The 144179-nt window shown below is 42.6% G+C and overlaps 9 protein-coding genes across 11 annotated transcripts; 5 read left to right on the forward strand and 4 right to left on the reverse strand.

The window, feature by feature from the left end:
• The first annotated feature begins 4851 nt into the window (after window positions 1-4851).
• On the forward strand, window positions 4852-14393 carry LOC124636496 (KAT8 regulatory NSL complex subunit 3). The gene is made up of 5 exons (XM_047172603.1): window positions 4852-5371; window positions 7792-7878; window positions 9320-10080; window positions 12943-13521; window positions 13990-14393. The coding sequence occupies exons 1-5, from the start codon at window positions 5315-5317 to the stop codon at window positions 14318-14320; spliced, it is 1815 nt and encodes a 604-aa protein (XP_047028559.1). The 5' UTR covers window positions 4852-5314; the 3' UTR covers window positions 14321-14393.
• A 2625-nt stretch (window positions 14394-17018) lies between these two features.
• On the forward strand, window positions 17019-32806 carry LOC124636622 (potassium voltage-gated channel protein eag). Its single transcript, XM_047172787.1, has 13 exons — window positions 17019-17653; window positions 17730-17850; window positions 18029-18141; window positions 18206-18337; window positions 18411-18520; window positions 18836-19231; window positions 19297-19720; window positions 24029-24228; window positions 24294-24546; window positions 24628-25247; window positions 25325-25594; window positions 30935-31144; window positions 32678-32806. Exons 1-13 carry the CDS (start codon window positions 17575-17577, stop codon window positions 32804-32806), a joined length of 3057 nt encoding a protein of 1018 aa, XP_047028743.1. The 5' UTR covers window positions 17019-17574.
• Window positions 32807-33644: 838 nt separating this feature from the next.
• On the reverse strand, window positions 33645-41556 carry LOC124636236 (RAC serine/threonine-protein kinase). The gene is made up of 6 exons (XM_047172217.1): window positions 40901-41556; window positions 39073-39208; window positions 37618-37815; window positions 36232-36486; window positions 35632-36156; window positions 33645-34151 (listed from the first exon to the last, which is right to left on the reverse strand). Exons 1-6 carry the CDS (start codon window positions 41191-41193, stop codon window positions 34086-34088), a joined length of 1473 nt encoding a protein of 490 aa, XP_047028173.1. The 5' UTR covers window positions 41194-41556; the 3' UTR covers window positions 33645-34085.
• Window positions 41557-65716: 24160 nt separating this feature from the next.
• On the forward strand, window positions 65717-82255 carry LOC124636388 (protein stoned-B-like). Its single transcript, XM_047172466.1, has 15 exons — window positions 65717-65802; window positions 66599-68899; window positions 68972-70512; window positions 70933-71101; window positions 71278-71559; window positions 73053-73268; window positions 73701-73845; window positions 77426-77554; window positions 77621-77726; window positions 77791-77959; window positions 78308-78422; window positions 78498-78661; window positions 80546-80700; window positions 81038-81245; window positions 81315-82255. Exons 2-15 carry the CDS (start codon window positions 66630-66632, stop codon window positions 81454-81456), a joined length of 5811 nt encoding a protein of 1936 aa, XP_047028422.1. The 5' UTR covers window positions 65717-65802; window positions 66599-66629; the 3' UTR covers window positions 81457-82255.
• A 15352-nt stretch (window positions 82256-97607) lies between these two features.
• Window positions 97608-103874, forward strand: LOC124636549 (nascent polypeptide-associated complex subunit alpha, muscle-specific form). Its single transcript, XM_047172681.1, has 4 exons — window positions 97608-97703; window positions 97878-100812; window positions 100926-101181; window positions 101252-103874. Exons 1-4 carry the CDS (start codon window positions 97608-97610, stop codon window positions 101379-101381), a joined length of 3417 nt encoding a protein of 1138 aa, XP_047028637.1. The 3' UTR covers window positions 101382-103874.
• Window positions 103875-104944: 1070 nt separating this feature from the next.
• LOC124636401 (elongation factor 1-gamma) lies at window positions 104945-112687 on the reverse strand. Its single transcript, XM_047172483.1, has 9 exons — window positions 112558-112687; window positions 112294-112443; window positions 112132-112198; window positions 111518-111660; window positions 106551-106691; window positions 106233-106379; window positions 105959-106107; window positions 105588-105757; window positions 104945-105362 (listed from the first exon to the last, which is right to left on the reverse strand). The coding sequence occupies exons 1-9, from the start codon at window positions 112567-112569 to the stop codon at window positions 105082-105084; spliced, it is 1260 nt and encodes a 419-aa protein (XP_047028439.1). The 5' UTR covers window positions 112570-112687; the 3' UTR covers window positions 104945-105081.
• On the reverse strand, window positions 107557-111288 carry LOC124636400. Its single transcript, XM_047172482.1, has 3 exons — window positions 110372-111288; window positions 109955-110173; window positions 107557-109544 (listed from the first exon to the last, which is right to left on the reverse strand). Exons 1-3 carry the CDS (start codon window positions 110525-110527, stop codon window positions 107574-107576), a joined length of 2346 nt encoding a protein of 781 aa, XP_047028438.1. The 5' UTR covers window positions 110528-111288; the 3' UTR covers window positions 107557-107573.
• A 593-nt stretch (window positions 112688-113280) lies between the features above and the next one.
• LOC124636402 (calcineurin subunit B type 2) lies at window positions 113281-121696 on the forward strand. 3 transcript variants are annotated; one of them, XM_047172485.1, is made up of 6 exons: window positions 113281-113440; window positions 113711-113750; window positions 114119-114154; window positions 116490-116653; window positions 118103-118237; window positions 119266-121696. In XM_047172485.1, the coding sequence occupies exons 1-6, from the start codon at window positions 113438-113440 to the stop codon at window positions 119434-119436; spliced, it is 549 nt and encodes a 182-aa protein (XP_047028441.1). In that variant the 5' UTR covers window positions 113281-113437; the 3' UTR covers window positions 119437-121696. The 3 variants fall into 3 exon arrangements, with proteins under 3 accessions (XP_047028441.1, XP_047028440.1, XP_047028442.1); XM_047172484.1 differs by lacking the exon at window positions 114119-114154 and having other exon boundaries at window positions 116421-116653; XM_047172486.1 differs by lacking the exon at window positions 114119-114154.
• A 169-nt stretch (window positions 121697-121865) lies between these two features.
• Window positions 121866-122758, reverse strand: LOC124636403 (39S ribosomal protein L14, mitochondrial). Its single transcript, XM_047172487.1, has 2 exons — window positions 122484-122758; window positions 121866-122197 (listed from the first exon to the last, which is right to left on the reverse strand). The coding sequence occupies exons 1-2, from the start codon at window positions 122665-122667 to the stop codon at window positions 121929-121931; spliced, it is 453 nt and encodes a 150-aa protein (XP_047028443.1). The 5' UTR covers window positions 122668-122758; the 3' UTR covers window positions 121866-121928.
• Between the last annotated feature and the right edge of the window lie 21421 nt (window positions 122759-144179).

Raw genomic sequence — 144179 nt, forward strand, 5'->3', positions numbered from 1 at the left:
ACCTTCACTGTTGCAAAGGTCTTGTCAATACAAATAATTTAAGCCCAAACACGAGGTAGTTTACATATTCAGTTGTCGAGTTCCCTCGACCCTCTCTGGTTTCCATCATCAGATCAGCTCCAAATCTTCACAGTTGAATAGTGCTTTTAGGCGTACACCTGAGTGTCAAGTTTTTACCCTATGTATGCCTACAACTTTCGAAGGTTGCCCTCGATTTCTCAGGGTTTCCATCATCAGATCCTGACCTGATGACTATGGGACCAACTGGCAGCTATTCCGAGTCGAACAAAAAAAGAATCACGTAAATCGGTCTATAAACCTCGGAGTAATCGATGTACATACATAGAAAAAAAAAAAAAAAAAAAAAAAAAACATACCGGCCGAATTGATAACCTCCTCCTTTTTGGGAAGTCGGTTAAAAAAGATCGTCAACTTATTACATATACATATATAAACAAATATTTAACATTTATTTTATACAATTATACACAAATATTTATAATTTAATTAATTTATACACAAATATTTATAATTTAATTTATACAACTATATACAAAAATTTATAATTTAATATATACAAATAATAATACTGTACCATATACAACTAACACAAAAATGACAATGTATTATATACAAAACTGAGATCTTATTAGGTATAAATATTGAGATTATATGATATAGAAAACACATGAAACACTTTATAAAATATAAATATATACAACCATTTAAATATATACGAATATTTATTATATACAAATATATATTTAATACGATCTAAGATTCCACGTATCATCAAAAAATAACTCAAGTTATAACAAAGGAAACAAGACTAAACAGGTCTCTGACCGCGTCAGGGGAACAAGGGACGGCAGGAGTGGGTTTTAGCCTATAAGAGTCCGGCACTACCCCTCGGGGTGCCCATGAGGATTTCCCACTCTTGCCACAAAAAAAAAAAAAAAAAAAAAACCTAACCTAACCTAACACCTGATAACTTTTTCAAAAGGAGACCGATTTTGATGCGGTTTTTTTGCGTATAATAGCTACAACAGGCTTGTAAGCACGCAATAACCCTCAAACGCGACATCGAAGCGGTGTGACTCGATTTTTTGACACCCCCACCCTTCTCGACCTGTAAAAAACATAAAATTAATTAATTCTCAAAATTCTGACTAGATTTTTTCATTGTAAAAATTTTAATAACGAATAAACATAATTGTATTTTCACCAAAATCCAAAGTGTATACAAAATTTCAGATTAATCGGTTGACAGGAAGAGGGTGAAAGGACAATGCTCAAAAAAAACCCAAGCCCGGCGCAAAAGAAATATAATAATAAGTAATGAAATGATGATGATGATGATGATGTCCTCCTAGCCGATTATCGGCTACGGCGGCTGTTCTCATGTAAGGAGATTAGCCAACTACGCAGGACATATTATAGTGCACGAGCATTTGCGCAGACACAGGTGCACTCACTATTCCTTAACTCTCATAGCCCGATGCGATGGGACGGTAATCCGACACGACCGGAGAGAGATCAGGCGCAGGACCGACATTTACGTGCTCTCCGATGCACGGGTGTATTAATCACCAGCTCCCAGGTTCCGGGCTGCTTTGTGAAAGTCTTCTAAAACCCACAAAGCGATTTCGGCCCGACTCGGGAATCGAACCCGAGACCTCATGCTTAGCAGCCGCACTTGCGACAGCTAGACCAACGAGGCAGTAATGAAATACTGCATAGGAGGCATCATCGAAATCAATGGCTATATGTCTAAAATTGCTATTTGTTTTTTTACAGGGGTAACATGAGCAGCTGGGACTTATAGTTTAATTAAAGTGCTATGTGAAACAACAAACAAGTATCTAATATGGCAAGTAATAAGCCTCTCCAAAAAGATAAATCAATACCGAAGTACAGCTCGGGACTTTGGGATGCGACACAAGATTTGTCCCAACCGGGTTAACTTCACTTTAGCAGTGTTCTATAACATCTACAATCTACATCATTAATACAAGGGAAAATGGCAGGAATGGCATATCAGGCTATTACTGCTCCTGTATTCATGGGTGGAGAACATTGGGCTGTTGCGGCCACGTCATGAGCGTTTTCTATAACTTAGGGTGAGCTAGACATGAGTTTGGGAAGAGGAATAGTTCGCGCATCCCGCAACATTTTTGGATCATGTCGTGTTAGAAATAGAGAATCGATGACTTTTAAGCGTACCTAATTATTAAAATGAAACTTACATTCATATCGTGTTTTAGTTCTATCATCCTATTATCTTGTAAAAGTAGGTAGAATAGTAGAGAAGTCGCCATAAACATGCCATTATGTACACTCTTAAACCACAACTGTATCTGTTTACTGTTCCTTTTACTAATACATTATGTTACCTCCAAAATCTCGAGTATCAATGTGGCGCAGATGTTAAAATTCGAATAGCAATTTCACACATATAGCCACTGATTTCGATGATGCCCCCTATGTAATATTTAATTACTTATTTTTACCTATATCCCACCCAAAACAAAAATGTGAAAGACTGCCAAGTTCGATAATATGGGAATGCTTCGCCTATAAAAGAAGTGAGATCTGAATAAGTACCAAGTTCCATACACATACCTCAGTTAAAAATAGTTACTTTTTAATGATGTTACTTGGCAAGTTTTCATACACCTTGTTATAAACCTACTAAACGCAATGAATCAAGTATTTAATTTTCTATTAAAACTTGCCAAGTAATCATCATTAAAAAGTAACTATTTTTAACTGAGGTATGTGTATGGAACTTGGTACTTATTCAGATCTCACTTCTTTTATAGGCGAAGCATTCCCATATTATCGAACTTGGCAGTCTTTCACATTTTTGTTTTGGGTGGGATTTCATTTATTTTTGTAAGGTTGTTTATTTTATTTTTTTCTTATGATGAAGTTAGTTAAAGAAATGTCTCATTTATACTATCTTTTAGATTTTTTAATATGCACTATGTTTCTTACAAAGAAATGAACTAGATTAACTATGACTAGATTTACCAACTGACTGACATGACATGTTATCATATATTATGTTCGTGGATCAAAGTTACACATTCGTTATTTTCGAAAGTGATTCACACTTGGCCGTTTTCAGATTTTTACTTTACTTTGACTAAATACAAACCTTTGTACCATTCGAAGATATATTATATAAATATAGATAAATTTAGTTCGTTTTAGTTCCTTAGGGGTATAAATTTACACTGGGTATAAAACACCTTCATTATTTTGAAACCGACTCACACTTGGCTATTTTCAGATTTTTTCCTTTACCTTGACATAAAGACCTACCTCCATGCCAAATTTCAAGTCAATACGACCATTGGAAGTGGTCTAGGTTTTTGATGAGTGAGTCAGTGAATAAGTGAATCAGTGAATAAGTGAATCAGTGAATAAGTGTATAGTAAAAATAGCGATTTTCTGACGTCAATATCTCAAGACCTACAATAGGTATATTAATGAAATTTTGTATTTTAGATAACTGAGGGGGTCTCAACAGATACTAGAAATTTGATATGCGTAAATAAAATAGATTTTGAGTTACAGGGGGGTCGAATTTGGCCCGAAATGGTTCGTGTAATATAACCCACGGCCGGTGTGTCGCCTTTTTTGCTCGAACTTGGCGGACACACTGCCGTGTGTCTAGATTTTGAGTTACATTTCTTTTGCGCCGGGCCTGGGTTTTATTCTCATACTTCATGAGCATTGTCCTTTGAATTATTAAATTTGACCCAAGAATAAATAAAAAAAAAACAAACGGGGTGAGCTAAATATAAAAAAACCGTTAAAAAACCGTTTAAAAAGAGCATTTCGGTTTATGAATCTAAATTCCTGATCAGGAAATCGAATCCAGAAACCGAATGTCTGCGGCCGGGCTTAGGGATATATTTTTTAGAGTTGGTAACACTTTATTGCAACCAATTAGACATGGGCAAAATGTGTAATTGAAAAGAAAAGATAGATATGCATCTTTCAATCACTGGGATATGAATCACTCTTTCATATCTTTATATCAGTAGTTCAGTATAACTCAGTAGCTCGTTTAAACTCGCAACTCGTGTGCGGCTCACTCATTCAAATAGATCATTCAGATATAGTGATAGGTTGGTTGTTGTTTGCATCTTTCTGATATATTGAGCGGTTGCGATTGAACAACTTTTTTCTAATTAAAAAAAATACTATTCTTATGACTGTAGGTACAACCTACTTCTTTTATGTTAATTAGTTCAATGAATAGTCAATCGCAATCTAGTATTGAGTATAAGCATTAGTTTAGTAAGTATTAGAAAATAAAAATAGAAATAGCCTTCTGATTTCCTTTCATACTTTACACAGGCTTAGGACTGTCTACCTACGAAATTATTTACGTGAAAATTAAATTTTAGTTCAAAATGTGTATTTCGAGTCAAAACATGTTTGTTCGGTAGGCGGTAAGTTTTCAATACATTTGACAAGATTATAATACCGAAATATTCACTAAGGACAAACAATTATAAGCCTTATGCGTGAGCAATAGAGTTAACAACTTATTATTGGGTGTCAACTTATTGTGGTCAAAGTAACGACATTCGTAATCGTATGGGTGCGAGCGAGACGGCTCGCTTGACGTTCAACCAATGGCGCGCGACGAAGCTATCCGACGCCACAGATTAGTTAGTACCCGACGCGATGACCGACGAGTGAGTGAGGTGTAAAGAAAGATATACTGAACTACTGACACATTCGGATATGTAAAGATATGAAGAGTGATTGATTCAAATGGAATGATTCATATCATTTGTATCTATCACTCCTGAGTTACCCATCTCTACCCCTGATTGCAACTGTCAAAGTGAATCTGACGAGATTGTCAATATTGTTATTCTATCAATTCTTTCTTTTATTTCGGTACCGCACAATTTATTTTCTATTCGACAGAGTAATTTCTTTGTATTTTTGTGCTCTGATGTGAATAAGACTTAATTATATATGTCTAGAATATCTTATGTTTTACAGTTTAGGTTTTCTTTACAGTAGTAAAACTCAAAATCTATGAAGAACTGTGAAAGCGGGGGAAGCTTGCTCAGAACTACTGAAACGCCGCTTGCGAAAGCAATTAAAATCTCGTATTACCCCGAACTCTCCTAGAAAAAGTTTATTACTTAAAAGAATCAATCGTAAATAAATGCAAGGGCAAAGAGACAAGTGCGAAGTGTAGGCTTGCTGGTGATAAGTGAAGTTTGAGGCACGTGCAGAGTGCAGGTCGTGTGTCGGGAGCGCTGCCTCGCGGCTCGGCTCGATGGTGATGGCCACGGGCAGCGTGTGTCAGCCGGCCGCCGGCGACCTGTCGCATGAGGTACGTCGCTCAAACCTAGCTTGTTTTGTTTTAAAGCATCATTTGTTTGCTCTAAACTACTGAAATGATTTATCATCGATGGGAAGCTATGTAATCCTATACCTAGTTTAACATGCTTTTTATCTGGTAAAAGAAGTAAGTTGTACAGGATGAGGGTGAAACGAGGGAACAGTAACAGACAGTATTAAATACATTTTAAAACGTTGAACCTCTGGTGCTGGTTGGGCTCTATGTAACTAACTGTGTAATGGAATCTAAGGTTACAAATTTGTCATTTTTCCAAGTTCTGATCTCAATGTAATAATATGGTACTGTGAAACTGATCTGATGATGAAGCCGGAACATATGAACTGCAGCTTCATGATGGAATGTTTTATCATAGCTGTGTTTGGACTTGTTTGAAAAGTCTTTGACTTTGACACGGTTAGGTTTCAAGGTCTGATAATGAAGACGCCTGGACCAATTTCCAAAATTCTTTTTTTGTTTGATAGGGTATACCTCCCAGGTGTCCCATAATCATCAGGTCGGGATCTGATGATGGATACCCTGAGAAATCAAGGGCAACTTTCGAAAATTGTAGGCATGCATAGGTTAAAAACTTGACAGTAAGATGTACGTCTGTTACTGTATGTCTGATAACACTATGCAACAGTGAAGTTGGAGCTGACCTGATGATGGAGACCAGAGAAGATCGAGTGAACTCAACAACTGAATATTATGTAAACTACCTTGTGTTTGGGCTAATATGATTATTTGTCATTGTTGTGAAACAAAATGCTTATAAACAATTTATAGACTTATTTTTGTGGTTTTCTGGAGTTGAGTGTATTTTATTTATAACGGTGGTGGATCCATAATAATAAATAAATAATAATGTCGGGACACCTTTTCACACACGGTTGGTTAGCCCCATGGTAAGTTATTAATTAACTTGTGTTATGGGTGCTAACACAACTGATAAATTACATATAGCTACACATATACATATTTATAAATACATATTATAACACCCAGACCACGGCCAACAAGCATGCTCTTCACACAAATGTCGACCGAACCGGGAATCGAACCCGGGACCTCAGATTCGGCAGTCCGGCTTGGTGACCATTGCGCCATAGAGGTCACTAAGTGCATGTGCACGACAGTTGTGTACACTAACAACATGATGATGTCCCACTATTTGGTGTTTTGTATGTGCTCCCCATATGAAACTCCATTAGACGCCTCTATTTTTAACCCCCGACGCAAAAACGACGGGGTGTTATAAGTTTGACGTGTCTGTGTGTGTGTGTGTGTGTGTGTGTGTGTGTGTGTGTGTGTGTATGTGGCATCGTAGCTCCCAAACGGATGATCCGATTGTAATGCGGTTTTTTTTGTTTGAAAGGAATGTCATTCGGAAGTGTTCTTAGCTATGTTTGGTGGAAATCGGTTCAGGTCTTCAAGGTCATCAGCTTGTTTGTTAGGTGTGATAGGAATGTTACACGCTCAGTTTACTTGCAAGCATATGTGGGATCTGAAATTTGAAATACTAATGTCTTCTGGAACCACTAAGCTGGTCTGCTGTTAGGACACGATGATAGGAGACGTAACCCTGAACTGCTTTTTAGTAAACCCATCGAGTTTGGGCTCGTTGAATTTGTCTTGACTGGTTCTCTTCATGTTTCTAATTGACGAGAACCTGATGCTGGAAATGGGATGTGGCGGATGAAACCCTGGAATGGTATATAACCCTGGATCACCAAAGGTTAATCTTTATTGTTTCTCAATCTGTGCAATTCTCCCAGTGGCAGTTTGTCATAAGGATTGTTAAACAGCTTCCTTTGGCCGAGATGACAAATAGCTACCCCATCTTAAAATAAAATAAATTAAATGAAGGAAAAATTAAGTAGCTCCTTCAAAAAGCATGAAATAAAATTAAATTATAAATTTAAAAAAACCCCCGACCCAAAAAAAGTACGCAATTATTATGACAAAAGGTTAAAAACGCTAAACCCTATAAAAAGCAAAAATAACTTTTAACACTTCGTAAGTACCAACTAAAGCATGTCAGACTAAACTAAATTTTGACGTGTCGGGGGACCGCTTTTTACCTTCAAAAATACTTACATAAATCAAATGATAGGTACCTACCTAATTACAAGATTCGTATATAAAAAAACACGAATCTTAATTAAATAATTAGAGCGGTCCCCCGACACGACAAAATTTAGTTTAGTCTGACATGCTTTAGTTGGTACTTACGAAGTGTTAAAAGTTATTTTTTGCTTTTTATAGGGTTTAGCGTTTTTAACCTTTTGTCATAATAATTGCGTACTTTTTTTGGGTCGGGGGTTTTTTTAAATTTATAATTTAATTTTTATTCTATTCATAGGATCCTGCTAAGGCCAATTTGAGATAAAAACATTTGACTTTGAATGCAGGCGGGTGAAGCGAGCGACGACGCGAGTGAAGCGGCTGCCCTGCACGAGCGCCTCGTCGCGTATGTGCACGCGCTCGCCGGCGGCCCCGTGAGTACCCCACACCCCATCCCCCCCAACCCCCCCAGCCCCGCCAGCACTGACCCGGCGCACATACGTAGATTTGACCAATTTAGGCGGCCAAAAATATTTTACAATGTATTTCGTTTTTTCTATCTTTATTTTATCATTATTTTATTATTTATTTTATTTAAGCATTGTATTTTGATAATAAGCTTGTTTTATTGAAAAAAACCGTAATTTTTTTTTTTTTAATATAGAGTATCATATATTTTCATTTTAAAAGTAGTTATGATATTTTTTATTATATCTATTTCAAAATAATATGTAATGTAGTAAAAAATAATTAATATTTTTTTTTATTCCTCACTTTCTGCCTCTGATATATCAGACTCTGTGTTTGATTCAGCTGGTAGTAGCATATTTTATTGTTTCAGGGCAAAATAATCTTGCTTTGATGTTTTTTTTTGTTGGTCACATTTCTTCAGTTTCGTATTTCTTTAGTTTTCCTTCGTTTAGTCCTCTCACTACAATCTTTAAGTGATTTAGATGGCCGCCCCGGTCGATTTCCAACACTTGTCGGGCGTTCAAATGTTCTGCTTAACCAATTCTCATTAGTTTTAAGGATTTTTTTTACAGTTTCAGTTTCTTACTTTCGTAGCTATTTTAAAATATGCAAATCTTTGTTTAAAACTGCTTATATTATCAGGTGTGTCACCCTAATAGGTCAAAAGTTAGTTTCCTAGGTAATTTAGTTTTTCTTCCAAATTAGTCAGATCTTGCTATTGTATTTTATTGTAAATATAACGTAGGGTCACTATTTTTACGCCAGAGGTACCCAAAACAAAAAAAATGCACTTTGTGACATTTTAAAGAAAAAAGTATTTTATTTTTGTATGAGCTTCAAATCTTAAAAAGCCTGTAAGTCGGACATCCGCAGCTATCCGCAGCCAAAAAATATGTCGTAAGCTAGTTTAATATGTCAAATATCTAAAACTAAAAAAAATGTTACGCGGTCGAACGCGATAATATAACAAAATTGTGTTTAAACAAGAAAATTACTAAAAAAATATTTTGCTTACACACCCTCTTTTAAAATTGAAATAATACTATAAAAAATTAAGTGATCACACTTAAAATATATTAAAATATAATAACTGTTACCTACACAACTCGAATCCATCATAATAGTTGCTTAATATCAATTAGATAGCACAAAAATATTTTTTCTTTAATACCGTCTACCGAGATCTCTAAAAACGTATAACGTAAAATTTGCACAAAGGTCAAGTTCTAACTCCTGGTGCAAGCGCATATCGCATGTTTGGTAGGTAGATGTGGTAAATTCTTATTGCTGGGGTATTCCTCTTTCCATTTTACCCACAATTTGATGATAACCTTTATTTAAAAAAAAAAGACTTTTGGCCAGCTAAATTGCTCAAATCTACATTAGTGCGGCGCGTGTGTGCAGGAGCCGCGCTCCGGCGTGTGGGTGGAGCACTCGTACGCGCGCGCGCGGGGCGCCGCCGCCGCCGCGCACGTGCGCGTGCTGCTGGCGCCGCGCCTGCCGCCCGACGGCGCCCTCGACGTCACGGCCCTCGAGCCCGCGCCGCCGCCGCCGCCGCACGCCGAGCCGCCGGCCCCGGACGACTCCGACGGCGACGAGGACTGGGAGGCGCGCGTGGCCGCGCTCGCGCCCAGCGCCGTGCACGCGCGCCTCGCCGCCGCCGCGCTGGACGCGCTGCGCCGCATGCGCCTCGAGCGCCTCGCCGGCTGCCTGGAGGCGGCGCGCGCGGCGGCCCGGCGCCTGCGCCTGGCGCTGGCCGCGGCCGCCGCGTGGCCCGGCGCGCCCGGCCCGCGCGCCGGCGCCTGGCTGCACGCCACGCTGCTGAGCGCGGCGCCGCGCGGCGCCCGGCGGCTGTACGAGGAGGCGGCGGCGGAGCTGCGTCGCATGGCGCCGCGCGTGGCGGAGCGCGCGCTGGGCGCGGGTGAGGCGGGTGGCGCGGCGCGGGCGGCGGTGGGGCGGCCGGTGGGCGGCGGCGCGGGGCCGTGGCTGGTGTGGGTGGGGTGCGGGCGGGCGTGCGCGGACGAGCGCTGGACACGGCGGCTGGGCGCGCTGGTGCACGTGCGGGTGCTGGAGGCGAGCGCGGCGGCGGCGGCGCCGGACGCGTGGTGCGCGGCGGCGGCGGGGGGGGTTCGCGCCGCGCTCGCCGACGTGCTGCAGGAGGCCGGGTCAGTGATAACCGCTCTGCTCTACTGAGCGCTATAAAATATAAATAATAATAATAGCCTTATTTCCAGTTTAGAGTTAGAGTTTTCAGATTTTACGACTACGGTTTTGCAAAGGACAATGCCAGGGTGTGGGCTCAAAGTTTGCCCAGCAGTGGGAGTAGTTCCAGCTGGTTCCATAGTGCACTCTGAACACGAAATCCAAATATTTTTGAAATCGGTCCCAGAGGTCCCGAGAAAAACCGGTTCTAATGTTAAACTTGAACAGTCACTTTATAAAGCCCAAGCCATTTGCCCAGTAGTGGGAATGGTTAGAATAGGTTCCTTACTTCACTCTTAACGCGGAATCCAAATGTTTTTGAAATCGGTCCCAGAGGTCCCGAGAAAAACCGGTTCAAATGTTCTCCATAGATAGTCTCTTAACAAAGCCTAAGCCTTTTGCCCAGTAGTGAAAGTGGTCGAAATAGGTTCTTTACTGCACTGTTAACACGAAATCCAAATATTTTGGAAATCGGTCCCAGAGGTCCCGAGAAAAACCGGTTCTAATGTTAAACTTGATCAGTCAATTTATAAAGCCCAAGCCGTTTGCCCAGTAGTGGGAATGGTTAGAATAGGTTCTTTACTTCACTGTTAATACGAAATCAAAATATTTTAGAAATCGGTCCCAGAGGTCCCGAGAAAAACCGGTTCTAATGTTAAACTTGAACAGTCAATTTATAAAGCCCAAGCCATTTGCCCAGTAGTGGGAATGGTTAGAATAGGTTCTTTACTTCACTGTTAATACGAAATCAAAATATTTTAGAAATCGGTCCCAGAGGTCCCGAGAAAAACCGGTTCTAATGTTAAACTTGAACAGTCACTTTATAAAGCCCAAGCCATTTGCCCAGTAGTGGGAATGGTTAGAATAGGTTCTTTACTTCACTGTTAATACGAAATCCAAATATTTTAGAAATCGATCCCAGAGGTCCCGAGAAAAACCGGTTCTAATGTTAAACTTGAACAGTCACTTTATAAAGCCCAAGCCATTTGCCCAGTAGTGGGAATGGTTAGAATAGGTTCTTTACTTCACTGTTAATACGAAATCCAAATATTTTAGAAATCGATCCCAGAGGTCCCGAGAAAAAACCGGTTCTAATGTTAGCCAGCCATTGTTAGCAAGCCGTTTTAAGCAGCAACAAACCTAACAACCTCTTTTCTTGAAATAACATTCAGGTAGTTAGTGGTTTCACTGTTAACAGGATAAAAAAACAGAAATAGACGTTTAAAGGTAATTGTTGTTTCTCTTGCTTTTCATTCTCTATCTACCACAATCAGTCCTAAATTCGTGTAGCGTCATGCAATTAATATTCGTAATGGCAATGGAAAAATCTTATCAAGACGAATAACATAAGCTCGAACACGAGGTAGTAAATAGATACCGTTGAGGAGTTCCCTCGTCTCACTGTCGTCTCCATCGTCAGGTCCTCCACAGTTTTGTGGTGTCGGAAATATATACCCGAATGACAAGTTTTTATTCAATGTGTGCTTACAATTTCCGACAGTTCCCTATTGTTTTAAGGTTTCTATCACCAGACCCTGGACCCAATAACAAAGGAACCATTTGGAAAGTAAATCCTTTCAAACAATAAAATGATTGTTTAAATCGGTTGGTAAACGACGGAGTTATGCACGTACAAACGTAAAAAGAATACAAACGAACTGAAAAACTCCTCCATTTTTTGAAGTCGGTAAAAAAAAAACTCGTTCAACACCTCGTATTTGTCGATTAATATTATAATGCATTTCAATTAAGGTAATAAAAGTGGAATAGTTAAGAGTTTGTAAGCATATTTTTCGTAATATTGAATAAGAGTCAAACCAGTTTTTCTCAGGACTCCTGGGATAGATTTCGAAATATTTCGGTCTGGGACCTATTAGAAGCCTATGGAACATAATACACTATGCAGCTACTGTGGGCAACTCTTGAGCCCAACTTCCATACAAAGAATAGCATTGTCCTTTATATGATAATATCCCTTAACTCGGTGTGCCTCTCGGCATAGGCGTCCTCCGACTCCTTCCATTGCGCCCTGTCTTGTGGAACAGATATCATCTCTTCATCTGGTTCTTGAATGTCACTACCTCCTTTTACCATCTCTTGGATACCACAGAGTGACTTGTTTGCTCCATTTGTGTACGGGTTGTGTGACCACGATACAAGAGATGTCAAAGTCGAGATGAAATGATGTCAGCTGATCAGAGGTGGATGTTGTCAAGAGAAAAAACCTTTATTTAAGCGAGTGTCTTTAATTCACTGATCATACAAAGATTAAATAAAATAAAGTAATATGAAATGTAGGTCGCGCATGAACTATGCTATGCGATGTCATCAAAATTAAAGTACTTAGCTATACTAATATTATTAAGCTGAAGGGTTTGTTTGTTTGTTTGAACGCGCTAATCTCAGGAACTACTGGTCCGATTTGAAAAATTCTTTCAGTGTTAGATAGCCCATTTATCGAGGAAGGCTATTTATAGGCTAGGCTTTTTATCCCGGTACGGGAAGTAGTACCCACGGGATGCGGGTGAAACCGCTGGCAGAAGCTAGTGTAAAATAAATGTACGCTCGTCCGTGCACCTCAGCATATGACCCATTCAACTCCATTTAAGATGGTCTATCCGTGTCAGTATGTCTACCAGTTTAGTTCTCAACTTTATTTTGTCACTTAGCCTGGTCTGGAGACTACTTCTTTTCATTGCCCTTTGACAATGAGATTAATGGACGGAACATGCTATTATAATAAATATCAGCCCTCTAAATATACCTCGCATGCTTTATTACTGAATCGGAAGCAGCAAACGAATAAAATATCGGTGGTCGCACAGAGACCGTGCGGTGGTGCTGGGCGGATTCGGCGCCGGCGCGGCGCTGTGCACGGCGCTGGCGGGCTGCGGCGGCGCGCGGCTGCGGGGGCTGCTGCTGCTGGCGCCGCCGCTGCTGACGGCGGAGGGCGCGCGCGAGCAGCCCGACGACCCGCTGCGCGAGCTGGCGCCGCCCGTGCTGCTGGTGGTGGGCTCCCGCGCCGCCACGTGCTGGCGCGGCGCGGCGCGCGCGGCGGCCCGCTCGGCGCGGCGGCGCGTGCTGGAGCTGCGCGGCGCGGACGCGGCGCTGCGCCTGCCGCGCGCGCTGCGGCGGCGGCGGCGCGTGCCGCAGAGCGCGCTGGACGCGGCGGTGGCGGACGAGTGCGCGCGCTGGCTGCTGGACGCGGCGCGCGGCGCGGAGGCGGAGGCGGAGGCGGAGGCGCGGGAGGCGCGGGAGGAGTCGCCGCCCCGCGCGCGGCGCCGGCGCCCCGAGCGCGCCGAGCTGCCCGACGACCACGAGGAGTTCGCGCACCTGCCGCCCGCCGCGCTGGCGCCGCCCGCCGCCCTTACGCCGCCCGCTGCTCCTGCGCCGGCCCCGCCTGGGTAAGGCAGCGTATATATATACATTTTCTTTATATCTCGTATCTATTGATGGTACAATCGTATTCGTGTGTTAAAAATCCGGTTAAATTAACAAATTGTTTCCAAGCAGATGTACACTATGTACTCAAGTGAGTACCTGAGCGTGTACTCAGTTGGTCACTCGTGCACAGATATACTGCCTGAGCTGCTTAACCTTATGATTGATCGTGTTCTTCACATTATTTGTGTGTCGCTCAATGCTTCTCTGCGTGAGCGGTGGCCTGTGCCCGACGGTGGGACGTCAAAAGGCTGACGATGATACAGCTGCGGGGTGTCGCGCTGCTGTTAGTGTCGCGAATACACGCGCCGTTAAGGGGGATACTTTGTCGTTTTTCTAATGAATTTCTTATAATTTGCAGACAAAATGGATCCTGGTTATAGTAAATATGTTGGTGTGAATGCTATTAATGCAAACGTGTCGTGTCGCAGGAGCGAGGAGGGTCGCGTGGTGTCGCGCGGGCCGGCGGGCACGCCGCTGGCGCTGCTGCCGCCGCGCCGCGCCGCGCTGGCCGCCGCCGACATCCTGCGCCTGCCCATCGTGTTCGCGGACGACGCGGCGCCCGAGCCCGCGCCCGGCGTCACCGTGACGGCGGGCCGCGCGCACCCCTACTCGCGCGTCATCGTGGCCTCGCGCGCCCCCGCGCCGCGCCCCGCGCGCCCCACCCTGCGCCCCACCCCGCGCCCCGCGCCGCGCCCCGCCCGCCCCGTGCTGCTGCGCCGCGGCCTGCGCCTCGTGCCGCGCGCCGACCCGCCGCTCTAGTGCGCTGTCGCCGCTCCACTTCCTCAAATATTTTGATTATTGTTAATAAATTTAGTAATTAAGTCTCCCACTATGTTATGTCTTACTTATTACTCTCTAATCTACTCCCTTGTACTACCTATGGTACTTCCCCTAAACTCCCCTATGCAAATTTTTGTGTTACTCTTCCTATATTCCCCCTCAAATACCTGAATTTAATAAATTTGAAGTTTCAGCCATGTCTGATGAATGTGCCCACAACCCTTTTCAGGGCTGGTTCGAATCCGCCTCTCTTTTACTCGTATCACAGGTGTCGTAAGAATTTTGGGCAGAATTTAACTTCTTGTTTGACCCTTAAGTGGGGAATTAATTGTGAAGGACGGAAAACTACGGAATTCTTCACCGAACGTGGCCCGACACGGTTTCGGCCCATTTTTTGTCATTAGACCGGGAGAGATTCATAAATAAAGTTTTAGTAATAGTGCCCTGTATAATTATGATAGTATCTATATTAATCATTCCCGTGCGAGCTAGGCTAGGTCGCTAGTAAATATGAAACTTGTTCAGTATCATGCGGAAGCCACATTCAAATATTCGGGCCGTGCGCGCCCCAGTAGTGGTCGGAGACAGGGGCGGCTCAGCCGGCGGGCGCAGGCGCGAGCGGGCCCCGGCGGGCGCAGGCGCGAGCCCCGCAGTCCGCGCCCGCCGCCGCCGGCTCCGCGCGCCTCCACTCCGCCGCCGCGCCGTCTGCCGCGTGCAGTCGCCGGCTGCGCCCCGCGCGGCCGCCCTAAGTGGATTAGTGCGCGACCGCCGGCCGACCCGCCCGTGCTGCGGCCCTGCTGCATGTCCCACCGAACGCCTAAACAATTATATCGATCTCCACCGCTACCCTACGAATTTGTGTACGTTCCCACTGATGGCCGTACCTCCTCTTCCCCATATACATTTTGTATTTAATCCTGATTACTTAATAGTTAGGTGCCTAAATCAAATAATATTTTTAGTCAGGTATCTCAATAATAACAAAGTCAATCTCAATTCGGCAAAAGCAGCCGAGATTAGTACCCGATTAATGATATCTAGTTAATACATAAATATTTGGATGCACGGAATCGAATAGTGAGAGACTTGAGTGTGTGGTTCGTGGTGCGCAAAGAATAGTACTAAAGGTGGAGCGACAGCTGTGACGTGCCCAGCGCAGGCTGCACACTCCTGTTTACTATTCATCTTCTACGAATTTTTGCAGCGAAGCTCCGACTTGTGCACCAAACAGAAAGCTCAGGTAACATCTCAAGCCTTCATTTCAGTACGTACCTACCTATTCAGTAAATGACATCTGTACCTACACATGCCATTTACATAAATCGGATTCAATTATAAGATGTGCCAGATTATGAAGTGTCTTACTTGAGGAGAAACGTGCTCGAGTCGTTCATACCTAGGCGTGATCCAGAACTGTTGCAGCTGTAGCGAGGTCCGTCGAGGCCCGACATATTACTCGCTGTATGCTGTATGCTTGTCGCGAGACGGTGCAGACAACCCACACACAATGGTCAGTGGCGTCTCACCTGCTAAACTTTTAATTGTATTATGTAGCTAGTGCACGCGGTGCCCTCGATAAATATATACCTGGGTGAAGGCTCTTTTTATATCAAACTGCTATTCAGGTAAACGCAAATTTGGAAATTCTTTATTAGATAGAAAGATAACTGCTCCCTATTAAGCCTAATCTCGTGATTGTGAAATAAATAAGCATTAGGTATAACTTAGTAATCGTCTTAATATTTATATGAGGTGGCCTTTAATGGATGACACAGTACCTAGACATGTAAATTGGCTTAGGCTAATATTATATGTACTTAGGTATAAAATGTTTTTATGATTTTTTGTTGGAAAGTTAACCCTACTCTTTCGTTAATTATTTACTCATAAGTAGGTAGGTAAAGTCGACGTCAAAATTTATAAGAGTAATTACAAACCTACGATTGACTAGGGCATTTAGATTTAATTAGGCTCCTTTAAAGTAGACAGGGCCGGATTTACTGATTTAGGGCCCGTAGCCACGGCCCACGGGGGGCCATTAAAAATTATTTGCAATCATACGGCGACGGAGAACAAAACTTGGACATTTGCAGCACCAACTTTGCGAACCTTTTTTTAAATACACCGTTGGTTCGAAAATAAAAATTGAAATTATGTTGCTCAAGACATTTTATAGGTACCTAAGTAGTTACTTACGCTTGGCGCTTCTAACTTCTGGTCTATAGACATTTCCGCTATATCGTCATCATCAACATCAGCCTATCGCAGTCCACTGCTGGACATAGGCCTCTCCAAGTGCACGCCACAGAGATCGATTTTCGGCTTCTCGCATCCAGCTCCTGCGCTATATCGTAATAGATAATTTTTATTGGGTACGCTAGCTAAAAAATGAGAAGATGAATAATGGCAGTGATCACTTAATTTCCCATAATGAGTGAAATCAAGAAGAAGAAGTCGTGGTGGCCTAGTGGGTAAAGAACCAACCTCTCGAGTATGAGGGTGTGGGTTCGATTCCAGGTCAGGCAAGTACCAATGCAACTTTTCTAAGTTTGTATTACTTTCTAAGTAATCTTAGACACCAATGGCTGATAAAAAGGTGAAGGAAAACATCTTGAGGAAACCTGCACTATAAAGTCTGAAATCACCTACCCGCATTGAGCAAGCGTGGTGATTAATGCTCAATCCTTCTCCGCGTGAGAGGAGGCCTGTGCCCAGCAGTGGGACGATAAAAAGGCTGTAACAGTAGAGAGAAATCAAAGGAAAAGAGTGTCGGCGAATGTAGGTACAGTTTAGATAGGAATCACTAACCAAATAAGTACAAACAAATAGAAAGAAGAACACTTAACTAGGTAAGGTACCTATAGGTTTTCTAGAATCTATGGAATCAGACGTTTCTTTGCGGAAATCCATGACATTAAATTATAGTGTTACTTCCGCGAGACAAATACCGAGGCATGGATGCAGAATGAAATCCGACTCACATGTGGCATGCATATGCATACGAGAGACATAACCAAAGACTATAAAACCTGGTTATTTACTTTATGACATAACACGCAACCGAACTTATACTCGACACGTTTTTCGCTCCTAATAAATATAGAAAAGACGATGAATAAAATGACGAGAAACTCGAAAACTCGTTGTTGATGTGTAACGGCGCAGGTGGTGAGCGGAGGCTGGAGCCACGAGGCGGCGCGGCATGTGAGGCGCGCGTGCGCTAGCGGCGCGGCATGCCGGGCGGCCGCCGGGGGCTCGTGGCCCCGCAGAACACCTTCCTCGAGAACATCATCCGCCGCTCGTCGTCTCAGCGTGAGTGTACCATACCCCGCCCCGCCCGCCCCGCCCGCACCCCGCAGACCCGCTCTGTAACCGTGCTTGTCTGCAGCAGACAGCAGCTTCCTGCTGGCGAACGCGCAGATCGTGGACTACCCGATCGTGTACTGCAACGAGACCTTCTGCAAGATGAGCGGCTACAACCGGGCCGAGGTCATGCAGAAATCATGCAGGTAACCCTTCAAATCATACATTTTACTAGACACAGTGCCTGCGGCAGTACGGGTTTCTGCCCGCCCGCTGGCAGTAGTACCTACGCGTCGGCTTTGTGTGTAGTAGCCCCCCCATTGGCAGACATGTGTCCTAGAAGTGGCACGTAGCTGCGTATGTGTGAATGTTTCGCGTGTGCAGGTGCACGTGGATGTACGGCGAGCTCACGGAGAAGGAGGCGGTGGAGCGCGTGGACCGCGCGCTCGACCATCACCTCGCCGACCAGTTCGAGATCCTACTCTACAAGAAGAACCGTACGTAGCCGGCGCTGCCCCTTGCCTGCCCCGCCGCCCGCTGACTGCGTCCCGTGTGTTGCAGGCACGCCGCTGTGGCTGCTGGTGCACGTGGCGCCGATCCGCAACGAGCGCGAGCTGGTGGTGCTGTTCCTGCTCACATTCCGCGACATCACGGCGCTCAAGCAGCCCATCGATGCCGACGACCCCAAAGGAGGCCAGTAGCACGAGCCCGCCGACAGCGTAGCCCCCCCCCCAGTCCCCCACTACAACGCGCTGTGTCTGTGCAGGGCTGTCGAAGTTCGCGAAGCTGGCGCGGTCGGTGACGCGCTCGCGCTCGGTGCTGGTGTCGGCGCTGCCGGCGCTGAAGGAGCCGGCGCGCGCGAGCCACCTGGCGCATGTCAGTACTCCCGCACACCATGTAAACACGCACTCTACACTACTCCGCACTCACAAGCACGACCTCGTCTGCCTCGCGCATATTGTGTGTTAAGTGTGAACGTACTAAGGCCGATCCAAAAAACAGTTTCGTTTAATTGCAACAATTGTAACCGGCACTGTATTTTCTTTTATTTAAGTACCTACACAGTTACGTACGTACGAGTTAGGTAAAAATTAAGCAATTAATTAAGCTTTGTTGCTTTGTATAACCCTCTGTCTAGTAGTGGCAGTGCTTGGCGCACGAGTGTCTGTGGGTGACGCGCGCGTGTTGCAGGTGATGTCGCTGTCGGGCGACGTGCTGCCGCAGTACCGCCAGGAGGCGCCCAAGACGCCGCCGCACATCCTGCTGCACTACTGCGCCTTCAAAGCCATCTGGGACTGGATCATCCTGTGCCTCACCTTCTACACGGCCATCATGGTGCCCTACAACGTGGCCTTCAAGAACAAGACCAGCGAGGACGTGTCGCTGCTGGTCATAGACTCCATTGTTGACGTGGTGTTCTTCATCGACATCGTGCTCAACTTCCACACGACATTCGTGGGCCCGGGCGGCGAGGTGGTGAGCGACCCTAAGGTGATCCGCAAGAACTACTTCAAGTCGTGGTTCCTCATCGACCTGCTGTCGTGCCTGCCCTACGACGTGTTCAACGCCTTCGACCACGACGAGGACGTGAGTATTGCCCCTGGCGGCCGCCCCTTGGCGGAGCTGACTCGTGACCCGCGCCGTGTCCGCAGGGCATCGGCAGCCTGTTCAGCGCGCTGAAGGTGGTGCGGCTGCTGCGCCTGGGCCGCGTGGTGCGCAAGCTGGACCGCTACCTGGAGTACGGCGCCGCCATGCTCATCCTGCTGCTGTGCTTCTACATGCTGGTGGCGCACTGGCTGGCCTGCGTGTGGTACAGCATCGGCCGCTCCGATGCCGACTCGGGCCTGCAGTACTCGTGGCTGTGGAAGCTGGCCAACGTCACTCAGAGCCCCTACTCGTACGTGTGGTCCAACGAGTCCGACGGGCCCGAGCTCGTGAACGGGCCGTCGCGCAAGACCATGTACGTCACCGCGCTCTACTTCACCATGACCTGCATGACCTCCGTGGGCTTCGGCAACGTCGCCGCCGAGACCGATAACGAGAAGATCTTCACCATCTGCATGATGATCGTGGCAGGTGCCGGAATTCTTCTGTTATTAATCGGAGCACGGCGCGACCCCCGCGCAGCGCACTGTGGCGGGGGCCGCGCCCCCTGCACCCCGCCCCGCCCCCCCCGCACGTGTGTCGCTACGTGCACCCGTAGTGAGCCCCTCCCTCCCGCCCGGCCCCATCCCCGTGCAGGCCCACGAAGCGTCGCGGCGCGTCACGTGTGTGGTCTTTACTTATCGTACAAATAACACCCGTACTAAGCATAACCTGAACTTCGAATGAAAGTTAACGAATGGGATACAAACTTGAAAAACCTACGTTTTGACGGACTAACAGCCAGTTTCTTCATCAAAAGTAAAAGCCAAAGTAATGTCATAAAGTAAAAGTAACGGTCGAATTCGTTTTTTCAAGGCTAAAGTAACAGCAAAACTAATAGAAAAAACGAATTTGACCGTTACTTTTACTTTATGATATTACTTTGGCTTTTACTTTTGATGAAGAAACTGGCTGTAAGCGTTTCCTTTAAAATGTCATCTAGGTCCCAGAGTTGCTCTTCCCCTCCGTACCTATTTCATTTTATATTACATAGATTTACTTAAAAAATTGCACATGGGTCTAGAAGTCGGTGGTTTACCTATGTTTAACACAGTCAACAGCCCCACAGACACAGACTTCAAATTTTATTTTGTACCTTTTACGGCCAGTTTCTGCATCAAAAGTAAAAGTCAAAGTAATGTCTAAAGTAAAAGTAACGGTCAAATTCGTTTTTTCAAGGCTAAAGTGACAGCAAAACTAATAGAAAAAATGAATTTGACCGTTACTTTTACTTTAGACATTACTTTGACTTTTACTTTTGATGAAGAAACCGGCTGTTAGTGTTCTGTAAAGTTGGCTTCTATTTTTATGGAAAAGAGAATTTATTTAAATCTATGTGCTCCAATATGAAATGTCAGTAGGTAACTTCTACCAAGTCCCTTCCAGTGTTTTGTGAAGTCGGTTGCAATATTTGTTTTTTGGTTTGCAATTCTTGGGTCCAAAACTATAATATTTTTAATACCCACAATGGCAGTCGTATCCCATAACGGTGGAAAGTCATATTGAATGTATAAAATCTGCCCAAATACAATCCTAGCTGTTGTCAACCATTATGGAGTTTCCTAAATGCAATCGGCCTTCATAGTCAGGTCTGATAATCTCGTCAATACAAATTAAATAAGCCCAAACCCGTGGTACTTAGTTCCTATATACTAATGTGGAGTTCTCCCTTGACTTTTTAAACGGTTTTATTTAGCTCACCCCGTTTGTTTTATTTATTATTTATTCATTCTTGGGTCAAATTTAGAAATTAAAATTTCAGGGCCTTCCTGTTGTCAGATTGATCTGAAATTTGGTACACACCTTTAATTCCGATGACAATACAATATCAATCAATAACATTGTAAATCCAAGATGGCCGCCGGTACAAAATGGCGGATTACATATTTTTCCACAACCCCCTCAATATGGGTATCAAATGAAAGGGCTACTCAAGTAGAATACTGTCAGCAACCCCAACGGGGCCCAACAGGGCCAAGGCCTGCCTGGGCTGCGGGATTGTCTTAAAGAGTTACCGTGGTCGTGGTACCTACATAAAAGGCCTACGACGAAAAACAACGGTTTTTAGTCAGTAAGAGTCTAGCACTCCCTCACCGCTGCTAACCCATGTATAGAATGAAGAATATTCGGTAGGCATTTTCATTAAATACTAAAAACTAGATAATAAAAAATCGGTAAAAAAACTTTTAAGTTAAACGGTTTTATATCTTATGTGCACTGAAAAATAAAAAATAAAAAAACAGTTACTTACCTATAAACCTACGTAGGTGGTCCCGGTCATATAAGACTAAAATAAAAACGTGGGGCCCTCTGAAATCCTACTTATGGCAAAGCATATCTTTATACTTTGGTAGATCGTGAGCTCGGCGTTCGCTGATGAAGCCGCTACGGCTGATAATTGATTGTCAAAATCTCCAGTTATGATTATAGTAAGTCGATGCAATCCACACCTATTATACCTCTAGCTAGAAGAAAGTATTACAACAATAGTTACGGAATGGGCCCCACGTTTTTATTTTAGTCTAATATGACCGGGACCACCTACGTAGGTTTATAGGTAAGTAACTGTTTTTTTATTTTTTATTTTTCAGTGCACATAAGATATAAAACCGTTTAACTTAAAAGTTTTTTTACCGATTTTTTATTTGTATTCATCTCGCACTCACCCGATGCTTAAAATTTTCGAAAGTTGCCCCCGATTTCTCAGGGTTTCCATGCAGCATTTCTTCCAGCATTTCCATGGTAACACTAGGTCCAACTGCGAGTATACCCTTTCGTATAAAGAAACTAGCTTTTGCCCGCGACTTCGTTCGTATGGAATAGTGAATTGATGCCGACTTTTGACCAATAGATAGCGCTGTATGTCCGGAATAAATTTAATTTTTATTTTTTTGAAATAAATAGGTACTATCTTATGTCCTTTCTCAAGTCACAAACTATGTCTGTACCAAATTTCACACAAATCGGTTCAGTAGTTTAGGCGTGAAGAAAAGACAGACAGACAGAGTTACTTTCGCATTTATAATATTAGTTTGGTATTGGATAATTTTCCGAATTGGTCCAGGCGTCTTAGAGAAATTAAGTACCTAACAAAGACATAAAACAAAAAAGAAACATCCGAATTGAGAACCTCCTACTTTATGCAAAGCCACACAATTCACGAACCGATTGCCGTCACCGCGCCGCGGTATCGCTTAACACCATGACACCGCGACTGTCTCGTGTCGGGTCGCAGCATTATGCTGAGCGAGGACCGTATTGCGCGTTTTAAGACGCATATTTTCCCCTTACAAAAAAAAAAAAAGTCGTGGTGGCCTAGTGGGTAAAGGACCAACCTCTCAAGTATGAGGGCGCGGGTTCGATCCCAGGTCAGGCAAGTACCAATGCAACTTTTCTAAGTTTGTATGTACTTTCTAAGTATATCTTAGACACCATTGACTGTGTTTCGGATGGCACGTTAAACTGTAGGTCCCGGCTGTCATTGAACATCCTTGGCAGTCGTTACGGGTAGTCAGAAGCCAGTAAGTCTGACACCAGTCTAACCAAGGGGTATCGGGTTGCCCGGGTAACTGGGTTGAGGAGGTCAGATAGGCAGTCGCTTCTTGTAAAGCACTGGTACTCAGCTGAATCCGGATAGACTGGAAGCCGACCCCAACAGGATTGGGAAAAAGGCTCGGAGGATGAGGATGATTTTCCCCTTACATTTTTTTACTTCTATGTTTATATAACCCATGTGTATATGCGTCTTTACACGTGCAATAACACTTATATTCTTTCTTTCTTTAAGATGATGATATGGGCGACTCAAATCAGATTATGCCACAAATGGCCTGATCGTATAAAATATTTAATGAAAATCCAGCATTTGTTGTGAACTTCAGTCAGTTTGAGGTACCAGTGTCTTCCACGGTCTTTTGGGTGGTTTAAAAGACCTAATATCCCATCGACCGTAAGTATCCGAGCCACGGTGCCTAAAGTTCAAGGCTCAGTCAGTCAATCTTAAACATAATAAAAATAAAATAGCACTTTTACTATAAATTATTGCAATTATTTTACGTTTAAGTTTGGTTTGTTGTCATTGATCTGCGCATGATGAGACCACTCCACGATGTGGACAGTAGGAACAGTCCGTGATATGAAGCATTTCATGAAGTCAGCAAATCTACTAGGTAACATATCCTTTCGACATAAACATTTTGATGAAAGACACTTTATATTCTGTATCATATCTGAGAGAACATTAGGCGTAGCTTAGTTACAGTAGTTTTCTCGCAGTTTCACTCGCTTTCTTAGGACTTTTCAAAAATCCCTCCAAACAATTCTAAATTGATAACCTTCTAAGACCCAACTGCAATTCGATGCAATTCGAAGATAAAATAAAGTATATAATTGATAAGTTTTTCCATACCAAAAATATTAACAAGCGTTAAAATTTTCTGGGTCCTTTCACGTTTAGAGACCCTACGGTTTCAGATGTGCTTACTTTATCCGGTAGGTACTTACTGCACTTCTGTTGCTTCCGGTACTATACCGGTATATTACTTACTTTATCTGATTGTCTATAAGAGATTTCACATTCGTACTCCTTGTGACTTGGGCACGAGAAACGAGAGGTATCTCGATGGTAGCAGGTACCTCAATCAAAAACCTACCTAGTCGTAAGAACTGCATTTGTGAAGTGTTTAGCACGATGAGCCGCGGGGTTCCCGCGCTCACCGAGCAGCGTTCGAATGTTGGCAGCCCTGCTGTACGCCACCATATTCGGCCACGTGACCACCATCATCCAGCAAATGACGTCCGCCACGGCCAAGTACCACGACATGCTGAACAACGTGCGCGAGTTCATGAAGCTGCACGAGGTGCCCAAGGCGCTGAGCGAGCGCGTCATGGACTACGTCGTGTCCACCTGGGCCATGACCAAGGGCCTGGACACCGACAAGGTAGGCCGGCGGCCCCTCCCCCTCCGCCCCGCGCCGCCCCGCCCGCTCACCACCCGCTTCCGCAGGTGCTCAACTACTGCCCCAAGGACATGAAGGCGGACATCTGCGTGCACCTCAACCGCAAGGTGTTCAACGAGCACCCCGCCTTCCGCCTCGCGTCCGACGGCTGCCTGCGCGCGCTGGCCATGCACTTCCAGATGTCGCACTCGGCGCCGGGCGACCTGCTGTACCACACGGGCGAATCCATCGACTCGCTGTGCTTCATCGTCACCGGCAGCCTCGAGGTCATCCAGGATGACGAGGTCGTCGCCATTCTCGGTACGAACGCTAACAACTGGGAACTACTTCTGCTGATACATAGCTTAGCCTCGTTCTGCAGTTGCATCTTTGCATTCGCAGGCAAGGGAGACGTGTTCGGGGATTCGTTCTGGAAAGACAGCGCAGTGGGCCAATCGGCGGCCAACGTGCGTGCGCTCACCTACTGCGACCTGCACACCATCAAGCGCGACCGCCTGCTCGAGGTGCTGGACTTCTACCAGGCGTTCGCCAACAGCTTCGCGCGGAACCTGACGCTCACGTACAACCTGCGCCACCGGCTCATCTTCCGCAAAGTGGCGGACGTGCGGCGCGAGCGCGAGCTCATGGAGCGGCGGAAGCGCGAGCCGCAGCTCGAGCAGGCGCAGGACCACCTCGTGCGCAAGATCTTCTCGCGCTTCCGCCGCGAGCGCTCCGTGGCCGCCGCGCCCGCGCCCGCGCCCTCCCGCGCCACGCCCGCGCCGCCCGACCCCGAGCGTGGCGAGCCCACCCCCGCACCCACCCCCGCGCCCGCCGCCGCGCGCGGCAAGTGGGGGCGCCTGCTGGCCACCGGCTCGCTGGACGCGCCCGAGCCCGCGCGCGGCGCCTTCACGCGCTCGCTCAGCGCGCGTGACCGCCCCGCCGCCGCCGCCGCCGCCTCGCCCGCCGACCCCGCGCCCTCCGTCGCCTCCGCGCCCGCTTCGGCGACCGCACTCACTCTCAAGGTGAAAACCTCGACTATCTTCATATACTTTCCTAAAATAAGATGGAGTCAGCCGGTAGTAATGGTAACGCTCGGCAGGCCACGTTCGCGAAAGGTCGGTCGGCGAGCGCGCTGAGCGTTAGTGGCGCCAGTGCGCGGCAGGACACCATCGAGGAAGAGCTGGACGAGCGGCGGCCGAGCGGCCCGAGCAGCGCGGGCCCGACCGGCGCAGGCCCGGCCGGCGCGGGCCCAGCCGGCGCGGGCCAGGCCGCCGCCGCCGCGCCCAGCAGCTCGCATGCGTCGCACGATGCCGCACTTGCAGAGCTGCGTCGGGACGTACGAAACGAAGTACAGAGGCTCCAACAAAAGGTTTCACAATCCACTCACTTTAATTCGTTTCTCGTGTTTAAATCAGACATCTAGGACACGCACGAAATATCTATTCGTTCTTTATACTGCTGTGGTACCTACGGCTCCACAACAGCTGCAAGGGTCGATCGGGCAAGAGTTAATAGTAGAACGGCCCGTGCCTCAGACTACAACCTTTTGACAGTCTTCGACAACACATTCAATCACGACTCAATTACGATTGAAGCGTATGTGGCATTCCGCTATTTTTTTCTTTTAAATAAACGTTTTTATCCTTTTCTGTGCTTCAATAATGAATCATATTGTCTACAAATGATTTATCATTGCAATATAATTATAGAACAGACAACCCTAGACCAGGGACCCGATTCTCCTAATTTTACTTAATCGTATGTCGATTCACATTCGACTGCGATCCAATCACGACTCGATTACGATTGAAGCGTATGTGGCATTCCGCTATTTTTTCTTTGAAATAAACGTTTTTATCCTTTTCTGTCATTCAATAATGAATTATTTTGTCTGCAAATGATTTACGATTGCAAAATGATTGTACAGCAAACTACTGTATAGACCAAAATCACCAAAATAGCAGACCAATCGCACACCAATCAAATGTCAATCGAATACGATTGGTCTTTTATTAGTAGCAGAATGCCCGATATGGTTAAAACTGCTACTGCGATCATATTGCGATTCGATTTCTATTCGATTTTGACATTATTAACTTAGGAGAATCGGGCCCCAGATGGCTGACCATCGCAGACCAATCAATGGCACACCAATCAAATGTCATTAGAATTCCATGGATCTTATTTTAGTAACAGAATGCCCGATATGGTTAAAACTGCCATTGCGATTAGATTCCTTTCCAATTGTCACACAGGCCCGCCGTAAGCGGGCGTGCAAGGCGTGCACCGCACGCGGGCGGCACGTCCTAGGGGGCGGCAAATCAAGCGACTTATCAATTAATATTAAAAAAATACAACATCTTTTTACCAATGATTTGATTTCAATATTTTCGAGCACAGCAATAGTGCTAAGAATATTACTTACACTGCCGGTTTCAGTAACATCTGTTGAAAGATCTTTTTCAAAATTAAAAATTATTAAAACGATTTAAGATCAACCATTAGCGTAGCGTGGGGGGGAGGGCTGGAGAGGCAAATTCCCCGGGCAGCACTATTAAAGGGGCGGCAAAATTAAACCACAATTACGTAATAAAAATATTTTTACTAAAAATAGATGAGTAGTCTATATAAATAAAAATGAACTGTTGTTCGTTAGTCTGATTAAAACTCGAGAACGGCTGGGCCGATTGAGCTGATTTTGGTTTTAAAATGTCTGTTGAGGTCCAGGGAAGGTTTGAACGATACGAAGTTCGCGGGATCAGCTAGTTAGTAATAAAATTTCAGAAAAAGCCGCCCTAGCTTTGGTCGTCTCCTATCAATTTTGACGGGTTCACCCTTTGGATCCCCAAAAAAATTCGCGTGTCCTCCATGTCAGATATCACAATTTATCTTTGTTTAATAGTTGAGGCATTCAATTCCGAAAAATCTTTTTTCGCGTACGTCCGTTATAGCTTTTTGAACACTTTGGCTTTTCATGATATGTTTACTTCATGAAAAATCCAAGGAAAAAATCGCGCTCGCTTCGCTCGCGACTTCATACACATTTGCACTTCATTTCTGTATATGATGAAAAAATCGGGCTCGCTTCGCTCGCGACTTGATATACATTTACACTTCATTTCTGTACGTATCTTACTTTTTGACTTTGCTTTGTTAATTTACAGTGGTTTTTATTTGTTTTGTGCCCTTAGACTTTCGCGCTCGCTTCGCTCGCGCATTCTTTACATATGGAGAGTGTCTTATGCGTTGACTTTTTCAACGGGAAACCGTAAATAAATAACATTTTTACTGAATTTAAAAATTGTTATTGATATTTAAGTTCGTTAGTTTAAGTTACCCATAATCTATTCTAAGCACTTTGATATACATATGTTGGTACCTACCTATTAATCACAATCTTTCAAAACATAGGGGCCACTTCTTTCAAAACATATTCCGGATCCCCTAGACCTCCCGCCCCCTATATATTTTTTGACAAAACCCAGTATAACATGTAGTCGTAGGGCGGCATAATCAGTTTTGCACGCGGGCGAACAAACAGCTAGCGGCGGGCCTGTTGTCACATTATTACATTAGCTAAATCGGGCCCCAGTTCGGCACCGCACCGCTTTCTATAAATACATATAACTTTTATCATTTAATAACACTCGTCTACAGGTAGGTTTTTACTTGTAGATTGTTTGACTTCATAGAAGTAAAAGAAGTCAGGAACACAAAGTTGCTCAAGCACGTCGGGATTTAATAAAATTCTACCTCTCTTACAGCCAGTTTCTTCATCAAATCAAATCAAATCAAAAGTCATTTATTCAAACTTGGCTGCAAAACAGCACTTTTCGAACGTCAAAAAAAAAAAAATTACAAAAGACAGCCCCCAAAACGCCCACCCTTCACCACTTCCTATGTGTTTTTGCTGGGAAGAAGAAGTGGCGCAACAAACTCCCCAGCAACACATGTCTGTCTGTTCGGTTAGAAGAACCTTAAACATTGTTTGATATGTACATTTGTATACAATTTAATTTGTATATTACAAAAGAGGACAATACAGTAAAAATAATGTATACACCACATGCTAGCTAGCACTCACCCTACATACCTTAACTAACTCAAGCATTGAATATGTTTGATGAACAGAAAATTATAGCCTCCAAATATTTACACTTAATAGAATATCAGGGAGTGCCCACCTACATGTGCTATTCTTTTGTAAACTAGTAAATTAGTAAATTAGACCGCTCAGCCAGAACATATGTAAAATAAAAAGAGTTTACAAATAAAAACAAAAAAACTAATATATAGTCAGTAAGACGACCTGGCACCACAAGCAGCACCCGTTCACGAGCATAACGCGAGGATCAGCCATCGCCCCCCTCGCACATTTTTGAGGGAGGGAGGCAACCCGACCGCCGACGCTACCGCAAGCAGTGCCGTCTAATGCTACGTTCAGACGCGCGCCGCGCAGCCCGGCGGGCTGCCTGGCGGGCAGCGCGGCGTGCAGCCCGTCGCGGGCAAGCGGACATTCAAGCTGTTCACACGCGCGCCGTCGTGTCAGTCAGTGCAAGAATGGCGAGCAGCGAGGATCTTGGTGTTGTTGCTGTCATAGCCTTTGGCTTAACTTATTTTTATTGGAAAAAGAATCAAAATGATGAACGACGTTAACAATTCCGCCATGTTGTAATCTCCGATCGTAGCAACTTTCTTAGAACGTTTAATCGTCACGAAAGCGCAGGAGAGACTGACTGCCCGCGCGCGTGTAAACAGTCGCCGGGCGCCCGCACATTCATCCTTTGAACTTTGCCAAAAAACCGACACTCGCCCGGTTCGCGGCATTCACGGGCACGGGCGCGTTCACGGGCTCGGGCGTACCGTTTACACGCTCGTGAACGTGACTGTGCCCGTTGAATGTCGATTTGAACGCGCGCGTGTGAACGTACCATAAGGGAGCATGACGTACTCACTGCTACACAACTCAATATCAAGATTAAATTATCAGTTCCCGCTAAGTAGTATTATTTACTAAAATCCAAAACAGAAAATTAATACAAAGAATGTATCTTGTCAATAATGTAAAAACATTAAAAAATAATAATTAAATAATAAATAAAAATAAAATAAATGTCATTGAGTCAAGAGATTGAATGAGAGAAATTTAAATTATCTAAATAATATAGCTAATATAGCTGTCTTGCGTTCATCATGGCGACCAACTATTTTTATCATTCAAATAATCATTGATGGTGTAATATGCCTTTTTTATAAGAACAGCCTTAATTTGTTCTTTGAATTTATTAAACGGCAGTTCTTGTAAGGTCAAAGGAAGCTTATTATAAAAACGAATACCTAAACCCAGAAATGTGTCATGCACTTTATGAAGCCGGTGATAGGGTACACACAGTTTATGCTTATTTCTAGTATTAATGCTATGGACTTCACTTTTTTTGCACACCTTTTTCACATCAAAAGTTAAAGCCAAAGTTAAAGTCAAAGTAATGTCTAAAGTAAAAGTAACGGTCAAATTCAATTTTTTCTTTAGTTTTGCTGTCACTTTAGCCTTGAAAAAACGAATTTGACCGTTACTTTTACTTTAGACATTACTTTAACTTTTACTTTTGATGAAGAAACTGGCCGTTAAAGAACTGAAAACGCAAGTTACGTAGTAACTATTTAGTAATCTGTGACGCAAGTTAGAAATTATAAGACAATTGTTGTAAAAAAAGTGCTGTCCTTAAAAATAACGCGCTTTCAGAACTATAAGATGTCTATATCTCCATATCCCGTCGTGTTACTACTGCAATGTTACATGATGCTATTGTTTTATGGTATTAGGGTACCTCTTTTCGAGTAAAGGGGTCTACACACCAAAGCCGCTGATCCGGCGGCACAGCCCGGCGGCTTAGTGCCGGCGGGTTAACCAGGGCCCCGATTCTCCTAATTTTACTTAAGCGTCATACGATTCACGTTCGACTCGATTCGACTGAGGTCCAATCCCGACTCGATTACGATTGAAGCGTATGTGGCATTCCGCTATTTTTTCTTTGAAATAAACGTTTTTATCCTTTTCTGTCATTCAATAATGAATCATTTTGTCTGCAAATGATTTACGATTGTAAAATGATTGTACAGCAAACTACCGTATAGACCAAAATCACCAAAATAGCAGACCAATCGCACACCGTCAATCGAATACTATTGGTCTTTTATTAGTAGCAGAATGCCCGATATGGTTAAAACTGCTATTGCGATCATATTCGATTCGATTTCTATTCGATTTTGACAATATTAACTTAGGAGAATCGGGCCCCAGGCGGCTTCAGAATGTCCAAGCCGAACGACTTTGCCGGCGGCACGACAGCCGCGGCAAGTGGTGTTCTAGTAATTGCCAAATACTCTATGAAAGTCGGCGGGCAACTGACTGAGTAAGTGGAGAGGGATGCCGTCGGCATCGGCATGCTGCCCCGCCGGCTTGCCCGCGCGGGCGCAAGCCGGCGGCATGATTGTAGAAAATAAGGCCAGAGGGTTGGGCCGCCGGGCTGTGCCGCCGGCGTCAGCGGCTTTGGTGTGTAGACCCCTTAAGAAGTAGCACCCAACAATTGTGCCTGAAAGTTGTTGGTGGGTTGTTTAGGTGGCAGACAACAGCAGTTGGTGCGTCAAGTAAACCATGGTTTTCCCTTAACACTTTGAAAGGGTAACACCACTCCTTTATGGATTTCAGCTCGGACGAGTGGAAGAGCTTTTGACGATGCTAGCGTCGCGGCTGGGCGCGTCACCCGGCGAGGCGGGCGCGACCAGTGCTGCGGGCCCGGCGGGCGGGGCCCCGGCGAGTGGGCCCCCGGCCGGCGGGGGCCCGGCCCCCACGCCCGCCGACCCCGACGTACTGCGCGCCAGCGACGCCAGCACCACCACAAGGAAGCGCCGCTCGAAGGTTCGCTTAATCCTCATTTTATGCAGCAATACTTTGTTCCATACTCTACAAATACTTATTATAAAGGGCTTCTGCCCGCGACTTCGTCGACCTTAAACTATGTTGAAAAATTAATTCACTGTTGGAAACCTATAGGTAGGTACTCTTCTTAACAGTCGTTACGGGTAGTCAGAAGCCAGCAAGTACCTATGACACCAGTCTTACCGAGGGGTATAGTTACCGGCACGGATATTGAGCTCTCGGCGGAAGAGTGGGGATCGCTATGCGCACTGTACACATAAGGCAATAAACCAATAAATCGATACTGCGCAGGTGAAGGTCAGGGCTCAATATCCGTGCCGATAACTTTACTGGAGCTTGATTCTGCTAATTTTACTTAAGCGACATGCGATAGATATCCAATTAGGATTAAAACATGTGGGACATTACGCAGATACTTGTGAGTCGTAATTAAACCAAATTGAAAAAAAAAATGAATATGTCCAGTTGGTATTTTTTGCAATAATATTTCTTTGATCTGAGTTTAAGCCAATAATATATCGTAATTAAACCAAATTGAAAAAAAAATGAATATGTCCAGTTGGTATTTTTTGCAATAATATTTCTTTGATCTGAGTTTAAGCCAATAATATAATCTACTGCAAACCATTTTTGGGGGTGGGCAATCAAACGATTCGTTCACGTCACTTGCGAATTCAGAGGCTACATATTTTCTAGCTAGAGAGTACCTACCGTAGTCAACGGATAAAACGGGACCCTCTTACAAAAAAATCGTGTACATAGGTACCTATGTCACCATGACGTAGGTAGGTATCGCAAGACTTACACTATTACAACAAAATCAAAAAACTAGAATTATTTAAATAAATATTTAGCTAGGGGATACCTGGGGCTACCATACAACAAAACATGTTTTAATGGATACTGGCAAAAAACCTTTTGTGTGCGAGTCCCACTCGTATTGAAACAGACTGAAATACATTTCTTTCATCTCTCTCGATTCACCATTTAAGTAGGTGGTAGCTACAAAGCTTCGCTCACTCATTTTGTTAGTATACTTACGTAGATCCTCAATATACTCGGCTGGGACCGTGTCTGGATATTTAGCGCTGCTTATGTTACTTTCGTATAAGGGGCCGTTCAAGTATTACGTAAACACTATAGGGGGGTGGGGGGTGTCTTAGTTTTGCTTATTTTGGATGACATGGTGGGTAGGAGAGTCCAGATGATGATTACGTCATCGATAGTTATTTACTTTTTTACACGAAAGGCAACCCTCACATTGTCTATGCTTGAAAACGAAACGCATTTTTGGAGATTCCCGCAAATATACACGCATACATTAAGGCACTCGCTTTAGAATCGATTCGGGGAATTACCGCGCGCTGTTCACTTGTCTAAAGTTCTTCTGTCAGTGTATTGTTTTGTTCGGATACTACCTATAACATTATAAAATATATAAAAAAATACATTTTTAATTGAAAAATGTTTAATGCCCCTAACCAACTAGTAAACATATAAATATGTCGGCAGGGTCGCAGCAAGGGCGCGGCGCCCACGCCGCCGGCCACGACGCCGGGCGAGGCGCCGGGCAGCCCGGGCGGGGGCCCGGGCGGGGCCCCGGGGCCCGGCGCAGCACAGCGGCGCCGCGACTTCGTGTAGCGCGCGGCGGCGCCCGGCGCGCGGCCGCTGTAGCGCCGGGCGCCGCTCTGTACATAGACGTACTGTAGATACCTGTAGCACTCGATGCGAGTAGACACGCTGCGTTTCGCTTGCGGACACCGTGACACGGGACTCGACTGTGGCACCGCGATATTGTACCGCGCCGGCGACCTAGCCCATGGTTACCTAGCACGCGACGACATTCCGACTCGACTCGATCGAGTTTCCGATTCTTTGTTAACTTCTTGGTCTAATCGATGACATATGTGTTCAACCCGTTGAAGCAGTGGGATAGGCTGTCGGCGATTTGACATTTCTTTACGGGCTAAACTAAACGAATTTGTAAAAAAAATGTGTACTTATACTAAGTAATACCTAATATAATATCTAGAAAATATTTTGCATTTGAAAGCAATATATTTTCCTCTTTAGAATTTTTTTGAAATGATTAAACACTCGTGTGACCACATATTTTGTATAATAAAAGAATATTCTCTACTTCCTAGCAAAAGAGCACTGTTCTGCAGTAACGCTAACACTAGTTTATAATATAGATAATGATGAGTGCACACTCGCACAGTCCGGCCGTGTCACTCCGGCACCTTGTTGCAATTTCTGTGGTATAAGTTAGTACGCTGCAACGCAAGTGCATACATATCGACCCACCCGACGTTGCCTGTCACGCTGACGGGAGCACGACGCCACCGTCCGGACAGCCTGTTGTATAGTTATTGGTTGTTAATGTTTTTAAAGTTTATCCGAGATATTGTATTCGTAAGCATAGTTCGGTCGGGCAGTGGTGCGGGGGGGGGGGGGGGAGGAGAATGAAACAACGCAATCGCTTTAATCCTAACTTTAATAATATATACAAAAGGAAATACATGAGCGGCGCTAGCCCGGCGGCCTGCACCCAGTGTTGATAGTGCCTTGAGAGCGCCGTGCCCGCGGAGACGTCTCTCGCGCTCTTTCGTCTGTCTCTAACATATTACTTATAAACAAATTAACAGTTTCGGATATTCAAGCTATTTGTATTGTTTTAACTGAATACAATATTAATACTGTAAAGATGTTGTTTCGTTGTGCCTTCACCGTACAGCAGCGAGGCGGCGCGGACAGACGCGGACAGGCGGCGGCGGCGGCTACTAGCGCTTGTCGGCCGCTACTGGCGCTCGTCGGCCGCTTCTGGCGCTTGTCGGCCGCTACTGGCGCTTGTCGGCCGCTACTGGCGCTGGTCGGCCGCTACTGGCGCTGGTCGGCCGCTACTGGCGCTGGTCGGCCGCTACTGGCGCTTGTCGGCCAGCGCCGAGTGGTGCGACAGCGCCGAGTGTGCCGACGAGCAGATGTCCTGCGCAATACGACTGCCCGTTATTACCTGGCGCCCCATTTTATTGCTTCAATCTTTTGAAAGGTCAACCATCATTCCCAATTCAACGACTTTCTATTCCAAATTAAATATGATTATGTATTATTCATTACTAAACAAAAGTAAAAAAAGAATTGTCATCAGTGAACTTGAACATACTTTAATGGAGGCACTGGTACTACTCTCTGTAAGATGAGAGCTTACCAGCCTGTAATCGACGAGTCAGGAAAACAAAAACGGAGTTCACAAGATCTCAAGATCACTAGCATTGAGCGGCATACAACATTCAATACAAGTTGTGCACATCTGAGCTCTCATTAGGTCTTGTTTGGTATACATTGAGTCAGACAGTATGTCCGCCACTAAAGGCTGGAAAAATTGTCACTATCCTCGAGTGACACAAGCATAATTTTGCCGGTTGGGGAAGTAGTTTCCACGGGACGTGGGTGAAACGACCAGTTTATAATAACAGCTAGCAAATAATAAAATTCCATACTATTTCACGAATAAACGAAAATGACTTCATTTTATTTACTTTGCCATTCCAGGTCGCAATGCCAATAAAAATAATTATAATATGTATTTGAACCGCCGCAATTCAAAACGGCTCTGCTTTCTATTATAATAGCTAGCTGTGAAGTGGTATGGCAGATTATACAAACTGATTGCGATATATTTACTATGATCTGAATGGTTGTGGAACATCAAATGGTGACTGTTGTGGCTATCTTTTAGATATGCAACGAATGACTCTGAAATATAACATACTAGTTTTCGCCCGCGGCATCGCCCGTGTGGCGGGTTGATAAAAATAGCCTATGTTTTAATCCCGAATATAATACAATAATACATACCAAATTTCAACTAAATCGGTCCAGCCGTTTCCGTGAAAGAATAACAAACATATATCCATAGATTCTCCCAAACTTTCATATTTATAATATTAGTGGGATTGTACATTGTGGTGTACCTGTCGCGACGTTATGCTTTGATTAAAGGTTTGATTGAAAAAAAAACGCCAGATGGCAATGGCAGTGTTTGAAAAGGAAATATACAAAGTGTGTCGTACCTAATCATATTAAGTTAAATATGTTAATATGCTGTTTAATATAATGTCGATTAGCACAAATAAAAAAATAAAATACGTAAAAATAATAATAATAAAAAAATCAAACAAAGTAAACAGAATAAAAATTTGCGAGAATTAGAACACCATTTAAGAGTCAGTCATTACAAACAACGGAAATTCTCCCTTGAAAACTGACAGCTGCCAACTGGTCAAAATACTCCTAACTTATCTCTGCTATACACATGATGTTATAAATGATGAAAACAAAAATGGCTCCTGTGGCTAAGCCACTTAATGGATAAGGTTATTTTTTTACAATTCGCCATAGAATACCATAAAGTATATGTGATAGGATTGAATGTGATCAGTTAGGACACACCCGATATAAAGTACCTGGTAAGAGAACTGCGGGAACTGCTCCTCCTGTATCCTGGCGAGGCTGGAGTCGCTCTCGGGCGGCGTCAGCTCCACGGACTCGCCCGTGAACTCCGAGTCGAAGTAGCGCGTGTCCGTCTCCGACTCCACCTGCGGCTTGAAGGGCGGCGGGATCTTCTTGGCGACCAGGTCGGCCCAGTTGACGGACGCGAAGAACGGGTGGTTCATGATCTCGTGCGCGTCGTCGGGGCCCGCGCCCAGCCGCGACGCCGGCTCCTTGGTCAGCAGCCCCGCCAGCAGCGCCCGGCAGGCGGCCGACAGCGCCCGCGGGAACCGCACCTCCTCGCTCAGGATCAGCGAGAACAGCACGTCGTGGTCGCGGTTGTAGAAGGGCAGGCGGCCGCACGCCATCTCGTACATGACGACGCCCGTGCCCCACCAGTCCACGGCCGGCCCGTAGTCCGTGTCCTCCAGCACCTCGGGCGCCAGGTACTCCGGCGTGCCGCAGAACGTCTTGGTGGTGCGCCCGTACGTGATGTTGACCTGCGACAGAGCGGCGGTCAGCGGCGGTCAGGGTGGTCAGTAGGAGTCAGCGGCGGCGGCTGCGGGCGCACTCACCTTGCACAGGCCGAAGTCGGCGATCTTGATGTGGCCGTCCTTGTCGAGCAGCAGGTTCTCGAGCTTGAGGTCGCGGTAGATGATGCCCTCGGCGTGCAGGTAGCCGAGCGCGGACACGATCTCGGCGCCGTAGAAGCGCGTCCGCTCCTCGGAGAAGGACCGCTCGCGCGACAGGTGGAAGAACAGCTCGCCGCCGTTGGCGTACTCCATCACGAAGCACACGCGGTCCGCCGTCTGGAACGAGTAGCGCAGCGCCTGCGCCGGGACCGCGCCCGTACACGACTCACTCAATATTATAATATCACGCGGCGTAACACGCACAAGCATCGACATGTACAAACTGACAGTTAGCTGTTATACGAATATTTATTTAGACCATCAGTTTCACCTTTTGTAAACCCACCAAGCTGCGCATAAACAGTTAGTGAGCGAGATAATTATGTATATTTTTTAGTATTGTGCCTAGGTATACCTATATAATAATAGTGTCCTAGGCTGCCACCCGCGCGAGACATATTATGACACTGGTGCACTCTTTATTCCTACACACTGACTTACAGGGGCCCGATTCTCCTAATTTTACTTAAGCGACACACGATTCACGTTCGGCTCGGTTCGACTGAGATCCAATCCCGACTCGAAGCGTATGTGGCATTCCGCCATTTTTTCTTTGAAATAAACGTTTTTATCCTTTTCTGTCATTCAATAATGAATCATTTTCTCTGCAAATGATTTACGATTGCAATATGATTGTAGAGCAAACTACCGTATAGACCAAAATCACCAAGATAGCAGACCAATCGCAAACCAATCGAATGTCGTTGGAATACGATTGGTCTTATATTAGTAGCAGAATGCCCGATATGGTTAAAACTGGGGCCCGATTCTCCTAAGTTAATAATGTCAAAATCGAATAGAAATCGAATCGCAATATGATCGCAATAGCAATTTTAACCATATCGGGCATTCTGCTACTAATAAAAGACCAATCGTATTCGATTGACATTTGATTGGTGTGCGATTGGTCTGCTATTTTGGTGATTTTGGTTCATACGGTAGTTTGCTGTACAATCATTTTGCAATCGTAAATCATTTGCAGACAAAATGATTCATTATTGAATGACAGAAAAGGATAAAAACGTTTATTTCAAAGAAAAAATAGCGGAATGCCACACACGCTTCAATCGTAATCGAGTCGGGATTGGATCTCAGTCGAATCGAGTCGAACGTGAATCGTATGTCGCTTAAGTAAAATTGGGAGAATCGGGCCCCAAGGAGATTTTGGGCTACCTTGTGAAAGTTTCATTTAACCTAGTAAAGTACTATTAGAGAACTACTATCCCTCCTGACATGAGTAGAATAGACACGAAAGCGAGTTTGTCGTACCGTGAGAAAGGGGTGCTTGGTCTTCTTGAGCACGCGGTTCTCGGTGATGGTGTGCGCCACCTCGTCCTTCTGTATGATGAGGTTCTTCTTGAGGATCTTCATGGCGTACAGCTTGCCCGTGCCCTTCTCGCGGCTCAGCACCACCTTGCCGAACGTGCCTTTGCCCAGCACCTTCACGAACTCGAACTTCTCCAGCGTCTGCGGCAAACTCACGCACTTAGTTCTGCTCCATCTAACACTCGATGCTTTTGTATCGACTATTTGTGATTCCTTTTTGTTTTAAATGTGTGTAGAGTTACATATACCACGTAGCCAGGCAAACAAGCTGCCCTCCTACTCTTATACAAAATATGGAACCCCCCCCCCCCCCCCGCTACAGTGACGGGCACTCCTTCTGCCTTGTGACTACCTAATGCCACTCATGCCTAGAAAGCACACACAAACTGAGTGTGTTGGGCAGCCACCACCACGACTCAGCTGCGGGTACTCTTTGGTTACCGAGCACTTGGAGCACAGAAACAAATCATGCATAGTTTGTGGTCAGTTAGATTAGAATCTCCTAAATTAGAAGAATAAAGTACCTAGTTGTTTGACCATAATAATAAATAACGTTTTTTGCAAGCTGTGTTTGTTTGCAAGTTTGTCGGCGAGTAGCGAGCTCAAAGGAAAACACGCAGCAGTGAGACTATTGTCGGGTGCGGTGAGAGCGACAAACAACTGACTCATCAGTTAGTCACCTCGCGCCCAAAGCTTTCGGCCTGGCGGCTGACTAACGCGTGCCATTCGCCTCTTCCTCAACTTCGCTGTGAAAGAGCACAGCGAGCCTACGTAATACAACATTGGACAACTATCAGTTTTATTACCCATTAGTTTTATATTTTATTTCCTCTTACTATTGTTTTTGGAAATCCGTTTGCATGCATGTTTTCCCGGAGTTTTATCCTTCCGCGGCTTATGCAAACATGGTATTACATATCACGAAAATCAACAAAGCTTGCACAATGTGTGCCGTTGGTCGAGCACTGCTGACACAGCCCTAGGTCGAGCTCACTCTACAAACGAATTTATTCGTGTTAAACGCACGCGCATGTACGCATAGTGCTTTGTCTTCATTGTATTGTAGACGGGTAAGGTACATCACACAACGCCAACTTTTTAATGCAAAATATAAGCAGTATGTCGGATTGCATTAAGATTGTAAGAACTTTTAGAACATCAAAAACTACCTCTACTTTGAGGTAGGTATATTATTACCGCGACCGATAAGATGTATCTTTAAACTTAGGTAAAACATCAAAATACCACTTTATACTTAGAATTTTCCGCTACCAGTCGAAGCAATTACCTGAAGGGCACACATGTCATTTGGAAAAGAAACTTGAATGGCGAGCGGCTTGAGATCATAACTATGTGCCCTAAGCCTGTAAAGTAATATTGGGTAGGATGAGTACTCACGATGCGGCGCGGGTCGCGGAAGCTGGTGCCGAGCTGCGCCATGTCGCGGTCGTCGCTCTCGGGCAGCGCGGCGGCGCTGGGCCCGCCCGCGCTCAGCTGCGACGACACGTAGCGGATGGCCGCCACCCACTCCTCGCTGCAACACCGCACACATTCATACGCACATCTAGTCGCCTACTGCTCACTCTTGCCTCACTACGTACATTTTGACAGGACTAAAGGGAAGGGGTATTCTTCGGCGCGTTACCCTGCGATACATATGAGTTAAACATTAGAGAAATTCCTACCTTACAAATTGGGGACTATCTATCTACCCGCCCCAGATTTGCGCTTACAACTTTATACTCCTCTTCAGGTTTTATTTTCATTTGCCTATCCATGCTTACCATTTATTTAATTTGGTTGTTATTATTTATCAATTAAATATCAAGTGATCATCATTAATGTCCATCCTAGGGAGAAGATGACCTAGAGGCAGACTGAGGAAGCACTGGCGATAAGATCTGGTCACTTTCCTCACCGTTAGGTTGACCTTTGCCCAGCTGCGGAACAGCATAGGCTATTTAAAAAACTTGTTGTTTTTCGTACAATTTTGCAAAGATTAACGGTCACCTATTGAATACAACGAGTACAAGATACAAACGTCGTAATCAACACTACATAACAATTACAATTGAAAACTGGAACACCATGAAACTTAACAAAAAAAACAAAAAAAACAATAAAAACAGAAAAATCAACTATAATAAAAACACTAATGCGGAGAAATACAGGACACATTAGCTCTCAGCCAAAGAAACCAATGCAAAACAATACTGTTGAAATAATTGAATACTTTCTGTTTACTGTTTACTTTTTAGTGAAAAATTAATAGGTTGTTCAATTTTGTTATATTATATCTAAGTATATTAATAATGTATAAATATCTTTATTTAATAAAATGCAACAGTTTTGCTTTGAGGAAAAACAGTAGTGACACTTAAAATATCTGAACAACCAGGACATGCGGTTATCACTTGGAATCATTCATCTGACATGTCAAACTCCAAAATAAAGTTTTCACCATTTGTGTATGCTAGAAGTACAAGCAATATAATATTATCGTTCACAAGTGCAATACGTACTACTGAATGTCTAGTTTATTAATTACAGTCACAAAGTTCTACCATCGTTATTCATTATTTAGAATGTGTAAGCTGGCTTCTACCAGCAGTGTCACTTGCTTCCTGAAGGGAATACTTCTAGCACCTGGATAAAAACACACCTGTTGTAATTCTGCTGTATAAGCTACAATACTACCAAGTTTTATTAAAATCCATTCAAATTTGTGAAGCGTAGATCCAAACCTTACAACTTTACATTTGTAATATTAATATACGCCTCCTATTAACTTTTGTATATTTAGCGACTATTTCATGTCAAGTTGAATTCAGATATTAGCATGAAGAAACCACCAATACTAGAATGCCACCTACCCAAATAGCCTGAAACAAGTGGTTTGTGCAGATTCCGGGCTAAGCACTTTGCCAACCTCGACAATCAATCCAATCTTAGCTAACTGTATTGCTGTTTGTTATTGAGGAACTCGAATGCTTATTTATACTTCTTGCTAAGATGCAATGCTTCACTTGTCTGCAGCATCAACAAGATCATTACAATATTAAGATTGCAATTCAATTAGGAAAACAAACAAACTTATATTTTGATCTATGACACCATCAACCTGCACCAAAGCAGGAAAATGAGAGACAAATATAAACACATTAGTGGCAAGCAGTTTCCTTATGGCACAGCAACGAGCCAAGCCTGCATGTTGAGTGTGACTGACCGTTCCTTCTCGTTGTCCACGGAGAAGTTGCGCTCGATGACGGTGGTCCACTGCAGGCCGCGGATGGTGAAGGTGTAGGGGCGCGGCTTGTCCACGGCCATGATCTGGCAGTCCCGCACCGTGAACTTGTTGAGCGGGTCACGGTAGTTGTTCCGCTCCGGCTGCGTCTTGAAGCCCACCAGGTCGCCGTTGTCGAACAGGATGAAGTAGCGGTCGCGCCAGTTGCGGATGTGCTCGCCGCGCTTCTGCAGCCAGCCCTCCTTCACGATGTTCCCGGGCGCCGCCTCCGCCATGGTCTCGCAGTCGCGGTCTCGCGCAGCGCTGTTTGATAACAAACTACGGCAACCGCTAACTCGTGCTTGACGCACCACGTTTTGACTCCCCTTTCGCCGCGCGTGTTTCACCTGGATTGAATCACCACGAGCACACTGCCACCGAACATTTTTTCGTTTGATATTACAGTAATGTACTGATTTCAACGTTTTTCTTCTCAAAAAACATGAACGTAAGCGATGTTACTACGTAGGTACGTAGCCTCGCGGTATAATAATGGAGATTTGTGTTGATGACGTCTGATCCAACAATAGAAAGAGAGCAAAAACATGACAGCGTGTATAAAAAAGAGAAGTCCAACTAATTCACCTCTGTGCTATATTGTATCACATTTGGTAGCGTTATAACCTATTTTGACAAATTAGTGCCATATGTCTGCCACTAGGGGAATAATTGGCACTGCTGTGCTTTGTGCGTTCTTGTACATTCCTTTACATCCTGCGTCCATAGCAAAAAATAAAAAACATATTTAAAAAATCGTTAACAAAGGATTTCTAAAGTTATTTTCTTGCTACATGTGACACTTTTTTCCTTTAAAGCTATTTGGTTTGTAACTTTGCTCCGGTAAAATATAGGAAATTATTATAACACCACACAAAAGGAGTCGATCAAAACTGGGCCTTAATTCCAAAGAAATTCCAAGAGCGATAATATACCCATCGGATATACCTTATTAGAAAGATGCATCAATATGTACCTACCTTTATATAGTAACTACGTCAAAGGTATGTATAGTAAGTTCAACTCAGTCGTGCGCGCGGCCCTATGTGTGGGTAACCCTTGTACATATACAGTGACTTTATGTGCGTGACAAGAGGTACAGTCGGGTACAAATACAGTTATTTAGGGGTTGTATACGGCTGTTTAAAGTACAGTTATTATACTTCGGCCGTTCAGAGAATGCGTTCCTGACACCTATCAGTTAGTCACGACTAGTGATGGGCACAACATAACACTGAGTTCGTTACCGTTCCTTCAAAATGAACCGCCGCATTATTTTAAGATTATTTTCGTTTTAAATTGGCGGAATCATTTGTTTTATATTTTAGTTATTTAAGTGGAAACCAAAAAAAGGTAATATTCATATAATAAAATTGTTTTATTTATTCTTTGTTACAAGTACATTGAATTGAATGTGCGAACAGAATATTAATCAGACTCCGATTTGCTTGAGGAGGTGGTGTCTTCATCATCATCTTCGCCTACATGTATAATTATATTATTATCAATAACAGAATCAATCCTGATATCTCGGTCTAACAAAAGCCGGGTAATCAAATAAAAACAGATCGAAAACACTTGAAAAACGTGGTCTATGCGCACGAAACGACAACGGACGACTGTTTTAGCGTCACAAAATGGCGGCCCATAACGCCATTTGGGGTTACCATTTTTAATCTAAGTATAAAAATGCGGTTTGGTCATAGTTTTATTTTTATATTTCATAAACGTTATAATTAAGTCTTATAGTCCATTATTTTCCAATTCTTAAAAAGAAAATCAAAACGTATTATTTTATATTATAACTGTATAAGAACAGATTACGATACTTGCCTGTTATTTTTAGCACAGCACTACAAAATATAAACCGCTGACATAACCTTGTAATAGCGCAGTATAGATTTAGAAAAATATTGTTTACCAAGTTATTTGACACTCAGTTTGGCACAAAATTATAACATTCATTGATTATTGATATAATAATGTTGTTTTAATGCTCCTCAATTGTTAAAACGGTAAACAACCAGCAAAAATATTTTTATCGTAACTGCAACGCCATTGCAAAGTTACGTCGTCAGTTCAATCGCGACGTGTCAGGAACGCATTCTCTGAATGGCCGAACTATACGTAATTTAGTTTATTTATTTATAATGATTCTGTATCGCTACTTGAAAAATCAAATGATGAATTTTCGGATTCGCTACTTTCACCAATGTTAATTATAAATTCTGACTCCATGTCAAAATGTCTATAGTATTCTTCTTTTTTCTTTTGTACATGTCGACAAGTATTACCCAACATCCCTTCATCAATTTGACTTAAACGTTCATTTATGAGTTTCATTATTTCCGTCTTATTTTGGTCGACATTATGCGAAGCAATATAATTTTTTAAAATTCCCCACACATTTTGTTTCCATTATTATACTAAATTATAGGTCTTTTACATTCTTAGTCCACACATTTATTTATTGTCCGCGTACCCCGAGCTAGAAAATATGTAAGGAGTATTTAATTCATCTTAGATATTTCACTTCATTTATTTCTTAAATACTGTCAATGTCAATTTGAAAAGCCGTATGAGAAAATAATGATAAACTGTAAAATGTAATAATAAAAAGCTTTGAATGTTGTTTCATTTTTTTGAAACGCTACCTGACTCCTTAAAACATTTTCTCCGTGAAGAACTAGACATTTTCGTAAACGACTGTACCCATAACAAAAAGCGATGAGAACACGTCATGCTCGGACGACGTCACTGTCACACGAATGAAAGTTGTATATTTACAAGCCGACGCACACATAGGGCCGCGCGCAAATCTGAGTTGAACTATCTATAGCCGTAATGTAATATCGCGGTTTATACAATCCGACTCAGTATTACTCTCATCTCTTACCCGACTGCGACATAGCTATATACCTGCTCACACTCAGGCCCTAAACTATAGGAGCTGCCTAAGACCCCTGCACAATATTAGTACCATAAAAATATTCTTCAATGAAAATTCCTATTTTTGTAGTAATATTTATTTTTTTGCGATTTTTTGTATGTGTTATTGACGCGAGCGCCGCCGCGTCCTCGTCCGTATCTATACTATACGACGGACCCACGACGGACCTTAAAGTCTCGAGGAACTATCGTGTTCACAAAATAATGACAGCTGTCATGTCAGCAGCTATTTTGTTCCAGGTGACGACGGTTACTGTCAGTCAGTAAACAAACAGTATTTTCCCATTACAGATAATTGAGTACAACATCAACTTAATTTTATCTTTGTGCTAATCGCAATCACAAACATTACTTGCTTCTCATCCCCTCTGTCTTTCTTTGGCAGAATCGTTGACGTTGAGGGCTCCCGCTCACGGGACACAACCACAAAACGCCGCCACTGGTATATTTCTTGTAATTTTCATAAATTTTAGGTATGTATATGGACTCGCCGCACACGGTTGGTGCTGCCTGGTGGCGGCCACACGCCACAAATCGCCGCGTTTGAGGCCGGTGGTGACGTTTGTGGCTGTCGCGTGTGGCCCGTGTGCAGCAACACTGACATGCATCGTCATGGATGACAATAGGACAGAATGTATTTTCCAATGAATTGATAAGTACTTGTACGTAGTATTTATTAATTCCATGGCATTTTCCCTTGAAATCTGACAGCTGTCAACTGCACTTAAGTCTCGGTGACATTTTTTCTTTCAAAAGTCTAAAGCTTTGGTTTCCTAGGAAAGAGGTGCCGTCATATAGCGGCCGTAATACAGCGGTGAATGACGTCACCAGAACGTTGTCTATGTAAACAAAATGGGGCGGTTTCCTAGAGAGCGGTAACTGACGCCGTAACTTCAAAAAGCGGTGCCGCCATTTGCATGACGGCCGTCTTGACGGTGTCAGATAGTTTGGTGAACGTTTTATTGAAAGCGGTGAAACTTTTTTAATACGTATTTGTGTTTTTTTTTCGGAACAACGTCAAAAATTTGTTACAACTCTTGGAGCAGCGAGGACGACGAAATTTTAATAGATTTCGTTCGTAACCACGAAGCAATATATAATATAAAAAGTAAAGATTATAGAAAAAGTCAACTAAAACAGAATTGGTGTCGTGAAATTTGAGAAATATTAAATAAAACAGGTTAGTAAGTATGACACAACTAACAAAAAGTTTATGACGATGTGTTAAAACGGCCGTGGAACTTTCCACATGTCATCACCGTAAAGACGACCGTCTATTTGCGTCCGTAATATGACGGTCGCTATATGACGGCACCGCTTTCCTAGGAAACCCAAGCTTAAGCCCAAAGCTCTTTTATTATAATTTTAATAATAGACATAATATAGTAAACAGGACTGCGCACTTTTACCCAAAAAACGAGCCGAGTGAAACAGTTAGTACGGAGGCCGTCTGTCCCTTTCTAATAGGGGACTATGAGATTAAGCTATGTGAGACAAATCCGAATTTGCTAAGATGATTAAACACAGATTGGTATTGACATTTTAACTTACGCAGTTTGTGACCTTAAAATACTAATAAAGGCTTTTAATAATAAGCGGGAATTAGCAGTATAAAAGCAGGAAGATTCGAAGTGAAGACTGTTTTTTTGTATTTTTGCTTCACATATAGACTGCTGAGCCGTTTATGTCGCCTTTCTTCATTTTTTGGGAAGCTATAACAATAGTACAACAGTTTTAAAATCTATCACCCATATTTTGACTCATTACAAGAATTCATGGTCACCCTAGTTGTTTGATTTACGAAAATGTTATTATTAGCTAACCTGCGGAACGATATATTGCAACCACCATAGGATTCACTTTTACAAGTATAAACGCAACACTTTTTCACCATTTTAATAGTTTGAATTGATTTAATACAATAAATATAAACAAAATTTTAAATGCTGATTACGCGCCAAGAATGTTCAGAGTTACCGCTAGAAAAAAAAATAAAAAAAATTATGTTGTTTATGTTTCAAGAATAAATACGAATAAATTAATGCGATTGTTATTCATTTGTTGACTTACAATTGTTAAAATAAGATAAAAATATAAGTGATTCAATTGTTTTTTTGGAAGACAAAATTGTTGATCACAACATTTTTTTATGCTGGCAAGGTGTTAGAAAGAGACAAACGGCCTCCTCCTACGGTAACTATCCCGCTCGGCTCGGATTTGCCTCTGTGTATTATGCAACAAATTTAGTACCTTATTGCGTTGGAAAAGAGTTCATTTTCGTAAATATATTGTTAGGAGCCAAGATATAGCAACACTCACGAACGTATATAAGCAACGTCACACCGTTGACAGCTCTGAAAATAACTCAGGCGAGTGCACCTGCGTCAAACGCCGACGCCGAATGCATGGACACCTCGTCCTCCCGCTCTGCCTCACCCGTCCCAGAGGATGCTCAACCCTCCGAGCCCTCTGACTCCTCTTCCTCCGACGACGACTTCACCGTCGTACAGGGAGGTAAGAGGAAAAAGAACAAAAACAACGACAAGGCGCGCAAGACCATCGCCCTTGTCGCATCTCCTCTCCCTAGCCCGCCCGCTGTGTCTACAGCATCCCCCGCCCCGTCACCCTCGACCTCGCAGGTCGCTTCCTCCCAAGGTGCCGCTAAGCCCAAAAGCGCACCAAAAAACAAACCTCCGCCGCCTGTATACTTACAGGACAAGGCAAAATGGACCGAAGTGTCCAAGCTGTGTGTTGATCGTAAGATCAACTACAGATCGGCCTCCAATACCGGCAACGGTATAAAAATCGTCCTCCCTACGTCAGACGACTATAGGGAGATAACTAAAGCGCTAAGAGCGAGGAACATTTCGTTCCACACATACTCCCTCCCTGAGGAAAAACCTCTCCGGGTCGTCATTACCCGTATTCCGAAGGAAATCCCTTCGGATGACATTTTAAGTGACCTTAAGTCACAAAACATCCCCGCGACGCAAGTCCATAGGATGCACCGCGCCCGCAGCGGCCACGCCTTCGACATGGTGCTCGTAGTATGCGAGCCGTGTCCTTCTAAAATCCACCCGATTTTTAACATCAAATCGGTGTGTAATTTAACCGGCATCTCAATCGAGAAGCCAAATAGATCTGGCATTGTATCCCAATGCCACCGTTGCCAACTGTGGGGTCACTCACAGCGCAACTGTTTCGCCCAGCCTAGGTGCGTGAAATGCCTAGGCCAACACGGCACCTCCGACTGCCCGCGACCCAAGGACCGCACTCTGTGCACCGAGCCTCCGAGCTGTGTACTCTGCGGCGCCTCAGGCCATCCCGCCAACTACCGCGGCTGCCCAAAGGCCCCAAAAACGTCTCCCAAGCTGGCCAAGCGTGCAAACGCCCGTCAGTTAAGGGAAAGCCCATCAGCGAGGCTACCTACCGCTCAACTTCCCGAGCGTCTCAGCCCACAACGGCCCTCCCCATGGAACCCTCTCAACCATCAGAGAGCCTTTCCAACCCCGAGGCCAACTCAGCCCCAGCCAACTCCCGCCCCGGTGAATAATTCCACCGCGGCGCCCGCGAGCTTACCTCGCGTCCCTCCCGTCCTTCCCTCCGCGCCCTCCGCGAACTCCGTGGCTCCTATAGCCGCCAAGCCCGCGCAAGCGCAAGCGATCGCGCCCTCTTCTAGCCCAGTATCAGCGCTCAGTTCCATGAACGTTATACTGAGCACGTTCAGTGTATTCACGAGCGACAGAGCTCAACAACTTTCGAGGGAGATAGTCGCCAGCAATGGCGACCTTATCAAACTCTACTCCGTTATGCAGGAGTATTCAGACGTCGCCCAGGCAGTTCAAAACCTGCCTCACTTTAGGAAATAGAAATGGATAATACATCCAAAATTAAACCCCATTCCCTTAGGCTTGGCTATTATAATGCCAACGGTATTCTCGGCCAACGCGACGAGATTTCCGCCTTCCTACAATCCCATAAGATAGACATTCTTCTCGTACAAGAGACCTTCCTAAAGCCGCGCGTACGCGGCCCTAATATAGCCAACTATAAGTTAATTAGAAATGACAGGATCACACGCCACAAAGGCGGCACGCTTATCTATTATAAAAGATCGCTACATTGTGTAGAGATCACTCCCCCCGACTTAAGCTGCATTGAAGCCTCGATCTGTCGACTAGCCATGTCCCATCACCAGTCGATCACTCTCGTATCGGCCTACTGCCCTCCCACGTCCTCATCCTTTCAGTCCTACGACCCGATCCTTTTCACGAACGATCTCAGAGCCTTACTAGGCCTGAGCGATTCTGTAATAATAGCAGGCGATCTAAACGCCAAACATCCCGCCTGGAATAGCAACACTACTTCTCCAAGAGGCAGGTTGCTATTCAATCAGTGTGAATCCCTCAACTTCGATGTCATCGCTCCGATGCATCCCACTCACTTTCCTAATATAGTCGACCACCATCCCGACGTTCTCGATGTAACGCTCCTCAAGAACGTAAACTTACGTTTACATTCGATCGAGGTACTACACGAGCTCACCTCCGACCACAGACCGGTTCTTGTGGAACTAGCCTCGCGCTCAGGCCCACTCGACCCGGATCGCCCTCCTCCCACCCAGATTGTCACGGACTGGAGAATGCTAAGCGAAAGCCTAAAATCCTCCTCCGCCCAGTTAGAATCAATTCCCGATGAAATCAACTCAGTCGCTGACATGACGGGCGCGATCGGCTCGTTCACCGAGCACGTACAATCCACCGTGGACAAGTGTTCACGTAGAGTTGAAGCGACGAGCTTTCATCGCTTCAAGCTCCCGGATGACGTGCGTGCTCTGGTGACCGAGAAGAACGCGGCTGTCCGTGCCTACAGTACTTTTCCCTGCGACGCTAACAAGTCTCACATGCGTAACTTACAGCGTGCTGTAAAGGAACGCCTTGCTGAGATGCGTCAAACGCGCTGGGACAAGATGCTGAGCGAACTCGAGCCGACTCATCAAGCCTTCTGGCAGCTTCAAAGGAAACTCAAATCCGATGAAGTAGCTTCCACCCCGCCGATCAAACGCCCCGACAATTCCCTCGCCTTCGAGGACGATGAAAAAGCGGAATGTCTGGCCGACAGCCTCGAGGCTCAATGCTCGCCTAGTACCCAACCGGTCGACCCGGCTCACCTACTAAAGGTCGAAGCCGAGGTCGAGCGCAGATCCTCCCTACCACCGCAAGAAGACCCCGACGATCCCTTGCCTCCCGTCACTCCAGACGAAGTGGCAGAGATCATCAAACGTCTCAAACCCCGTAAAGCTCCGGGCCCAGATAGAATAACCAATAAAGTTTTCAAAATCCTACCCGCTTCCCTCGTAATGCTCATGACCGCGATCTTCAATTGCGCCATGACCCATAACCTGTTCCCACAGGCATGGAAAGAGGCAACCGTAATCGGTATTCCCAAACCCGGTAAACCAAAATCAGACCCGTCCAGCTATCGCCCTATCAGTTTACTCAATGTGTTCGGCAAGATCTACGAGATACTTATCTATAAGCGTCTCAAAGATTACGTCGAAGCAAAGAGTCTTATTCCATTAGAACAGTTTGGTTTTCGAACCCATCACTCTTGTGTCCAACAAGTCCACCGCATCGTGGAAGGTGTGAGCCACGGATTCCAACGTGGCCAACTCACCGGTACGATTCTCTTCGATATAGCAAAGGCATTCGACAAAGTCTGGCACAAAGGCTTGATTTACAAGCTTTACCAACTCGGTGTCCCAGACCGTCTCGTCGTCATCTTACGAGACTTTTTGTCGAATCGCACCTTTCGCTATCGCATTGACGGCACTCTTTCTTCGGCCCACCCTATAAAAGCTGGCGTCCCACAAGGCTCGGTACTCTCCCCCATCCTCTTCTCGCTATACACTAGCGATATTCCTAAGAACAAGCATGTTCAATTAGCCCTATTCGCCGACGACACGGCAATCTACTGCTCAGGCCGCAGCCCAGCCGCCATAGTGAGACATCTCCAAGCCTATTGCAACACCCTAGGTGTCTGGACTAGGCTATGGAGAATCGAACTCCACCCCGACAAAAGCCAGGCCATACTCTTTTCGAGCCCTCGCCGTAGGCTTCCTCCCGCGCCCCCGTCAGTCACCATGTTTGGTAGGCCGATTCCTTGGAAGGAGCATGCCAAATATCTAGGTGTAATCTTAGACCAGCGCCTCTCATTCGCCGAGCACATACGTAAGGTGCGCTCTAGAGCAGCCTTTGTGTACGGCAGATTGCACTTCTTGCTCAATTCAAAGAGCAAATTATCTCTTAAATGCAAGTTACGCCTCTACGTATCGTGCATACGCCCCGTCATGACGTATGCTTGCCCTGTGTTCGCACAGGCAAGCCATCGCCGCCTTCACAGAATGCAGGCCCTTCAAAACCGTGCTTTACGGAAAATCACCGGAGCTCCCTATTATGTTCGAAATGAGATTCTTCATCTCGACTTAAAAATCCCCACCATCCGCCAGTATATGAAGCGTGCCGCCATACGGTACTTCGAACGCGCTGAGAAACACGATAACTCACTTATCGTGTCAGCCAGTAATTACACTCCCTCCCGCATCAGTAGGATTCGCCGCCCTAGGCATGCCCTTCTAGAACCTGACGATGAGATAACTGTCCTCCAAGAGAGTAGTAAACTCACTAGCACCCTACACAAATACAAACCGCGTTCGTACAAACCTCGCCGCCGAGGTCCGCCGCGACGTCCCGATCTCTGTCCTCCCGACCCTTGCTCATCGAGCCAGCCCGCGAGCTGAGCCAGTAGCTTTAAATTCCCCATTTAATAATAATGATCATATGATCCAGCCTGTCCCTTTGCTGCCTCCCCAGCGACGCCCTAAGCCGAGGTCCGACCCCACAGGGGGTACCCTTAGCGCAGTCGCTTAGTTTATAAGTTGTTTTACGCCCCTGGCTGGAGGCCTTAAAATCTAGGCATCCACAGGGAAAAGTCCGGTTAAGCAGTACACGGCCTCCTAGGCTGAACTGCGAGATGCCATACCAAAAAAAAAAAAAAAATTGACAGCTCTGACTCCGCTTCTGACTCTCGTCGTGTAAGGACGTGTCGCTCTGCGCTCGCCCGTTTACGACTTTTGTCTTTGTTACGCCCGACGTAACGCTCACCGTAGTCGCTCTGCCGACTACAAATATATCAATCTAAAGCTGCTTTTTTCAAAGCGGCGGACGATTATCCTGTTTCTAAAACGTTTGTGTCAAGTAAATTCACTTGACCCCTTCTGGGTAAAAGCCACAGTTTCGTGGTTCTCGGTTGAAACCATACGGTGCCAACGAAGCCGAGAGGGTGTTGACCCAATCACACCCCGCCGAACCCCTTCAGGGCAAGGCAGTCAATTGGACGGGAGCTCGGATTTCGGCCTTGGGGGATCTCCTACACACCTGGTGTCGGTTGGGTATCTCTATACCCTTCGCACTAGACTGGCTAGGGCCCGTTCGCACAATAAGACTGGCGAACGGTTTACAAGCTTAGGGCTCACCAATAGGTACTCACCTCCCTGCCTATACCCGGCAGGGAGGGTTACACATCCCCGGGCCCATCCACCCGGGGAGATAGGAAATAGGTCTTAGGTTTTTATAATTAGGCCCCCATCTCATTTAGCTCGGTAGCCCTCTTCCCTCACGGGAAAATGACTACCGAAGTCTATAAATTCTTCTTCGAGGTCCTCCTCAAGGACCAAGACATTGTCGCCAAATATGGCGACATGATCAACAACCTTGATATCAAGGACCCGCGCCTAGCGCGCTATTGTATTATCACCGATAACGGCTCAACAAAGGAGGCCGGCGCAGCTGTGTCGCGCCCCATTGTTGAGCCTATAATCGTCTCTTCGGGGAAAACCGCCGCATTAGCGGAAACGGTAATCCCCAATACAATGGTCGATGCCCAGCTGCACTCGACCATTGTTCCTAATCCCATTGTCTCACAGACAATGGAAATAACTCAGGCGAGTGCACCTGCGTCAAACGTCGACGCCGAATGCATGGACACCTCGTCCTCCCGCTCTGCCTCACCCGTCCCAGAGGATGCTCAACCCTCCGAGCCCTCTGACTCCTCTTCCTCCGAAGACGACTTCACCGTCGTACAGGGAGGTAAGAGGAAAAAGAACAAAAACAATGACAAGGCGCGCAAGACCATCGCCCTTGCCGCATCTCCTCTCCCTAGCCCGCCCGCTGCGTCTACAGCATCCCCCGCCCCGTCACCCTCGACCTCGCAGGTCGCTTTCTCCCAAGGTGCCGCTAAGCCCAAAAGCGCACCTAAAAGCAAACCTCCGCCGCCTGTATACTTACAGGACAAGGCGAAATGGACCGAAGTGTCCAAGCTGTGTGTTGAACGTAAGATCAACTACAGATCGGCCTCCAATACCGGCAACGGTATAAAAATCGTCCTCCCTACGTCAGACGACTATAGGGAGATAACTAAAGCGCTAAGAGTGAGGAACATTTCGTTCCATACGTACTCCCTCCCTGAGGAAAAACCCCTCCGGGTCGTCATTACCCGTATTCCGAAGGAAATCCCTTCGGATGACATTTTAAGTGACCTTAAGTCACAAAACATCCCTGCGACGCATGTCCATAGGATGCACCGCGCCCGCAGCGGCCACGCCTTCGACATGGTGCTCGTAGTATGCGAGCCGTGTCCTTCTAAAATCCACCCGATTTTTAACATCAAATCGGTGTGTAATTTAACCGGCATCTCAATCGAGAAGCCAAATAGATCTGGCATTGTATCCCAATGCCACCGTTGCCAACTGTGGGGTCACTCACAGCGCAACTGTTTCGCCCAGCCTAGGTGCGTGAAATGCCTAGGCCAACACGGCACCTCCGACTGCCCGCGACCCAAGGACCGCACTCTGTGCACCGAGCCTCCGAGCTGTGTACTCTGCGGCGCCTCAGGCCATCCCGCCAACTACCGCGGCTGCCCAAAGGCCCCAAAAACGTCTCCCAAGCTGGCCAAGCGTGCAAACGCCCGCCAGCTAAGGGAAAGCCCATCAGCGAGGCTACCTACCGCTCAACTTCCCGAGCGTTTCAGCCCACAACGGCCCTCCCCATGGAACCCTCTCAACCATCAGAGAGCCTTTCCAACCCCGAGGCCAACTCAGCCCCAGCCAACTCCCGCCCCGGTGAATAATTCCACCGCGGCGCCCGCGAGCTTACCTCGCGTCCCTCCCGTCCTTCCCTCCGCGCCCTCCGCGCCCTCCGTGGCTCCTATAGCCGCCAAGCCCGCGCAAGCGCAAGCGATCGCGCCCTCTTCTAGCCCAGTATCAGCGCTCAGTTCCATGAACGTTATACTGAGCACGTTCAGTGTATTCACGAGCGACAGAGCTCAACAACTTTCGAGGGAGATAGTCGCCAGCAATGGCGACCTTATCAAACTCTACTCCGTTATGCAGGAGTATTCAGACGTCGCCCAGGCAGTTCAAAACCTGCCTCACTTTAGGAAATAGAAATGGATAATACATCCAAAATTAAACCCCATTCCCTTAGGCTTGGCTATTATAATGCCAACGGTATTCTCGGCCAACGCGACGAGATTTCCGCCTTCCTACAATCCCATAAGATAGACATTCTTCTCGTACAAGAGACCTTCCTAAAGCCGCGTGTACGCGGCCCTAATATAGCTAACTATAAGTTAATTAGAAATGACAGGATCACACGCCACAAAGGCGGCACGCTTATCTATTATAAAAGATCGCTACATTGTGTAGAGATCACTCCCCCCGACTTAAGCTGCATTGAAGCCTCGATCTGTCGACTAGCCATGTCCCATCACCAGTCGATCACTCTCGTATCGGCCTACTGCCCTCCCACGTCCTCATCCTTTCAGTCCTACGACCCGATCCTTTTCACGAACGATCTCAGAGCCTTACTAGGCCTGAGCGACTCTGTAATAATAGCAGGCGATCTAAACGCCAAACATCCCGCCTGGAATAGCAACACTACTTCTCCAAGAGGCAGGTTGCTATTCAACCAGTGTGAATCCCTCAACTTCGATGTCATCGCTCCGATGCATCCCACTCACTTTCCTAATATAGTCGACCACCTTCCCGACGTTCTCGATGTAGCGCTCCTCAAGAACGTAAACTTACGTTTACATTCGATAGAGGTACTACACGAGCTCACCTCCGACCACAGACCGGTTCTTGTGGAACTAGCCTCGCGCTCAGGCCCACTCGACCCGGATCGCCCTCCTCCCACCCAGATTGTCACGGACTGGAGAATGCTAAGCGAAAGCTTGAAATCCTCCACCGCCCAGTTAGAATCAATTCCCGATGAAATCAACTCAGTCGCTGACATGACGGGCGCGATCGGCTCGTTCACCGAGCACGTACAATCCACCGTGGACAAGTGTTCACGTAGAGTTGAAGCGACGAGCTTTCATCGCTTCAAGCTCCCGGATGACGTGCGTGCTCTGGTGACCGAGAAGAACGCGGCTGTCCGTGCCTACAGTACTTTTCCCTGCGACGCTAACAAGTCTCACATGCGTAACTTACAGCGTGCTGTAAAGGAACGCCTTGCTGAGATGCGTGAAACGCGCTGGGACAAGACGCTGAGCGAACTCGAGCCGACTCATCAAGCCTTCTGGCAGCTTCAAAGGAAACTCAAATCCGATGAAGTAGCTTCCACCCCGCCGATCAAACGCCCCGACAATTCCCTCGCCTTCGAGGACGATGAAAAAGCGGAATGTCTGGCCGACAGCCTCGAGGCTCAATGCTCGCCTAGTACCCAACCGGTCGACCCGGCTCACCTACTAAAGGTCGAAGCCGAGGTCGAGCGCAGATCCTCCCTACCACCGCAAGAAGACCCCGACGATCCCTTGCCTCCCGTCACTCCAGACGAAGTGGCAGAGATCATCAAACGTCTCAAACCCCGTAAAGCTCCGGGCCCAGATAGAATAACCAATAAAGTTTTCAAAATCCTACCCGCTTCCCTCGTAATGCTCATGACTGCGATCTTCAATTGCGCCATGACCCATAACCTGTTCCCACAGGCATGGAAAGAGGCAACCGTAATCGGTATTCCCAAACCCGGTAAACCAAAATCAGACCCGTCCAGCTATCGCCCTATCAGTTTACTCAATGTGTTCGGCAAGATCTACGAGATACTTATCTATAAGCGTCTCAAAGATTACGTCGAAGCAAAGAGTCTTATCCCATTAGAACAGTTTGGTTTTCGAACCCATCACTCTTGTGTCCAACAAGTCCACCGCATCGTGGAAGGTGTGAGCCACGGATTCCAACGTGGCCAACTCACCGGTACGATTCTCTTCGATATAGCAAAGGCATTCGACAAAGTCTGGCACAAAGGCTTGATTTACAAGCTTTACCAACTCGGTGTCCCAGACCGTCTCGTCGTCATCTTACGAGACTTTTTGTCGAATCGCACCTTTCGCTGTCGCATAGACGGCACTCTTTCTTCGGCCCACCCTATAAAAGCTGGCGTCCCACAAGGCTCGGTACTCTCCCCCATCCTCTTCACGCTATACACTAGCGATATTCCTAAGAACAAGCATGTTCAATTAGCCCTATTCGCCGACGACACGGCAATCTACTGCTCAGGCCGCAGCCCAGCCGCCATAGTGAGACATCTCCAAGCCTATTGCAACACCTTAGGTGTCTGGACTAGGCTATGGAGAATCGAACTCCACCCCGACAAAAGCCAGGCCATACTCTTTTCGAGCCCTCGCCGTAGGCTTCCTCCCGCGCCCCCGTCAGTCACCATGTTTGGTAGGCCGATTCCTTGGAAGGAGCATGCCAAATATCTAGGTGTAATCTTAGACCAGCGCCTCTCATTCGCCGAGCACATACGTAAGGTGCGCTCTAGAGCAGCCTTTGTGTACGGCAGATTGCACTTCTTGCTCAACTCAAAGAGCAAATTATCTCTTAAAAGCAAGTTACGCCTCTACGTATCGTGCATACGCCCCGTCATGATGTATGCTTGCCCTGTGTTCGCACAGGCAAGCCATCGCCGCCTTCACAGAATGCAGGCCCTTCAAAACCGTGCTTTACGGAAAATCACAGGAGCTCCCTATTATGTTCGAAATGAGATTCTTCATCTCGACTTAAAAATCCCTACCATCCGCCAGTATATGAAGCGTGCCGCCATACGGTACTTCGAACGCGCTGAGAAACACGATAACTCACTTATCGTGTCAGCCAGTAATTATACTCCCTCCCGCATCAGTAGGATTCGCCGCCCTAGGCATGCCCTTCTAGAACCTGACGATGAGATAACTGTCCTCCAAGAGAGTAGTAAACTCACTAGCACCCTACACAAACACAAACCGCGTTCGTACAAACCTCGCCGCCGAGGTCCGCCGCGACGTCCCGTTCTCTGTCCTCCCGACCCTTGCTCATCGAGCCAGCCCGCGAGCTGAGCCAGTAGCTTTAAATTCCCCATTTAATAATAATGATCATATGATCCAGCCTGTCCCCTTGCTGCCTCCCCAGCGATGCCCTAAGCCGAGGTCCGACCCCACAGGGGGTACCCTTAGCGCAGTCGCTTAGTTTATAAGTTGTTTTACGCCCCTGGCTGGAGGCCTTAAATTCTAGGCATCCACAGGGAAAAGTCAAAAAAAAGTCAGTAAAAAAAAAAAAAAAAAAAAAAAATTGACAGCTCTTTTTTGCTCGAGTGTCGTCGCGGCGGTTACATCTCTCAAGGGACGTGAGACATTATTTTTTCCAAGTTTTTGTACCTCTTTATAATTGTTTGCTTATTTGTGTGTTAATCTAATGTGTGATGATTGTTATTTTGTTCCTTAATTAAAAATAAAGATTTGAATGATTTGAGTCGTGTGTTGTGTTGTTTTTTTTAAATATCCGAGCTTCTGATTCCTAAAAATATATTTTGAGCGTGCGCAATCTTGTTTAGTATCATTGACATATATTCTAGCGATAGACAAGAACATCCATACAAATAATTTACCCGCTTAAGGTCTCTGCACACAGCGGGCGCGGCGCGGCGGGACGGGACGGCGACGCGACACTGAGCAGTTGTAATGTACTAGATATTACGGAGGCCGCCACACAGAGCCGTCCCGCTCGGCGCGATGTGACGCGACGATCTAGTACATTGTGTCGCGTCGCCGTCCCGTCCCGCCGCGCCGCGCCCGCTGTGTGCAGAGACCATTATGTCGTCTTTTGACATCTTGTTGACGTATTGTGACATCTAGTCATCCTCATTGATGTTAATTGCAGAAGTGACATAATATGTTCGCTCGTATTTTGCCTACATTTTTCATTACTCAAAAAGTTTATTCAAAATCATGTAATATATCAAAAAGTTTATTTATTAAAGTTTATCTAAGTGAATGCAAAATCCTGTATTGTATTAAAACCAGGAACTTATTTTTAGGGTTTTTTAATATTAATTACGATGTTTTTTTTCTTAAGAGGGCTTTCACAAATTTTCGCGAATTTAATCGCGCTGATATATGTAGTAGTGTTTTTACAGTAGCGAAATACATACGAGGTCATATTATTTTTTCTTGAAAGTAAGAACATACCATGACAAAGTGAAGTCTGTTTTCATTGATATTTTACCTACTGCCAGTTTTATGGCACATCTGTTTCTGCACGATTTTCTTAATCCATAATTTAAGATGGCGGGCGGGAACAAATTAATGCATATTTGTAAAATTGAATTATAAATGAAAAGTGTGATATACAAGCGTTGTAATAGCATGAACAGCGTGTAATTTTACTAACTTGTCTCTCGAATAGTTTATATGTGTAAGTTTATACCTTGATTTGTATTTTCTATTTTATAATTGTCGTTTCATAGACATCCGTCTGACGCAGGTGTCAAAATCGCTCTGATTTGCCATTTTGGGCAATGCATGGTCTGCAGTGCATTTCAGTGTGGTAAGCTTTTTGTTCGGAACGTTCTATCTAGTACGTAGTACATATATATCGATGTTTAGTATATTACATCTATGGTTGACTATGTCTGTTGACATCTTGTTGACGTATTGTGACAGATAGTCATCCCCATTGATTTTAAAGTCATATATTTAAACTGTGGTCAAAGTCAAAGCTCTTTATTCTGTGAACATAGGTAGGTTACAAGGTGTTAATATAATTATAATGTTGAGTTTCACTATGCCCTGCTCGTAGAGCGTACAGATATACTTAGTAGGTACCTAATACTAGGTAAAATCTACATTATCTTTATATTATGTTGAGTTAACAGTTAACACTAACAAATCTTACTAAAACTATAATAAATCTAACTAAACTTATAATGTCTCTACTAAAGTTATAATAAAACATAACAAAAAATTTAACTAAAACTATTATCTAAATATTCAGAAATTGAATAATAAGCCTTATCAATAAAAAAAGTCTTGCAATTTTTTCTTAAAAGCTAAAGTTAATTTAAATCTAAAGTTTTCAAAATTATTACAGGTAACTTAGGTATTATATATTCTGGTAGACATGCTAAAAAAACTTTTATCAAAAAGAGCGGTTTTATGAGGTACCTAACGAACTAATTTTTAGCGCATTTCGCCTGGATTGCGGTTTTGCGAACATGTTATTATTAGTCTTGACAAAAATAGCTACCTCAAAAATATATAAACAAGGAAATGTCATAATTTTTAAATTCTGGAAATGGAGCTTACATGAGTCTGGTACATACCTATATTTAAATTTATGGTACACATATATTTTAATTGCAGAAGTGACATAATATTTTTGCTCGTATTTTGCCTACATTCTTCATTACTCAAAAAGTTTATTATATCTAAGGCGATTCTCACACTGCCCCGCATGATGCAGCGTAGCGCGTGGATGCGTGTTCTTCCGTTGTTTGTAAGTATCTCCGTTTGTATGGAAAACACGCACAGTCCAACACACTGAAAATGCATCCACGCACGTTCACGCGGATCACGCGCATACACGCGGAGAAACATGCACCCTCGCGCGTAGGTGCGGGGCGAGATGGAAGGTATGGCACACCGAATCCCGTAGTGCCGCGCGAGATTTTGAATGGGCGTGACGTGTGTGTTTGAAAAGGGATCTCGATGAGAGCCGCCGTGTGTGAATCTACAAAACGCAACTACGCGCGTGAGTGCGCAAAAATCCCGCACGATGCAAAATGATTGTACAGCTAACTATCGTATAGACCAAAATCACCAAAATAGCAGACAAATCGCACACCAATCAAATGTCAATCGAATACGATTGGTCTTTTATTAGTAGCAGAATGCCCGCTAAGGTTAAAACTGCTATTCCGATCATATTGCGATTAGATTTCTATTCGATTATGACATTATTAACTTAGGAGAATCGGGCCCCGGATCTCAGTCGAATCGAGTCGAACGTGAATCGTATGTTACTTAAGTAAAATTAGGAGAATCGGGCCCCAGTTTTATGGCACATCTGTTTCTGCACGATTTTCTTAATCTATAATTTAAGATGGCGGGAAACAAATTAATGTATATTTGTAAAATTGAATTATGAATGAAAAGTATGATATATAAGCGTTGCAATAGCACGAACAGCATGTAATTTTACTAACTTGACTCTCGTATAGTTAATACGTCAAAATCTCTCTGATTTGCTATTTTGGGCTATGTAAAGTTCATTTCAGTGTAGCAAGCTTTTTGTTCGGAACGTTCCATCTAGCATATATACCTATCGATGTATATAGGGTAGTTGTACCTACTACGTGAGTGTATAAGGGTACACTGTTTATAGTTATGGTACACAAAATCAGTGACAAGTTAAAAAAACGAAGCACCGAGCACTTTGAGCCGAGACCCAAGAAATTCAGATTTCTGGACAAATTGTTTTCAAAATCATTCGGGACATTCGGATAATAATCAGATTGACTTATTTTCTCCTTTTATTACCTTTTTTATATTTTTAAATTATTAATTTACATGTACGTTTCGTTATACGACCTCAAAATTGTAATACCATTCAACGTCACATACTATGATGTTGATAAGATATTATTATGACGCACCGTTCCTTCCAGTTACGTACCAAGATCGGCAAGAGCGCCATCTAGGCATCAGCTAGGAAAAGTATAAAAGAAAATCCCTCATTCTAGGAAACTATTTTTTTTTATTTTCAAAATGAAACCCTCTCATTGTTATCTAGGTCCAGATTTATATTGTGATTGAAATTGTCAAATTAATTACTCCGGCCCGTACACACCCAATCTGAAGCAATATCAATATCGCACTAATGGCTTGTGTCATGTGCCAAGTACAGTTGAAAGGGACAAAATAATTGTTCAGAACGTTCTAGGACGTAATACGTATATACCTACTTACATCTATATTGATGTATGCGATTGAATTTCCCAGTCTGATTTACCGAAGTATTCTATAATACCTACTTAGATACAGTCTGACCATTTTTTATGGTGCAGTTGTAAGTTGAGTCAATGCAATAAATGCTAATATCCTATCATCACTTGAAAACCGATAGGGACCTTCCTATCGGTTTCTATGAATAGCGACATAGGGACCTATTAGGACCAAAGACCAAAAGCATTATACTTTAGGTAGGTAGATATGTATAATGTCTTTGCAATTTGACAGTAGGTACGTCAAGACTAAATAGTTGTAAATGCTGTAAAAGTACTTTTGATTTTGTTTCATGTGCACTTAGATAAATTATGTTGAGTTGAGTTACGTACTGCCGACATGCCTATCTGCCTAGCTTTCCACTAATGTCATATGGTCTGGTTTGAGACCTTTGAGGAAGTTTCTCATAATAATTTACCTGTGGAGAAGACTCGCGTTAGATGAGTGAAGCTCAAACGGCTCCAATAATTATAAAACAAGAGTTAGCAGTACCAGCGAGCTCTGAGAGCGGCGGCGGTTCCGCTGGGGCTGGCGGGGGCGCCGCCAAGCCGCGGCGGCTGCGCCCGACAGCGCACGCCCAGCCCTCTCACCCGCGGCAGCGACATACCAAAATCATCGTGCTCGTATCAGCTTGTGTTATCATTCTCATCATAATAGGATTTGCGCAGCTTTTGTTGTTCAGAGTTAATCTCCAACCTTCATATGTCAGCCCAAGAAAGTCGGACGTATCATGAGTAGGTATGAAAATATTCTTGAATAGTGTAATATCAGTAAGTAGTACTTACTGCATTCAATTTGTTTTATGGAGTTAAATAGTCATTAGCCGCGTAGTGACGAGGCAAACAGCCACAAGACATCCTCGGGAGCACGGGGCTCGAGACCGGTTTAGCGGAGACTGCGCTGACCCAAAAACAGTGCCATGTAGTCATGATGCATAAAAGGCTTCTGACGGAAGGGCTCGCGCTCGTTGGCCAACGTATAATCACTATACTTATAGTTTCTACGGTATAACTAATAAGAGAAATTAAAGTTTAAATATCATGCTCTTTATTCTGCTCATTCCATAAGTAAAGGATGATTCACGCTACCCCGTGCCACGACCTCGTATTGTATAATATAAATATATATAGTAGTGTAGTATACAAATAAATAGCCACAGCCTTCAATGACTTCGACGTTCATCGCACGTGATTTGCCAGGCAGCAATGAGCCATGCACCAATGTGTAAACACCGGGTCCCCCCTTTATGACAGAACTTTTTATGTCATAATCTTATTTTGCATACCAACAGTTGGCATAATCTTCATTTCGCAGAAAATCGTGTGGCATATACTCATTTAGCATAAATTAAAAACGCATAATTTTGGCAAACAGAATCATCTTTAGGTATAAAGGACAATGGGCGATTCCGGTCCAAATGTCCACCACGAACGAGACCTATATGGGTAGATAGCCCGTTACATATAGAACATTTTTTGTTATGAAAGTAAAAAAATATATAATGCCAGAAAAAAGTTACAGCAAAATCAAATAAAACATTTTATAGATTTTTTCAATTTCATTTTTTCAATTACTTTTCGTGATGTTCGATTTTCGTACTTTCTGCAACTTCTGACAATATAGAATTGTTCATTATTAGACAGAAGACACCACCAGTTACATCGAACTGTCTTAGATCCAGGCACCGCTGAGTATATTCAAGCACTTCTGGCGCCTCAATTGGTTACTGATTCGTACATCCATTGGGCAAAAAGATATGGGCTGTTTATATGCAAATGTATTTTACTCATCTTAGTTTTAGATAAAGTGCGGAAATGGAAGTGGAATAAAATAAAAAATAATAATGATAACATACAAAAACTACCGAAAATTAAGAATACATTTTTGGCTATCACTTTTTATTGGCATTGTTTTTTTTTACTTTCTCACTAGAAGTTACTCTAAATTAAGTGGACTATTTAATTATATAGGTCTCGTTCGTGGTGGACATTTGGACCAAACTTCATACATTCTTGCCCAATCTCCTTTCATATTCATAATAGGTACTTAAATAGTAGAAACATCATTTTGCAGAAAGTTGCCAGTCAGTATTTCCTTTTGGCATACATTTCATATAAGTAGTCATTAAAAGGCAGAACTAAGTATCATATTTCAGAATGTTTATAGTCAGAATCATCTTTTGGCATAGTTCTGTCATTTTTAAGCCTGAAGCATGTAAGCATGCAACATGCAGCAAGCAAGTCTTCTGTGAATTGTACTCTAGGGGTAGGGCAGACAAGACTACTTGGAGTCGGTTTTGCAGCGATTCGTTTTCGTTACTAGCTTCAATTTTTAATACATTGTTTTTTAATTGAAGGTTATAAATGGCAATTAGCTAAATAAATTGAATCTAAATAAAATTCTACCATCTTCATAGTACGCCAAATGAGATTACACCAAATAATAGTTTCTCAAAATATACATTATGCTAAACGAAATAATGCGAAACTCTAACTATGCCAAAAGCAACTATGCGAAATAAAATTTTGCCATCTTAAAAGAACCTATGCAACTGTAAATTCGAGCATATATAAATATTCGGTGAAACAATTATTATGCTAAACATTGTTTATGCCTCAAAAACATTTGTTGAAAAATAATTATGCCAGATAGAAGGAACCTGTAAGCACCATTTGATCGTGGCCTACAATTGTGCATTGCAAAGCTTGGCCCAACACAGGCCAATGTGTACTGGGGGCTTTAGAGCTCTACCTCACTGGGACGCCATGGCGACGTCGCCAGCGGCACAGGTCTGGCTACTTCTGGCATCCAAATGTCGCCAAGTCGAGTGGCCATGTTGCGTCTCGACAGTCAATTCTTTACGTCGTCGCTGAAGAAATTGCACGCTGACTGGCGACCACATTGGCGACTGTGTGAGGGAGGTGCGCTTTACCGTGTTCATTATACTGGCAACTGTGGCCACGTCGCCAAGCTGCCACGGTAGCCAGAAGCCACGTAGGGAGCTGTAGCTCGTGGCCACGCCTCCAATTTGGCGACGTTGCCAAACCGTCGCCAAGTGAGTTAGGTTCCATACATTTCAATACTAACTGCTTGGATACGTAGCCGGCGACGTCGCCATTGGCGTCCTAATGAGGCAGGGCTCTTACAGTTTTCAGTACTCGTTGACGCCGCAAATAAAATAGATGACACTTATAAGAAACATTTATAAGAGACATTTTATAAGAAAAACTGTAATGAATACATATAGTTTTGTATCGGATCGAGGGCGGTAATAAGGTAAGGGTCTTTCGAGGTTGTGTGATGCTGGATTGGTGTACTCTTTTTGCATACTATGGACTCAGATGGCATTAGACGCACTGGACGTAAGAGTCCGTACGCTGCTGGCGCCGAAGTTGTAGGTAAACTTCTCACGAAACTGTGGAGGGCTTTTACATACTTACAACCACGAGATGTGGAAACCTTTATTGAATATTTCCTCAAGATGGACCTTGCTGCACCTGCTTGGATGGCTGCACCGGCACGGGGTGGCAGTGGATAAAGGACTACTCCCGCTCACTTTGGTGTGTACTTATTTAGAAACATTATTTAAATGGAATGAGTTGAAAAGAAGAAAGAAATAATTTTTGTCAATCTGTAGTTACGGATAACAATGACTGCATGAAATTATTGCAAAGTCCTTTATGGACGCTTTTATCAGATTCAGCACTGCAGGTTTCAAGGTGTCTGTGGCCTGGCTACCCCATGGTGATTTCTTCGGAGAAACTAAAAGTTATGTATGTGCAATCATGGTCGAAGTACTGATGACCAACAACTATACGGACATGTCGCCTTCGCAGCAGTGAATCCATCCAACATAATTGATCAGCTCTGGTTGTTCGCATCATTGCTCATGGCGAGTACTTGCACAGACAATCTAGTGGGCAGGATATATTACATCAGCAACTTGCCCGGAAACATGAATAAACTTGTGGAATCGAATATATCAGACTAGGTATGTGCCCGAGCCAGTTCTCAATAATGATGGTTTGTACTGGAACAGATGTATCATCCCTGTTCGGGCTATTATATTTAACAGTGACCTAGGCATATTAGAGCGCCGCGCAATACTTGCTGATATCACCATTCCACATGGTGAAAACCTCGTGGAAGCTAAAAAGAAAAACAACTTAAATATCTTGATTTAATTCTTGAGCCAATGTATTACTACAAATATTCGAATTGAGGATCTTCTCTTTTCGGGAAGTCGGTTAAAAAGTGGTCCATTTTGATATAATATTTACAGCAAGATAAAACTGTTAAAATCTTGGGTAGTTTTTACTAATGAAATTCCCGATAGAACTTATCTGACGGATTAACTATAACTTTTGGTTTTACAGGTCTCGATGACAATATCTGGTAAAAAATATAAGCAGTATTTATCTGGCAGATAGCTGTAACTATCAGATAGCTAACTGACAATTAATCGGTAACTAACCAGTGAAACCGGGCCTCAATCATACAAACTCGCCGTCAGTCAAACTTTGTAGAACTTAGGTAGTCAACCGTTGAATTGCATCATTTAACTTAAACGATAACCGAAACATTTTCAGTTGTTAAATCGCTGATTTATCGCTTTCGTTATAGTTAAGACTAGCTGGTGCCCGCGACTTCGTCTGCGCAGGTTTAGTATTTCGAACAATATGTTTACAAATTGTAGCCTATGTGTTATTCTGATGTATAAGCTATATTATTGTAAAGTTTCATTAAAATCCATTCAGTAGTTTTTGCGTGAAAGAGTAACAAACATCCATACATCCATACATACAAACTTTCGCGTTTATAATATTAGTAGGAAGGATAAAAAAGAAAATATAGGAAGTCTGGCAGTTGGTGATTCTTGGTTTACAAAATATTGATGTGGGTCATATTCCAACCTGTTTATATCCGGCGCTATCTATAGGTAATTAGGAAATGTGCAGCGCCCTCAGCACTGCGTATTGCACATTCAATTACTGCGTTCAGGGCGGAAAAAGTAGAGCGTTCAGAGTTTTCTTACGGAACTTTATGTACAGAATTAAGTTTTGAAGTATCAACTTCCAATTAGTTACAGGACTAAAGTTAAAAAGTAAAGTTTATTGCCACCCTCGAATATTGATCTTACTTCCATGGTACAATTAGTTTATAAAAGGTCAAATTCTTTTTTGTTGTAATGTGTATCGTTTAGCGAAGACTCTAAAGTAGTCCTAACATGTTTTAGTGATAATATTTTGATAATAACGTTAAGGCATTTTGTGTTGTAGAATTTAGATTGAAAGTATATTGAGCTGTCCTGAATGATTACGTAAAACCCGGCTCGGGAAGCTGAGCGGCGACACTTGAACTCGGCGTGGGCGGGGTGCGCGCGGCGCTGCGCGGCTGCGCGAGGCCGGCGCGGGTCGATGCGGGCGGCGCGGCCTCGGTCCAGTCGGCCGCCAGCCACAGCGCCCCGAGCGCAGCCCCGCTCGCCGCCGCGAACCGAGCCGCGCTGTCCCAGTGTTGCGATGAAGGTATAGAGGCCCCCTTGCGTAGCGCCCTAGTGTATGCCTTAGCTGTAAGTGTCCGCGCGCAGGCCGGTACGTGTCCCAGGAGCCGCGGCTGGTGCCGGCCGCGGCCTCGCCCGCGCCTCGTCGAGGACCTCCCATTGCCATGCATCCGCCACTCCGCTCATCTGCACGCTCCTACATCGTAATAATTACACCTTGCTCACTGTTTACTTATTATTTCATTTTGTTCCCATTAGAATCACTTTGCATAAGCAATGAAGATTGGTATCATTAGTACTACTCATACTTTTACATTTCGCAAAAGGCATGACATAGCTGTAAGAGCATCATGCATATAGTAGGTATCGTTGCTCAATCCATATTGTCTTGATGAAATCCATTTAGAGACAATGAAACAATCCCCTTACCCCGCACAACGGACATTTTCATTCATAGAAGTTGGTCGATCAATAAAAGTAGTCCACTCCTTCAAAATATCACCAGTTAATACATGTACATAGAAATAAAGAGCATACAACGGCTCAGTACTTTTGATTTACTTACAGCGAATCAATTTAATAATAAATAATTAATATTTAGAAGTTTGAGTTGTTAAATAAAAAGATAAATGCTGGCCTTGGATTGGTTGCCATTGACTTCACACGGATGACTTTTAATTGCCTCGATAGATTAGTTACCCATACCTACGGAGTTTAACTGAATTCAGATATGAAATGGCTAAATTGTAACAGTCGACTCTTTTCATTTTATCAATAATCTATTTAAACTACCGTCTATAATCATGTTTTATTTGTTTCAGCAACACGAAATCACCATAAAAAAATCGTATAATGCTAAAACTACCCAAGGGTCTTAAAAAGAAGAAAAAGGGAAAGAAATCTAAACGCAAAGGTGAAGAAGAACTTTTCACAGAAGAGGAACTAGAAAAGTATAGAAGAGAGCATCAACAGCAAAACGCTGAAAACGGAGAAGGCACTGCCAAAGAAAATGAAGAGTGGTCTAAATTTAAAGATTTAACCACTGGTGTTGATACTGTATTGAAGAAAACCCAAGGCGATCTAGATCGTATCAAGTCGACCTCATTTTTTCAACGCATACCGCCAAAACAGGTTGAACCTGAAAAAAAGGAAACTCCACAAAGACCAGTAGTCGAAGTTACTGAAGCAGACTTTCCACAGCTCGTACAGGCTCAGGCAGAGACTGAAGACGGCGATAAGAGTGAATACGGCGTCACCGACGACGAGTCTGATGAAGAAGAACAAGACGACATCTTCGACACCTCCTACGTGGAAGCTGTTGAGCGAGGAGAAGTGAAGCTTGCCTATGTTCCCGACTCGCCGGATGAATTTCGAGATGACGATATATTCGACACGTCTCATGTTGACGCCTTAATAAAAGGACAAGAAGTCAAAACCTCCAAAGGAAAAAAGGCACTTGATATTGGAATAGCTGTTGGTGTTCTTACTGGCAGAATAGATAATGTAACAGTTACCAGTAAGCGCCCTAAAAGAGTGATTCCAGGGGACCTATTACTAGAAAGTACTGAAAATTACGACGGCAGACCAGTCGAGACGACTGTTTCAAGTGAGCCAGTCGAGAAAAGTATATTGGACATTGATGCAGATATTCCGATAACAACACCCATTGATTTAAGTGTATCTCTACATACAGCGTTACTTCAGCAAAACAATCAAGGCGAGCAAGAAACAGCACCTACAAAAGAGACTTCTACAATATCTGACAGACCGTCAGTAGATGAAGAAATTGATGAATTTACTCTACTTGCTGCAAAATCACTCGAGACCGGTTCAGAAATTCCAAAATTAGCAGACACAGAAATCAAAGCAGAACCTGTTTTACAAGAATCGTGGTCAGCTTTTGAAGCTGATAAAAATGAATTCGTTTTTGCAGAAAGCATCGTCGAAGATCAGATTGATGTCGTAGATCCCTATTTAGATCAAGACGATCCATTCGATACGAGTTTTGCAGATGCTGTGATACCTGTGACCCAATTTCAAATAAATAAAGAGGCAGCTATTCTCGAAGACGATGACGATTTTGATCCTCGTTCTGAGGAAGTTTGTGTAAGATTAAACAATAGAAGAAAATCTTCAGTACGTATTCATTTGACTGATCCTTCCGGTATTCGGGAATCTATTACGTCTGACGACATAATTGATAAAGAAGAAACTCAAGCGGTGCGTGATTTACTGAGTGGTAGTGCTACAGACTTAACTCAATTAGGAGACTCTCCTTTAGATCCGGTGGATGTGAATAATTGTGACATTGACCCATTCGATACGACTATTGTTGATAGGATAGTTGCACCTGGTAAAGTAGAATTAAAGCTTTTGGAACAAGAATTAATTACTTCAACCTCTACCCCAATTTACAGGGTACCAAGTGATCCTGATTTTGATCCCAGAGCGGACGAGCCGAAGAAAACCGAACGCAGAGCATCTCGCCCTGAAAATCTTACTGTTAGCAAAAGTGTTGTATTTAACGTTAATGCAGAAGAATCTCTTGACTTGGATGCCAAAGCTAAGTCAACAAAACCGGTCACACCCTACTACACTCGGGAACTTTCAATAACTGAGGACGCCAACGAAGAAGCGGAAGCAGCTGACACTGTGTCAGATATCTTAACACGCACGCGGTCTGATGAGGACTTAGCTCCGAAAGCGGACTATCAAAATAAGAGAAGGCATTCTGAATACTCGCGAACAAGTAATATTAAAGTACATGTGAAAGCGAGTGATTTGTTGCATAGTGCTCCAACTGAAATCAAAGCTAAAGTATTAACTCCATCAGAACCCCAAATATCTTGTGCAGTACCTGACCCGTTTGATACTTCGTTTGCGAGCAATATTGCACCTTGCAAAACCGAATTAAAACTTCTTGCTAAAGAGTTTTCTTGTGAGGATACCGATAGTGTGGAAGCTGGCGAGCGCGATCTATTGGATCCCTCGGACGACATATTTCAAGTGAAAGCTCTGACTCCAGAACCATCGAACTCAAACAGAGTGGTGCCCGACACAGACTTCGACCCATTCGATACGTCATTTGCAGGTGACTTAAACCCCGGAAAAACAGAGTTAAAGTTATTAGAGTCAGAGTTTCTAGGTTAATAAATATTAACAAGCATCAACATGGCGTATAATCCTTTCTTAAGTATGAATGAGCCCAGTGCTCCAGTTACTACAGATGTTCTCAATCCGTTTATGATGACAGATGCGGAACCGGACTCTTTCTCTGGCGACAATCCTTTCGCCACTAGCAATCCTTTCTCAGATTTCGGTAGTGGTTATGAACCGCCAGCAGGAGATACAGTGCCCGTTGATATTTTTGGAGGTGTAGAGCCAACTGGTATAGGGGCGAAACAATACGAAGGATTTTCGGAAAACACCGCTGCCCCGATGGATATATTCTCCAGCAACTCATTGGAAAACGATCGCCTAACCAAGCCTACGGAACTTGAATTAGTCTCCACCACAATCGATCAGTCATTCATGAACGACGAAGAAGTCCAAGGACCTCAATTACCTGCCCGGCCGTTGCCACCTGAAACTCAGAATTTAATCTTAAGTGTCACTGGCCAGATGGAATTTACCAGTTCCCACCTCTTGGACCGTATCCCTCCAACTCGCACTCCAAGCCCTGTGTCAGTACGAGACATCCATTCACCCAGCCCAACTCCAGAACCTGAGCCTGCTGAAGAGCCACCCACTGACAGTTTCGATATCAATCGAAATAAGCCAACGCGACCACCACCCGCGCGACCGCCGCCTGCTGGACGTCCGCCGCCGCCGCGGCCGCAGCCGCCGCGCCCGCCCACCGCGCCACCGGCCCCGCTTGTCGCGCCAACCGCTGACCAGCATGCGGATGATATTAACCTATTCGATGCACCTGTACCCGCTCCCATTAAGCCTACGAAAGAGGCTATTATGAGTTTATACTCGGCTCCAAAAAAAGAAGAAAAACAAATCGATTTCTTGAGTGATGACATTGTAGATGATATTTCTATTGATGCAAGCCAAAGTACGCCGCAACCATTATTGGGCGAAATACCAACGTCCGCTGTGACAGTGTCCGGCCAAACCGGATTTGAGGCTGACGAGCCAGGCCCCGCAGGCATGCTCACCGACCAACCTACAACAATGAACTCGATTCCAGATACGATGGCACCTATGGATTGTTCAGAGCCACAGTCGGATGTAAACTCTGTCGATTTTACATCGCCGTTCGCTGGAGCTATGAAAGAGGAATTCACAAGTCAGCCGTCCACTGTAGAAATCGAACGCAATCCATTCGAGACTGCTATCGAACCAGTGGATGAAACTGTCGCCTTTTCAGATCCTGCTATTGATAATATATTTGGATCTAAGTCAGATGACGTTGTTATGTCAGGTGGCAATGATGTTTTTAATAACGCTGAAACGGCATCAATAGGTGCACAGGGAGAGACGCACGCTGATCTATTCACATCACCTCCGGTTGAAACGTTGGATGAAACTTTGCACTCTCCTCCACGATTCGACGTAGGAGCAGAAGACGCTTTTGAAGCGAGCGCGCCTTCGCCTTCAACGAATGCTGGCTGGGGCACTACGTCCGACTCGGAAACAATGCTACATGATGCTTTCCCCAGTAGCCAGGATGCGTTTGACGCATTCTCCGCTAAATTTGATGCCACTGGTGCCAATAACTTAAACTCGGGTAAGTTTTACATTATACTGTATACAGGGTTATTCGTAATAGTTACATATCGTCCATAAACTGATAACATTATTTACGACTAAAAATAGAGATGAGTCGGAATGGTTTAAATCATTTTCGAGTTACGTAATTTTCACTAGCTGCTTCCCGCGGTGCCACTCGCATCCCGCGGGCACTTCTATCCGTGGCGAAATACATACTATGTATATTAGTTGGGAAATATCTAGCTTCCAAACAGGGGAAAATATCATATCGGTATATACAATTTCCTCTTTATTACATTATAACTTTATAAGTAAAAACTATATAGTAATATAGTACCTTTAGAAATATTAAGAATGAAGTGTTAAATAACTTAGCGACTAGGTGGAGCCCTGCTTGGGGTTTGACTGGCTAGGTGACAGTGTGTGCTTGGCGCAGGAGCGTGGGGCGACGATGGCGCGGCCGAGGCGGCGCCGGGCGGCTTCGAGGCGGAGGCCTTCGACCCCTTCCTGAGCATGGGCGCGCCGCCGCCGCCCGCCGCCACGCCGCGCCTCGACCACCAGGGGTCCCGTGACTCTGCCGATGACACCTTTTCCGTCTTCATCCGGTAACGCCACCTGCTTTTTGTCTCACTTTCTCACTTCGAATTCCTGTTTTTCTCTATACTTTGACACTATGCAAAAAAGCGTGTTAAAAAGCCACTAGTCGAAGGGAAGAGGCACACGTTTTGTTCAGAATGGGTTTGCATAGGCGACAAGTGAGCAAGGTGGAGTTACTGCGCAGGCCGAAGGAGAGCGAGGCGGGCGGCGCGCAGGCCGTGCCGGCGCTGGCGCCGCCGCCGCGGCCGCAGGCGCTGCCCGAGTCGCCGCGCGCCAACCCCTTCGAGGCCAGCGACGCCAGCGCCACGCCGCCGCCGCGCGCCGACAGCGCCGAGAGCCCGCCCACGCCGCTCTTCGACGACGACGTGTCGCAGCCGCTCGAGGACTTCCCGCGCACCAAGTACTCCGGCCCCGGCTGGGAGATGCACCTGCGACAGCCCAACAAAAAGAAAATTACCGGACAAAGGCCAGTACACTATTCAATCCAAAGTATTCAGCTGATACTACTATATACTACTAGGTACATTAAATAATTAATGTAAGACTGGTAGCAGCCAGCTCGCAGCACACAGTATATCTATACTAATATTATAAAGCTGAAGAGTTTGTTTGTTTGTTTGTTTGAACGCGCTAATCTCAGGAACTCATCATCCTCCGAGCCTTTTTCCCAATCATGTTGGGGTCGGCTTCCAGGAAAAAGGAAGGACTCTTCAATCTCAGGAACTACTGGTCCGATTTGAAAAATTCTTTCAGTGTTAGATAGCCCATTTATCGAGGAAGGCTTAGGCTACTTTTTATCCGGGTTCGTGCAGAGGTTTCCACGGGATGCGGGTGAAACCGCTGGCAGAAGCTAGTCTTGAATAAGACACAATTAAGATCTTACTTTGGGTACCAGAATTCAAAATACACTAACGCTCGTACCTACTTATTATAACACATGTATGTATATCAGGCTGTGTGTACTTACGTATATCAGGCTGTATGTAATTATGTATGTATCACGCTTGTTAGCTACCTATAACTTACCAATCAGTGATGATAGATCGATCGCAGTAGAATGTGATATGATATTATAACTTTTTCGAGAACTGGGTCGGGCAGATACATGTAGTATGGTACTTCTGATTCCACAAATTTATATCTCAAAGCTTGTTGCTGATTCTGAGCACCAGGTAGTGTTTGTAGAACCTACTAACCGGTAGCAAGATGAGAACATCCAGAGAGTACCTACTATTAATTCGCCGGGACGACGTCATGCCCGACATAATATATGTCAACTGTACCTTCGCGTCGTTCACAAAATTATATTTTTATTAATTTTGTCCGCGACTTCGTTCGCGTGGAATAGTTACTTCCGGCAGATTTTTGGTTTGACCAATAGATGGCGCTGTATGTCCGGAATCAATTTTATTTTTATATTTTTTTGTAATAAAATCTTTCCTATGTCCTTTCTCAAGTTCCAAACTATGTCTGTACCAAATTTCACACAAATCGGTTCAGTAGTTTAGGCGTGAAGAAAAGACAGAAAGACAAACAGAGTTACTTTCACATTAATAATATTAGTTAGGATTATTAGCAGAATTCACCGGCCGTCGTGACTGGTGAATTTGAGAACATTAAAAGTCGGCTAATATCAAAAAGTTAACCATTAATCTAAGTCACTTTATTTATAAACTAGCTTCTGCCAGCGGTTTCACCCGCATCCCGTGGAAACCTCTGCACGAACCCGGATAAAAAGTAGCCTATAGCCTTCCTCGATAAATGGGCTATCTAACACTGAAAGAATTTTTGCAAATCGGACCAGTAGTTCCTGAGATTAGCGCGTTCAAACAAACAAACTCTTCAGCTTTATAATATTAGTATAGATATCTTAGTGCAGGTAGACAATGAAGCTGTCCCGAAAGATGTCCAGATTTGGTTTGCTTGAGGTAGATATGAGGAAGTCAGGGTGCGGTGCAGGTTCTGGAAGAAGATCTTCGTGCGCGTGGCGCTGGTGGGCGACAACCCGGTGGTGCAGCTGCTGAACGCGCCCAGCGACAAGGAGCCCTTCCAGGAGCTGCCGCTGCAGGCGTGCTACTCCGTGTCCGACATCGGCGCGCAGCAGTTCGACCAGTTCGGCAAGATCTTCACCGTCAAGCTGCAGTACGTCTTCTACAAGGAGCGCCCCGGCGTCAGGTACAAGAGCGCTTCCTATTGCTCACCTTACGTTACGTTACCTAGGAGTACCGACAATCATTTCAAGCAACATATAAAATTATGTCAACAAATTTATGCTTAACCTTAGGGCACGTGACGATACCCCATGTAGGCAAGTTCCGGGAACATTACCATTTATGGTTTTACAGATTGTTTTGTTTTTCAAGGATTTCTGCCTAAGCGATTACATTACTTCTAAATTACGATAACATTTTATACTGGACATTTTTCTTCTTAGCGTGAGGTGACGCCAATCCTTAAAAAATCTAAAACCATTTGGGATTTTGTTTCGATCTAATGAACACATAAAATATACAGCTACTTAGTGTACTTGCAGCAGTACTAGGATGAAAAGTAAGTGTTAAACTGAATCAAAAAGCAAAGTGGTTGAAGTGAGCGTGTGTGTCGCAGGCCGGGGCAGGTGACGAAGGCCGAGCGCATCACCAACAAGCTGTCGCAGTTCGCCGCGTACGCCATCCAGGGCGACTACCAGGGCGTCAAGGAGTTCGGCAGCGACCTGCGCAAGCTCGGCCTGCCCGTCGAGCACGCGCCGCAGGTCAGTCTCAGCCCGCAACACATACTCCACGATCACTTTACGCTGCACTACGGCGTAGGCGCAGTTGCACCTTTTTACTATAACGATAGCCAAATCATAACCAGCCGCATACCTTCCGCCATTTGGTCCGCATCCGCAACTAGTAATTTTATTTTATTTTATTTTATTTTATTTGGGAAAACAAACGATACCACATTACATAGTTCTGTGTATAAAAAGTAACAAAAGGTTGTATTAAACAAAATCAATGCAGTAACAACAACATTTTCCACATATTAACAAACAAATATATGCTATGAGAAAACCTTATTGCTAACTTAGTAATAATAACTAATCTAACATCTTTGCAGTTTCAGACCACTAGACCAATCAGGCTCTACATAAAAACATCAATGTCGTTCAGTACATTTATAACTTTTATGCGAAAATCATTTCTCTTTAAAGTAAATAGATCAATATCCATGAAATGTTCATTGTACAATCGCATGAGTCGTCCAATGGGTGCCCGCTTACCCGCGTTTGTCCGGTGTGGTGCCTGATCAAACAACCGGTAAACGCGCACTCCACGACGATGAATTGATCTTGGGACGACAAATTTTACATCATTGCCTAGTTCTATGCAATTTAATTTGTTATGAAAAAGATCATACAAAACCATTATTTGCAGAAGCATTCGTCTCTTCTCAAGTGAGAGTAAATTATACTTAACTAAAAGGTTGTTATAAGGCAAACGCGGCAGTTGGCATCTGAATTGCATGGTTCGTAAGAATTTTCGCTGTACTCTTTCAATGGCCATTTTATATTTTTGATATAGGGGATCCCATATCAAACAAGCGTATTCGAGCTGGGAACGAATAAGAGACCGGTACAGATGTAAAAAAGTGCTTGGACGCCTAAAGTCAGTTGCTACTCTGGTAACAAAGCCATACATTTTAAACGCTTTGGTTATGATATTTTCTATATGTAGATCGAGGTGTAGTTTACAGTCAAATAGTATTCCTAAGTCTCTAAGATTCGTTACTCTGTTAAGTTTATTGCCACATAAGGTGTAATCATGTTTTATTATAGTTTTTTTTTTACTGAAGTTGATGATATGACATTTGGGTAGACTTAATTTTAACTTGTTAATTGTGCAATAATCAGAGAGTCGGTTAAGATCACTCTGAAGTTCTATGCTGTCATTAATATTTTTTATAATTTTATATAATTTCAAATCGTCAGCATATAAAAGGAAATTTGTATACCTAAAGCATGTATTGATATCGTTAATAAATATGTCAAAAAGTAAAGGTCCTAATATGGAGCCCTGAGGAATACCAGATGACATTCCAACACGTTCCGACTTGTACCCATTTATAACAACTATAAGACTCCGGTTAGTAATATATGAACAAAACCACCGCAAAAGGTTTCCCCTAATTCCATTAAACGCGATTTTATTGAGAAGGATTTCATGGTCCACTGTATCAAATGCCTTCTGAAAATCTGTATATACAGCATCCACTTGATGTCCCTTGTCTATACTATGGAAGAGGAAATTGGAATAAATTGCTAAATTTGTTATGCAGGATTTTTGTTTTACAAAACCATGTTGTTCAGGTATTATGTAATTGTGAATCAAGGGGTAGATAGCGTTATGAACCAGCTTCTCGAAAAGTTTTGATATTGCACTAATAATAGATATAGGACGGTAATTTTTAACCTCATGTTTAGAACCACTTTTATGGATTGGAACAATGTGGGCGCATTTCCAGGTGTCTGGAAAGTAACCCTCTGTGATACATTTATTAAACACGATGTGTAAAGGATCACATATAATGTTAGCAGTACGCTTAAGAAATACAGCAGGTAGCCCATCTGGACCAGGACCCTTGGAGGGGTCTAGTTTATGTAATTCTCGTTTAATTGCAGTTATGTCGAAATAAATGTCATGTAATAGATCACACTGATCCGAGATATCATTTGGTGGTAACCACTGTGGGCTTAAGGTAGAGGGCTGGTAAACAGATTGAAAGAATGAGGAGAACAAGTTACAGATAGTTTTGGGGTCTTGTGAACTGTTGCCTTCGTAAGACATGCTCGATGGTATACCTGACCTGGTTTTTTTGTTAGCTATATAAGCCCAGAAATATTTAGTATTTTTTGGGATCGAGTCCTCTACAGAATTTATATACTGGTTGTAGCATTTTGTAGCCTCACTTTTGAATCGGGTTCTATATAAGGAGAAAATTTCATAATCCGAATCATTTTTATATGTTTTCCACTTAATCCAGGCTTTGCGTTTGTTTTTAAAAATATGTATAAGAGATGGGCTAAACCATACTGGGTATCGCGTCGATTTTGGTTTTGAAAGGGGGACATTCCTTCTGACAATATCGTATATAGTTTCATAGAATAAATTGACGGCATTTTCTGCAGATAGTTGGTCAAGTTTTGTATTCCATGAAACGTCCATCAACTCGTTATTAATATGATCATAATTGGCTTTAAAGAAGTTGGGTTTTCTTACGGTGCTACGGCCCATAGTGTCTATGTTAGATGTAAAAGGGTAGTAATGGTTCGGTTATGCTCGTTAAAGTTAAATGGTGCAACTCACCGTATAGTGCCCTCCTTTCTGACTTCTCCTATGAGATCAGATCTAAGCCTTTACAGTTGTTTGTGGTGTCTGAGTCATATAAAAGCCTGAATGGAAAGTTTTACTCGATGTGTGCCTACAATTTTCTTATATTTACTCTCTTTACGTCAGTGGTTCTTAACCGGTGGTCCGCGGACCACTGGTGGTCCCTGGAGACATTCCAAGTGGTCCGCGAAGCTTAGCTTCGCGACGTTGCTATACGTTATCTAACTTAATTTTTATCGACTTATAATTGCGAGCGGGGGTTTTCGCATGGACGTATATCGGGTGTGTCGTACCTAGTCCCCCCATTCATGAAAATGTATGTTTGGGCTACATTTTACGTAATTTTGGTTTTGAAAATTTTAAAATTTCGCGCTCGCTTCGCTCACGTATTCAGAAACTGTATGCCCTTACTTTTACATTTGTCAACAAACAAAAAGTTAAGTACGTTTGGGCTAAATTTTACGTAATGTTTGGTTAAAGTCCGATAAAAATTTCGCGCTCGCTTCGCTCGCGCATTTGGAAACTACATACATAGGCAAGTTTTTCTTTATTTGCATTTGCTTACCTACACAACTGCCGACATGCGTTTAGCTTTGAGTAGAACTGACCCAAAAATTCTGTTTTTTTTTTTGATAAATAATAAAGAAATGAGTGCTAATTTAGGTACCGCGATGAGGTGGTCCCCGGCAAGACAAACTTTAGTTAAAGTGGTCCCTCATGTCAAAAAGGTTAAGAACCACTGCTTTAAGTGATGGCAGATCATTGGCGGTACATTGTTTATACTAAAAAATTGCTAGGTTTATTTTAAAAAACCTATTGCTAGAACTTTTTTAAATAACCATTAAGTTTCTTGTCGGTTCTTTTTCATAGTATTGAATATATATTTTGGGTAGGATATATTTTTTTAAATGCATAACTTATGACATGATCTCGGACAAGTAATTGGTGTTTGTGGCGCAGGTGTCACAGCTGTTCAAGCTGGGCTCGCTGTCGTACGAGGACGTGAAGCAGTTCAGCTGCTGCGTGGAGGAGGCGCTGTTCCGCCTGGGCGCGCACCGCGACCGCGCGCTCACCTACAAGATGGAGGAGGTAAGCGTCGCCCCTCCGCCCGCGCCTGCGGTGCCGGCAGCCTGTGAGTGTGTGTGGTGTGCGCAGGTGCAGATCACGGCGGTGGACGAGCTGTACGTGGAGCAGGACGCGGAGGGCTCGGTGCTGAAGCAGATCGCTCGCGTGCGGCTGTTCTTCCTCGGCTTCCTGAGCGGTGCGTGGTGCTCCCGCCGGCCGGCGCCTGGCTGCGCCCCGCACTACAGCAGTGTGCGTTGCAGGCATGCCGGACGTCGAGCTCGGCGTGAACGACCTGCGGCGCCAGGGCAAGGAGGTGGTGGGCCGCCACGACATCATCCCCGTCGTCACGGAGGAGTGGATCCGCGTCGAGGACGCAGAGTTCCACGCCTGCGTGCAGCCGCAGGAGTTCGCGAACACGCAGATCATCAAGTACCGACACCCACTTTGTTACGACTCAAACTGACCATACAGTCATCAACCTGCTCCAATGTACTACACAGTATAAGTACTAGTCGAGTGTACGCATTCCTTCGTCCGACGGTTTCACATACTATGGACGGGAATTAGTTGATCTATATCTAGTAATATTTCGCACGTTTCTTTCTCGAGTTTCCTTTACATGTTTTTATGTCGCATTTTGTTAAAAAAAAAAAAACAATTTTATTTAAATTTTAAGTGCTTTACCAGGTTGAGATGTCACGCTTGATTTTATTTAAGAAACGAGTGTGTTGTTGAGGAGTACAAGTATAAGGGCGGTATACAGTAAGACGTGCGCAGGTTCAAGCCGCCGGACGCGTGCTACATCGAGCTGATGCGGTTCCGCGTGCGACCGCCCAAGAACCGCGAGCTGCCGCTGCAGCTGAAGGCGGTGTGGTGCGTCACCGGCAACAAGGTGAGTGCCGGCGTGTGCTGGCGAGTGCTGGCGCGTGCTGGCTCGTGCTGGCACTGACGGCGCTGCTGTGCGCAGGTGGAGCTGCGCGCCGACGCGCTGGTGCCGGGCTTCGCGTCGCGCAAGCTGGGCCAGGTGCCGTGCGAGGACGTGGCCATCCGCTTCCCCATCCCTGACTGCTGGATCTACCTGTTCCGCGTCGAGAAGCACTTCCGCTACGGCTCCGTCAAGTCTGCTCACAGGTACCACCGCCGGCGTAGAATTAATGTAATAATTAGTGGAAATGTATAAAAATATATAAAAAATATGTGTGTTCCCCCTGTTATTCTACTTTTTCATGTCTTTTCAATCCAGTTTTGGAATGTTATGCAATCAAATCAAATGTTAATCAATCATCAACTCGCAAGCCTTTTCCCAGCTATGTTGGGGTCGACTTCCAGTATCATCGGATACAGTTAAGTACCAGTGTTTTACAACGAGCGACTGCCTATTTGACCTCCTCAACCCAGTTATCCGGGCAATCCAGACAGAACACCTTGGACTGGTGTCAGACTTACTGGCTTCTGACTACGCGGAACGACTGCCAAGGATGAAAGCCGGGACCTACAGTTTAACGTGCCCTTCGAAACACAGTCATTGGTGTCCAAGATACACTTAGAAAATACATACAAACTTAGCTTTAATAATTGCATTGTTGTTCTTTACCCATTTGGCCACTACAACATGTACCACTAATATTATAAAGAGGGAAACTTTTTTTGTTTGGTTGTAATGAATAGGCTCAAAACTTAGGGTTGATTTATATTAGGCCGGGACGTGTCCGGGGCGTGTCGTGTACGTGGCTCGAACGGGGCACGGACGTGAAACGTTACATACATTTTGTATGAAGTAAAAGCCCGGCCGTGGCCCGTCCTGGCCACAAACGGCGCTCGTCATACAAAATGTATGCCTAATATAAATCATCCCTTACTGGACCGTTTTATTTAATTCTTTCACCATTCGAAAGCTACATTATCCACGAGTAACATACTTAGGCTATATTTTATCCCGGTACGGGCAGTAGTTACCACGGGACGCGGGTAAAACCGCGGGAAATCGGCTAGTAATAATAATATCATACGTCGGTACATAATAATATTACTTCAGTTTGATTTGGGGTTTCTACATACACTATAAAATAAATAATAATAATAAATTTATTCAAAAAAATATGTTTACCAGAAAAAACACTAATCCAACTGAAAAAAAGGTTTCCTATTACTATAGGTAATGATACAAAAACAGTGCTTACTAGAACTAAAATATAAACAACTAGCCGTTTTCCCGCGGTTTCACCCGCGTCCCGTGGTATCTACTGCCCGCGCCGGGATAAAATATATGCCTATGTTACTCGCAGATAATATAGCTTTCTAATGGTGAAAGAATATTTAGAATCGGTCCAGTAGTTTTTGAGTTTATCCATTACAACCAAACAAACAAACAAAGTTTTCCTCTTTATAATATTAGTATAGATGATTGATTCGGAAGTTGCATTCTTTGATAGTGGACCACCCGAACTAGTTGTAGTTATTAATTATAATAGAATATATTTTCGTCAGTAAGCTTAGTAGCTTAGCATACAATAGTACACATAGCAAAATTATGGAATAATACAAAAATACAAAATTAAATATTAAAAAGTAGACCAGGTTAATTATTATGACAAAATTTCTAGAAGTTGTTCTGTGTCTATGTAATTGAGAGTCCCCACTCCCTCAGGTATTCTGACAACATCTTACTACATTTTTTATACCTTAAACTATAGAAACTTAGTACTTTGTTAAGTCTATTATATAGAAACGGCCCTAAGAACACGTAAAAACGATTAGTAAAGGCATATCTGGTATGGAGCTTTATGCAAACTAAGTCCTTCCTTCTTTTACTAGTACCCACTAGTACTGGTAATATATATAATATTATAAAGAGGAAAAAAATATTGTTGTTTGTTTGTAACGGATAAACTCAAAAAATACTAGAACGAAGCAGAAAGACTGCTGGAAAGCTACCCTCTTCCCGAATGTTATGTAGAATATTTTATCCTAGCGGCGAGTTTGATATATTTGATGAGACGAGTATTGGTGTTGCAGACGCACGGGCAAGATCAAGGGCATCGAGCGCTTCCTGGGCGCCGTGGACACGCTGCAGGAGTCGCTCATCGAGGTGACGTCCGGCCAGGCCAAGTACGAGCACCAGCACCGCGCCATCGTGTGGCGCATGCCGCGCCTGCCCAAGGAGGGACAGGGTCAGTGCACAACCACCAGCACATGCTCCTAGCTCCGGCATGCGATTATACAATACCATGTACTCTGGTGTGATGTGACGTACTTAGGTATACCAAAATATCTCCTGACAGGGGCGCCATGTGTACTTGGCAAATGCGGAGGTTTAAATAAACGCTGTTATACGTACCTACAACTCTGCTTTTTTAAGAGCTAAACAACTCGTTTAAGAGTCAGAGTGGGAATAAATCTCCTTTTAATTGGTTAATGTTTGATATTTATGCAAACAGAGATAGTACATAATAATATTGTAGTAAGTAGTGCTACGTTAGTGTAGGGAGATATGTATCGTGTGCGCAGGCGCGTACACGACGCACAACCTGGTGTGCCGCATGGCGCTGACGTCGTACGACCAGGTGCCGGCCGAGCTGGCGAGCCACGCGCACGTGGAGTTCACCATGCCGGCCACGCAGGTGTCGCACATGACGGTGCGCTCCGTGTCGCTGCAGCAGCACGACGCCGACCCCCCCGAGAAGTACGTGCGCTACCTCGCGCGCCACGAGTACATGTGAGTACACCGACCCAGTGTGTGTGCACCGCCATGCCACCTCCCTGCTCACCCGGCCGCGTGTTACAGCGTGGGCATCGAGCGCACGTCGGGGCAGGCGGCGCCGGCGTACGCGCTGGCGACGGCGGGCCGCCACGCCGAGCCCGCGCCCCCCGCGCCTCCCGCGCCCGCGCTGCCGCAGCCGCCCTCCTCCGACTCCGACTCCGACTAGGCCGCACACGAGTGATGGCCACTCTCCGCTCCAGGACTTGCGGAATCTAAAAGTATCATTGAAGTGTCCGGACACACAAGTCTTGGCACTATGTTACCGTGCAGTTCACTGCGGGATCACATAGCCGGGATCGGACACGATTCTATCATTGCATTAAAATGTATTTAAGAAATTTCTGAAATTTAAAGATATCATCGTACATTCCATTTATCGTTAGAAGCTCTAAGGTATAAGATTCATATCTAAACTGTATATAATGTGATAAAAGTTAAGATAAGGGTCGTGAACGACAGCGGACGTTGCCCACCGACTACGACCGAGTGTTCAGCTCGCTGTTGCCCGCCGTCGTATTGTTTCAATAATACAACAATATACAGACCTTAACCAGTTAATGTATAAAAATTAATGCTATATTGTAATATATGTTTGCGGTAGGAAGTGGCGGTATTTACAGGAGCATGTAAACACAGTAGTTAGTTGTTACGCTGTTAAACATTATGTATACTCTCGCGCTGTCGACTTCGCTGCTCTCTAGTGGAACTTAGCTGATAATGTTCATGAGTATCCCGTATCGTGTTGTACTCGCCCGCACATACTCACTAGAGCAATGTATAAAGTTCACTATGAATAACTGCTAGTCGCGTTGTACACAAATATATATTATATTATTATACGATATAAATGGATATAATAGAAGGTGTTCTAGCGCTGTTTGAGAAGTGTTCGAGTACTTAGTACCTGCCGACCTACATCGCGGACCCTATGTTCTGTTGTGAATAAAGTTTAAATATGAGCATAACAGTTGTCCGTTATTTGCGCCCTCCCCCCGCGGCCTCGACCTTCCCCCGCGGCCTCGTGCCCGTGTGACAGGACTCGTGCACTCCGCTAACTAGGCGCCGCGTAGTTAGTCATTCGGTGTCCTTTTTGATTGTGTGCATGTACTTTGTATCGGTTTACTTCGCAAAAAGCTTCAAAAACGCAAAAAGGAACTTGCGTCTGCCACTACATATTATTTACTACTATTTACAAAAGTATAGCGATTTCCAACAGAGTGATCAATTTTGGGGCAACCTGTATAATATACATACTTTTATTTGAAACAAAAAAATAGAAATAAACTCAATATACAATCTAAAAAATAATAAAATCCAAATATAATAATGAATATGAAATATTAATTTAGAGAAGGAAGACTCATAGTAGTAACATTCGTAACATTATACTTAGTAGCTTTGTTAGTAATACGAACACAAACAACAATGTAGAAAGACAGATTCAATTTACGTGACTAAGTAGATAAAGTAAGATGATATTCCATTTGTTAAAAATCTCTATTGTAGGGACACGGTATTACAGGTCTTTTAGTTAGGTTATATCATGCAGCATTTCTCACCGCTCAATCAGTATGCAAAGGAGATGGCCAAAAAAACACCCAGAGTCGACAGGAACTTCATATGTATGATTGGATTCAGTATAATTTGTGGATTTTAAAAAGTATTTCAAATCATCTAAAAACCATGGGGTTCTCTTTTTATAACGTTTTTTCGATCAAGATTTTAGTTCACAAAAAAAATCGGTAAAAAAACTTTTAAGTTAAACGGTTTTATATCTTATGTGCACTGAAAAATAAAATAAAAATAAAAAAACAGTTACTTACCTATAAACCTACGTAGGTGGTCCCGGTCATATTAGACTAAAATAAAAACGTGGGGCCCATTCCGTAACTATTGCTGTAATACTTTCTTCTAGCTAGAGGTATAATAGGTGTGGATTGCATCGACTTACTATAATCATAACTGGAGATTTTGACAATCAATAATCAGCCGTAGCGGCTTCATCAGCGAACGCCGAGCTCACGATCTACCAAAGTATAAAGATATGCTTTGCCATAAGTAGGATTTCAGAGGGCCCCACGTTTTTATTTTAGTCTAATATGACCGGGACCACCTACGTAGGTTTATAGGTAAGTAACTGTTTTTTTATTTTTTATTTTTCAGTGCACATAAGATATAAAACCGTTTAACTTAAAAGTTTTTTTACCGATTTTTTATTATCTAGTTTTTAGTATTTAATGAAAATGCCTACCGAATATTCTTGATTCTATACATGGGTCAGCAGCGGTGAGGGAGTGCCAGACTCTTACTGACTAAAAACCGTTCTTTTTCGTCGTAGGCCTTTTATGTACCACGACCACGGTAACTCTTTAGGACAATCCCGCAGCCCAGGCAGGCCTTGGCCCTGTTGGGCCCCGTTGGGGTTGCTGACAGTATTCTACTTGAGTAGCCCTTTCATTTGATACCCATATTGAGGGGGTTGTGGAAAAATATGTAATCCGCCATTTTGTACCGGCGGCCATCTTGGATTTACAATGTTATTGATATTACTATATTGTATTGTCATCGGAATTAAAGGTGTGTACCAAATTTCAGATCAATCTGACAACAGGAAGGCACTGAAATTTCAATTTCTAAATTTGACCCAAGAAAGAATGAATAAATAATAAAACAAACGGGGTGAGCTAAATAAAACCGTTTAAAAAGTTTACTTTTACTGTTTGATGTTCGTTAGAAGTTGAATGCAGACTCGTGATTGGACCTTTTTGCATTGCTAAGTCATTTGTTATATTTGACAATGTCACATGGCGCGATTTTCAAAGACAATTTCTCCAAAAACATATCATAGCCAGTTGTGAAGGTTGCATGTAACTGCGAAACCTCTCCAAGTAGGTAAGGTCGGTGCTTAATTGCATCTGGAATGGTTAAATACAAGACCTTTTAATCACCCATGCCAACTCTGAAACTATGGGGTTATTACTAGTGGCTTGTATGTTAGTTTACTTTGCTTTTTTATGTCCTTTGATGTTAATAATCTTTAAAATCAACATATATTCAACATAACCTATTTTTGCGATAATATGAAATAGCTCCTATACCCCATGGATTTCAGTCTGGAATTTTTGGCACCATCAAAGGTTTATCATAAAGAACCTATTGGTAACAATTTCATTGCTGTCGATTCTGGGTTTTTTTTCTATGAAAATTTGGCCATCTCCTTTTGAGTAGGTACTCGTACATACATTACATTAGGCACATCGTGATATGTCGCAATAATGTTGTAATATGTTGTATAAAGGCGTATCCATCCCCTGACAAAACTAGCTACAATCTGCAAACCAAATCGAGCCGTAGACCTACGCCAGAGAGAGCTACACGCTACGAGCCGTAGACCTACGCCAGAGAGAGCTACACGCTACGAGCCGTAGACCTACGCCAGAGAGAGCTACACGCTACGAGCCGTAGACCTACGCCAGAGAGAGCTACACGCTACGAGCATTAGACCTACGCCAGAGAAAGCTACACGCTACGAGCCGACGACCTACGCCAGAGAAAGCTACACGCTACGAGCCGTAGACCTACGCCAGAGAGAGCTACACGCTACGAGCCGTAGACCTACGCCAGAGAAAGCTACTCGTCCACTGCTGAACAAAGGACAAAGTTGTAAAGTAGTTTAAATACTCTAATATTTATATACTTAAATTGGATTATGTAGCAAGACAAGGCTCTCTGCTCCGACTGGTATATTAGATAGCAACGACTTGTTTCAAAACTATTACGACATACTGTAAGTCTACCTGTCTTAAAGTGCGTATTCTGAAACTATTTTGTGTAAAGTCTGTTTTTACTGTAAAAATTAATAAAAAAACTGTAATGAAATAAATTTTGTAAGAGGCCATACAACAAACGTGTTCGACATTTATTTTTTTCTCCGAGAACTAACCTATATTAGCCATTACAAAAATAATTGCCACCTGACCAATTTCATCTACCAAAAACTACACTACTGCTCAGTGTAATGCCAGTTGGTGGATACCTACGTTACTTTATTCGAACATGGTAATATCGTCCCTCGCCCACACACCCGGCCGAGCTGCCTCCTACAAGTCCTGCAGTTCCTGCGAGGTGTAACCTGTCCAATTGTTCGCCGTACAAACGTCTATCGGTGGTAAAAACAACAAAGTTCTGCCAGTGAAATAAACATTAAGCGGAAAAACGACTGACTCAGAAATATTTCGTAATCTTTTATAATCTATACACGATTGAAGGTTTAGAGCTAACCTGATGATACCAAGGGAACTCGGCAATGGTACATATTAACTAAGTACCTCGTGTTTGGGCTTATATAATTCGTACGACGAGAACTTTTCACCAATGCGAATAATGACTAAAAATGAAAAAATATTGGACAAAAAAAAAACTTTTAAGTTTTTTTATTTTTTATTAACCATTGCCTGTTCTGAATGTTACATATAATAGGGAAACCTCTTCAAGGTCGGTATTTAATCGTATCTGGAGTGGTTCATGTCAATAGTGCAATGGGTGGGGGTCAAACTCAAGACCTTTTAATAACCAGGCAAACTCTGTAACTATGTGAATTTTGCTATTGGCATGAATAATGTTAGTATACTTTTAGGGTTCCGTACCTCGAAAGGAAAAAACGGAACCCTTATAGGATCACTTTGTTGTCCGTCTGTCTGTCTGTCTGTCTGTCTGTCTGTCTGTCTGTCTGTCTGTCAAGACCCTTTATCTTAAGAACGCGTGGACGTATCAAGCTGAAATTCACATGAAATATTCGGGTCTATTGTCCCTTTAGGCTGTGAAAATATCAAGCTTCTAAGCCAAGCCAATCAAAAGATACAACCGATTATGTCGATATTTTCAACAAATTCTCGACACTCGCAAAGGAATCAAAACCTACAGGGTACTTCCCGTAAACTCAGAATCTTGAAATTTGGCATGAAGCATTGTTATATAATGCAAATATAGGAAAAATTGCGAAAATCTCATTTTTTTTGTTATATAATATAATAAAAATATTTTAATAAAATGAAACTTACTACCTTATTTCTCACGAACGAATAAAGGTACCAAATTGAAATTTATACCAAATACCTAGGTCTATTGTCCCTTTAAGCAATGAAAAAATCAAACTTCTAAGTTAACGCGATCAAAAGATACAGCAGTTTTACCGACACCTTAGACGAATTTCCGTCACACGCTAGGGAATCAAAACCTACAAGGTACTTCCCGTGAACTCAGAATCTTAAAATTCGGCACGAAGCAACGTTATATAGTACAGATAAAGGAAAAATTGCGAAAATGATAAATTTGAAGTTACATAAAATATTAAAATATTATTTTTGCTTACATGACATAAAATATTTTTTTAATAATTATAAACTTACTACCTACCCTTTTTCACATGAACGCGTAGAGATATTAAAGTTTTGAATAAAAAGTGAAATTCATATCAAACACTTCTTAAATATATAGGTGAGATGGCGCTACTGCCACGGTAAACATCGGCTCCGTAACAAAAATAATTTAAAAATAGCTAAAGTAATATATTTTTAAAAAATTATTTAAAATCATATTAAGTAATAAGTAACTCAAGTCATGTATTGTTTGTGATATGGAAAGTTTAAGTAAACGTGAAGAAATAAGCAAAATATTAAGTGGAAACATATCAACAAAACCAGTGAAGTTTTCGGAAATATAAGCTTATCAAAAGGAAGATACACTGGTAGAAAACATCACACCAAAAAACCAAAGGATTTTGTGAAGCCAAGTGAGTGATTCTTTTAAATATTCCTCAAAAACAAACCGTTAAAATTATCGCCACTTCGTTCTGCTTTGTCACGAGAACTGACCTTTGGACTATGTGCCTACAAATTGACTCATCAACGCAAAGCACTACATTCAAGCGGCGGCCTATTTTAACATCACTATACGAGTGCGCTGTGGTCCCGCGGTTACGGTCGACAACCTGAGCGCCGAGTGCGCGCGTTCAAATCCCGGCAGAAGTCACCACTTTTTGAATTATTTTTATTTATTTTTGGATTTGCTGTTTACAATAAATTATAAAGAAACATAATAAATGAACAAACTCCTTAGCAGACGTTACGAAAATAAAACTGGTTACAATTGAATAATAAACGTCGATCTGAGGGCATTACTGCAATTAGAAACACACATATTGGTTAAGATGGAACAAGACAAAAATGTTACGTTACGAAGACATCAAGTTGCGACTAAATCGAAATCTACAGAGTCTTTAAATCGTAGTCTAAATACAAGCTTAATGTCATGTGATGAAATACTAGGCAGAAGCTTGGACCTCTCAACAAACATGTCATCAACATTTATTTCGGAATTAAAGAATGAAATTAGACAATTAAAAGACCGTTTAGAAAGCACACAGCTTGAGATGGAAAATATAATCCTAGAAAACATAGATTTAAAAAAACAAATGACTGCCGTGAACCAGGAATTAACTGTTTTAAGGCAATTATGTAGAAGCCCTCTATCAACATTTAGACAAAATATGTCCTCAAGCGCTAAAAAAAGTGCAAGACGTAGGCTCACAAACAGCTTCCAGGTAACATCACCAAAACTAAACGAGGAAAGTGGGAACCCATTAATACAACCGGAAAAACAAATAATGGTACAACCGGAAGTTATCCTAAGCACTGATCATCCCAAGACAGATACAGAACATCTTAACACATTAAATTCTACCTTAGAACATAGAGTGGAGATATACACCGACAAAATATCCGCCGAACACCCCGTGACTACTGAAACAACTCAGAAAAATTGCAACAGAAAGGCGAATAGCAACGAATGTATGAAATCGAAGTTTAACTGTAAAAAGAGGGCTTTTATTATAGGGGGAAGACAATGTAGTGGATTAGCAACACGCCTTTACAAATCTCGTTTCTATAGCTCTTATAATGATTATCAGTTCCAATCAATTGTTAAGCCTAACGCCTCTACAGATGAAATCTTGGCTTGTGTAAAACTGTTTGATATTAATCCCAACGATAAACTAATTATATCTGTAGGACAAAATGATTGTAATTGTCTAAAAATGGTAACAGAGCTGTGTCTGTTCCTAAAATCGATAAATTGTCCTGTAATTATCTTAGGTGTGAATAAAAACATCTGCTCCAATGAGATTAAACTGAATGAAATGTTAGATTTGATTTGTAATCAGAATAAAAAATGTTATTTTCTCAAAAAATATAATATATCATCATTAAGTTATAAAATAAATTTATTATTAGATCAATTGGACTATAACAAACAGTTTTTATCTTTTTATGAAAGTTCTAATTATTATTATAACAAAAAACATGGATTAGACTCTAATATTATAAAAAACAAAAACCAAAGCACACAGACTGGTGATGATATATTGATATGTGATATAAGTGAATCATCAGAAATAACTGAACTATCTCAGGGCAGTACATTAATCCAAGTCGAAAATAAACCATTTTTTCGTAGATAAAAACAGAAATCTTATTATCTTTCACCAGAATATTGCAGGTGCTATTAACAAAATAAGTGAAATTGAAATTGCTCTTAACTTGCTCCAGGATCAAACATATTCTGTGGATTTTCTATGCCTGAGTGAGACGTTTATAAAATCTGGAGAAGAAGATAATATGGCAATACATTCATTTAAATTAGTCAGCAGCTATTCTAGGAAAGACCAAAGGCGAGGTGGAGTCTGTATATTAATAAAGCCAGATGTTGAATTTGAAAATATAGACTGGTTAAATAGTTTTGCAGTTGAAAAACATTTTGAAATATGCGGTATTAAGATGAAACAACATCAGCTAAACTTATTCTGTCTTTACAGAACACCAGATTCTGATATAAATATATTTTTTAGAAAAATACAAATATTATTAGACAAAACGTGCAACAAAGACAAATATAAAAATATTCTATGTGGCGATTTTAATATAGATTTTCTAAACGATAGTAAATATAAGAATACAGTTATTGATATTTTACACAATTATAATTTAAAAATACACATAACTAAGCCGACTCGGCAAAATTCTTGCATTGACAATATTATAAGTGACATCAAAGATGCAAAAGGTGAAACACATGAATTAGGACTATCAGATCACAATACCGGACAAACGTTATCAATAAATTTAAAAATGGAAAATAATATATCTCGAAAGCATTGGTTTGCATACAAAAGGGACCTGTCTAAAGAAAATATAGAAAAATTTAATAATTGTATTAGTAAACTTTCATTTTCAGAAGTTTACTTAGAAACTGACGTAAATAAAGCCTTTTCATTATTGCACGATGAAATTTGTCTTTTCTATGAGCTGTGTTTCCCATTGATTAAAATTAAGATGAATTCTTCCTCTCTTAACCTAAAATGGATAACTAAGGGTTTAAAAAAGTCATTTATAACAAAGAGAAAATTACAGAGTACCTATTATAAAAGTAAAACTACCCAAAATAAACAAAAATTTAAAAAATATAGTAAAAAACTAAGGCAATGTGTTAATACAATACAAAGGCAAAATAATAAAATATACATAGGAAAAGCAGACAATAAATGTAAAGCTACATGGAAAATTATAAATGATAAACTTAAACAAAACAGTGTTAGCAATGAAATTAGAGAAATTTTTGACGGGAAAAACATATTAAAAGAAGGCAATGATATAGCGACATACTTTAACAATTACTTTGTCAACATTGCTGTAAAAGAAAACCTTCAAGATTCAAAAAATGAACATATTTGCAATAAAACGGTTGTAAATTCAATTTATCTGGAACCAGCTACATGCATGGAAATATTTATGACGGCTATGAAATTGAGAAATACAAACTCAGTCGGATATGATAATATTAGCACTAATATGATTAAACAAAATTTATTAACTTTAACAGAACCCTTGACTTACATAATTAACTTGTCTTTGGAAAAAGGTATATTCCCAGATAGTCTAAAGTTTTCGGTAGTAAAACCCCTTCACAAAAAGGGATCTAGATCTGAGGTAAATAATTATAGACCGATTACTTTAGTTCCAATACTTTCAAAAATATTTGAGAAAGTAATGAGCAAAAGGCTTATGAATTTCTTAGAAAAACATGCTGTATTATGTAGTCAACAGAACGGTTTCATTAAGCAAAAATCTACAACTTTAGCATGTTTCAAACTTGTGAAAGAAATTATGGATGCCATTAATAAGAAAGAAATCCCAGTAGCAATCTTTTTAGATATGAGTAAGGCGTTTGATATGGTATGTCATGAAACCTTATTACGTAAACTTGAGCATTACGGTATACGAGGCGTGGCTTACAGTTGGTTCGAAAGCTACTTAAGAGGCCGACAACAATGTACGGAGATTAAAAAAATGTGTTCCAAAACTAACACCCAGGTAACATTTAGATCACCGTACTCACCAAACTACTATGGTGTACCACAAGGGAGTGTCCTTGGCCCATTACTGTTTATAATATATATAAATGAACTGCCCAACTCCACGAACCAATATACTATATTATTTGCAGATGATACTACGGTGTTGACAAAAGAGAAAACTCTAGATAGCAGTAAAATGGTAACAAATAAAGCGTTGACAGATCTAATAAATTGGCTAGACAGAAATAACTTAAAAATAAATACAAATAAAACTAAATTTATAAAATTTATGCCATATAATAGATGCAAAAATAATGGAAATGATGATATGAAATTAAGTATACAATACAATAATAATGACATAGAAGAAGTTAATGATATCACATTTTTAGGCATAGTTATGGACAGGCATTGCAACTGGAAAGCTCAAGTAGATAATGTTTGTAAGAAAATAAACAAATTCGTATTTGCTCTTAGGAGGATTAAAAATCTAACAGACATTAAAACAGCCTTATTAGTATACCATAGTCATGTTTGTTCGGTTTTGAGATATGGAATCACTATATGGGGGAATTCAACAGATGCCCAGAGAGCATTCATAGCCCAAAAGAAATGTGTAAGATCAATCTTTAATTTAAAGTGGACAGACTCTTGTAAACCTATATTTATTAAACAAAAGCTGCTTACCCTACCATCACTATATATATTTGAAACCTGCAAGTTTGTAAGAAATAATTACTCACTCTTTGAAAGAGATAAGAGGTTTGTGTCTAGGAGGAAAGTAGCTCAAAAGCCTCTTGTGGTTCCTCGAAATAGGTTAAAACTATGCGACAAAAATTGCTATACCATGGCGGTGAAAATATTTAACCACTTACCTGTAGAATTTAGAAGTGCTACAGATTTAGAATTTAATAAGAAGGTATATAACTGGTTGTGTGAGAGATGTTTTTATTCCATCAATGAATATCTTGAGTGTAAATTGTAAAACTTATTTAATTACTATAATTACTTTTAATTTAATATAATATAATATTGGTAATATAATAATTTAATGAATAGAATTGTATTTAATCTTATTAATTGCATGAAATCTAAATTTAAGTGTGAAATTATTGTAACTTTATGTAATTGATTATTATTAGACAAATGCGTACTGCATGCTATGTGGAAGATGAAAAAATCTAAATATTTGCACGGCAGAAATGCCGAATATAGTGAAACCCTTAGATGTTAAGAACTGATGTTAACTACCTATATTCTTGCAAATAAATATATCATTCATTATAATGGCCTCTAAACTGTGAAAAATTTTAAATCATTCAAAGGTCATTGGGCATCTTAGTATGAAAACCATACCCACGGCGGATACGAACGAAATATAGCACAGTATAATGATAAAGGCTCTGATTTACTATGGCATTAGTCGCATCAATGTGAACCATGGGAATCTTGAGAAAATCAGGTGTAAACATCAAATATTTTCCTCATTTCAATGGGGAATTTAAACGACCAAGTTTGACGGATTTGAGAAATCATTTCTTTGTAGTGAAACAGTATACTCGCCGTTTATTTCCATTGTCATCAGGTCAGGATCTGATGATGGAAATCCTGAGAAATCGAGGGCAACTATCAGAAATTGTAGGCATGCATAGGATTAAAACTTGATTCTCAGATGTATGTCTGGTGATACTATCAAACAGTGAAGGTTTAGAGCTTATCTGATGATGGAGACGTGAGAAAGTCGAGAGAACTCCTCAACAGTATGTTTTAGTTACGTCGTGTTTGGGCTTATATTATTCGTATTGACGAGAACTTTTCACAAAAGTTAAAATAAAACTGACTGACTTGCCGTACAGCAAATTCTGTAGAGCCCTACGAAAGTGGCTAATTCAAGAGAGTTTTTATAGTGTTAAAGAGTTCCTCAACAAAAGTAAAAGTAAATGTCGTTTTGGTGCCCACTAAACGCCGTACTGTTCATATTCTTCTTTTGTTATCGTAATTTAAGAGTTGCTATTTTAATTTAACTTATTTTAAATATATTGTTTTAGTTTTAAATATTAGCTTTCGATTAGTTTTAAGTATTTGTATTTTGCATACCCGTAATAAGGGTGAAATATGTTTCTGTACACAAACTTACACATAATAAGATCTAATGTAACACCATATTTCCCGCAAAATTATATAAAAAAAAAAAACTTTTTACAAAAAAAAAAAACAACTTCTAAAACAACAAGAAAACTGTTTATATGCATCGGTCTAGATCTCGGTGGTTAAATAAATATAGATGCATCCTCTAGACACCGACTTCTAGACCGATGCACCTAATATCTTTTTAATTTCTTTCTTGCTTTTGTTTTCTTGTTGCTTTTTTATATGTTTGAAGTTGGATTTGTTTGTAAAATGCTACAAAATAAAATAATGCCGACTTTATAAAACAAAGAAAGGGACAGAATTACACTTTTGTCAAGGCTCTAGAAACGTAAAGCCAGCAGCCCCGAATCCTACTCTCTAGAAGTCGTTGTTACAATTCGACAGCTACAAGTCGTCAGGCGGTTTCGAAAAAAACCTGAAACTGGGGCTCTTTAGGTGATTAATCCCTCAAAAATAAAAGATCCCATTCCTGCAATGGCTGCTTTAACCCAAGTTAGTAGTGAATTCTCATCACCTAAAATAAAATAAGCTCCAACACAAGGTTACGTTATAAATTGTAAAGGAGTTCCCATAACTATATCTGATCTTAGCTGTCGATCCCACAATGGCAGTCAAACCTATCTTTGTGGAAAGTCTTCGCCAATACGAATAAAATAAGCCCAAACACGTGGTAGTTGCAACATACCGTTCGGGAGTTCCCTTGACTCTCTGTAGTCTCCATAATCAAATCAGCTCCAAACCTTCACTGTTTACCAGTACCCTCAAAAATACACTCACATGTCTGGTTATGACTCGATGCGTGCCTACAATATTCAAGAGTTGCCCTCGATTTCTCAGGGTGTCCAGATCCTCATCAGATCCTGGTCATCCGGATTGGCACCTTCCTTCTTTATGAAATGTCTTTAACAATAAAAACTAGCATTGCAACCTGTACAATCCTCTGAAACTGCTTGTCTTTTATATTTTTCAAACGATCCTGGACATTCGTCTCCATGGAATTTTAATAAAATATTTATATTCAAAGAAACGTCATACCATTCTCCACGATTTAAAACTACTTTGGTTCATGTCCGCCACTTTTTACAAAGCGGGTCAGATATGCCCCATGACCTTTAAGACATAATTAGTTATTTTCAATCAGATTTCTGAATGATGACTATAAAATGTTGTAAATAAATAACTTCAATAAAATAACTTTTACAAGGTACTGGCCTACTATTTTAGTTATATTATAAAATAAAAAATATTAACTATTTTGACTCTCACGAAATTACCATAACTATGATTGTTCTAAACTGAACGGTTGGCGCGAAACTCACTTTTTAACTATCATTTGTACGGAACCCTCGGTGCGCGAGTCCGACTCGCACTTGGCCGGTTTATTTATGTAAGTAATCTGTAAAATCAACATAAATGCAACATAACCTATTTTTGTGAAAATATGATATAGCTCCTATACCCCATGGATTTCAGGCTGGAATTTTTGGTACCATCAAAGGTCTATCATAATGAACCCATTGGTACCCATTTCGTTGCTGTCGACTCTGGGTTGTTTTACTATGAAAATTTGGCCATCTCCTTTGTGTTTGTTATTGAGATTATGTTTGTGTCATCTTGGTTATTAGCAAAGAATTGAGCGACTATAAAACTATCAGCTTTCATAAATCCATTCTCCATAATTCTTTACTAACATTCTATCACTCAAATACTACTATAATCGGACTAATGATCGGATTTAAAGCTAAGCGTCCACTTGTCGGTATCGTACGCAACGGACGTATCGCACGCAACGGATCGTAGTATTATTTATATAGAAACTCATGTAAGTGCGTCCACCTGTCCACGTCGTACGCATCGCACATCGACAATGCCGACACCTATGCTCCGAGAGGCAACTTTTGCGATGCCTGCCGATGACGTCATACGTAATGCCGATCAGTGGACGCAGTCCGCGCGCTCGCTATGCATCGTCAGTAGAAAATATTGGAAAAACTTTAACAAATCAGGAAATAGGATGTGATATTCTCCTTGTTACGATCTCTTCTTGAATATGTTGTGTACAGATACCATTTTTTCTTTTGTTGGCTTTTTACCAAATCTTCCTCTTTTGCTAACAAACAAGCTACAACGACCAATTGTTCTTCATCGCTTTCCTCCATTCTCACAGAGTCCACACGTGCTTTCACTATGAAAATCCGAATGAACTGGCATCGTCAATCCGTATGCTGGTACTCACCGTCGGTAATCCGTACGCTGCCGGTACAGTGGACGCACTGTAAAATATTTATCCGTTTTGTACGATGCGTCCGTTGCGTACGATACCGACAAGTGGACGCTTAGCTTTATTCGCCGTTTTCAATGGCGTGACGTAATAGGCGATAATTTCATACATTATTTAAAAATAGTGTGGTCAGTTATAAATAATATAATATAGTTTATCGCAGGTAAAAATAGGTATATGCACCTATGCATATACCTTTGCATATTTGACTGAATACTTGGAAACAAAAACAGAAAGCATGTTCATAATCGTCTTGGATAAAAATTTCCACTGGCATTATTCTATTTTCTCGGAGTCAACCTATGTAGTATGTAGGTTGAGTCAACCTATGTAAATCAAATATAGAAAGCACTTCTGTTTTAAAAAGAGTCTCTATCTACAGAGTTTCGTAGTCCTTGGAACCGTGCCTGAATCTAGCTATTGACGTTTTGCAAGAATCTGTAAATAATTCTAAGCTCGATGTCTGTAAATAAAAACCTTTGACTTTGAACACGGGATGTTTTAATTCATAAACAATATCAGTAAACATTAAAAATGAAAACCCTATCAATGGAGCTCAGTGCTCACGTCATTGTTTTGAAATCTTGGTTTAGCTTCGGTATTGGTCATCTTTCTTCTGCGGTTAGTAGGTAGCTTGAAAACAGTTAACAACGGAATAGATTTAAACTGTAATAATAACTTTTCGAAAAGAGAAACAAATAAAGTATCTCGACTTAGCGCACGAGGTTGTCGCCATTCGGAGTGTCGACACGGCTGTTATTGTGCCGATTGTCGTTACGGCCAATGGTTTAATAGCCAAGAGCCTCGACCAACACCTCATGAGGCTCTCGATGGGCAGCTGGATCAAGGGACTAATTCAGAAGCCAGTACTCCTTGATACGGCACGTATTGTGAGGTTTCTGTCTCTGGGACCCTAACCACCGGTACGTTGGACCCTGTGCCCGATGCCTCGGTGACAACCTATTTTTTATATTTTTAAATATTTTTATAATTAAAAATTTAATTAATATGTTCAAGAATAAATAAATGAAAAAAACTTTTTTACAAAAAAATTAAACCGACTTCCCAAAACACTAAAAAGCAAAAAAAAATCTATTTTTAGGTGCATCGGCCTAGAAGTCGGTGTCTAATGGATGTTACTAAGTTAATTTTGCCACCGACTTCTAGGCCGATGCACCTAAAAATAGATTTTTTTTTGCTTTTTAGTGTTTTGGGAAGTCGGTTTAATTTTTTTGTAAAAAAGTTTTTTATTTAAAGCTTTTCAGTGATACGAATAGTTGTCACTATCCATACAAGTGAGAAGTTCTCATCAATACAAAGAATATAAGTCCAAATACGAGGTATTTTACATATTCAGTTGTCGAGTTCCCTCGACTTACTTTCTCTGGTCTCCATCATCAGGTCAGCTCCAAACCTTCACTGTTGCAAAGGTCTTGTCAATACAAATAATTTAAGCCCAAACACGAGGTAGTTCACATATTCAGTTGTCGAGTTCCCTCGACCCTCTCTGGTTTCCATCATCAGATCAGCTCCAAATCTTCACAGTTGAATAGTGCTTTTAGGCGTACACCTGAGTGTCAAGTTTTTACCCTATGTATGCCTACAACTTTCGAAGGTTGCCCTCGATTTCTCAGGGTTTCCATCATCAGATCCTGACCTGATGACTATGGGACCACCTCGGGAGTATATCCTATCAAACAAAAAAAGAATCATCAAAATCGATTAATAACTGGCGGAGTAATCGCGTAACAAACATACAAAAAAAAAAAAAAAAAAAAAAAAAATACGGTCGAATTGAGAACCTCCTTTTTTGAAGTCGGTTAAAAATGACTTTTCGAATATTCAAACCTCGATATACATATATTTGTAGGGCTTAATTGAAATAAAGCATGTTTCGTTGGAAGAGATGGCAGCGATTGATCTAACGCAGGAGGTTGCCGCGCGCCACAAGTTCGCGTTACGTAACGCGGCGGCGACGACCCACTCCGGGCGCAACAGATCGCGAAGTGGGGCAGGCAGCGCGCGTGCGCGGCCGGCGCGCATGCGCGGCGCCACTCCGCGCCGGCCGCAGCCGAGTCGCGGCCCTATCGACCGGCCGGACGTCCGCGCCGCCCCGCCGAGTGCGCGCTATGTGTCATGTGAACCTTTCCTAAATATGTAACATGAAATGAACCCACAGTTAACACCGCTCGCCATCCATCTAATAATTCATTCATTTTCAATCAATTCTCGAAAATAAGACTTACACTCAGGAGGGACATACGACGAAGAAGATGAAAGCAGCAATCCTACTCTTCTAAAATATTTTCTTGGTAACCTGTTCAATCAAATTTCGTAAAGTTGTGTCGTGGTGGAGTCAGCAGAGATAACAGAATGCCACATGTCTGTACATTATTAATGTGAGGGCCGTGCGGCGGCGGCGAGTGAGTGCGCGAGTGCGGGACACATGCAGTAGCGCGCGGCGCAGCGCCGGCCGATGGCGGGCAGCGGCGCGCCCGTGCGCCAGCTGCGCCGCGGGCCCGCGCCCATCGCCTCCTTCGACCACGACGTCTCTGACGAGGTGAGACCGCCAGTATGTATCTCTCACGTTCTTCCTCTTTCTGCTTATTGCTTTTCGCTATGATACCGAACGGCTTCACCGTGTCTTTAGCGTAGCATCATCGGTCGATTTATTGGAATACGTTGACCGACTGAGGCTATCGCTTCTCGGTTGATAATCGCTTAAAAACTTTCACCCTCGTTGCAGTCAAGTCCGGAGACAAAGCAATCGTTTCGGCTACCGGAGATACGCGAGGACCCGGGGCGCAGTGCGAGCGCGGGGCTGGCGCCGCCCGAGCAGCGCGCGCGCTCGCACTCGACGCCGGGGCCCGGCGCGGCGCTGCCGGCGGGCGGGCTGACCGCGGCCCCCGCGCCGCGCATCGACATCTCGCGCGCCTCCAGCTCCAGCCACCACGACTCCCGCGACAGCTCCCCCGAGCTGGCGCTGTTCGCGGGCGCGGGCGAGGACTCGCGCACGCGCCTGGAGCTGGGCTTCCGCGAGGACGGCGCGCTGGAGCTGCGCTCGTCCACCGAGGAGCTGGCCTTCCTGGAGGGCGCCCCCGGCGAGCCCCGGCCCGCCGCGCCGCCGCAGCCTGCCTCGCGCCGCCACTCGCGCAAGGACAGCCAGGGCTCGGAGGCGGCGCTGCTGGCGGTGTCCGGCCGCACCAGCCGACTGTCCAGCGTCGGATCACAGTGCTCTGCGCACTCCGCGCTCTCTGCTTTCAGCCATCAAAGCCGCCAATCGGTCGGACGCCTTTCAGTGGTCTCGGGTATATCCAGATCTCCCTCACCGCACAGAATGTTACTTGAGACTTCTTTTTGCGGACCGAAACCTATAGAGACCGATCCGGAGATCTGCGCTGCAGCGGTAGAAGAGCGCCTCCTAGAGATTGCGAAACTGAGTGCGGCTTCGCCGGCGGGCGCGGCGCCCGTGGACGCGCGCGACCGGCGCGAGGTGCGCACCGAGGCCACCGTGGAGCGCGCCGCCGCCCGCGCGCCGCCGCCCTCGCCCGCGCCCGCGCCCCTGCTGCCCGCCGACTTCCACGAGCCTCCATTGCCTAAGGGCGCACCGGCTCCGGCACCAGTTCTATCTCCTGCCAAAGCTCAACCTCCTGTCCCAGCTCCAGCACCAGCTCCTGTCCTGGCACCGCCTCTGCCCGCACCGGAGCCAGCTTCAGCACCAATTCTCACTCCGGTACTTACTGCTCTTGATGATGATAAACTACAGAAGGAAACACAAAATCGTGCACGAGTTCAAGAAAGGCGCGCACGACCTCGTGTGCGTCGAGAACCGTCCGAACCAGAAGTCTATAAGAGTGTTAATCGTTCAAAAGATATTATCAGAATAAAGCTCAAGCCCGACGATGACTACGAGGAAGAAGAGGATGAAAGCAAACAAACCAGCGAGGTGGAGGCGGAGGCAGCGAGGGGCGCGGAAGCGGCGCGCAAGCCGGCCAGCTTGGAGCTGTGGCCCGCGCGGCCCACCGAGTTGCCGGCGCCGGCCTCGCCCGGCGGCCGCCGCGCGCCGCGAGATAGCCGCACACCCTCCCCTGCCGGAGTACCGGTCTCGCGAAAATCTTCCTTTTGCTCACTGTTCAAATCACGCGAGACCATTGCGTCACCTGACTCGCCTTCAGATGCACTGCGACGCAAAAGAAGTCTTACAGAAGGTCGATCGCGAAGCAAAAGCCGCGACCGCTCCGCAACCCCAACTTCCGCGGGTAAGATTAGAGGTTCTGTATTATCATTGTTTCGGACTCCACGCAAAAGTGCTGCTTCTCCTTCACCGAGTTCACGTGAAGGATCTCCGGTCGTTCAGCCACAGCGGCAGATCACAGCTATCACACCGCAGCCTGTAGAACGCACTCGGCGCGGTGATAAACTGAAGTATTATGAAGATACTAAAGATGGTATCATTCACATACCACTGCGAACGCCACCTGACGAGCGGCCAGGCTCTAGTAGCGCGCGTCGGCCACCAGACGTCACCAAGGCTACGGTAGAAGTGACGACACATCGCGAACCCACCCAGACGCGTCCGGCGTCAGCTCCGCAGTCCCGCCCAGTATCTGAACGCGAATTTGCTCCACCCGCTCCCTCTCAAAAACCGATTCATCGAACTGTTCTTCCTGACGGGAGCATTATAATACCACTTCGCTCACCAACTGAGCGCATGCCCGAAGATCGTTTGCCAAGTCCACCGGTCAAAGGCTCTTCGCCACCAGAAGACACTCCGCCAATAGTAGTAGAAACCAAAAGCATTGCAGCCGTCGAAGTGAAGACTGTCCAGGCAGCTGTGACTCCCCGAGAAAAAGAAGATATCGTTAAAATACCTCCTGTGGATGTGCAACGGGTCGAGTCTGCATCCGCTACTGACGATGGCCGGCGACGGCGCAAAGAAAGACTCGTATTTACAACTCATGTCGGTAGTCGCGAACAGGTTTTCAGCACTCAATTTAGCATTACAAAGACTCCAAGTGTAACTAGTGAAATATCAGGGTCCTTCCCAAGCTTCGTCGACGGTGACGATATGAAGACGTCGAGTCGAGACGTGGCCCCGGGAGCCATCCCGGCCAGCCCGGGCGAACTGTCCGACGGGACAGCTACCAGCCCAGGCAACCGGTCCGCCGGCACCGCTACCAGTCCAGGCGAGCGTCCCGGCAACTCGAACGGCAGCGCGGGCGCACGGCCCGGTGGCACCGCGCCCAGCCCCGGGTCCCCGCAGGAACCCGTGCGGGACTCGTCCGAGTCGGAGCCCAGCTCCGAGTCGGCGCCGCCGCTGGCCGGCGACGAGGTGGAGAAGCGCGGGCTCGTGGTGCAGCAGTCGTTCGAGGAGGAGCTGCCGTACGTGCCCACCACGCTGCCGCAGGAGCGCTCGGTGGCGCTGCCCATGGTGCCCGTTCGCGAGCGCGGCGGCGTGCTCGTGTCCGGCGTGTCGCGGCCGCGCGCCTCCGCGCCCCCCGCCACCCCGCGCGCCCCGCCCGCCACCCCGCGCGCGCCGCGCCCCGCGCCCGCCGCCCCACCCGCCGCGTCGCCCGCCGCGCCGCCCGACAAGCTGCGCATCCACCTGCCGCGCCGCCCCAGCACGGCCGCCCCGCCCGCGCGCCGCCCGGACCGCCCGCGCACCCGCAGCGGAAGCGACAGTGAGTTTAGTCTTTAGTTAACACTTCGCTATTCGTGTGGTTTTACCACTATGGAAGAAACTTGACTCCGTCGTTTCTTCCATTCATTAATTGAAAATTTTCTTATAAATCAGGTTTCGATTCACGACCTAAAACCGAATGGATCGATTTCGAGGAGGTGCCAGAGAGACGAAAACAGCCGAAACGCATTCAGACGCTGCCAGCGGCGGCAGCGAGCGGCGCGGCGAGTGCGGAGGCGGGCGGCGCGGGGGGCGCGGTGGTGTTCAGCTACGTGGAGCCGGAGCAGTGCCGCTGCGAGTGCCACACGCACGCGCGCGACGACGACCAGCTGCCGCTGCTGCAGGACGAGCTGCAGCCGCTGCGCGCCAGGTAAGAGTGCTCGACGTGCGGGGTGGGGGGGGGCAATGAGCGCGGGCACTGACGCGGCGATGTGTTGCAGCTCGCCGTCGCCGGAGGGCGCGGAGGAGGCGCGCGTGGCGCTGCGCGTGCAGGTGGCGCCCTTCACCGCGGACCTGGACCTGCGGCCGGACGGGGTAAGGCGCGGCCGGGCGGCGCTGACTCCCCACTGACCGCGCACTGACTCCCCACTGACCCCGCACTGACCCGCTCTGTGTTGCAGGAGGCGCGGCCGCACTGACCCGCCGCGCCGGCGCCGCCGCTCCCGCACGCACGCACTTCACCGATTTAACGTTTTATAAATTATATTCTCTATTGACTGGAAGGAGATGTTATCATTTTTGAGATGTAAATTTACCCGGTTCATTAGATGTATATGTATATTTATAGCGTCGTTTATATCTCTCCTATTAGCTACCGTTGATCTTTGCATTTTTGATGTTTATTGAATTGTTCAAAGTGTACCAAATGTACATAGTGATTTTTACGGTACGATAGTAATATTTAATGTTCAACGGTGACGTTTGACTCGACCGAGTGCCCGGTCACCTGCCTTACCCGCGAGTTCGCACGTTCACCCGGTGTTGTCGATCTACAGCTCTCGTCAAATAGCTGTGCCCGGCGGAAGTCTCGCGCATGCGTAATACTGTTTTGTTCTGACATTTCGAATGCTTCGCAGTCAGTAGCAGCCCACTTGAGATCGCCATATTCGACGAGGGCTGTAAGAAACCCAAAGGCTTAGGCTGAGATCTATTAGCGTTATAACAGTAAATTGTCTAAACTCAAACTTATATTTTTTGCAAAAACAGATAGATTTATCATTTGTATTGTGGTCAACAACCTTAATGACTTAAGTGCCTACTAAAAACTTGGTTAAAATGATAGAGCGTTAGTACCTAGCTATTTATGTTACGAGTACCTACTTACTTACTTGGTAAAGTTGGTATTTTAGTGACGCGGTGATTGCCTCAGAGAAACCAATGGCATGACATTAAATATAATCACAGGTAGCAGTCGCATGACATATTGGAACTGCTGAAACATGTGCAACTTGAATGATGGTTGATGTTTCGTTGCTGGGCGAGGCCGGCGCAGTTTGTGAGGCAGTACGTCAGTCAGTACCCACGTGGTATATTGTTTGCGTCCGTGTATATGCCTACTCAGCTGAATCTCGTCCTATAAATAAACATATGTATTAGGTTACCCATTATATTTGTAATGAAATGTTATCAAGCTAACATAAGTTGAATGAAAGAACTCTCAACGACTCCACAGTCAAACTGTGTAAACGGTTTCGTGGGGCGGACGCGTAATTGTGTGTATGTATATCATGATAAATAAATAAATACATTGAAATATCTTAAGCACTTGTCGCTTTCGCTTCATAGAACTCAGCCTTACCTGGACATCACGTCATACTTCATAATATTATGTAGGTACGTGTCAACATGTTTAGTTTACCACCAAAAAGCTCATTATGCGAAACTAAATCAACTTGTTAATGTCTACTTCTCAACATAGGATTAATGAAGGCATTCGATTTGTTCCCGGTTCTATCCTTGACATTGATAATAATATGTTTTTATTTGCTTAGCTTTAGACGAGTCGAGCAGAACTTCACCCTGTGCCATAGTGACACTCCGGCTGACTCCGTTGACGTTGTCACCATTACAGCTACAACCATGAACCATGACATCGTCAAAATATCATATTAATTGCTACCTGTATGTACCAACTAACGAATTTGTACCCGCCATTAAGCAAAAAAACAGAGAGCAGATAATTCGAAATTATATGGTAGGTACCTACTTATTTGACATACCTACAATTAGGGCTGCCATCTCGAATTTCGCCAAACCCGGACAAACATTAAAAAAACCCGGACATTTGGCGTAAATCGCATTTTCCCCGATTAGTTCCCCGAACGAGTAGGTACCTACGATTTTTTTTAAACAAAATAATAACTAATCTGTAATCCATTTACTATTAACATATACTTAAATTCAATGAGGTGCTTCCTTACATGAAAACTTCCTTCTTGAAACACCGCCCGGACGGCCTCCAAACGAGGACAAATCCGGGGAAACCCGGACAGATGGCAGCCCTACCTACAGTGCATGTGCACATGTGTCAACAAGCATTACGGAATTCGAATCAATTTTAAAGGCTGTTATAAGCCTAGATCAATTAGATTGTAGTATTCTAACTCGTTAGGTACCCGATAAGTTGCGAACTAAGTGTAACACAAAATGGACCAATATGTGTAATTGAGTGGAGCCAGGCTACCCAATAGTAGTGTGTGAGCTGATTGACATGTTGCTCGATGATAAACATATCCAGCCCATTCTCCAAGCTTAAAATATAAAAATATCATCGCATGCTGTTTTAAAAATGTTTTTGCCAATTGAGCTTTTTGGTACATTTGTATACACAAAACTTGCAATAAGACTTGTGATAACACGAAGCTGTAAGCCCGCGCTCGAGAGCCGCGCCTCTCGCGTCCCGTGCGCCTGCGCAGCTGCATTTGCCACTTTATTTAGCGACTTTATCGTAATGTTAGTTGGTTTCATTAACGCAATAATATGAAAGAAATGTATGTAATGTTAAAAAAAAATCTATCAGTTAGGCAAAAGTCTGAAACGTAAAAATATGAATTTTGCTTTCCAGTTCGTCTTTTATTTCCCCATTGTCATCAAAATCCATGAAAGTAACATTCCACAACTCGGTAATCGAGTCCCTATTCGAGTTAATATTTCAAGGGGCCCATAAATGACAATAATGTGCACCAATATAATGAAGATAAATATTTTGTTTGTTTGTGTTTACCCCAAGGTAAAGTCTCGGCAATTACAGAAACGATTTGAAATAATCTTTTTGTTGGAAAGCTACAGTATCCCTAAGTAATATTGATCATATACAGGGTACGTGAAGTTGTCTCGGGACGTGGATGAAATTGGCTTTGCTTGTCTGACATGAATAGGCTCGAACTACTGAATCGATTTGAAAAATTCTTTCACTGTTGGGTAGCTACAGTATTCCCGAGTTGCACAATTTTTTTACGATTGCAATATGATTGCAGAGCAAACTACCGTATAAACCAAATGGCAGACCAATCGAAGGTCATTGGTATACGATTGGTCTTTTATTTGTAGCAGAATACCCGCTTACTTTAAAACTGCTATTGCGATTAACTTTCTATTCAATTTTGACATTAACTTAGGAGAATCGGGCCCCTGATTTGAGTCACTTTTACGTGACTATAATCTTAAAGCATTAACATTCATCGCTAAACAATCCTTATTGGCGATAATTTAACTTAGGAGCTCGCTTTTCAAAAGGGGCCCGATTCTCCTAAGTAAATGATGTCAAAATCGAATAGCGAGATTTAAAAAAGACAACACACACAAATTGGTGCATTCTCGCTCCCACTAGCGAACCAACGCGTCAACTGGCAAGTGATTCAATAGCTCTGCTGTTGATGCCCATTACTACACGTGAGAGTGCATTCGTGCGGCTTCGCTTTAGTTGTAAAAAATTTGACGCGTCGATGCGCTTCGATTAATATTCCCCAAAGCATTTTTATGCCCGTTTTTAACTTCGAGAGTTCTTACATTTCAAATGCAATCCGATATATTGTTATTAACAGACTTCCAAAAAAAGAGATTCTCATTCAAACAAAGAGATCTTTTGTTACGTATCTATAGTTGTTGGTTATGTAGGAAAAGTAAAAACACACTTGCATAAATAAAAAACAATTTATTTCAAGTGGCCGCACAGACTTACACAATCGTGGTCGAGCAGAGCAGATACGGCGGCGTGATACAAAATAAATGCAAGTACTTTATACAATATAAATATGTGTCGGCGCAGAGTTCACTTGAAGATCTTGCCCTGGTTGAACTTGCGGCCCTGCTTGTCCGTGCCGCTCCACGAGAAGTAGTCGTGCACGAGGCGCTTGGTGTCGGCGGCCGCGGGGTCCAGCTTGCGCCACTCGTACGACTCGTAGTCGATCTGCCAGTCGGGCGACAGCGGGAAGGCCAGCTGCTGCCCGCGCCACACCCACACGCCGGAGATGCTGGAGTCGTTGTCGGCGCCGAACAGGCACACCGACGCGAACGCCTGCTTGCGCATCTTGTCCAGCCGCTGGAACATGCCTGCACACACGCGGTCGGTCAGTACGTAGCTTTGTCACAACTGGACAGAATTAGAATCTCAATCGCCCAAACTACAAAAAGAGTTTCTGTTAAGAAGACTCAACACATTTTAAATGTGTTGCCAGTTCATAGAATTTTAATGATGCTCCAGGAACATTTCGTCCAAACTCCTGTTTTACTCAACACTATGACTATGATGGCTGTAGTAAGATATGCAGTACGTACCGGTGATGAGGTTGCAGCTCATGAACACTTTAGCGAGTTCCTCGGGGTATTTGTACTCGGCGTACCAGATGGAGTAGTTCTCCGGGTCGAACTTCTCCCAGAAGTATGGGATGGACTTGGCTTCGTCTTCATTGGAGTAGCAGCGCTTGAAGTCATCCATGTTGAAGGTTCTGCAATGTACGGGTTTGTTTGCTTAAAAGTTGAACATAAAAAACTCAGTGTTGGATAGCCCATACATCCAGACAGGTGATCAACTATTTATCTAGGTGTGCATAGTAGTATCGATAAAATAATGTATGTAATATAGGTTTTTTGGGAGTCCTGTAGTTTTTGAAAACATTAGCATTGATTAGTGTGAGAGTGTGACATACCCCTTGGGCATGGCGTCGAAGGGATCCTTGGACTCCTTCGGTTTCTCGTCAAGCTCGTCCAGTGGTTCGGCGGCTGACTCCTCTTTCTCCTTCTTTTTGGGTTGTTCTTTTTTCTCGCTCTTCTTGTCTTTCTTCTTATCGCCAGAGTCCTGAATAATACGAGAATTTCATGATGACGTATATAGATATTAATTCTAGCTGAATAAGGTTAATATTCAGTTTTTGAGGCGTTTTGTATACGCGGCGGGCGGCGCCATAGATGTGTGTGTGTTACCTTCTTGTTGAGCTGCGGCGCAGTGGGCGGCGCGGCACACAGCGCGGGCGGCGGCAGCACGCGCGTGACGGCGGGCTGCGCCGCCAGCGTGCTGAACCAGCGAGACACGTTCGGCAGAGACGCGCGGACTTGAGGATCCAGCACGTGCTGACACATGGAAATAATTAACCTTTCAAATCACTGGATTTAAGTGGAAAGAGAAATTCAAAACACATAAGACGTGCAGAACAAAGTGACTATTCAAATAAATCAGTGTCTCCTATGGAAGATTAGGTACAGCTCAATGAAGTGATAGCGGGCGGAGCTCTCGCTAGTTACCTGGAAGGCGTGCAGCAGCGTGCAGTAGACGACGATGTCGGCCAGCGTGACGCGCTCGGTGGCGAGGAAGGTGCGCGGCAGCAGGTGCGCGTCCAGCGCGCGCAGCGCCGCCAGCAGCTCCGCCCGCGCGCGCTCCACGTGCTGCAACACGCTACACACTCATCCCTCCCTTTGTTAACCACCCTACTACTACACTCAACAAAATCCTAGTGTGGACCAACATTTCATTTAGATCACTAGAATGGCAAAGGCCTTGACAAATATCCTATAAAGAAGTAAACACAAAAAAATTATACCCATCAAATAAAAACAAAATAAAGACAAGCCCACGATCAAATATTTTTATCTGTAACAATAGGTAAACAAAAGTACAGATTTCAAAAATGATAAACAGAACACCACGTCCTGGTATTGATAGTGTACAATACGACTACTTGTCAAACTTTATTGCATAAATCTTGAAAAATAAGCATGACCAATGACACAATTTTATACCTTTCTCTCACCGACCAATAACAATAAAGATACAACATATTGTTATAAAGGAGATTGCCCGTTTTGTAAGGGAAGTTGGGTCCCAGTGAAAAATGTTTGTGCCCTGAAGATTTTTATTTTAACTAATAGGAAAAACATTGCATTTTCATAATCAGAAACCTTTTTTCATTTATTCACCCTGGTTCAAGAGATATCATTATTTTTCTGTTTTAAGAATATAGGTTATAATTAGAAATTGACATGGACTATAGATCACTATGAGCATAGAAATATGTACTGTAAATAGCAGTACCATGGAATTATGTCTCTATTTATGCATAAAGTAATGGAATTGTTATTATGTGTTTCCCGCGGTTACACCCGCGTCCCCGGGAACACCTTTCCATACCCGGATAAATTATAGCCTACCTAATCAAATCTTTCCTCTTTATAATATTAGTATAGACTCATAATTACCGTTATTGATAGTTATTATTATTTTAGTAATAGCAAGGGAAATAAAAAAAAAACAAAACATGAATAAACTATTTATTCTTCATAAAATATTTCGTCCAAAGATTGAGCTGGAGCACTCACATTGTTGAAGCGGCCCCAGCTTAAATACCACAATACTGTCATAGTATGAGCACAACACCCTACCGTACGGTTACCCACTAGACAGTTACAATAGTAAGCAATGATACTTTCTAAAAAATTTGCCCGATCTTCATCTCTACTTATCAACAAATAAGAGTAATATGTTTTATGGCTCACATGGCGGGACTTAATTCTAGTCCTAATTAAATAATTATTTTGACCCAATATTAAGGGCAAATCCTCTTCCAAGACATCATTGCTTACTTCAACATTATAAGTACCATTACTTCTTATGTGCTCCCCATAATAGGATCTAGCCTGTTTTAATTGGTAAGATCCCAATGCAAATCTTCTTAAATCATCTAAAGTTAATCTTGGAAAATGATCTAAATGGGGAGCATTGCTGTCTATGTTTTGGAAAACCGTACGTCTCCTATTGATGTTATCCCTTCGAATAAATTCCCCCAAATAATTACTACTGTTTAATCTCGCCTGAGCAATTTGCACATACTCTGCAGCGTCAGGTCTATCTTCAATTGTTGGGTGGAATTTATTCAAAAGGGCACAAACAATTTTAAAATCATCCATAAGGTGTGTTGATGCTCTGTTAAAATATTCTTGTCGAAACAGTTTGTAGTCTCTTTTGATGCGACCATTTACAATTTCAACTACCCATCTACACATAGTCACACACCTAGACTTGTTTGCTTGGTCAGTGGTCAATTGAAATTCACCTTCCAATAATGACTCAGGCATGTATGTTTTATAATTATAGCTTTGGAGTTCAGGGATCACGTCTCTAAATCCCCTATCCAATATAAAGACATCCCCCTGTCTAAAAAATGAGCGCATTGGACCACTTTCATTACGAAATAGATCACTCATGATTGTCGAGTCATTTTTTGTTGCTTCATATGGTCCAATGCACTCTAAAATATATCCATCACAACATGTGATTAAAAAGGGTTTAACCAAATTATTATATTTGTGTAGACTATATGTCTGTTTCTGATATTTGTAGTTACTACTACTCTGTACATAAACATATGTACCATCACATATGACAATAGCAGGTTTAGAATCTGGAGCCATGCTACTGTCTCCGAATAGACCTTCAGGAATAGTCCTGTTACGTGAGGCCACATTTTGTATATTAGTGTGATTAACTCCCAAATGCATTGGTACAAAATGTTCTTTTAAACATTCCCTAACAATGTTCATTTTTTTTTCTAATGTAGATCGTGGCAATTGAAAAAGAGTTGCCAGTCTTTGGTTGCTGTCCCCTGTCCTAAGTTTAACAAGAAATGTGCTTAATGCAAGGCTAGGATTTCTAACCTTATTATGTAAAGTAGGAAGGCTATTTAATATTTCATTAAACTGCATCTCTGTAAGTCCCAGCCAATAATGGCGTAAATGTGCATCCATTGCTGCAATATTATTAAAATCTAAACTTCTTTGAGAAGCTCTTTCCAGTATGGAAAATATATCATCAACTTGAAAGCTAGTAAAGTCATTTAGGTTGGTAGTCAGTTCATCCCACTGATTGCTATATAAATGGTGATGACAGATTCTAGCATTTAAAGGTATATATATATTGTACTGCAATAACAACAGTTCCTTTATAGTCATAGGTACTAAAAGACGTTCATCATTATCACAGCCTACAAACATACAGTGACGAGAAGCTGCAGCAACTCGTTTATACTTTTGTGAGTTAATCTTAGATTGAACTCGTAATGCTTGTTGTGGTTGAGATGTTGGAGCTGGCATTGGAGGTGGTTCAGGTATCTCGGGGTCTTCTAATGAAGATAGAGCTGCATCCATGACCCTTGCAGGTCTGTTTGAATCTTGAACCTCCAAACGTCTCGTCTCCCGAGTTGCTGCTAACCAGCAAGGAATGCACACTTTTTGTAAATGTGGAACCTAAAATGAAATAGTTGGTATTAGTGAATATCAGAATAGGTACCAAACCCTATATTGTTATTGTGCAAGCATATGAATAAAAATAGCATCAATTAGAAATAAACTATGCAGCATTTTTTCTGAAACATTATTTAGAAAATGTTAAACACAATTGCAGGGTATGAGATCTCAGGTTCAGTTCCAGGATTGGGTTTCTGGGTATTTCCATTAAGATTTCATGAGTAGTAACCAGAAGAGCCTGGAATACTGGGTTTGTGCCTGGTTGATTGCATGGTCTCACCGTTATTACTTAGAACATAACTGACAAAATGTATTGTGTACTGTTAGGTACACCTCTGCCTAATCGTCGTCACGCTTGTGATTGGGGATTATAGGCGTGATGATACAGAATGTTATTAAATAATACTCACCAGATGTGCTAAAGTCCATCTTAAAATCATGCTACGTTGTGGACAGTCTAACTCAACTCTGTGGGTTCTCCGACTTGCAACAGAGATACCACATCCATAACAAACATTTAAGTGACCATATGCAGGTGATATATCCTCGTGGGATCCAGTTATATTTGACAATATCCTTTCTTGCAACAGCAAATAACATTCAATACATAGGATATCATCTGACGTTACCTGGAAAAGATTATATTCTATACTATTCTATATTTATAACTGCTTAAACTTGTAAATACATAAACTCTCATAAAGAACTAAGTTTACAGTGCTAAGTTTACTCTAATCAAATGTTATTTTGAGTTTGCATAATGCATTTAACCACTATATTTATATTGTCCACAATAATTATTATTGTTTATGCACACGATAACTTACAGGTGTAGGCGTTGTCCAAGTTCGTAGAAGAACTGTCATTTGCTCGTTCAACTCCTCAACTGTATACCGGCGTAAATTAGACGCTAGTAAAAGGGAACAGTTAATACAGCGTCGGTAAGACAGGCGGTGTGCCCGACTTCTGGCTGGGGTAGACATAGTTCTGACAAAAACAGTTCGGGAGTTCAATATCACACAAGGATTTCACTAAGAGTCAAATTGTTCTCCAAGAATAGCACTTTATCTCACAAAGAACAGCACAAACAAGAGTCAAGCACTTAGAGTCAATATCTCACAAAGAGGAGTCAATTATCTCACAAAACATAAAGTAAGTACGCGAGGAACTTATTAGCTCAACTCGGTGGTAGCAGAAAGGCACGTATCGTAAATAATAACTAAGTAAATACGGAATTCAAAACTCAACGTATTATACAAAGCAATCACGAACACACAACGAACGAACGTCAAAGTGATGTGACATGCGCAAGTAAATGTTGCCAGAGCAATTATATTTAATCATTAATAAATCGATTTAAGTTTTTAAATTACGTAAGGCTTTTATTTTAATTTAAAATCGCTCTTATCTTATCTATCTTATCTTATCTGTTCAACAATATAGACTTATCATGAATATAGTTAGAATAATAATTAAAAATAATTGTATTTTTTTATTTTTAATAACTGTTTTGTTTTGATATCGATTACTCTATTGATTAAAATACGTAATTTTCAATAGTTATTTGATATCTGGCAACTTTTTTTTGTTTACCAATCAAACGGATGTCGACGTAATGTTTAACTATTAATTAATTTTAACTTTATTCCCAGGGTGAAAGAAATTGTATAAAAAATAATTTGGAAACAAAAAAATAAACAATATTTTTAGGTTATTATTCCATTCAGGCACACGATACCACAAAAGGGACCTGCCCCGTGGCAATCTCCTTTGTGTTATAATGTCACTTTTGGTACCATATTAATGTGACTTCTCAAAATCTCTCTACCTGTAATACTTTATATCTAAGATTTTTTCTTGTTAAAATAAAAAATATGTGTCCAATATTTCTTGGTATTTGGTAATCCTGTTGTCATGCCTATTACTTTCTATCAGATTAATATTCTTAGTAAATGGATGTCAGTGAAATGCACCTGTTTGTTGAAGGGCATGATGCCTAGGTAAGGGAACACCCAGGCACAGGAGGCGGGCAGCAGCTCACTGTCAGCCCAGCTGGCCCACTGCCACACACGGGCCTGCGTGGCCGCATCCGTGCCGCGCAGAGCAGCATTCGATACTGTAAATCACATATGACTAGATTTTGCGTTCATTCAGTACAGGTTGATTGTGGCTATTAGATCAGTTGATCGCAGCAAGACAGGATTATGGTGTTTAATTTAAAATTGCAGGAAGCATAACTTGGTCAACCACAGATAGTGCCACTTTTCAAATGGCCCTGTACATATTGCTATTCAGCTTGATCCTTGATACTTGTGAGGTATCATGTGAAATTGACAGTATCTTTCATTGATCCTGCATTTCAGACTTATTGAGTAAATCACAACCAGAAAAGAGTAAGATTGTTCATTTTAAAGTATTGTATGACTTGAATGAATAACGGGCATGTAATGGGCATATCCCATACTGGCAGCTTGCCCACAATTGGATAGTTTATTCGTACCTAATATTACCGGGCGGATAGCACAATTTTTGTAGGTTATAATGAAGCAGCTGTTTAACAGTTAGCATTAATACTGTGAAAACTTACCATAGTAAGCGATGGCATTGCTCTCGGTGAGCAGAACCTTTCCGTCAGCGCTTTCGTAAGCTGGCACCTACAATTAATCACGAAATTAACACGTCACCCTCACAAAATACGAGCGAAGAATTCACCGGCAAAATTCACCAATACGAACAAAATAGCACTCACTTTTCCCGCTGGGAATTTTTTCAAGAATTCTGCAGACTTGTTAGTTTCACCGAACACAAAGTTAGGAGCCACTTTCAAATCGGCTCCGGAGTACTGTGCGGCGATCAACGCCTTGTAAGCACGGAAGTTTTCTGGATAGGTGTAGAGTACCTACAAAAATAAAGATTTCGCATATTAATATGACGATGAATTTTGTTCCTCTGAAGGAAATTGGTATATTAACGTTCCGATTATCTAGATTTTTTACGATTAGTGATAACCTACCCCGGCCGCCATGGTTGAAACTTCTGAAAGAGAGGGTGGGTGGCAAGAAAGCGGGGAGCAGGGTCTTTGACATTGACATTCAGATGGACAGCTGCTGCAACGACAGCATGCGATTGTCAATCATGTATACTCTACTGTCTCTGGCCAATAACCTATGCCTTTGCCACTTTGAGGTGCTTTGAGGTCACAGAATTCAATTCAATTCAATGTATTTATTTATTACACGTAGTAGCTGTAATTGGCAGGGTTAGGCAGTTCGAGATTTCACTCATCAGTTTCTGCTCATGTGCATTGTGTGACTGTTGTACACTGGGCCACGGGGTCAATTCCAAATTAATGCTCGTGCACTATAATGTATCCCGCACAAATGGCTGATTTTCTTATACATATAATAGGTGCTACCGTAGACGATAATAAGCTAGGAGGACATCATCATCATCACTTAATAATGTAGTTTACATTGATATTATGTACATCTTCAGAATAAATAAAACTTGGATACGGTTGTTGGTGTGATATTGGTGTCGAGTCTAATCATTATATTAACTGCAAATCTAAAGTTCATTGCTAGTAGCTAAGCTACACTAGAAATGCCAAGGAGTCGATACTTTCTCATATATTTTGATAAAAAATGCCTTTAATCTCGCGATACATTTTAAGAGTAATATTTATTACATATACTATTTTGTGCACGATATGCGTACATTTTTGTACTCTGTCTGCAGATTCATTTATTTTTAATCTGTGCGTTTATTTAGATCGATGGTGTGAAGGTGCAGTGAGATTTCGTTTGTTGCGACTGATTAAAATTTGTAAAAAGATTTCGATAGTCGTCGGTTTGTTGTGTTGATAATACAGTGTTTTTTTAAATACACACAAAATGGTTAGTAAATGTATTTTTGTTAAGTGGGTAACGGTGAGGAGACTGTAGGTAGAAGTTTTTGGGATGGAGGTCCTAAATTAGGCGAAAATGAGAACCAACCCACCGGTGCTCGAGCCCCTAAGTAGACAGCAGAGTCGACACTTGGCATACTTTCTTAAACTAATTAATATTTGTTAAGAGTTGTAATGTCTGTTTGTGAAATAGGTCGTTGTGAGAAGACGCAGGCAGGGACGGCAGTCAGTAACCGTGCGCTCATGTTTTATGTTGCAGGGTAACGAGAATTCTATTCCCATGGAACTATGTTCAAATTGTAAGTATTGCACCAGCTTTACTTTGTGAAAATTCTTCTTTCTGGATCTAAACTTTACGTTTTCATTTAACACTATGGTACCTACTTAATAACTGCTTAGTTCTTGCCTCAAGTGTTTTAGAGATATTTATAAGTAGCTGGAATATTATTTGACTATAACTATCTTGAAGTATAAAATAATACAATAAATACAAGTACTTATGATCAGTTCCACATGAATCATAGTAATGGATGAGATGCTTTCTATGTACTAATATGTATGTGTGGGTAACACATGTGCTCACCCGACTGGCCCCGGGACCACTAGTGTCCCGACTGTATTACATGTAGGGTGTGCAAATAAAGCATAACAAGAGGTTTGTTTTCAGCGCGTGTAAACTGCATTGATTTTAAGGTGGAGAACTGTGAGTGTCGTAGTGTCACTCGCCTCCGATGTTCATCTACATGTTAGAGTACCGCACGCACACACTTTAGCGTCCAGAACAATTTTTGTATTTTATTAATTGGAAGTTGAATGGAGCTACTGACACGAGACCATGGTCCTCTCGCCTAAACATTCGCTCTCAACTGAAATGTTAAAGGCTTTTATATTCCATTCATTTGGCTTTTTTATATGAAACTTTATCCAATTATAAATACTTTAAGATTCAAGATAAATAAAATATTATTTTTTAATATTACCTTTTCATTATTTTATAATTTGCTCTACACAATATACTATATTTTATTACCTAATATTGTATTTATATTTGCTTATATCTTTTTCAGCTTCCTATGATTAAATAATATTAAACTGAAATATTGTGCTGTTTATTTTGCATAATGTTGTATCACTATAATGTAAAGCAAATATATTAAAAATTGTTCTGGATGAGTTTCTACATGAGATCCATAGTTATGTTTTGTTAGTGCATCCGCGTCACAGCCAGCCTCTAGTTAGAATGTTTGAGCTCTGGATGTTAGAATGCTACTATGTATTACTGGGGAGCAAGGAATCTATGTAAGCAGGAGAGAGGTCAGCTACATGTACATAACCACTTCCACAAGTCACAATGTGCCTTGTGCACACTATGTCAGACTCATTCTGGTAGTTATACTACTAGTCTTGTAGCTATGTTCTATTTATGAAATATCCACTTGTAAAGCTGTTGAAAAAAATCAATCACATGATCAGTGACTTGTGGATGATAAAATTGAATGTGGCCTGCTTAGCAAGGCAGGTCGCACAGTGACCGTTGAGGCAGGAGAGCTGGCAGCCGTCGCTGTGCGGCCTGCCGAACAGCAGCCGGGCGGCGGCTGCGCTTTGCTTCGCTACGTGTTCAGCGACCGTTTGTCTATTGCTTGGTCGCAAATTGCTATGAATAGCGATTTAACGCTCAGTTTCACTCTCTCTCTATGCGCTGTCATAGATTCTATGACATAAAATATGCTGGCAGTTTTGGTGGCTTGAGCTAGTCAATGTTGTGTGCTCTGGGAGGCAAGTCCCGCTCGCCGGAGGTGGTGCACTCGTTGTGTCACAAACACGTGATGAGATTCTGCTCACAGAGAAGACTTCTTTTGTCCAAGTTTTAACTTTTTTAGGATTTAAACCATTAACAATTCTGTGAAGTTGATCGTATCGGACACGTGGCTGCCTTATTTGATAGAATTAGGAATGAGGTGGCCGGCGTGGACAATCGCAGGGCTCGCAGGGCTCGCTGCGCTGTGTGCCGACTCATCGTGTTTTTTACGCAACTGTGACTACACTTGTTTGGCGATGGACGCATCTTACGTTTACGTTCGTTTAAGGACTCCCTACTTTAGTAAAAAATGAAGTTAATGGTACATTTACGATGGCATATATTTGATTACCTTCATAGAAATATGTTTTAAGCGAATAAGGAAAGAGTTATTTAGTAATGGAAGAGTGCAGTCATAGGCAACAGCACAGTTTAGACAAGTGAGGAGTGAGGGGCAACCTGCTGTGAGCTGCGCTTTGTTCACGCGTGTGCTGATGTCTTGCTCACCTGTGTATTGAAACGTCTGACAGCCTGTGTGCTGGTGCTGTGCACACGACAAGTCAGACAGGTGCTCCCCTTTACCAATATTCTCGTTAGCAGCCTTAATACATTCAGTATAGAATAGACAAGTGGATCAATTTGAATGTTACATTATTATACATGTAGGCACTTACCCAGTTAAGAGTTATTTGTTAGAAGTCTAACAATCGTGCATAGTAAATGTGTAGGTGTTCGTGCTATGACATTTACAATACTTACTAGGATATTGCTAATTATTGAATGGTATGTGTAGAAGATGATGTTAATTGTTGTAATTGCATCTGTTTCATAATCGTGTTGCGTTGCATGCCTTAACTGCTACACGTTTGATTTACCTAGAGTACCTACACAGGGCGAGGTCAAACATGGCCCCGACTCGGCGACTGTTAATCGATTTTAGTATACTTAATGTATTATTAGTCTCGTTATCGATATAGAAGCACTGCTACTAGTGTAAGGGTGAGATGGATGATAACATTTTTGCTGTCATCTGTCGAAGTAGTTTCGACAGGTGAGAGCATTAGCTTCCGCAGCCGAAACCCGTAATCGTAACAGGTATGGATTGAAACTGTGTAAGGAATGGTTGAATATAAAATGTGGGTGTTTTGCGAATAATAGTGCATTGTAATAGTAGGACGAGGTCGGGGCGCGAGGCACGGCGCCCGACCGGTGGTTCCGCTGAAAGTGTTGTGTGTCGCAGTCGACGCGGACGAGATCCGGCGCCTGGGCAAGCGGTTCCGCAAGCTGGACCTGGACAACTCGGGCGCGCTCTCCATCGACGAGTTCATGTCGCTGCCCGAGCTGCAGCAGAACCCGCTCGTGCAGCGCGTCATCGACATCTTCGACGCCGACGGCAACGGAGAGGTGAGCGCCACGCCTAACCTTAGTACACGTGCTCCGGTATTATATACCCTATACCACACCGTAATGTTCGTGAATATGTAAAATGTCAAGGAACTACGACTAAGCAGAATTTACTTATTCACTGAGTTTCATCAACCATTTAAATATTATATTTCGAAACTTTAGATTATCCGCAACTTGCGCTTATTATACGGCATTTCTAAAAAGAAAAATGATAATTTTCCCGTAACATGTGTTGACCATAGACGTTATAGACGTATATTATGTTCAGTTCAAAATATATTTTACTGATAACCGTAAACATAGTATACAGTCGCTGAGGACCCACACACCTTACAAATATTGAAATTGTGATTAAAATTAGTTCGCATTTAATATTGGCAAAAAAAAATAAAACGTTTGTTTTATTTTAACAAAATATTAAATACTAGCTTCCGCTCGCGGCTTCGCCCGCGTGGTGTGTTGTTAAAAAGTAGCCTATGTGTTAATCCGAGGGATCACCTATCTACATACCAAATTTCAACCAAATCGGTCCAGCCGTTTTTGCGTAAAAGAATAATATTAGTAGGATATTAGTAGGATTTATAATATTAGTAGGATTAGTAAGATTTTCTAACATATAATACAACAAAGATGGGGGTTCGTGACGTCACGATTATGTATATTTGTGCTCAAAAGTGACGTAACACAACATTCAATCGTGATGTATGTATCGTCAGTGTTATTTGTTAGTGAGAGAAAAGCAAAATCACGTGTCTATTATTTTAGGGTTATCTAAAAGATGGAATAATAACTTTTTTTTCATTCACCATGCCTATTGTTCGACGACTAAGTCTAAATTAGCATTCAGTTGACAAACTTGCATATGAATCATGTGAGTTAGTGACGTGAGGTCGCTAAGCGAACTCGCGGCGGTTCCATCTCGCGGCTGCTCACTGAACGCTAATCTGACTCACTAACATTAACGAAAGAGGATAATTTGCACGGAAAACATTATCAGCCGCGCAGTGTTTCTATATGTATAGCTACATTCTATATTAACATTATTTTGTTGTTAGTAGAGATACCAAAACGATACGTTTATAATGATGTTGCCTATACTAATATTATAAAGAGGAAAACTTTGTTTGTTTGTTTGGTTGTAATGGATAAACTCAAAAACTACTGAACCGATTTTAAATATTCTTTCACCATTAGAAAGCTATTTTATCTGAGAGTAACATAGGCTATGTTTTATCCCGGTGCGGGTAGTAGCTCCCACGATAGGATTTAATGTGATTGTGAACGACACACCCTGTATATGTCTGATATGGGTGCACCTTGACTTTAGGTCGACTGTCATCCACTCTGGATTCTGTAATATCGTATGCTATGTAGTACGAGTGCGCAAAGGCCGCGTGCCGTACTCGAGAGTGTGTGCGATGCTGAGGGACGCGGCGCGTGTTGCAGGTGGACTTCAAGGAGTTCATCCAGGGCGTGTCGCAGTTCAGCGTCAAGGGCGACAAGCTCTCCAAGCTGAGGTTCGCCTTCCGCATCTACGACATGGACAACGACGGCTTCATTTCTAACGGCGAATTGTTCCAGGTAATCATCTCATGCTACTTACTTCACCTTTCCTTCTCCATAAGTCCATCCATTCTTCTTCCCACCCCTTGCAACCGCGCTCCTAGCTATTGAGGATCCTAAGAATAGGTAGGTAATAGTAGGTCTCAAGTCTATTTGAAATAAAAACTTTTGACTTGACTTTTTAATCATTTCCTAAAAAGAAGGAAGTTCTCAGAGGAAGGAGGTTTATGTATGCATGGTCACTGATTTATTATTATTATTACCTAGACTAGACCAATTAGAAAAATTAATTTACATTCGATATGGGAATCAATCTCAATGCCCCATAGTCAGGTCAGGAGGTCTACTGTTTGGGCTTAATGTATTTGTATTGAGCCACTGGGTACAATTGACCGTACAAACAAACAATCAAATAAATGTCCTCTCTACTACCTCTATATGAGTATATACAGGGTGGCCCATCAATAGGCGCCCAAAAGAAAAATTTAGAAGCTCTAGGCTATGGGGTATCCGAATCACCCCCGTGTATGTTCAGCGATTTTTTGTACTTTAGCAGCTAGAATTATTTTTATTTTTTTTCCGTAATTTTCATCTTAACATTGTTTTTTCTATTTTACCTTTTTTTCCTAACGTTTACAGATGTTTTTTTTTTGTGTGATTTTATCTGAAGTTCAAAATTACTGTTGGAGTTCAGTAGCCAAAAATGTTAAGGTGGTTTCAGGTGTTAGCTACTATCATGATGATTAATTACACAAACAAACAAAAAAAAACATCTGTAAACGTTAGGAAAAAAAAGATAAAATAGAAAAAACAAATTGGTTGAAATGAAAATTACGTAAAAAAAAGTAATTCTTGCTCCTAAAGTACAAAAAATCGCTGAACATACATGGGGGATGGGCCACCCTGTATAGACAAAGACGATATAAACCGGATGTGTACCGATAGGCGGCTAGAATGCCATAGTATCTAAGCGGCTAGAGTGCCCTGGCAGTATTGTCACAGGGCGTGGACTACTGGTACTGATGAGAGTGACGCGTGTGCCGCAGGTGCTGAAGATGATGGTGGGCAACAATCTCAAGGACACGCAGCTGCAGCAGATCGTGGACAAGACCATCCTGTTCGCGGACAAGGACGAGGACGGCAAGATATCGTTCGAGGAGTTCTGCAACGTGGTGGGCAACACTGACATACACAAGAAGATGGTGGTTGACGTGTAGGCGGCGTCAGTGACGCGCCGCTTGCCTCTCCCCTCTCCGCTCTAGCTAGAACACTATTCAAATTGCGAGTCCGTCGCGCCCCCTTCCCCCCCGCCCCCGCACACACACCCGCACCTGCCGTCACGCACACACGCACGTCGCTACGTACACTAACGTACGTAAGACACACGCAGACGTAGCGACGGACATTCGGAAGTGTGCGATGTGCAACCGTGCCGCCGACACAGCGTCGGGTGCATTGACATCATTGGCCAAGTATATTTTAAATTGCATCATTGTCGGACCAGCACTAGTCACGTCTCGTACACAGCTGGTCTGTGAAGACGCGACTGTGCGAATGACTCAACTGTGAACAGAGCGTTTTGTTTGCAATGCGGCTAGTATTTGCTATTAATACATATTTATCGCGTAATTATCGTAGGACGCGGTCGTAATGTTAACGAGTTGGCGCGAGTTAATTATAGTCCCGACAATGCACCCGCGCCTTGTCGCGAGCAGCAGCGGGCGGACCAGCGGCGCGACTCACTCGCGTTAGATCTATCGTAATACATTTTAAAAATTCTATTTAACTTTAAGATATACATACATTATATTATAGTTATACATCATCAGACGATCTTTATCGTAGTCGAATCGGACGTAGATTTTTTATTGTAGTTTTTTGTTGCAGTAATTTTAGTTTATTTTGTTATTTAGTATTTTATTTGGGCTCAGTTCGCGAGTCCATCACACGGTTGTCGGGTAGAGGATTCACAGTCGGCTGTAGTGTAGCTGAGTGTTGTATACTGGCATATCACGTAGTCGCCTGCGCGGCCGGCGCGTGACGTCACGCCGCCCGGACACACGATATTTTAACTTTAACGTTTCATCTGCTCTATGGTTTTAAGTCTTCAAGCCATACTTTTATAAGGATTGTCATCCACTGATAACTGGTGTTAACAAAGTTGATCTATTGTTCGAATCATTTATAGTATGTTGCATTTCGTTCAATGCTTTATGCAGCCGATAAAATAAGTGTGTAAGCGCACAAGTTTTTCCATTGTTTACAATTATAATTTTGTAGAAAAAAAAACGGAAGAGACAATTCTAAGCATACAGTTAGCAACAGTAGCAGTGGATGCACATCTCACGTATAATCGTCGTGTACTTCTACTATATACACTGATCTTATCGCCTTATCCGAATTTTATACAAGTAAAGTTTTACGATATTAGCTGTTTAGAAGTATCTGTGTATTAAGAGTCGAGGGCAATGAACGTGCGCATTAGACCTCCTCCCCCCCCTCCTACCCGCCCTATCGCCGCCCGGTCTCCGTACTCGATCCTTGCTACCGGACCGTTGGACCTGGCTCGTGTAGGAAGGACCGTGTACCGGAGCATCCCCCCCCTCCTCCCGACTGACCGCCCCCTCCCCCGCAGGTCCTCGCCGCCCTCAAGTGACCGTGTGCGAAGTGTTCCTCCTGTGTGCCAGTGTTCCCAGTACCAGCCTAGCTCGGTCCCACGGACAGTCAATGTACAAATATTTATGTATTCAACTAACTTTATTGTGTTATATTATACCGGTTTTTGTAATATATTGTATGTACCTAGGAATGTTTGTTCGTTAATCCGTTAGACTGTTTCTTCAGTCCAAATATAAATAGATATCTATCATGAAAATTTTAATTATTTAGCATAGTTCTTATAGTCATGTGTTGTTTAATTAGATAGTTGATCGTTTTACATGTTACCGAGTCGTCGGCGGCACCTCATGATACCTTAGTAGCAGTGAACGCACGTGAATCTTAATATCTAGTCACAGCTGTTGTGCATTATTATACAGACGATATGATACCTACTCGCTAGCAAGCGGCGACCAGACGCGGCCCGGCTCGCCGGACGCCTTCTCCATAGTGTTTATATTTGTGGTTCTACCGACAGATGTAAATGCATCGGTGTCTTTATTGTAAAGTTGAATGTTACATTAGCGATTTGTATAGGTAAACAATTGTAAAGCCTTACTGTAGGCGCAGCGGTGCGCTGGGGACGGCCGCTCGCGACCCGCCGTCTCGTGTCGACGTCTTCACTGTAACCGATGCAATAACCCATAGATGTAATGTGATCGACACGAGACACTGTCACGTTACCAGGAGCACTATGAGTAAACTGTAATATTGTTGTCGTGTCGTCTGCTCATCTCCATCGGTAGGTAGCGTGTCTTAATTAAGTCTACTCTAAATGAAACTGAACATAAGTTTTATTAAATTTTCAAATTTCAAAGATTCTTATTGTTTTCTTTGCATTTATCCTTCATCAGATCATTGGCCGAGTTTGTTGTGTGCATTTAGCCTACTGGGGGGTGTTAACTGACGTATTCTGTGCAAAGTAATAAAAAATAATATACACATATCACAGATGTCTGGTGAGTGCAGGAATTAAAAGAATGGGAAGTTTCTTCTGGGTAAGTATATTATAAACTACAAATGACCTACTTAAACATTAAATTATACTGTACTATACAAATCTTGTTGCTATTGCTAATAACTTAGTGTAGTCTGCTCCCTTAGAGTGTGTCTTTTCTTTGAGGATGGTTCTCAGTATGGTGGGAATAGGCACGTGAATACGATTGCCCAGTGGAGTTCCATTGTCGTCTATTAGCACAACATTGTTGCTGTCAAACTTAGGCACTTTAACATTTTGTGTCTGTTTCAATCCAACTAAGATGCCTTTCTTCTTTTGGCCTTTGATTGCTACCAATACTCTGTCGCCAATATAACCCACGCCTGAAAAGAGATAGGTATATAAAAGGAAGTTGTTTTAGTTTTTATCTGAATTACATGCTTGTTAAGCCCCTAAGACGACCCACTGACCCCCGTTCCTCCAAATAATATATTATCCAACAGTAAAGATATCTACAATGTTTTGAACTCGCATCCAGTGACTGTGTGGGAACTGGGCAAAGTTTTCCAAAAGGAGGAATTGCAGTACACCTGCTTGTCAACAGTTCCCTGTCACAGAACAAATTGACACATGAATAGACGTGTTTAAATAGAAAATTCGTTCTCTTACGTTTCTTATTATAGACGCAGATTATTTTAGGAGGTTTCCCTTCAGCCATGGCTCGCTTGCCGATTTCTGAGTTGTCGACCACTCTCAGGCGACTGAGCAGACGCACTTCATTCATGCAAGCAGTGGTGTGAAATCCACGACATGAGTTAGCTAGATTCAATTTGCTGAATATTGATTTTAACATTATTGTTTTAATGTTTATGCAGAAATCACGGTAAATCTCCAAACAAATAGGTTAGGTTAGGATAATGAAAATTTGAAATGACTTTGACTTATGATTGAGTGACAGAAGTGACAGCAGTTGAGTTGACATTGACAATGACATGCCTGCCCGCTGCCCGAGGATTTTTTTATTTAGTCGAAGCATAGACGTAGTATCCAACAGGACTGAAAACGTGCCGAGTGAAGTAAGCAGTGCTGAGGCTGTCTGTCCCTTTCTAATAGGGTGACTACAAGATTTAGCTATGTGAGACAAATTCGACTCCGCTAAGATTATTAAACTTTCTTCTTTATTACATTGTTATAAATGTAGACAATACTAATAATAAAATGATATTCTTAAAAACTTGTATGTAGGTATAAACAAAAACTATGAATAACTATGGTAACTATGAATGTTGAAAACTTAATAATATTAAATTAATAACATTTAACACATTATCTTACAACCAGAGAAATCGTTGGTATAGCGTTGGCTTTTTATAATGAGGGATTTTATTTTTATTTTTTTAACACGCTTATATTAGCATCACTTGTAACTATGTATGTAAGAAAATCTTGGAATCTTAATTTGACCCAGTTCCCGATCGTCGATCAGGATATTTGGAGATGGGCAAAAAAAAACCCAGAGTCGACAGAAACTTCGTATGTATGGTTGAATTCAGTATAATGTGTGAATTATAAAAAGTATTTCATATCATCTAAAAACCATGGGGTTCTCTTTTTACAAGGTTTTTTAGATGAAGATTTTAGTACATAAAAAACTTTAACTTTTCTGTTTGCTGTTCATTAGATATTGTGCACCTAGGGTAAAAACTTTACACTCAGGTGTATGTCTGTTAGCACTATACACGAGTAAAGGTTTAGAGCTGACCTGGTGATGGAGAAGAGAGAAGGTCAAGAGAACTCGGCAATGGTAAATATTAACTACCTCGTGTTTGGGCTTATATTATTCGCATTGACGAGAACTTTTCACTAATGCGAATAGTGACTAAAAACCTAAAAATAAAAAAAAATATTTTTAAGGTTTCTTTTACTTTTTTTTTTTAATTAACCTTTGCCAGTTCAGAAGTTTACACATAACAGGGAAACCTCTTCAAGTAGGTAAGGTGTGTCCATTTCGACCGCGCGGCCACCTCATAATTTTTGATGAGACTTTGCCAGGAATTAGTAGTAATTTGTTACTTTTCACTCCTCTTTTCCTGAATTTGTTACAAAAAAAACCAAGACGCTATGACAAAGAATAGTTGGCCGCTAGAACCGCCACTTGCCGTAGTCATCGCCCGTGATTACTCAGAAACTATACAATGCAGATAGACGAATGATACATCAAAAGAAAGGTCTTAATTTGTTAAATTTGTTACAAAAATAAAAAAGGTCAAAACGTAGATAAACAAAAAGTTATGCAATGTTAAGTTTTCAGGTTATGAGTAGGTAAGTATATCACCGTAGGTACCAAATTAATAGAGGCTAATGTGTATAGAAAATTAGTCTTTAATTTGTTACAGCGAAAAAAGACAAAAAAATACTAGAAAGTAGGTTCAATAATATGTTAGAGTCGTTTTTAGTTGGCCGCGCGGACGGCAATATGCCTAAAATACAATTTCGTTTTTCTCGTTATTAAAAGTAGGTTTAAGCTTAATTAGAGTACTAATCGATGGGTAACGTAACCTAGTTTGAATAAATATAGCGAATTTAACTGCAGCATTCATATTTTAGGAGATATTTACAAAAACACAGTGGTATGAAAATGTATGAGAGTAGGGTGTCCATGCATTTTCACATATTCGAAATTTTCGTTATTCACGTCTTATTTTTTTAGGGAGAGTGCATACTTTATAAAAATCAAAGTCACAAATAGATAGAAAATATGATGCTCAGACTCCACTTTGTAACTTTTGAAATTCCATGTACAAGGTAATCTAGTAATGAGCCAAATCTTTTCTCTTAAAATATCCACCCATTTGTACTTAGGCAGTATTTTATATTTTTTAAATGGAGTGCATGTTCTCAAGTCATTTCTTTTATACAAGACATTTAATGGTTGCATTTTTTTCCAGTCATGGATATCTAATTCGAACTTGAAGTTTTTTGTATCGTTTTCACTATGATGCTGATTGGACTCGACATGAGAATGTGATATTTTGGATGCAGTTCTCGGGCTATTGCTTGAGGATGATGATGAGGATGACGAGGACGGACATACAGTTCGCTGCTTGCATTCAGTGTTTAGAAACTCCCTGAAATTTCTTTTCAGTGACATGTAAAGAGCTGCTGGTGTCATAAGATTATCCAAATCACTTGCAATTTTATCAAATAAAGGGTCATTCAGTTTAACATCCAGTAGTTTTTCGGCATATTTCATAAAAACTTCTCTCTGTTTTGATTTCTCAACAATAGATTTTCGTCCAGCTTTACCTATTTTTGCTGCAATAAAAGCAACTGATAATATAATACAAAGGTTAAACATCCGTTGCCTGCATCACAAACAAAATATACATACTGAGGTACTACAAATAATTGCTATGTAAGTAAGTACATATTAAGGGCAAGAACTTTTCTTAATTAATAATTTTATAACGAAGAAAAGTCGTCGTTATTTGACAGACAAAGATGCAGCGATTTATTTTTTTAAAAATTCGGTCACTAACGGTCAGCACTTCTATGAAAGAAGTGTGCAATTATATTTTGCAGCTAAATTAAAAGCTAATGTAAGTTATTAAGCTAAGAATATTTTTAAGAGATGATCACTTTTGGAGTGAAATGAAATCACATTAAAATGTGGCAGAGACTTCATGAATTTCATGTCATTTTATATATACTTAATAATTATAAGGACACAGTTTATTACTTTATACAAGTCATCATAAAATTGAAAAAAAAAAACTTATCGCAGTCGATTTGGATCCCTCTGCAATACACTTTTTGGTGGTGAGTTCCAACATACAGTGAGCACAACTGATAACTAAGCACTTTTAGACACTTCTGGATTTATAATGATAATTGTCTCAGTAACTTAGTAGTATGAAAATCACGGGAATTAAATACGTACGAGTACCTATACACTTCAAAATTCAGCACAGGAATTTATTTGCAACAAAAAAATATCGTTTTTTAAACCGCTTGCGACAAATATTTATAACAATAGATTGAAAACAAAAGAGATTATTTTTCTGGAATCGTTCCCATCATAAAACACCTGCGGAAAGTCAATGAAACTATTTTTTTATCAGTAAATGGGTACTTTAAAGAATTAAGAACAATGGACATCAATATGACCGCAAAACGAACCGCATATTTGTTCAGAATACAAAATTAACAACATGCCTTTGTACTAATCATGGTACACTACTAGTATGCACTCTCCCTAAAAAAATGAGACGTGAATAACGAAAATTTCGAATATGTGAAAATGCATGGACACCCTACTCTCATACAGTTTCATACCACTGTGTTTTTGTAAATATCTCCTAAAATATGAATGCTGCAGTTAAATTCGCTATATTTATTCAAACTAGGTTACGTTACCCATCGATTAGTACTCTAATTAAGCTTAAACCTACTTTTAATAACGATAAAAACGAATTTTTTTTTTTGGCATATTGCCGTCCGCGGGGCAAAATAAACACGACTCTAACATATTATTGAACCTACTTTCTAGTATTTTTTTGTCTTTTTTCGCTGTAACAAATTAAAGACTAATTTTCTATACACATTAGCCTCTATTAATTTGGTACCTACGGTGATATACTTACCTACTCATAACCTGAAAACTTAACATTGCATAACTTTTTGTTTATCTACGTTTTGACCTTTTTTATTTTTGTAACAAATTTAACAAATAAAGACCTTTCTTTTGATGTATTATTCGTCTATCTGCATTGTATAGTTTCTGAGTAATCACGGGCGATGACTACGGCAAGTGGCGGTTCTAGCGGCCAACTGTTCTTTGTCATAGCGTCTTGGATTTTTTTGTAACAAATTCAGGAAAAGAGGAGTGAAAAGTAACAAATTACTACTAATTCCTGGCAAAGTTTCATCAAAAATTATGAGGTGGCCGCGCGGTCGAAATGGACACGGTAAGGTCGCTACTTAATCGTATCTGGAGAGGTTCATGTGACGAGTGCAATGGGGGGGGGGGGAGAGGGTCAAACTCAAGACCTTTTAATTACCAGGCAAACTCTGTAACTATGGTGATATTACTATTCGCATGTATGATATTAGTATACCTCGTTTTTATGGCCCTTTTTGTAAATAATCTTTAAAATCAACATAAAATCAACATAACATATTTTTGTGAAAATATGATATAGCTCCTATACCCCATGGATTTCAGGCTGGATTTTTTGGCACCATCAAAGGTCTATCATAATGAACCCATTGGTACCCATTTCGTTGCTGTCGATTCTGGGTTTTTTTACTATGAAAATTTGGCCATCTCCTTTTGCACACGCTCTGAGTTCTGATGACAAAATTTACTGACTAGCACATTATACACTTTATTTTATTAGTATTTATTAGCTAGAGCTAAGAAACGTCATTACAAATACAATATGGCGGTCATCCCAAAATGGCGGACTGGTTGTTGGAGATCCACCCCATAGATGTAATATAATAAACAAGATTGCGCACGCTCGAAATATATATTTACGAAATTGAACTCTATTCCAACGCAATAATGTACTAAATTTGTTGCATAATACACAGAGGCAAATCCGAGCCGAGAGGGATAGTTAGAACGGAGGCCGTTTGTCTCTTTCTAACACCTTGCCAGCATAAAAAAATGTTGTGATCAACAGTTTTGTCTTCCCAAAAAAACAATTGAATCACATATATTTTTATCTTATTTTAACAATTGTAAGTCAACAAATTAATAAAAATCGCATTAATTTATTATACGAACAAATTATTTATATAAATTATTATTCTTAAAACATAAACAAGATATTTTTTTTCTAGCGGTAACCCTGAACATTCTTGGCGCGTAATCAGCATTTAAATAAATAAAATAAATAATAAATAAATAATCATTTATTTCAGGATAACCCATACATTACATTTGATTAAAAAATAAAATAAAAGTACACTATTAATTACCACCTTACATCACATTACATTAATCATTGAAATTATAATAGAATATGTATTGAATCATTATAATTATATTAAGTTATTAATTGAAATTACATTTTTACACATTTTACATGACATTTTACAATACATGCAAGTTACCCAGGTAGTGCAATATGGGACAATCCCATTTGCCAGCAATAACGTTTAGGAGGCTGTTGGTGCTGCCACGAACTCTACTTAACAAGGAGGCAGCTCGTTTGCGTCTTATAGCATTAAAACCATCAGTATGCGCATCTGCGAACATGCCTGACGCACTACAGTAGCGTGGCAGCCCCAGCAGCATCCTAAACGCATTATTGTACTGGACACGAAGAGTATTCATGGCTTTCTTTGTACAGTTCGTCCACAGACTACACGTGTAAAATACTTGGCAAAAGGCTTTAAAAAGTGTTATTTTTACTGCTGCTGTGCAACGTGAGAATCTTCGTACAAGCATATTACTTCTCACTGCCAATGCTCTTCGCTCCCTTTCAACATCAAGGTCGTCTTTCATATTCTCCGTAACAATATGTCCCAGATATTTGAACTGTTGAACACGGTTTAAGACAACACCACTCAAAGTAATTGAGGGATAGATTACTGATTTCATATTGGTTGGTCTAAAGATGAGTAACTCACTTTTCTTTGAATTGTATCTCAAACCGTGCTCTTCAGCATAACATTCACAGATTTTTATTAATTTTCTGAGACCTGACATTGATGGGCTCAACAACGCCATGTCATCAGCATAGCTAATATTGTTAAATGCAATTCCATCTATGTAGCAACCTGCATGCACACTGCTTAGCTCAGCAATGAGCTCATTTATATAAATGTTAAACAGAGTAGGGGAGCTCAAACCACCCTGTCTCACGCCACATTCCATTGTGTACTCTTTCGATAGTACATTTGCCCATTTCACATAGTTAACCTGATGCTTGTACCAGAATCTAAAAACATTTATTATGTGCGAAGGAACATTTGCCCTAGATAGCTTTTCCCACAGTATGTCATATGATACCATGTCAAAAGCTTTTGACATGTCTAAAAAACAAGTAAAAACTGGAGTTTGGCTATCAGTGTAGTATTTCACAGTCTTTTTCAGGCATAAAATCGCTGTTTCGGTTGATAAACCTTTTCTGAAGCCATGTTGAGCATCGTGCAGCTTTACGCTATGTTTTAAATAGTTATTTAGTAGACTGTCAAAAACCTTTGCAATAATCGTAGCTAATGAGATAGGCCTATAATTTGCTTTATCTGACAAATCACTAGTTTTGTTTTTAGCAATGGGGACTACAACAGTTTTCATCATATCCCCAGGCAAATAAGAGTGTGACATACAAAAGTTAAATAATAACGCTAACACCCGAGGTAGATGTTTTCCCGCGTGCTTTAAGTGTTCTACACTAAGCCCGTCGTGTCCCGGAGACTTACCCCGTTTCATATGATCAATAACAAATTTAACATCCTTTGCTGTGAACATAGTTGTCAAGTCTATCGTCTCTTGTACAATATCGGCAGACGACGGGCCCAGTGGAGATTTAACAGCAAAATAATCTTTAAACATGTCAGCAATTTCTGATTTATCTGTCAGACCATCAACACTAACAGGGAAATCAGACTTAAATTTCAGGTTGTCAGTACTTTTCCAAAAATCCTTGAAATTGTTATTACTGTAAAGACTAGCTATCTTGTCCATTTTAATTTGGTCTTGGTTGTCTTGGCACCACTTCAGTTTTGATTTAAAGTTATTTCTAGTTAACCTCATATTATTAAATACTAGACCATCTCGTGGTTTACCTGCGTCGAGCCAAACCTGAAAATTGAGTCTGGCCTCCCTATGTGACTCACTCACATGCCTGTTCCATCCTGTAATATATCCGCCCTTTCTTTTGCAGCGCGGCCTATCATAGCTGCTTCTAGCAGCGTCACTTAATATTGTAACGATATTCTGGTATAAACCGTTGATAATTGAACGGTGTTCTAAGTTATGACAATTCCTATCGGCACACAATCGCAACTGATCAGGGAAATCAATGCATTTTAATTTTTCATTACAAAATTGATTATATTTTAATAATTGTTCGTCCTTTCTACTACCCCATACAATTTTATTATGATTATTATTTACATTTAAACTCACTTTAGAACCAATTATATCAAAGTTACAGTGGATACATAGCGGGAAATGGTCCGACCACATAACATCATATTTAACATTTATATTAACAATTGATCTCCATGCAGAGTCAGTAACTATGCAGTGATCAAGCCACCTTTTACAGCTATGTGCATCACTTATAAAAGTAAAGGTATCAGATTGTAGGCCAAGCATTTGTATATCAGCACATTTCCAGTTTTGCTCTAGACAGAACTGAGCTAATTCATTACCAAATAATCCATTAGGGTGAGAATTAAAATCACCTAAAATAATACAAGAGTCTACCTTTTGTTCCTCAATAATTGCACTTATCCGACCCAAACACTCTGCAAACTCACTAAGGTTCTCAGCACAGCACGTTGGCATGTACGCACTAAACACCAGAAGCGATTTATTTGATAGCACTATTTTAATTGCACATAACCGTACACAGTCGCAGTCAATAACGGACACTTTTTGAAATACACTTTTCCTCCAGAGCAAGGCAACCCCTCCAAAGGGTCTGCCATGAAGAAGTCCGGTTGTAGTGTCCATCGCTGAAGTCCCAATATGACTAAAATTGATATCAATTGTACCCAATAATGGAATATCATACGGCATGAGCCACGTCTCCTGCAATGCCACTATGTCTGCTGACCCACATAGCGCACGTACACCATCAATGCTCCTTTTAAGTGATTTACAATTAAACGATATTAATGTTGTATTCATCCGTTGTTTTTATTAACAAACTGGTTTCCGCTTTGGAAGGTAAACAAAGCGTCTAAACGATACTCCGTCTGGCCATAGTTTAGCATCCATAAATACATTTAATTTACTCCTAGGTATAAACATTTTATATGCATTGTACTCTTTTTCTTTTTTCATGTCTATCTTCTCCAACGAGATTTTTATATTAGTCTTTTTAAGTATATAATTTGATATATCCTCCACTGATGTACTTTTGGACACATTGTTAATGAACATAGGTATTTTTACATCCGCTGCCTTAAAATTTCCGTCTTCTTCAATAGTGGCCTGGCCCTTTGCACTTTGAAATCTATTTCTTAATCTCTTTCTTTGTACTAAATGCCAACTATCACTCTTTTCGTCATCTTTCCAGTTATTTCCTTCACTAACTATTTCGGCGAAGGATTTTCTCACAGGATGGGTGACTATGTTTACTACTGGCTTATCAGTCATCACGCTTGGGTCGCATTCCTGCATTGTATTTTTTGATGTTACAGAAATGTTTCTATTTACGTGCATATTACTAGTCATACACGTAGATATTTTTGTAGGATGAATTTGGGTTGCGGTTTGTTCATCATAACAAGTTATTTTGTCAGACGAACTACCCTCCAAAACATTTATCTCCTCAATTCTTTTGTTCATTGATTTATTAATTAAAGTACTTAAGTCTTCCTTTACAGTATACAAATCTTCGGCTTTCACATACGCTTCTTTAATCATAGTAACTTCTTGTTGTAACCACACTATGTCTTTTAAAAGTCTAGTAACGTCGATATGATCAAAAGTTACCGGCGGTAGTTTGGTTAAGTTGCGTGCCACAAAAATTGGTATCTCGTCCGGATTTAATTGATTCATTAGACCAATTATGTCCTCGATGTCACGTTGTGATTTACCACCTTTCTTCCTTTGTATTTTACGTTTATCAGTTTTCACAGAATCGAATAGGAGGTCTTTAGCCATAACTATCTCCTCCTCCGAGAAAGTACTGATACAAACGCGAATCAAACTGACGTTGTCCATTACATCCATTTTGTTTTGTATGAATGCAAGCATTTCGTTTATCACGATATTACAAGTATTACATTTAACGACGTCAGACGCCATTATCACAAATAAACACACCCCGGGAGTAGAAAGCGCGTGCGCACGGTAGCTCGCACGACCGGTTACTGAAAACTTAAACCGCTTAAAATGTTGTTTATATTTTTTGTATTAAATCAATTTAAACTATTTAAATGGTGAAAAAGTGTTGCGTTTATACTTGTAAAAGTGAATCCTATGGTGGTTGCAATATATCGTTCCACAGGTTAGCTAATAATAACATTTTCGTAAACCAAACAACTAGGGTGCCCATGAATTCTTGTAATGAGTGAAAATATGGGTGATGGATTTTAAAACTGTTGTACTATTGTTATAGCTTCCCAAAAAATGAAGAAAGGCGACATAAATGGCTCAGCAGTCTATATATGAAGTAGAAATACAAAAAAACAGTCTTCACTTCGAATCTTCCTGCTTTTATACTGCTAATTCCCGCTAATTATTAAAAGCCTTTATAAGTATCTTAAGGTCACAAACTGCGTAAGTTAAAACTTCAATACCAATCTGCGTTTAATAATCTTAGCAAATTCGGATTTGTCTCACATAGCTTAATCTCATAGTCACCCTATTAGAAAGGGACAGACAGCCTCCGTACTAACTGTTTCACTCGGCTCGTTTTTTGGGTTTATATGCGCAGTCCTGTTTACTAATATTATGTCTATGATCCACCCCCATGATATGGGTATCAAATTAAAGGTTTTGCTGTCAGTGTTACAAAAAGTCAAGTGATTAAATTAAAAAAAAAAAAAGGTTTTAAAATTACAATATAACTCGGACATTTAGTTTGATGAAAGAAAGCGTGGAGCGTTTTGCCCAAAATGAGTAAAGATTGCATAAACTATCCGAATGTCCCAAGAGATTTTGACAATAATTGGTCCAGGAATCTGAATGTCTTGGGTCTCTGCTCAAAGGGCTCAGTGTAATGTTTTTTTTAACTTGGCATTAGGCAATGGGGGCTACCGTTTTTTGTTTCACCAGGGGCCCAATTCTCCTAAGTTAATAATGTCAAAATCTAATAGAAATCGAATCGCAATATGATCGCAATAGCAGTTTTAACCATATCGGGCATTCTGCTACTAATAAAAGACCAATCGTATTCGATTGACATTTGATTGGTGTGCGATTGGACTGCTATTTTGGTGATTTTGGTCTATACGGTAGTTTGCTGAACAATCATTTTGCAATCGTAAATCATTTGCAGACAAAATGATTCATTATTGAATGACAGAAAAGGATAAAAACGTTTATTTCAAAGAAAAAATAGCGGAATGCCACATACGCTTCAATCGTAATCGAGTCGGGATTGGATCTCAGTCGAATCGAGTCGAACGTGAATCGTATGTCGCTTAAGGAAAATTAGGAGAATCGAGCCCCAGGTGGCGCAACTGTAGCGTGAGGTCTAAAACTATGGCAATCAAAGTTCGTATTATGACCGCTAAAACTTATATCTACATTAGATGATTATATTAGATCATATGTAATACAATAGAACTATAGTGTGAACGTATTGGCGATGCCACAGTGTTACGCAGTGCGGTTTTGCTCGAAAAAGAAATGCGAATACAAGTTTTCGAAAGATCAGTTCAAAGCAGTGACATTTATAGAACCCTGATCTGTATTTGCAATAATTAATCTAAAGTATTGTTAAATATTCACAATATTAATTTAATTATAAATATAAACCCTCGCGCGTAAACAAACAGTGGCATTTGACGTTTCGAAGACCTCACGCTTTTTTTTTTTTTTTTTTTTTTTTTTGTCAGGGGGGAAAATCCTCATGGACTGTACTCCACCTGGGGCAGGTGGAGGGGTGTGCCGGACTCTTACCGGCTAAAAACCCTACCTGGTGTTGCCTCCAATTACCTGTTGTCGAGGGCACGGGTATCGCCAAAGCATTCTTCCGCACCCCCGACAGGTATTGGCCCGCCAGATGTTCGAAGGCGGGCCCCGTCACCCTCTGTGGCCGTCACCCAGCGGCCACAGTAACTCCACTGAGAGAGGCGCGCGCAACACAACGCCACCGTCTCGAGGCCTGTTTCTGATCGGACGACAGACGCCCCTAGTCTGTCGTCCGCAGGCCGCGCCCTATGGTGGCCGGAGATCAGCCACCCTGCGACGCCCCCTACGTCTGCTGCGGGTGGGGAGAGAGGTAGCAGATTCTCTCACCCTTTCCGCCGCCTCCTTTAAAACCATCACCTCCTCGCAAAAGGAGGCGACGGCATTCCACTCTTCTTCGCTGCTGACCATGCAAGACACGACGGCCGGCAGCGAAAGATTTCCCGCAGCATCCAGTACCGCAGTTAAATCACGGAAGACCTCACGCTACACTAGCGCCTCTAGCGGCGATTTCATACGCGGTAGCCCTCCCACCACACAGTAGGTAAAACGCTATCTGCCACTGGTTTTGGGAACTTTTATTCTCAAAAAGAAAACCTATTTTAATGTTATTGGACAGTAATTTTTTTTGACATTATTATCTTTTTTTTTCATACTTCAATAATCTTAATTAATTTGGTTGTAATAACATAATTATTAATACCTTATTTAAGTCTGTTTTTTTCTCGGCTATTTTCTAAGCTTTTTTTTTAATGAAAAAGATAATATAATATTATAATTGCATATTTATACGCCTCCAGGTATAACTTGGTGATCCGTAAGTTAAAAATAACACCTTTACCCAAATTGATTTGATTTGATATTATGCGCGCCAGATTCTACGGGTTGATTGTTCGGCTAAAGTTCGTCTGTACGAGAGCGTATCATTCGTTGGTTTGCAACTTCTCTGAGGGGCAGCCTAGATGATGAATTTAATTTCACAAAATAAGAACTTATTTGTTTGCTTTAAATTGGTTTCGTAGCAACAAAATATTTCTAAAATTGGAATTTATAAAACTTTCTTCAAATATTTGATGTCAACTTGGCTAAGTGGACCTTAAGGGTCAATTCCCACTGAAAGAGCAGCGGCCGGCAGCGGCCGTAAGGCCTCTGCCTCGAATTTTGCGGGCAGCGGGGCGGCAACGGCGGCGGCGCGGGAGCGAGGCGGGCAACGCATACCTGTTCTCGAAACTAGCGGGCAGATCGCGCGGCACTATAGCAGTTTAGTGTTGTGTTCTGTTGTGTTTGCTGTTCCATATGGGTGTCCTCTCAAAGAGTTATGCCCGATTCGTCATTTTAGTGATTTGGCATCCATAAAAAACGTGTCCCAGTTTGTCATTCAATAAAATATTTTATTTTGCTTAGTCCCAATTGGTCATCCGTACTTTATTTTGTAAAAAGTACTGTCAACAAGATAAGCTGTACAATATTGTATTACGTTTTTTTTTTATTTATGTTGGTTATGTTTTTCCGATTATGGCAAGACGCTATTAATAAAATCGTGATTTCAACGGCGTCACACAACGCACGGCCAAAACCAAAATACCAGGATCGCATAAATCAGATGAGTAATATACCAATCAACGAGTGTCTATGGAACTGCCCACCATGTACTAGGACCGCATAACTTACAGGAGTATAGCAGTCAAGAGTGTCAGGATTTTACGTTTTTTTCCTAATTGTAGATAAACATACCAATTTACACCATGTCGATGAATTGTATTTTATGTATGTGAACCAATTTTTTGAAAATCCCGGTATAACTTATTTATATATAAAATCAGGTAATAAAACAGAAGCCTTTTATTTTCTAGAAAGAGACAATACATAGAAGGGGCAAAGTATGGTCCGGTTTCTATTGTTTTGTGTAAGTAACTATTTACTATTATCGGTATTAGCAAAAAAACATGTGGTGTAAATGCATTATTAGTTGGTTATTGAGTGCCCTGGAAGTGTATGTGACTTGTGACCAAAACTTAAGCACATAGGTATACATAAATAAAATAAATATATTTTCTCAATTGTGTATGGATAGTAAAGCACTGGTACTCAGCTACATCCGGTTAGACTGGAAGCCGACCCCAATACATTTTGGGAAAAATGCTCGGAGGAAGAAGTGTATGGATAGTAAGAACAAGAAGTTTAAGAAGATAATTGAACTGAAACGTTCTGTTTAACCGAACAAGGACCAATTTAAAAGAAAAACTGCAGTATGTACAACACAACTGCTGACTACATTCAAATTATTTTTGCTAATTAAATTTTATATTTATGAATATTTTTATGTATACAATCTCTTTGCTAGTTATGGGCCCCTGGTACTTTTGTTACCGGTACAAAAAGTATCGAGTCACATTTTCGGGTTTATAAAATGCCCATGTTGTCTTCACCTGTGTTTTAATGTAAACTTTATTATATGTATATGAGAACTATTAAAACCTTTACCTACATTATTACCTACCATTTAAGTTGTATATATATATATAAGTTTATTTTATTTTATTTTCAATTAATGTAAATATGTATATTGTGAATAATTAGTTATTAAAGACCGCTCAGGATTACCTACATTGAAGTTTATCATTTAAAATTTCTTCTAACACTTTTATTTCTGACGGTACTCTGATACGTGAAATTTTATGCGGGTGACGAATCGGAACTCAAAATTTAAATATTAAATTATTTATTTTGCTCGAATGACCAATCGGGATTTGGTGTATGGAAAAAATAGTTGGTGACCAATCGGTACTAATGACAAATTGGGAATAACTCCTCTCAAAGATGGCCAAAATAATTAGCTCTTGCACGTCCGAGGACATTTTGATACGTCACAAAAAAAAAGTATAACACTATGCCTACAATGCAGACGCCCAACGCGGGCGGTCACCGCTTGACTGGAGCGCACCGCTCGTTGCCCGCCGCCGCGCCGCTGTATTCGAGGGCCGGTCCATTTGATTGTACGCGTAAGATCCTACCGCTCCCGCGCCGCCGCCGCTGCCGCCCCGCTGCCCGCAAAGTTCGAGGCAGAGGCCTAAGAGCACGGAAAATGTAAGAGCGCGGCGCGGTGCGGCGCCGCGCGGCCCGCCGCGCTCGCGCTCAATCCCTTGCAATTAAGGCCGCTGCCGGCCGCTGCCGGCCGCTGCTCTTTCAGTGGGAATTGACCCTAAAACAAAAATAACATTTTGCAGAACACGTAATATTGTAAAATTTTATTGATCGTCTAAGTATCATCAAAAGCCCCTATTATCAAAAACCATTGTTATTCGAATTTACGAAAAAGCACAGTGTGGCAAGAATCGAACGGGATGGGTTCGATTCTTGAGTCGAGCCGAAATCGCTTTGTGGGTTGTCAGAAACATTTGAATGACGCCTTACCAAGTATGTAATAGTTTCCATTATATTCGGTAGGTAAACCATAATTAAATAGACCAAAAATGTGATATCTTGCTAACACTTACAATGACTTGCCATCAAAATGGCGTATTTAAATTATGTCAAGTAGGTACATCCCTGCTATAATATTATAAATGCGAAAGTAACTCTGTCTGTCTGTTAAAACACTAAATCACTGAACTGATTTTAATGAAACTTGGTACAGAGATAGAGTTGACCTTGAGAAAGAACATAGGATAGTTTTTATCCCTGACTTTTGAAGAATTCTCTTGGAAACGCGATATAACCGAAGTCTACGCGGGCAAAGCAGCCGCGGGCCGAAGCTAGTGAGTACATACCTACATAATACGTAAAGTGTCATCGAGACATAGGTACCTAGGTACATATACTGACAAATGAGTTTGTGATGTTGTAGGAGTGATCTCTAAGTTCTCTTCTCTCTAAGATCTTTGTTAATATGATTCAATATTATTCTAGATTTTTTAAATTGTAATTCCACATTATGATAATGGTCATAATAACATTTGCATGCCGGTTAAACGGGGCGAGACATGTGAAACACATACCTACTGTAACATCTTGTAATACCATACCATGTTTCTAGCAAATAAAATTTCTGATTTCTGATTTCTAATCTCTATACCTACTGAACTAATCTACCGATTTAGGGCTCCGTACTCATCATACATCGTCGTCACCCTTTACCAACTCAACTATGGTGGAGTAAGGCTTCTTCTGGATGCAGCTGAGTTAGTACCTACCGGTGTTTTACAAAGAGCGACTGTGTGAGTCAACTAATATTTAATTTTTGTTTTTCGTTATTATCGTGAAAATAAAGTAAGCGTACTACGTTTCCGCAGTGTGGTAGCGCTGCGCCACAGTTCGGTGTTCAGATCTAATTGATCCTGTCGAGCCCCCTCGGAGGCACAAGACGTCTATTCGTGCCATCAGAGTCCGATTCAATTACAAATATTTTTTATTTGTTAGAATCAAAGGAGTATTGATTACACAATGGGTTGAGCGGCGCGGGCGCGGGAGCGGTGCGTATTGATTGCGCGTCGTTAGGGGCTCGGCTCGGTTACAGAGCTCAGCGCGTCAATGATTAAAGGCGGTAACCCAATAAGGAGCGGATTGCGACGGTTATCGGAAACAAAACAAAAGAGTGCGGGCTCGATTTACGTCATTAGGGGCGCGGTGGTGGGACGCGACACCTCGACTCAATGCTTTTAAAGATGTTTAAGTTCCTTTATCGCGCTTATAATGGTTCGTTTTCGCGTTCGTATCCGCCGCTATTGTGCCGCTGTCCAAACACCCTCCCCCCCCCCCGCGCGCCTCTTCCGCGTCTCCGCATTGAGCTCGACGTTCCGTTGATGGTCGCCTGTCACTTGCTTTTATTGGGACAATACAACGTTTAGTGGAACTATTACCGGATTATACCCAGCCTAATGTTTTGATATCTCATGCTGTATTGTATTACTTACCTACTATTGTTGTTTCAATTTATAAGTTGAAATAAATAAGGAAGAGGATAATGTGCCTTAATTGAGTTTGTTGTTTGTGAGGCTTTGATGATGTAGAACATTAAACATATTTTGTTTTTACATTTTACATAGATACATATACAGTACTTTATAGAGAATAAGTATGTCTGTCTATCATAATTATTGAAATGCTTCCTGTATCGATTCGAATGGCTTCTGACACGAGTTGGAATCGGTCAATAAGTTTTATGATTAAGTTCATGTGCAGTTGATGGCAGTCGGTTGCCGACGGCGGCGTGTCGTGGGCCTGCCAACTCATGCAACTGCAAAATTCTTCTTTATATAACGTTATTTCGTTTTTAGATAGACTTACCTGTCTATCGAAATCATAAATCAGAAAGCAATGATTAGAAATTAGTTTGAACACTAGTTGATACTTATAAAAATAGATATTATGGCACAAAATGAACAACATTCACGCATTATTATTTACAAAATAAAGTACGGATGACGTTATTGGGACTAAGCAAAATAAAATATTTTATCGCATGACAAACCGGGACACGTTTTTTATGGATGCGAAATCACTAAAATGACGAATCGGGCATAACTCATTTATATGAGTTTTCCGTAGGTCGATAAATGTGTAGGAAGGAAGGAACCTGAAAATACAAATAAGGGTCGCCTCACGATGAAATACATATGAGCTAAGTACAGTCATATGTTTTCAAGTTGGCCAGGTCCTTGGCATTCTATCTACTTACAGCATTATTAATTTCTCACAAGTAACATTATTTCCACTCATATCGACTTTCACTCAATCCATCCATGTTTTCTTTGGTCGTCCTCTTAACTCTTCTTCTTAATTCTTCTCTCTTAACACAGAGAATGTTCACTGATGTTCAGAAACTGCATCACATGTCCACACCATGAGAGCCGGTATTCTGTTACAAGTACCACTAATCTTCCTCTTTGTATACCTACCTCATCATCATCATCAGCCTATCGCAGTCCACTGCTGGACATAGGCCTCTCCAAGTGCACGCCACTGAGATCGATTTTCAGCTTCTCGCATCCAGCTCCTGCCAGCCGTCTTGCGCAAGTCATCACTCCACCGTGCCTGAGGACGTCCTACACTACGTTTGCCGAGGCGTGGTCTCCACCCTAGAACTCGTTTACCCCAACGGTTATCGGTTCTTCGGCTAATATGACCAGCCCACTGCCACTTCAGCTTGCTGATTCGGTGGGCTATGTCGATGACCTTGGTTCTCTGACGGATTACCTCATTTCTGATGCGATCCCTCAGAGAAATGCCGAGCATAGCCCTTTCCATAGCCCGCTGAGCGACTTTAAACTCGTGAACCAGCCGTACCGACAGTGTCCACGTTTCGGCTCCGTAAGTCATGACAGGTAGGACGCACTGATTGAAGACTTTTGTCTTTAGGCACTGTGGGATCGACGATGTTAGGACTCGATGTAGCTTCCCAAATGCAGCCCAACCCAACTGAATTCTCCTATTCACCTCGTCCTCAAAGTTGTTTCTACCTAACTGCAATGTCTGCCCGAGGTATACATATTTCCGAACAACTTCGAGAACGGCGCCGTGTATCGCAATCGGTTCCGGTAGAACATGTTCATTGAACATGACCTTGGTTTTGTCCAAGTTCATTCGTAGCCCGATGCGTAGAGAAGATTCAGCCAGGTCGTTCAGCATCTGTTGTAGGTCCTGCAGCGTTTCCGCCATGATGACGATATCGTCAGCAAATCGCAAGTGAGAGATGTGTTCGCCATTGATGTTGATGCCGCGTCCTTTCCAGTTCAGCGTCTTGAACACATCCTCCATTGCATTAGTGAACAGTTTCGGGGAAATAACATCCCCTTGTCTCACTCCTCGATGCAACGGTATGGGCCTTGTTTGCTGATTCTGTACTTGGACGGACATTGTAGCGGCTTCGTAGAGACATCTCATCACTTGGATGTATCGCCAATCTACTTGACAACGCTGCAGGGACTCCAGAACAGACCAGATTTCAACCGAGTCAAAGGCCTTCTCATAGTCCACAAATGCTAGACACAGGGGCTGATTATATTCTTCGGTCTTCTGTATAATCTGCCGCACTGTGTGGATGTGGTCTATGGTGCCGTATCCGCTCCGAAACCCAGCCTGCTCCGGTGGTTGGAATTCGTCGAGTCTTCGCGCAAGTCGGTTCGTGATCACTCTTGAGAACAGCTTATAGACGTGGCTTAGGAGGGAAATGGGTCGATAGTTCTTCAGCTGGGTTTTGTCTCCCTTTTTGAAGAACAGGACGACAACACTCCTACTCCACGCCTCTGGAGTTCTCCCTTCAAACAGGACGGCATTAAAAAGCTTCTGGAGCTCCCCCAGTAAGGGGTTTCCTCCTGCTTTTAATAGCTCTGTTGTAATGCCATCCTCGCCAGGGGCTTTTCCATTTTTGAGCTGTCTCAGAGCGATCTCGATTTCGCCACTGCTGACTTCTGGCAGGTCTTCGGTGAAATGGCGTGTTGATGTGGCTCTAGAATCCTCATTTCCGGGATTAGGTCGAGATGCATGCGATGCGTATAACCGGCTATAGAAATTTTCCACTTCCGAAAGGACTGCCGGCACCGAAGAAACGACTTCTCCACTTGTTGTGGTCAGCTTCGTCAAGTGGCTTCTTCCAAGAGATTGTACGAACACCTTTGACCCCCGATTCAGCTCAATTGCTCTTTCAATGGCAAGAGTATTGGAGCACCGGAGGTCGCGTCGTACGTGCTTGTTGATCTCTTGGTTTAGAGCCCGCTTAGCTGACGAAGTGACAGGCGGGTTTTCACGTCGTTTCTTCATAAGCCCTAATGTCTCTTCCGAAAGCTTTGATTTCTTGCCCTCACGCTGCATGTTACAGAATCTCGAACCTTCCTCCCTGAGGATCCGAACCACATATTCATGGTTCTGGTTAACGTCTGTTGTGGTTTCCACGGCGGCAAATCGGTTCTCCAGATTTGACTGGAACGTTTCAGATCCTGCCATGGTTTGGAGCAGTGTTGGTCGGAGCCTGGCCTTCATCAGACGGAAACGTTCGGCCTTGAAGTTGATATTCAGAGAGCCTCGGACAAGTCGGTGATCGCTCCCGGTATTAAACCTATTGATCACGGAGACGTCTCTAAATATGTGCTTCTTGTTCGTCATGATGAAGTCAATCTCATTTTTAGTCATAGTGTCGGGGCTTTGCCACGTCCACTTCCTTTGGGGCTGCTTTTTGAAAAAGGAGTTCATCAAAAAGAGCCCCTCGCGTTCGAGGAAGTTGACGAGCATTTGCCCCCTATGATTCCTGCTTCCAAATCCATGGGATCCTACTGCCGATTCGCCGCAAATCTGTACTCCCACTTAAGCGTTAAAGTCCCCCATGACAACGGTGTAATGGGTCTTTGTAGTGAAGTGGAGGGCCCTTGATATATCATCAAACATATCCTCCACTTCATCGTCTGAATGTGTCGAGGTCGGTGCGTACACTTGCACTACCTTGAGGCTATACCTGTCGGTGAGCTTTATGATAAGGTACGCTACCCTGTTCGACACACTAGACACCTCCACAACGTTATCAGCTAGGGACTTATTAACCAGAAACCCAACGCCACCTTGGGATTGTTGGTCTCCCTCTCGGAAGTACATTAGGTGACCTGATTCGAGGGTTATGGTGTCCTCCCCCTCTCTTCGAACTTTACATAACCCTAATATGTGCCACCTAATCTTCCCAAGTTCCACCTCGAGTTGCGCCAGATGCGAGTCAAGCCGTAGCGTGCGGCCGTTGTACGTCGCAAGAGTCAGTTGTGTTTGGTGGCCTCCCGTAACCCGGAGATTCTTCGCACCCCCTGTCCCGCCGTAACCACGGTCGCCACCGTGACCGGGAATAGCGGGACTGCCGGGAACTAGGGGCCGTGGCTTTTTTGTGCTGCTCATAGAGGTTTTTAGCCTACTGCTATCACGCTGGCCAGACGGGTTGATAGAGGGTTTTTTTCGAGTTTTCCTTCACTCGCACTGGTGTTCGGTGCATTTTTGACTCCATTAGTCGACTTCTACGACACCCACTGGAAGAAGGGGTAGCGACATATGTATTCTTAAGCCGTCGCTACACGGCTAACGGTATACCTACCTACTAATTCTTTACTCTAGCCATCTACTACATCTACTCTCATAACAGCACACATTCCTCTTAGCATTCACATTTGTCTTCTGTTCATCCATATTGTGGGCCAGCAGTCTGGTATAGGTAGGTACTGGATAGTAGGTCCGACCACAGTATTGTAGAATTTTCCCTTAGGTTGAAGGGTAATGCGAGGGTTACAAGTTATTGCCGTTACCTTCCTGCCGCCATTTCATCCATTCGGCGTTAAGTCCGTGCGTGCCCGTGAATGCTGCATGAGTGCTGATATCTTACTGTCATGTAGGTATGTAATAACTTCTCAAAGTCCGGTTAAGCAGTACCTACACGGCCTCATAGGCTGAACTGAGAGATGCCATACCAAAAAAATAACAACTTCTTATATTTCAATAAGCTCTAGATTGAGAGTTGAGACTTTCACTCACCCGTGTGACGTCACGCGGCTACATGTACTTAGCCACTACTATTGACTTGCGCTAATTAATCCTTTCCCCGTCTGGTGGGTGAGAGCATGTTATTGTGGCCTCCCCACGTCACGGTGATTTTTTGCCGCCATGTTGAAAGAGGTGGCGAATCAAATAATGGGGAAATAATTTAATCAACACGCCCCTCGCGACCGTTTCGATTCTAAGTAGTGGTGTTAGGGTGTAATGTCGCGCGGAGTCTCGCGGAGGGTGGCGAAAAAAGTGCGACGCGTCGTGTGTGCAGCCGCCTTAATAGCCACCCCCCGTGCCCCCCCCCCCCGCACCGCACCCCGCGCACTCCGCGATAAGTCTTTGCGGTCGCAAATTGAAATGAAATTGCATAATTCGCGCACGCAGCGCTGCCTGCGCCCGCTCGCCTCCGTCGGCTGAGAAACATTTTTACGCCTAATGAAGTCCTTTTCGAGTTCTATTCAGGAGGCGACGAGCCGATTTGCATGAGATTTGGGTTTGTTGTGGCGAAATTACATGATTCACGCTGAAATTACTTTCAATCGTCTGTGATGGTGTATGTTCATTACTCAGATACTATATAATGAAAATATAGGTTTACACACACACTCACATAAAAGTTGAATTCACTTAAAAAGCACCAATCAATAACATATATAAATTAAAACGTAGTAGTATCCGACTCTGATTGAGGAAAGTTACTACACTCAAGTGACAAGCATTGTCGTCCGTCGCCTGCGCACACGTGGTACGTAGTACAAGATATCCGGCTTGATAGAGAGACGAGTTCCGAAGTCGCCTGGTTGTAAATACAGCAATGGATGTCTGTTGGGTGAAGGATTCTTCTCAGTCATATGTTAATTTTTAAATAGGAATTACAAAAAAATATAGGTGCACTTAAACTGTATAGAAACGAAACGTGAAAAGTATTTTTTTTGCTTGTTAACATGCCTAATCAAAAATACTTCCTGAAAAAGTTACAAATATGCTAAAGTTAAATGCTAAAGTACAGTGCCGGATTTGAGTAACTT

The sequence above is a fragment of the Helicoverpa zea genome, chromosome 14 (genome assembly GCF_022581195.2).
Source record: "Helicoverpa zea isolate HzStark_Cry1AcR chromosome 14, ilHelZeax1.1, whole genome shotgun sequence".
Classification (NCBI taxonomy): domain Eukaryota; kingdom Metazoa; phylum Arthropoda; class Insecta; order Lepidoptera; family Noctuidae; genus Helicoverpa; species Helicoverpa zea.

Bases quoted from the DNA above. Each gene is read 5' to 3' on its own strand.
- LOC124636496 (XM_047172603.1), top strand. From the start codon at position 5,315: ATGGTGATGGCCACGGGCAGCGTGTGTCAGCCGGCCGCCGGCGACCTG. The intron at 5,372-7,791 runs GTACGTCGCTCA...CTTTGAATGCAG, and splicing joins CCGGCGACCTGTCGCATGAG to GCGGGTGAAGCGAGCGACGA. The intron at 10,081-12,942 runs GTCAGTGATAAC...GTGGTCGCACAG, and splicing joins GACGTGCTGCAGGAGGCCGG to AGACCGTGCGGTGGTGCTGG.
- LOC124636622 (XM_047172787.1), top strand. From the start codon at position 17,575: ATGCCGGGCGGCCGCCGGGGGCTCGTGGCCCCGCAGAACACCTTCCTC. The intron at 19,232-19,296 runs GTGAGTATTGCC...CCGTGTCCGCAG, and splicing joins CCTTCGACCACGACGAGGAC to GGCATCGGCAGCCTGTTCAG. The intron at 19,721-24,028 runs GTGCCGGAATTC...GAATGTTGGCAG, and splicing joins CTGCATGATGATCGTGGCAG to CCCTGCTGTACGCCACCATA.
- LOC124636236 (XM_047172217.1), bottom strand. From the start codon at position 41,193: ATGGCGGAGGCGGCGCCCGGGAACATCGTGAAGGAGGGCTGGCTGCAG. The intron at 39,209-40,900 runs GTCAGTCACACT...GCGGTGTTGCAG, and splicing joins GTGGACAACGAGAAGGAACG to CGAGGAGTGGGTGGCGGCCA. The intron at 36,157-36,231 runs GTGAGTGCGCCC...GCTCTGTCGCAG, and splicing joins CCGACTTCGGCCTGTGCAAG to GTCAACATCACGTACGGGCG.
- LOC124636388 (XM_047172466.1), top strand. From the start codon at position 66,630: ATGCTAAAACTACCCAAGGGTCTTAAAAAGAAGAAAAAGGGAAAGAAA. The intron at 77,555-77,620 runs GTAAGCGTCGCC...TGGTGTGCGCAG, and splicing joins TCACCTACAAGATGGAGGAG to GTGCAGATCACGGCGGTGGA. The intron at 80,701-81,037 runs GTCAGTGCACAA...TCGTGTGCGCAG, and splicing joins CCTGCCCAAGGAGGGACAGG to GCGCGTACACGACGCACAAC.
- LOC124636549 (XM_047172681.1), top strand. From the start codon at position 97,608: ATGGCGGGCAGCGGCGCGCCCGTGCGCCAGCTGCGCCGCGGGCCCGCG. The intron at 97,704-97,877 runs GTATGTATCTCT...CCCTCGTTGCAG, and splicing joins CTGACGAGGTGAGACCGCCA to TCAAGTCCGGAGACAAAGCA. The intron at 100,813-100,925 runs GTGAGTTTAGTC...CTTATAAATCAG, and splicing joins CACCCGCAGCGGAAGCGACA to GTTTCGATTCACGACCTAAA.
- LOC124636400 (XM_047172482.1), bottom strand. From the start codon at position 110,527: ATGTCTACCCCAGCCAGAAGTCGGGCACACCGCCTGTCTTACCGACGC. The intron at 110,174-110,371 runs GTAAGTTATCGT...AATCTTTTCCAG, and splicing joins CTTGGACAACGCCTACACCT to GTAACGTCAGATGATATCCT. The intron at 109,545-109,954 runs GTGAGTATTATT...ATTTCATTTTAG, and splicing joins GATGGACTTTAGCACATCTG to GTTCCACATTTACAAAAAGT.
- LOC124636401 (XM_047172483.1), bottom strand. The intron at 112,199-112,293 runs GTGAGTGCTATT...GATTAATTGTAG, and splicing joins AAAAATTCCCAGCGGGAAAA to GTGCCAGCTTACGAAAGCGC. The intron at 111,661-112,131 runs GTAAGTTTTCAC...TGTGATTTACAG, and splicing joins CAATGCCATCGCTTACTATG to TATCGAATGCTGCTCTGCGC.
- LOC124636402 (XM_047172484.1), top strand. The intron at 116,654-118,102 runs GTGAGCGCCACG...CGCGTGTTGCAG, and splicing joins ACGCCGACGGCAACGGAGAG to GTGGACTTCAAGGAGTTCAT. The intron at 118,238-119,265 runs GTAATCATCTCA...CGTGTGCCGCAG, and splicing joins CTAACGGCGAATTGTTCCAG to GTGCTGAAGATGATGGTGGG.
- LOC124636403 (XM_047172487.1), bottom strand. From the start codon at position 122,667: ATGTTAAAATCAATATTCAGCAAATTGAATCTAGCTAACTCATGTCGT. The intron at 122,198-122,483 runs GTAAGAGAACGA...ATCTCTTTTCAG, and splicing joins CTGCGTCTATAATAAGAAAC to GCGTGGGTTATATTGGCGAC.